Source organism: Taudactylus pleione, unplaced genomic scaffold, assembly GCF_031769625.1.
Source record: "Taudactylus pleione unplaced genomic scaffold, aTauple2 ptg000089l, whole genome shotgun sequence".
NCBI classification, from domain to species: Eukaryota; Metazoa; Chordata; class Amphibia; order Anura; family Myobatrachidae; genus Taudactylus; species Taudactylus pleione.
The window spans coordinates 13,729,689-13,873,867 of NW_028284491.1; the positions used below are offsets into that span (position 1 = coordinate 13,729,689).

At 45.3% G+C, this 144,179-nt stretch overlaps 3 protein-coding genes across 9 annotated transcripts; 1 reads left to right on the forward strand and 2 right to left on the reverse strand.

Annotated features, from left to right (window-relative positions):
* Positions 1-31,470: 31,470 nt before the first annotated feature.
* On the reverse strand, positions 31,471-79,669 carry CBX5 (chromobox 5). Of its 5 annotated transcripts, none has more exons than XM_088469204.1 (7): positions 79,399-79,546; positions 73,942-73,998; positions 44,140-44,302; positions 41,290-41,455; positions 40,497-40,594; positions 39,268-39,435; positions 31,471-33,874 (listed from the first exon to the last, which is right to left on the reverse strand). In XM_088469204.1, the coding sequence occupies exons 2-6, from the start codon at positions 73,964-73,966 to the stop codon at positions 39,285-39,287; spliced, it is 603 nt and encodes a 200-aa protein (XP_088325330.1). In that variant the 5' UTR covers positions 73,967-73,998; positions 79,399-79,546; the 3' UTR covers positions 31,471-33,874; positions 39,268-39,284. The 5 variants fall into 5 exon arrangements, with proteins under 5 accessions (XP_088325330.1, XP_088325329.1, XP_088325328.1 ...); XM_088469203.1 differs by having other exon boundaries at positions 31,471-37,878; XM_088469202.1 differs by lacking the exon at positions 79,399-79,546 and adding an exon at positions 79,568-79,669 and having other exon boundaries at positions 31,471-39,435.
* A 222-nt stretch (positions 79,670-79,891) lies between these two features.
* On the forward strand, positions 79,892-87,571 carry HNRNPA1 (heterogeneous nuclear ribonucleoprotein A1). Of its 2 annotated transcripts, XR_015878042.1 has the most exons (11): positions 79,892-80,017; positions 80,467-80,583; positions 82,159-82,305; positions 82,389-82,599; positions 82,685-82,777; positions 82,884-82,994; positions 83,101-83,343; positions 83,454-83,621; positions 83,847-83,912; positions 87,072-87,148; positions 87,485-87,571. XR_015878042.1 is itself a non-coding variant. In XM_088469199.1 (10 exons), exons 1-9 carry the CDS (start codon positions 80,003-80,005, stop codon positions 83,903-83,905), a joined length of 1,164 nt encoding a protein of 387 aa, XP_088325325.1. In that variant the 5' UTR covers positions 79,894-80,002; the 3' UTR covers positions 83,906-83,912; positions 84,069-84,385. The 2 variants fall into 2 exon arrangements, 1 of the variants encoding a protein (XP_088325325.1); XM_088469199.1 differs by lacking the exons at positions 87,072-87,148; positions 87,485-87,571 and adding an exon at positions 84,069-84,385 and having other exon boundaries at positions 79,894-80,017.
* Positions 87,572-93,706: 6,135 nt separating this feature from the next.
* On the reverse strand, positions 93,707-109,841 carry NFE2 (nuclear factor, erythroid 2). 2 transcript variants are annotated; one of them, XM_088469295.1, is made up of 3 exons: positions 109,792-109,841; positions 97,805-97,978; positions 93,707-94,825 (listed from the first exon to the last, which is right to left on the reverse strand). In XM_088469295.1, the coding sequence occupies exons 2-3, from the start codon at positions 97,874-97,876 to the stop codon at positions 93,785-93,787; spliced, it is 1,113 nt and encodes a 370-aa protein (XP_088325421.1). In that variant the 5' UTR covers positions 97,877-97,978; positions 109,792-109,841; the 3' UTR covers positions 93,707-93,784. The 2 variants fall into 2 exon arrangements, with proteins under 2 accessions (XP_088325421.1, XP_088325420.1); XM_088469294.1 differs by lacking the exon at positions 109,792-109,841 and adding an exon at positions 98,640-98,661.
* Positions 109,842-144,179: the final 34,338 nt, after the last annotated feature.

The window sequence follows — 144,179 nt, forward strand, 5'->3', positions numbered from 1 at the left end:
GTGCTACCTCCGTCTCTCCAGCTTCTCTATGGCTTCCTAGCCGCACTTACACCACTGTGCTGCCATCGGCTCTCCAAGTCCCAGCACCAACTACTTAGTCTTACCTTCGGCTCTTGCCACATCAACAGCTTCCGTGCTGTTCCCGGATTCTCCAACTACTTCTACGGCTTCTAAGCCGCATCTATACCACCATGCTGCCATCGGCTCCCCAAGCCGCAGCATCGACTACTTACTCCTACCATCGGTTCTTGCTGCACCTTTGGCACTTTTGCCGCAACAAAACCTTCCATGCTGTCCCCAGTTCTCCAGCTTCTTCTACGGCTTCTAAGCTGCACCTGACCCTCTGTGCGCCAAGCCGTGGCATTTACTTTTAACAACCTATCTCTAGCTGTTGCCACACCATCAGCACATTTGCAACACCAAGGGCTCTCAAAGACACATCATTACCATTTACTGTTTACCAACGGTTATTGCTGCTCCATCGGCACATTTGCCACATCATTGGCACATTTGCCATATCATCATCTCTCAAAGCCACAGCAAATCCATTGACTGTCTAGCAATGGCCATTGCCACACCATCGGCACATTTGCTCCATCATCGGCTCTCAAAGCCACAGCATATCCATTGACCATCTATCAACGCCCATTGCCACATCAACACATTTGCCGTATCATCGGCTCTCAAAGCCACAGCATATCCATTGCCTGTCTACCAATGGCCATTGCCGCACTATCGGCACGCAAGCTGCACCATCAGCACATTTGCCGCATCATCGGCTCTTTTGCCCACCACAGCATTACCATAGACTGTCTATCTACGGTTATTGCTGCACCATCGACACATTTGCCACACCATCGGCACAGTAGCTGCACCATTGGCACACTCCACACCATCGGTTCCCAAGCCGTATCTCTCCATCAGAATTATCTGCTCTTCCTGTACAAGACTCCTTCTTTTTCCAGTTGACACTCCTGTAAGCTGCTACTTCTCTGAGCAGTAAGTCCAGGCGGCTGCCTAAGTACTGGTGAGCAATTTATCTCTAAGGGAATAACGGGCGGTTGTTAGTGGCAGAAGACCTCGTAGCCTGGGTTCTAGACGGCTTACTTGGAGTGATCACTGGTAATCATAACATTATAGTCGGCACAAAAATAGTGAAAAAAAGAGTTGTATTGGACTGATATCTTCAGCTAATATAGAACAGGGGCAGAATCCTGCTCAGATGCTTGCAACTCAAATTCAAGCTCTTGCCCAGAACGTCCAGGAACTCTCGTTATGGGTTGATGAGAGCCATTCTCCTGTGTTCCCGGTCTCTATCCAAGAACCGAAAATTAACTTGCTGGATCGGTTTTCTGGGGATCGCTGACAGACTTTAAACTTCCGTGATTTATTTTAGACTTCGTCCAGTCTCGTCAGGGACGCAGTTGCAACGAGTGGGACTGGTAATCTCTCTCCTTCAGGGGGATCCACAGACTTGGGCCTTCGGATTGCCTTCAACCCATGCTGCATTAGAGACCGTAGATACCTTCTTTATGGCCTTGGGCTATATAGGAAATATTCCTGGACTGCACACCCTGCATATATATAATGGGAGGTGCAACCTGTGTGAGACTTTTATTGTAGGCACAGAAACAAACAGATCACAGGTGCACAACTCCAAGTTAATAATAATAAAAGTCATTATATATATTCAGGGTGTGCAGTCCAGGAATCTTTCCTAAATACTCCATTTAATGTGCTTTATTGCACACCTAAGGGAAAGGAGACGCCTTCAGTCTGGACTAGCACCGCACCCCTCTCTTATTGGTCTAAAAGCATGGAGTCTGGTATTGTTTATGCATACTAGTATTAGGCACAATTCTAGGTAAGTCCTACAAGTTATTTATTGTAGTGCAACTTTGGTTTATTTTTGGGTCGTGGGTCCCCCTGGATTGCTTTAGTTGATCTGTTTCAGGGCACCGCATTATAACACTTTTCTTTTATAACACATTTTAACCCTTCACTGTTTGTTTATTATACATGTACATCACCTTTTTTATTTTCATTCTTTATATGCAGCTGTGGCTGCTCTTAACTATCTCTTTTACACTTCACTTTTCCTATCATGGCGGTGCCCTAGGGCGGCTTAGCTGGGCTAGTTTGGGGGTGTCCTGTGCTCTGGATTTGAACCCTAGTATGTTAGGGACCTACCCTAAAGAGGTTACCTGGATATGGTGGGTAGGCCCATGATTATGCTAAAAACCTCTATTGATTGCAAAATTTGATTGCAAATGTATTTATATATAATTAGTAATTTGGAGTTGTGCACCTGTGATCTGTTTGTTTATGGCCTTGGGCCTATTGTATGATGACCCAGACCGGACTGCTCTGGCAGAGTCTAATCTGCGTTCCCACAAACAGGGTCAGAAGGCCGCAGAGGATTACTCCTCAGAGTTCCGTGGATGGGCAACTGACCCGGGTTGGAACGATCCGGCTCTACGCAGCCAATACCATCTCCGTCTTTCTGAGGCCATCAAGCACATCCACGTTCAATATTCACCTTCTGAGTCCTTGGATGATCTAATGCAACAGGCCATTAGGATTGACTGGTATCTACAGGAACGAAAACGAAACAGAACCTTCCCACCAGGTCGCCTCGTTCCCTCGCTTGGGTTCCACCTTCAATTGCAGAGGAGCCAATGCGTATTGGCGCATCTCGTCTATAGCCGGAAGAGAGATGCAGAAGATGGTCTCTAGGCCTCTGCATGTATTGTGTTGACAAAGGGCATACTGTTAATAATTGTCCGCTCAGACCAGTAAAAGGCAAGGCCTAGGTGTTTGGGAGGATTTGCTCTTAGACCTGGCTCCCATTTCCTCCAAAAATTCTATTTTAGTTCCAGCAGCCATCCAACTTGCTGATTCCACTCTGACTACTTTGGCATTTCTAGATAACGGGGCGGCAGGCAACTTAATGGATTTCATTTTCTTCCGCATGTTAAGGAATGGGTATTATCTTTTGAGGATATAGTCCCGCAACAGCCTTGAGGGCTGGAACACTTGGCTAGTTGCGGCCTTGGTGAAGCCTTGAGGGCTGGTAGGCTTTTAACTAGTTCTGGTTCGTGGGCTGGAGAAGTTGATATAGCCTCTAGGTTACGCGGCAGTCTTGAGGACTGGTAAGTCTTTCACTAGTCATGGCCCGAGGGTAGTGAGATAAGATGCGGCCTTTGGGCCATGCAGCAGCCTTCAGGACTGGTAAGCCTTGGCTTGTTGTGGCCTGTGGGCCGTAGAACAAGATGCAGCCTTTGGGCTGTGCAACAGCCTTGTGGGCTGGGAAACCTTGGCAAGCTGTGGCCTGTGGGCCGTGGAACAAGATGCAGCCTTTGGGCTGTGCAGCAGCCTTGGCTGCAGTAGTCTGATGAAGGATCTGTGCCGCCGGGTTGACACAAGCGGTGGTACGCTGCATTGCGTACTTTGGGCACTGGATTGCGGCCTGTGCTGCTGGGTTGACAAAAGCAGCTGGACGCTGGAGTGTGGCCTGTGCCGCCGGGATGACACAAGCAGCCGGATGATGAACTGCGCTCTATGGACATTGAGTGCTGTCTGTGCCACTTGGATGACACAAACGGCAGAGCGTGGATATATGGACCGTGCCGCCTAGATGACACAAACGGCAGGTAACTAAAGCTAACAGGAGAACTGGGTACTCGACTGGATAACAGGAGACAACACCAAATTTGGAAACAGGTGAAACGCTATCACCGGCACCGGAGCAGCCTTCCCACCAGCAGGAAATAGCCAGAGGAGGCAATCCAGGAAAGACCAAGGATGATGGACAGCTGAAGGGGAGGAGTTCAGTGAACGATCGCCCGGCGTTCGCCTCGCCCTGCGTTCTCAGTGCGGCTGGTAAGGCACGTGCGTGACTCTTTAGAGTATAGTCCTGCAAGAGCCTTGAGGGCTGGAATTCTTGGCTGGATGTGGCTGTGAAACAGCTTTGAAAGCTGGAAATAACTTGGCTAGATGGGCCTGAGGACCATAGATTCTGAAGTGGCCTTTGGGCCGTGCAGCAGCCTTAAGGGCTGGAATGTCTTGGCTATTTGTGGCTGGTGGGCTGTACAATATGAAGCGGCCTTTGGGACGTGCAGCAGCCTTGAGGGCTGGTACGCCTTGACTTGCTGTGGCCGGTGGGCCATAGAAAATGAGGTGCCCTTTGAGTCGTGCAGCAACCTTGAGGGCTGGTATGTCTTGGCTAGCTGCGGCAGCAGGATATAGATTCAGGAGCCTATCCGGAGTAATCCCAGAGTGATAGACAGGAGGTAGGCGAAAATTCAGCGATCATTCACCCGGAGTTCACCTCGCACATTACTCGTAGTGCGATGGCTTGTGACAGTACCCCCCCTTGACAAGGGATTAAGGCAGGGCTCGACAAAACCCTGGGGCCATTTGGATGCCTGGTGACCAGATTTTCAGCAACCCCCAGGCCCTGTAGTCAATGGCAGGCTGGGTCGGGGGGCAGGTTGCCATGTGCCCCCCTCTCTATGACACAGACTGTACCGCGTGTGTAGCGCTGACAGGATGGAGTTTGGTCAGCGCTACACAGTGACTGACAAACACACAGCTGCCGGCGCCTGCAGCTGTGTGTTTGTTTTGAGTGGCAGCCAATGAGAGTGTTAGACTCTCATTGACTGCTGCTGCGCCCACTGCAGGAGCTGCTCCATCTTCCGGCTCCTGCAGTGGGTAATGGGAGAGACATCATGACGTCTCTCCCATTATGCAGAGCGGACCAGCTTGGGAGGGCGAACGGAGGAGCGGGGATTCAGGTAAGTGGGTTGGAGAGCATTACTGGGGGCACTAAAAGGGGGAGAGCACTACTGGAGGCACTACAAGGGGGAGAGCACTACTGGGGGCACTACAAGGGGGAGGGCACTACAAGGGGGGAGAGCACTACTGGGGGCACTACAAGGGGGATTACTACTGGGGGCACAACAAGGGGGAACTACTACTGGGGTCACTACAAGGGGGGATTACTACTGGGGGGACTACTACTGGGGGCACTACAAGGGGGGGACTATTACTGGGGGCACTACAAGGGGGGACTACTACTGGGGGCACTACAAGGGGGAGAGCACTACTGGGGGCACTACAAGGGGGGGGACTACTACTGGGGGCAATGCATAGGGGGAACCACTTCTGGGGGCACTGATTAAAGTGGCACTACATAGGGGGACCACTACTGGGGGCACTATATATGGGAACCACTACTGGGGGCACTGCATAGAGGGTGTGGCCGCTACTGGGGGCACTGCATTAAGGGGTGTGGCTGCTACTGGGGGCACTGCGTAGGGGGGTTGGCTGCTACTGGGGAACTGTATAAGGGGGGGTGTTAGTAGGGCACTGTATAGAGGGGCACTAATAGGGACAATGCATAGTGGGGACTACTACTGGGGGCACTGCATAGGGGGAACTACTACTGGGGGCACGGCAGAGGGAGGACTACTTCTGGTGGCACTGCAGAGGGGGGACTACTTCTGGGGGCACTGCTTAGGGGGGACCACTACTGGGGGCACTGCTTAGGGGGGACCACTCCTGGGGGCACTGCATAGGGGGGACCACTACTGGGGGCACTGCATAGGGGGGACCACTACTGGGGGGCACTGCATGCCCAAAGCATATTCTTTGCTTGCCCGGGGTTTTTTGGCTGCGGAGTGGTGGTCTTTCTGGGGGTTGGTTGCCTGGAGAGGCGGGTTAGCTGCTCAATAATGTGGCTGTGGGAGGGTGGTTTACCTGGGGTACCCCGTTAGTGGTGTGGCCATGGGGGTTGGTTGCCTGGGGCATAGTTGCTCAGTAATGCTGCCCTGGGGGAATGGGTGTCTGGCTCCTACACTTTCATCCTGGCTCCTAGGTTTTAGAAAAATTTGTCAAGCCCTGGGTTAAGGAACCCCTAGACCCTGGTTTATCTGGAAAGTTTTCAAAGAATCTTCTCCCGTGTAGGAGCATGCATAGATCTTTCTGGAACCCAGGAACACTCCTCTGGTCCATACCCTTTCAAGTGGACCAGAAATTGAAGACCTCCATGGGAAATTCCTGGCGCCCCTGGATGAGTACTGGTGGAGACTTGATTGAACACCTAGGTTCAAACCTGGGGGATAGAAACACCGGCTTCAGGAGAGAACAATGGAAGGTACTATTGATCCTTAGAGTCTTCGGTAGTTTCAGCCGAAAGGCTACAGGATTGACTTGGGCAATAATACGAAAAGGGCCAATGAAGTTAGGCCCCAACTTTTGTGACCTCTGGTGCAGATTAATGTTTCTAGAAGACAGCCACACCAGGTCTCCTACTCTAAAATTACAGGGCCTACGTTGCTTGTCAGCCCACACCTTGAACCACCCAGATGCTTGACGGAAACCATGGCGCACCTTCCTCCAGACTGACCGTAGCCTAGAAACAGGTGATGAATAAGGGGTCCGGGTTGTAAAGGATTCAAAAGCAGAATGGCAGGAGTTATATGTGAATTCTGCAAAGGGCAGCAGTGGACCCCAATCGTCTTGGCACTTAAAAATGAAACAATGGAGGTACTGTTTCAAGGACTGATTGGCCCGCTCCGTCTGACCGTTGGTCTGTGGATGGTAGCCCGAGGTTAAGCTCACATTGATGCCCAGCTCAGCACAGAAACATCTCCAAAACCGAGCCATGAATTGTGTTCCACAATCCGAGACAATATCCACGGGAAGCCCATGAAGCCTGAAGACATGTTGCAGAAATAGTGTTGACAATTCTTTAGCAGATGGTAATTTGGCAAGAGGAATAAAATGTACCATCTTGGAAAACCAGTCCACAATGGTCCAGATGACAGAACAACGGGAAGATACAGGAAGATCTACAACAAAGTCCATAGCACTATGGGTCCATGGCTTAGAGGCTGTAAGCAGAGGACACAAGAGACCTTGAGGAGTAGTTCGGAGGGTCTTATTTCTGGAGCAGACATCACATGACAAAACAAAATCACGAGTGTCTCGAGACATGGACTGCCACCAGACAGAACGAGACAGACGTTCCAAAGTTTTAGCAATGCCTGGATGACCAACCACCTTAGAAGAATGGAAATCCTTCAATACATCCTTGAGAAGACTCTCAGGGACAAAGAGCATACCTGATGGTTCCTCAAGAGGGTCTTCGGTCTGATAAGCCCTGATGTAATGCACCAGAGTCTTGGTAACAGCAAAATGGATTCTGGAGGCTGGAATGGTGGTCTCTTCTGAGGCTCTTGGAGGACTTTTTTTATTATTATTAAATGAGCCCTATTGTTTATGAATGGTCAGTGGCTAATAGTGGCTTTGACTTAATTATCTATATTTAGTCCATCTGGGGTCTGTGTTTTGAGGGTGAAGATCCACTTCAATTCTTCCTTATCTAGAACTAGGTCAAAGTTGCCCCCCCTCCAGTTCCTGAGTACATGTTTTATGCCTATGATGCTTAGTGCTGATGGGTTTTTGTCATGTTTGAGTCGGAAATGGTTGGATAAACTGTGGGATTCTAAGCCTCTGCGAATGTTATGCACATGCTCTGCAGTTCTGATTTTAAGTGGTCTTTTTGTTCTCCCTACATATTGAAGGCCACAGGGCCTAAGTAAATGACCCCTGTGCTAGCACATGTGATGTGTTCCCTAATTGTGAATTCTTTGTTGGTTTGTTTGGATATAAATGTTTTGATTCTTTTGGTTGTGGGTGTGCAAGTGCGGCATGTGAGACAGTTACCGAAGTGGAAGAAGCCCCCTCCTGCTGGTAAATCCACTAATGGTTCTTTGTTTTGATTGTTTTGGCAGTATATGATTTTTGTTTAGTGTCCTGTTCAGGTATGGTGCTTTTCTGAAAATGAGTTCTGGTCTGTTTGGGAGAATTTCTGCCAGTTTATCATCCTGTAATAGAATGTTCCAGTGTCTGGTGAGTATCTTGTGTAACATATCTGAGTGTCTGCTGTATTGTGTTACTAGACAGGTTTTGTATTTTTCATTGGTAGTTGTTGGTTTTGATTTTGGTTGTAGCAGTGTCTCTCTGTCTGTCAGTCTGGCATTTTCATATGCATCCTCTACTAACTAGGTGTTGTATTTTTTCTCATTGAATTGTTTTTTCATTGCTGTTGCTTGTTCTGTGTAATCTCTATCCTGTGTACAGTTTCATCTGATTCTTGTGAATTGACTTTTAGGAATGCTGGTCAACCAGTTTGGATGGTGTCCACTGGTTGATAGAATGAAGCTGTTAACATCAACAGGTTTTTGGAATGTTCTGGTGTGTATCTTATTGTTTTCAATGAATATTGTAAGGTACAAGAAATTCACTTGCTTTTGACTGTTCTGTTGTGAATATCAGTCCTCTATTATTGTTGTTGATGTGGGTCAGGAAATTTTCGAGTGAGTTGACATCCCCCTTCCAGATGAATATGACATCGTCTATGTAGCAGCGTCAGAGGACTAGATTTGCGTTGAGCTCCCGCATGTTCCAGATGTTGTCATTCTCCCAGCTACTCATGAACAGATTTGTGTAGCTTGGCACAATTCTAGTCCCCATAGTGGTGCCCCTGGTCTGGCGAAAAAAAACAGTTGTCAAACCATACATAGTTGTGTTGTAATATAAACTTAATACCTTAAACTATGAAGTCTACTTAGTCTATGTGTAAGTCTTCAATTGCTTGTGTGCCTTGTGTATGGTCTATTACTGTGTAGAGTGACGTAACGTCACAGGTGCAGAGCCTCCAACCCTCTTCCCATGTGGTCTGTTTCAATGTTCTGAGTATGTCTGCTGTGTCTTGTATGTATGACTTCTGTTGTTTCACGTATGGTTATAGGAAAATGTCTATATATTGTGATAGATTGACAGTAAGTGAGTTAATCCCTGATATGATAAGTTTCCCTGGCGGTTTCTGTTGATTTTTGTGGACTTTGGGTAAGTAGTAAAAAAACGGGTATTACTGGATTTGCTGTAATTTAGGAATTGGTGTTCTAATTTGTTTAAGATTCCCCTGTTGTGGCCTGCATCTATAAGGTTTTTCAATTTTGATTGATAATATTGTGTCAGCAGGTTTGATTACCAGGTTTGTGTTTTCCTGTAACTCTTAGTGCCATTTGTTCTGCTCTGGTGAAATTGTGCGCGGATATTTTGTCTGGTTTTATGTTCTCCAAATCTTTGAAAACTAGTTTCTCAAATGTATCTATGAATGGTCCCTAAGGTGTTGTGGGTAGAATTTGGAGGTTTGTTTAAGGTTGGAGTGCTTGAATTCAGATATTTTGTCTTCTGGTCTGTAATCTAATCTATTTGTGTCCTTGTAGTATTTTTGTAGCATAAGTTTCCTAATAACCCTGTTGATATCCAAATGTGTCTCGAATTTGTTGAGATTTTTTTGTGGGGCAAATTTTAAGCCTTTGTGCAACACTTCCTTGTGTGTTATTCCTAGGTTTATTTTGCTCAAGTTTAATCCTTTCACACAAGGATTAACATCGACAGCAAGAAGAAGGGTAAGTTGTCGAACCGGAGGGCACGGGATGCCGCCCCTCCAGAGTGCAACCCCCCAGGACATTAATTCCTTCTGCAGTATATATTATTTAAATTTTTTCCTTTATTTAAAGGACACTGTTTATTATTTTATCCCCCCCATTTTTTCTACGTTCATTTGACCATATACTTATATACTACCCATTCCCTGTACCATATCCTGCATACATTAGTCCTCAAATTAGGAGAGCATAGTGACTTCTCAATTGATTTGTTGTAGTATGTACTAGATCCATTAAAACCACCTAACTATTATCCCTGTGTCACTTCCTCTGATGAAATTACCTGGAGTAAAGAAACTAGTTAGGAGACTGCTGGGGAGATCGTTTGATCCTTCTTATTATTTACTGGACACCCTAAGGACTGCAGGGACCTGCTCAGGATGTTTGTGGATACATCACCTGGCTATTGCGTTAACACATCTACGGTGGACTCGTTAATACACCTGCGTTGGAGCCACTCACATGCAGTTTTTCTTCTCAGGATTATTGGAGAAGCAACAGCTATCCCGACGGTTCTGTGTGGCTGATGTGCACCACTCTGGGCTAGATAGAGACGCCAGTCTCATTGAGCTTTTGAGAGGAGCTTCCAGCACGCAGCAAAGACCAGCGATTTCTACACTGAATACCCCTGGATAACTTCAGTGCTATCATTACACTTATTTCAAGTGGTAAGCAATCCACTGATATCACCATTCGTGACATTTATTAGTATTTAGCACGGATAAAAGAAGTTGTCGGCTGTTTACCTTCTTTTAACCTATTTATACACTGCAGTGTCAACAACTTATTTATTCTGTGAATAAAAGTGGCTCCCCTTTATGGAACATTTGTGATCACCACAAAACTGCATTTTGATGGAGACATTGGACCTCATTCAGAGTTGGTCATTGCGGCCGCACGATCATAAGGTAAAAGGGGCCGGATATGCAAATGAAGCGCTCGCAAGTTGCGTCGTTAAGATGGGATCGTTAGCTGGACGAGCGAGGGGAGGATGCGGCCATAAGACTAAAAATACGCCCCCTTCTCATTCCCATTACACGTCATCTCCGGGCATATAAGGATTAATCGAGACCATCGGTCGCAGTCATGACTTGTCTCCTTCGAGCGGTTTATCCAATCACTCCAGTTTCTCCTGTTGCTAGGCGATCGGCACGCCTCAGGAAGTGACGTGTCTTCCTCAGTGCAGTGTGATTGGTCCTTCCTTCTATTTGTACACACTGGACTTTTGCAGCCTTGCTGACTATAACATATCTGTGGGTTCCACTGGCTTGGCCGCATAGTCAGTGTTCTGTTCCTCCTCGGTGCAGATTTCCGGCCTTCATGCTATCTCTGGCTCTCCAGCTTCACTACGGCTTCCAAGCCACACCTACACCACTGTGCTGCCATTGGCCTTCCAAGCCACAGCACCAATTACTTACTTACCTACGGCTCTTGCCGCATTAACAGCTTCCGTGCTGTTCCCGGTTTCTCCAACTTCTTCTACGGCTTCTAAGGTGCATCTATATCACCATGCTGCCATCAGCTCCCCAAGCCGCAGCATTGACTACTTACTCCTACCATTGGCTCTTGCTGCACCTTTGGCACTTTTGCCGCACCAACAGCTTCCGTGATTTTCCCCATTCTCCAGCTTCTTCTATTGCTTCTAAGCCACACCTGCACCTCCATACTGCCATCGGCTCTCCAAGCCACAGCATTTATTTTTAACAACCTATCTCTGGCTGTTGCCGCACCATCGGCACACAAGCCGCACAATTGGCACATTTGCCACACCATCGGCTCTCAAAGCCACAGCATATCCATTGACTATCAACAGCCATTGCATCATCATTGGCACACAAGCCGCATCATTGGCACATTTGCCATATCATCGGCTCTCAAAGCCACAGCATATCCATTGACTGTCTTTCAATGGCCATTGCCACACCATCGGTACACATACCGCACCATTGGTACATTTGCCACATCATCGGCACATTTGCGGCATCATCGGCACATTTGGCCACACCATCAGCTCCCAAAGCCACAGCATTACCATAGACTGTCTTTCTACGGTTATTGCCGCACCATTGGCACACTCCACAACATCGGCTCCCAAGCCGTAGCTCTCCATCATAATTATCAGCTCATCCTGTACAAGACTCCTTCTTTTTATCTCTGGGTTCCAGCTGACACTCCTGTAAGCAGCTGCTACTACTCCGAGCAGTAAGTCCAGGCAGCTGCCTAAGTACCGGTGAGCGATTTATCTCTAAGGGAACAAGGGGCGGTTGTTAGTGGGTGAAGACCTCGTAGCCTGGGTTCTAGGTGGCTTACTTGGAGTGATCACTGATAATCATAACACTAACTTGTGTCTTGTTGCTGTGCTCAATCTTGTCATGGTGTGTGACCTGCCATATGAAACAGTCTTCCACAACCTTACCTTTGTAGCAGAGTTTAGCTGTTCCTAACCCAGTTTTAAGCCTCCTACACAGCGGTTTCTGTTTCAGTTAATGACTGTGTTTCAACCTACATATGAAAATGATGATCATTATCACCTGTTTGGTATAATTGGTTAATAATCATACACCTGACTATAATCCTACAAAATCCCTGACTTTGTGCAAGTGTACCTAGAAGAATTTATGCTGTTTTGAAGGAAAAGGGTGGTCACACCAAATATTGATTTGATTTAGGTTTATGTTCTGTTCATTCACTTTGCATTTTGTTAATTGATAAAAATAATAAGAATTATGGTAGACTTACCATTGATAACTCTTTTTCTTCGAAGTATATAGGGTCCACAGGGATACCATGGGATAATGTGGTTGGAGTGATCCAAGCACCAAACAGTTAAGCTTTCAGCTCCCAGGATGCCTCTGGTTCTCCTCCATATATACCTGGCCTTGGCTACATGCATTCAGTATGCAAACAAGCTCAAAGGAGGAGAAGAATAACAATTGTACACCAGAAACTCTCTCAAAAAATGAGGGAATCCGTGCCCGAAAGAAAAATTACCCAATGTAGTGAGGTGTCAGGGTGGGTGCCCTGTGGACCCTATTGACTTCATAGAAAAAGAAGATAGTTGGTCAGCGCTCACTCACCTGATATGTCTGAGGCAGCAGCAGGGACTATAAGAGGAACCTCTCTCTTTTATTGGTTGAATGTAATCTAGGGGGGTAGTGCCCGCGCTTACCCACAGGTAGTTTTATCTTGGTTATGTTAGGAATTAAGATATGTTCAAACACCAAGTTTGTATTCAAAATGTATATTTAATGAAATCAAGGCTATAAATGTATATATTACATGAAATAGTAAAATCAATGGTGTTAATAGCAACTAGACGAGCACTTTACAAGACAAAACAACACAACAACAGATAAACATATAGGCATGCATGCATGTAAATGCACAATGGGACCAGAGTATGGAGGGAGAGAACGGGGGGAAAAAAAGGGGGGGCAGGAAGGATGGGAGTGGGGAAGTAGATCAGTGTTATTTGTGTTATTACTGGCAGAGCACTTGCGCAAGTGTTATGCTCTGTATAGTGGTGGATGATCACCTGCAACTGATGGTTATATAGATGGACAGATATTTAATGTTCGAACTTGAGGTAGTCCTGTGTGTGAATCACTGTTGATCACTAGGAGGGAGACGTGGTGTTAATGACCATGAGCGTAATGACAATGTCTAGTTCCAGTGGTTGCAGGGCCTTTGGGTGCGGCGTCCCGTGATCCCAGGTACCCTACTTACCCACACTCTTCTTCCAAAGCGTTCTTTCCCAGTCTTCCTCACCTCTCCACGACCGGTAGTACTACTATCACCACTTTGAGAAGTGCACGAACTGTGCTCAAGATACACAGACACCTCCTTTGCGAGGTTACACAGACGGCCGTCTGTACTCCATCGTTCTCCAGTATCGCGAGACCCACACCAGGAAGTGTCGCGACCACACAGGGATTCCACGAGGCTGCCGAAGGGACCAAGCCGGAGTGCGCTACATCCACACACTCCGGCAGAAGGAACCAAGGAGAAGCCAGGACGAGCACCGCCCCGCACCCACCCATCCCTAACTCCTATCTTAATTCCTAACATAACCAAGATAAAACTACCTGTGGGTAAGCGCGGGCACTACCCCCCTAGATTACATTCATAGAAAAAGAGTTATCAATGGTAAGTCTACCATAACTCTTATTTTCTTCCATAGGGAACCACATGGATACCATTGGGATGTTCTAAATCAGTTCCCCTAAGGGTGGGGGATGCTCCTGAACAGAAAGGAAAACTCATCGCCCAAAAGGAAGCATCCTGAGAGGCAAAAATATCAAAGGCATAGAACCTAAGAAACTTGTGGACATAAGACCACGTGGTTGCCTTGTACAAATGTTCAACATAGGCACCACGATGAAATGCCCACGATGGTTCCACATACCGAGTAAAATTTGCTGTCACCATGTTTGGGACAGGGAAATCAGCCTTAGTGTAAACCTGGGAGGTAGTCATATGTAACCATCGAACCAGAGTTTGTTTGTTGGCTGGCCAACCATTTATGAGAAAACCATGTAACACAAAAAGAGTTTGTACACTCCACATAGATACGGAGAGCACAAACCATATCCAGGAAGATTTCACCTACAGAAAGATCTGAAAAAGCTGGAACCACAATTTCTTCATTCACATGAAGACGGAACACTACCTTAGAAAGCTAACCCTCCCCTGTACAGAGGACAGCTCTAACCTGCTAAAAATATTTAGATGTGGGGGGCAACAATAAAGTGCTGCCAAGCGAGGAGAAAAAAATGTCTTTGCTGTCAACCTCTTGAAATCTACAGAGTCCAGAGGTTCCAATGGGTGAGCTTGTAGCCCCTTGAGAACCAAAGACAAATCCCACGGTGCTACCGGTGGTACAAAAGGTAGCTGAACTTGGAGAACCCCCTGAAAAAGAGAATTCAAACATCCGGCAAAGAAGCAATTCTCTTCTGGAACCAGACTGACAGTGCAGGAACCTGCACTCCCAGGGTGGCTAGGCAGAGGCCAAAGTCTAACTCAGCCTAGAAAATGGGAAAACCTAAAACCTTAGGGTCATACTTTCTTGTGGGAACACCCAACAGAATGCCAAACTCTGTAACAGATGCGGGCAGAGGAAGGCTTTTGTGCCCTAAGCATCGATTAAATCACAAAGCTGGAGAAACCTTTGGCTCTAAAGGATGGAAGCCTTAAGAGCCACCCCGTGAAGGATAGACGAGGTAAGTCCAGATGCAGGCAGGGACCCTGCACTAACAGATCTGGCCATAGAGGAAGAGGAAATGGACTATATGGATAGATTCTGTATATCTTCTTTCTTCAATTTCCAGAGGATTCTTGAGAGGAGCGAAATCAGAGGAAAGAGATATGCCAGCTTGAAGTCCCATCTTACTGCCTTACTGCCAGTGCATCCCTGAAGGTAGCTGAGGAGTCTTTGGTCCTGGACCCGTACCTGAAGACTTAATTCCATAAGGTCTATGTCTTAGGTCCCATTTGTCCACCAGGAGTTGAAAAACCCCAGGAGGAGAACCCACTCTCCGACGTGTATATCCTGACGACTTAGGAAATCTGCTTTCCAATTTAGGACTTCCTAGATGAATATTGCAGAGATAGCCAGAATATGATGTTCTGTCCAAACCAGAATGTTTGTCACTTCCCTCATGGCTGTATGACTTTGCATGCCTCCCTAATGATTGGGATAGGCTACTGTGGTCGCGTTGTCGGACTGGATCTGGATCGCCCTGCCCTGCAGCAGGTTCTGTGCCATGACGAGTGCTTTGTATACTGCTTGAAGCTCCAGAATGTTTATGGGCAGATGACTTTCCTGATTTCTCCATTCCCCCATCCACAAAGACTGGCATCCATGGTGATAAGCACCCCATCTCGGATCCAGAATGGGGGACCTTTATCCAGATGATCCTTATGTAGCCACCACGAGAGAGAAAGACGAATCTCCGGAGTGAGAAAGATCCTCTGGTACCGTATTAGATTATACTGTCCGTTTCATCTGGAGAGAATCAATTGCTGCAAAGACCTTGAATGGAACTGAGCATATTCCACCATGTTGAAGGTGGATACCATCTACCCCAAAACCTGCATCGCTGCTAGAATGAATACCCTTTGATTGCAGAGCAATTTGCATACTTGCAATGAAAGGGCCACAGTCTTGTCCTCTGGCAGAAACACCCTTTATGCCTGAGAATTCAGAAGCACCCCCAGATGTACCATCTGCTCTATTGGAGACAGAGAAAATTTCTTCCAATCAATTATCCAGCCGTGCTTCTGTAGGCAGGCCATGTCAGTTGGAGATTGTGCTGTAAAATCGCTGGAGACTATATCATTATCAGAAGACCCGCCCAGGTTTGGCTGTATTCTGATCCCCTGAAGTCTGAAATAGGCCATCATCACTGCTATTATTTTGCTGAAGACCTGTGGGAACATAAAGTGCAGAATTAGAAACTGCCAGAGTAGCCAGTACTCCAAAAAGTATATTTCCAAAGTAAGGATTCCAGAGCTTTCTTTGACCCCGTATCTGCTTTCCAGGACCTTAACCAAAAAGGCTCTTTGAGCCACAACCGAGGCTGACGATGCTTTAGAAGCTAGGAGCCCAGCATCTATTGCAACTTCTCCCAAATAGGGGCCGATTCCCATATGTGTGAGATATATATGTCAGCGGTTGTCTGGTAGCATTTGGTAGAGTATCCTCCAATGCCCCGTCTATTCTTCAATAGCCTTGGACATCCAAGCCCCAGCCATAGCTGGTTTCAAGTTTCCTAATCTGTAGGATCTTTAAGAGGAGATGCTGATGAAATAAGCAATGTAGCGTTCCAGACTACATGTGTCACCTGAGAATCCATGGCAGGAGGAACTTCCACTTAATACATTCAGTAGCTGGGAAAAGATACAAATTTGCTAATCTTTCCGTCAGTTCAGTGAGCTGACCTCCCCCCATCTCCCTTCAGATTTAGGTAACTCAGGTTTTATCATCTTCTGGTTTTTAAATACTGGAGCCGGCGCATCACCTTATTTCACTTTCTAGGAGCTGGAACATCATTCTGTACACTTAGGGGCATATTAAATTGGGGGCGCTACCATCAGTCCTGTATCTTGCCAACTGTAAAGCATACTGAGACCACTCATGTGTGGGGTTGCTTCTCAGCCAAGAGAGTGGGATCACTCACAATTATGCCTAAGAACACAGTCATGAATAAAGACTGGTACCAAAACATCCTCCAAGAGCAACTCCTCCCAACCATCCAAGAACAGTTTGGTGATGAACAATGCCTTTTCCAGCATGATGGAGCAAGAACCCACAAATTCTGACAAACTCCAAGCATTGATTAGACAAGAATGGGCGGCCAATAATCAGTATGTAGCCCAGAATTTGATTGAAAGCATACCAGGGCAAATTGCAGAGGTCTTGAAAAAGAAGGGTCAACACTGCAAATATTGACTCTTTGCATAAACTTAATGTAATTGTCAATAACAGCCTTTGACACCTATGAAATTTTAATTTTACTTCAGTATACAATAGTAACATCTGACAAAGGTCTAAAAACACTGAAGCAGCAAACTTTGTGAAATCCAATACTTAAGTCATTCTCAAAACATTTGGCCATGGCTGTACATCTCCCAGCAGCCCTTATGCCTCCCTGCAGCCTCTCACCAGTGAGAAGATGGAAGGGAGGCCACTGGGACCCACAGAGACCCCCGGGCAGGTAAGTGTATTTTTTATTTTTTTACACGGCGCAGGGTTTTCAGCTCTGAAAACCCTGCGACCACTTTTTTTTTATTGGATACCACCTGCGGTAATCCAAAATTGGGCACGAGGGGCACAAGATTTCTCTCCTCGCTAAACCTCACGCCTATTTGAATATGCCCCTATGGATTGATTTGACCGCCTTCACCAAAGAAAAGACATCCACTGTAGATGGATGGTCCGCCTCTCCCGAGCTAGACTATGGAGAAGAACCCGGCGCATCACCTGATTCCTCCGATGATGCGTCTGAATCTACATGCTGAGCAGACATAAAAAAACTAACGACCACTTAAGCGCCCTAGCGCCTACCGGTCTTTTAATAAAAACCTCCATACTGACCTGAGTGGGTATAAACATCCAACCAGGAAGGATGTATAGAAGGATACAAACATAGCATGCTGTGAGTATCCCATTAAAGGAGGCAGCGTAGGAGTAGCCAAATGATCCACTAGCTGTGTCATCACCTGGGACAAGGAGGCACCCACTATGGCTCCTGTACTGGGGCTAGTAGCCTGGACTGGTGATGTGGTTCTTTATAACAGACAGCACACCAATCATCCTGTATAAAATCCTGAGGGGACAAGCCTGTCAAACAGGATTTACCTGAAACCAGCACAGAGGCCTCAAACCTCTTGTTTCCCTTTTGCATATTCCATAATAAAAGGTAACAATGCAATGTGACAGCCTTCACAAATACTAGTAAATATGAATTACACAGAAAACACCCCATCCATCTGTACCAGTGATAGTTATAACTGACAGTCAGAGATTAAAGGCAGTATCAACACAGCAGCTAGCAATCACATACAATGCATATGTAATTTAGTTGCAATAGACTCTGAATCAACTTCTCAAACACAAGGCTTGGTAGGATATAGAGCACCATATACCTGACCAGAGGGAGAGGTATACAGGGAGACTGACCTAAAACCTCCTGAGAATCGCTTTAGCAGAGCACCGATAGTGGACTGTGAGCATCTCATTTACATGAGGAGGTGAGGAGGTTAGGAAGAGCGACCCAGATGCGCAAAAACCTTTGATGGGTCGAGGGAGGAGCTGCCGGGGGAGAGCCTACTTCCCTTAAGCTGCATCAACCGACCGGGTACGCTGTCCTCATGTCAGCAGAGGCGTCTGCTGCGGATCCCTGGCATCAGACGATAAGGCCCTGGTAGTCTAGTGAGGGAGCGGACACACCGGGCCCTCATTGCAGCAGCTTCTGGTGCGTCTCCAGCACCGGAAGCAAGGACTGCCACACGCGATTCCCCGTAAGCGAGGAATCGCCTTACCTGACATCTCCGTGTGTCTGGTTGCAGTCCAGGTCCCAGCATCACTGCTAGCAAGCTCTGCCATGACCCAGAGACGTTACTGGTATTGCGGCCCGGCGGAGATAGACAAAGTCGCAGCGCATGCGTCTTAATGCAGACGCTCAGAACTGCTAACTCAAAAACATAGAAAATAAAACATAAAATAAAAGCTTGGGACTGCCTGAACAGTCCCTTGTAACAAAGGTGCGTCTGAATCCTGCCGCACCAAATGAACAACTGAATGCCTGTGGCCAGGGGCGGGGTATATATGGAGGAGGACCAGAGGCAACCTGGGAGCTGAAAGATTAACTGTTTGGTGCCTGGATCACTCCCGCCACTTTATTCCATGGTATCCTTGTGGATCCCTATGGACCCTGAAGAAGAAAAACAATTAACACTTCTATTTTTAAAGCATTCTTTGCAGCATTTTTTCCACACCTGCCTAAAACTTTGCACAGTACTGTATATAAAAAAAGCCTATTAATAAATGTGTGCTTTAGCCCCTGAAACAACATTGATGTTGATCGATTAAAATTGACCTTTAGTATATTTACCCCTAGCTCTCAATTTCTATATAGAAATGCATGTTTTATGCAAAATAAAAATAAGATATGCAACTCTACATGAACCCCAGTATGTTTACTTATATTTTCCTGCTTTTGTTCGCTTTCTTACCCCTCCCTTTCTTCATTTCTTTTAACCTTCTTGTTCCCCTCTTTAACTATTTATGACCATCTCTTAACTGGGAGCATAGACGGTGTAATGGTTAGCATTACTGCCTCACAGCACTGAGGCCATGGGTTTGATTCCCACTGTGTGGAGTTTGTATATTTTCCCTGTGCTTGCGTGGGTTTCCTCCGGGTACTCCGGTTTCCTCCCACACTCCAAAAATATGCTGGTAGGTTAATTGGCTCCCCACAAAATTGACCATAGTGTGTATGTTTGTGAGCATGTGGTAGGGAATATAGATTGTAAGATCCACTGGGGCAGGGACAGACAGATGTGAATAGTAAGATATTCTCTGTAAAGCGATGCGGAATATGTGTGCGCTCTATAAATAACTGGTAATAAATAAAACTGGAAAAATTAGGGTGTTGTAAAATTCTTGACCAGAATGTGTATTGCTAGGTTTTTATTGAAAATGTAAGTGACTCAAGTTCAGTAACTAACCTGAAATGGTTCAAAAGGTAAGTGGTAAACTGATAGAGGTAAAAAATAAAATGGGTTAAAAAAACAACAAATAAATGTAAGATGTAAAATGCAAAAAAATTAGAGTTATGGTAGACTTACCTAGATAACTCATTTTCTTTGAGGTTCATAGGGTCAACAGGGATACCATGGAGAATATTATGGCTGGAGACTTTCTAACAGAATTTGGGCCTGATTCAAAGATGGACGGAATTGCACAGCTGCAAACAAGCGGCTGTGCAATTCTGTCCATTTAAATTGCAAATGCAGAAGGAGGTGTCACACACCTCCTTGCTGCATTTGCGTGATCCCAGCGCTGCGACCCAGGTTGCAGCCTGGGATCACCATCGAAACAATCTCGACCATCGATGTTCCATTGGCCAGGCTGTGGGCGCTAAAGCTTCCCGCAGCCTAGCTGGTTCCTGGCAGCTTGCAAGGCCAGGAAGTCTACGTGCACCCACTCAGACCCTGGACTCGTCCCTCCCGGAAAATGGGGGCAACACGCCCTCATTTCCAGGAACACTATCAGGGAATGCCTCGGCTTCACCTCCCAAATGCCGCAGCTAGTCAATCAAGTGGGACACACTGTTAGCGGGCTCGCACCTGTGCAGTCCTCCAAACATCGGAGATGTGCGCTAACCATCCAGTTAGCGTACATCTTTGAATCAGGCTGTTTGTGCACTCCACATAGATACGGAGAGAATGAACTACATCCAGGGAGGCATCACCTACAGTAAGATCTGGAGCCTGAAAAGCTGGAACAGCAAATTCTTAATTCACATGAAAACGGGACACTACCTTAGGAAGGTAACCCTCCCTTGTAGGAAGAACAGCTTTATCCTGGTGAAAAATCAAAAATGTAGAACAACAAGAAAGCACTGCCAAATCAGACTCTGCGTGCAGAAGAGATAACGAAGAGATGACGAGGAGAAAAAGTGTCTTCGCTGTTAACCATTTCAAGTCTACAAAGTCCAGAGGTTCAAATGGGGATACCTGTAGCCCCTTAAGATCCAAAGACAGATCTCATGGTGTAATTGGTGGGACAAAAGGAGGATGAACTCGCAGAACTCCCTGAAAAAAATTCTAAAATCTGGCAAAGAAGCAATCTTGCTTTGGAACCAGAATGAGAGTGCAGAAACGTGTACTCTCAATGTAACCAGACGGAGACCAAGGTCTAATCCAGCCTGGACAAAAGCCAGTATCCTGGAAATCCTGAACACCTTAGAATCATACTTCCTGTGGGCACACACTGACTAAAAGAATGCCAAACCCTGTAATAGATGTGGGCGAGGCAGGCTTTCGCGCCCTAAGCATTGTCTGAATTACAGAACTGGAAAAACCTTTTGCTCTTAAGATGGAAGATTCAAGAGCCACGCTGTCAATGCCAGACGAGGTAAGTCCGAATGCTGGCAGGGACCCTGCATCAGCAGATCCTGCCATAGAGGAAGAGGATACGGACTGTCTATGGATAGATTCTGTATGTCGGTGAACCAGTGATGTCTGGGCCAAGCCGGAGCCACCATTATTACTTTTCCGCCTTCCTGCTTGAATTTCCTGATAACTCGTGGGAGGAGGAAAATCGGAGGAAAGAGATACGCCAGCTTGAAGTCCCATCTTACTGCCAGTGCATCCACAAAGGCTGCTGATGGGTCTCTGGACCTGTACCTGGGGACCTTGTGGTTGTGGCGTGACAACATGAGATCTATTTCTGGCAGACCCCATTTGTTTACCAGGAGCTGAAACACTGCCGGATGGAGAGACCACTCTCCGGCGTGTAGGTCCTGGTGACTTAGGAAGCCTGCTTCCCAACTGAGTACTTCCGCTATGAATATTGCTGAGATAGCCGGAAGATGACGTTCTGCCCAAATCAGAACCCTTGTCACTTCTTTCATGGCTGCGTAACTTCTTATGCCTCCCTGTTGATTGAGGTAGGCCACTGTTGTCGCATTGTCTGACTGGATCTGGACCAGCTTGCCCTGGAGCAGTTCCTGTGCCATGACAAGTGCTTTGTATACTGCTTGCAGTTGCCGAATGTTTATTGGCAGATGACTTTCCTGATTTGTCCACCTTCCCTGAAAGGTGTGATGACTGCTCCCCATCTGCAAAGACTGGTTTCTGTGGTGAGATGTACCAAAATTGCAATCCAGAATGGGTGCCCTTTGTTCAGATGATCCTTTCTCAGCCACCAAAGGAGGGAGTGACGAACCTCTGGAGTAAGAAGGATCCTCTGGGACTTTATTTGATGATACTGTCCATTCCACTTGGAGAGAATCAATCTTTGCAGTGGCCTGGAATGTAACTGAGCATAACCCACCATGTCGAAGGTGCATACCATTTATCCCAGGACCTGCATTGCTAACAGAATGGATACCCTTCTCTTGCGAACCAGCTTGCATATTTGCAATGATAGGGCCACAATCTTGTCCTCTGGCAGAAACACTATCTGTGCCCGAGAATCCAGAAGAGCTCCCAGATGTACCATCTGATGTGTTGGAGAAAGTGATGATTTCTTCCAATTGATGATCCAGCTGTGCTTTTGTAAGCAGGCTATGGTCAGTTGAAGATGGTTTTGTAAAACAACAAGATATCATAAGGTCATCCAGATATGGCAGAACTCTGACTTCCTGATGCCTGAGATAGGCCGTCATGACTGCCATTATTTTGGTAAATACCTGGGGAGCCGTAGAATGGTAGAGCCTGGTAATGTTGCTGAAGGACAGCAAACCGTAAATATTGCTGGTGGGATGTTATAATAGGAACATGCAGATATGCATCCTGAATGTCCAGAAAAACCATGTAATCCCCCAGCTCCATTGCCAAAATAATTGATCGGAGAGTTTCCATACCAAACTTGGGTACATGGATAAACCTGTTGAGTGTTTTTAGATTTAGTATAGGGCGATGATGGGAATAATAACCCCTTCCCTGTTGCGACACAGGAACTGGGACTATTACCCCTGCCTGCAGTAGGGAGTAAATGGCCTTCTAAAAGGCCAAAGCCTTTACCGCATCTGATGGAGGATCTGTGCAAAAATTTCTGGAGAGGATGCCTCCTGAAAGTGAGGGCATACCCCTTGGAGACCACTTCTCGGACCCAGGCATGTTGTTGTTTGACGCCAACAATCCGTAAACTGAAAAAGTCAGCCTCCCACCCCAGGAGGAGGCCCGCTCCATCAGGCAGAGGGTTTGTCGTCCAGCTTAGAAGCTGGACGTCTTGCAGGGCCAGACCTCTTAGTGTGTCACCTTGATATTTTGAGAAAACTAGACATCTTAGAGGAAGGCCCTTCCCTTGCTCATCCCTGAGAACGGAAGGACCGAAACCTGTCTAGACTTTATAGTCACTGTGGATGGCAGACCTGCTGACTTTGAAGCTGCCAGAGTAGCTATCATTTTATCCAACTCTGCTCCAAAAAGTACTTTATGATAAAATGGTAAAATTTCCAGTGCCTTCTTTGATCCTGTATCAGCTTTCCAGGATCTAAACCAAAAGGCTCTGCATGCCACTATTAAAGCTGCTGATGCTTTAGAAGCTAAATTTCCAGCATCTACAGCAGCTCCTCCCAGATAAGAAGCTGCTTCCTGTATATGGGAGATATACATAATCTTTTCTCTGGTAGCATTTGGTAGAGCATTTTCCAATGCTCCCATCCATTCTTCAACAGCCTTGGCTACCCAGGCTCCAGCCATATCTGGAAGGGTAACAGCTCCAGGTAATGAAAAGATCATTTTGAGACATGCTTCAAGCTTTTTATCCATGGAATCCTCAGAGAAGATGCCGACGGAATAGGCAATGTAGCATTTCTGATTAAATGCGTCACCTGAGCATCCACAGTAGGAGGTAGCTCCCGCTTAGTACATACAGAAGCCGGAAAAGAATACAACAATGTTATTCTCTTATTCACATAAAATGTTTTATCAAGGTTACCCCATGCCTCATTCATAAGCACAGTGAGCTGTTCAGATACAGGAAACTCTGTTTTACTGAGTTGGTTCATCATCCTGAAGGTCTAGGATTAATTTAACCATCTTCACCCAAAAAGGAACATTCACTGGTGACAGATGGTCCTCCTCCCTTGAGCTAGATCCTTGAGAGGAACCTTGCACATCATCTGAATCCGCTGATGATGCATCTGAATCCATATGTTGAGCAGACTGATAAAAAGCTAACTTGTGCTTAGACGCCTTAGTAACTATCGGTCTGCTATCAACATTAGATGGTGCCAAACTCTGACTAGAAATGGCCATCAATATCCTTCCAGGAAGGATGCATGGGAGGTACAACATAGCATGCTGTGGACACCCCATCCATGGAGGCATAGTGGGAGCAGCCAAGAAAGCTCTTGTCCAGGGACAGGTAAACTGGATTGGTGAGGTGGCTCTTTATAATAGACAAGACACAAACCATCCTTACTGTCCTGAGTGGACAAATAAGCCATATATGAAACCAGCACAGAGGGCTCCCCCTCCTATATTCCTTTATCTTTTGACAAATTCAATATAAAGGCAAGAGTTGAAATGTTATGTGACAGCCTTCACGAAATCTTAACGAATGTGAAGTACTTAGAGAAATACCTCCACCCCAAGAGGATGGAAAGAGAAACAGTGATATAATTGACAGACAGAAATAAAGGACATTGTCAATACAGCAGCTAGCAAACAGTCACATACCATGTATATAATAAAATTACAATCGACTCTACATCAGCTACACAAACACAAAGGAATGGTATGATATAGAGCAGTATATACCTTAACCAAAGGAGAGGTATACAGGGAAACTGACCCAAACCCTCCTGAGACAGTAGTTACTGGGCACACTGAGCGTGGACCGTGAGAGTCTCATTACATGTGGAGGGTAGGTGGAACAAACCAGATGCGCAAAACCCTTCGTAGGGACTGCGTCAGGGTCAGGGGAGGAGCTCCAGGGAGAGCACCTACCCCCTAAGCTTCGTTAACCAGCCGGATACGCTGACCTCTTGGCCGATCCCTGGCATCAGATAAGGCCCTGGTGGTGTAGTGAGGACACGGACAATTCCCGGGCCCTGATAGCAGCAGCTTCTGGTGCATCTCTGACGCCAGAAACAAAGACTGCCGCGCGCAATTCCCCGTAAGCGAGGAATCACCTTACCTGACATCTCCGTACATCCGGTTGCAGTCCAGGTCTCAGCATTGCGGCTAGCAAGCTTAGCCGCGACCCGATGAAATCACCAGCCCAGATACTGGTGTTGTGGCCTGGCGGAGGTAGATGGAGTCGCAGTATATATGTCTTAATTCAGACACCTAGTACTGCAAGCCTGAAAACATAAAACAAAATAAAAGCGTAGGACTGTCAGAGCAGTCCCGTTACAAAAGTTCATCTTGATCCTGCCGCACCAAACAAACTGAAGTCCTATGGCTAGGGGCGGGGTATATATGGAGGAGGACCTAAGGCATCCTGGGTCCTGAAGCTTTAACTGTTTGGTGCCTGGTCTTCAGCCATAATATTCCCCATGGTATCCCTGTGGATCCCTATGGACCCTGAAGAAGAAGAAAAGGGCCTTTTTCAGAGAACAAGTAATTGGTTAAGCACTTTCAGCTGTTATGCAGCAATGTAAGTAAATTAACCTATGAAAGTTGATGCAAACAAAAGGCATCCCAACTTCTGTTATTATTTGATTACAAACCCCGTTTGTATACGGGAGTGTTGGAACATACTGTTATTACACCTTCTGTAGCATTATTTGACCAGAACTGCAGTGAAGGAAGCTGTATGGCGAGAAAAATGCAATTAACAAAGATTAAGCACGCAGGGTTTTTCACACTATCAAGCAGGTGAAAGGATGGTTCGTCAGTTCATGACACCAACTGCCAATGGATAAGGAAGTGTGATGGTCTGGGGCTCTTTTACTGATCCAAAGCTGGCCACTGGCACAGAGTGACTGGCACCCTGAATCAAAAGGGCTACAGCATTTTACAGCACCATGCAATACCCTCTGATCTATGCCTAGTTGGTCAAGGGTTCATCCTACAGCAAGATATTGACCCAAAACATAAATGCAAGTTAATTCACAACTGCTTTTCAGGAAGGTAGAAAGACGACAGGCTTCAAATCAGAATACAATGGCCAACACAGTCTTCAGACTTAAACCCCATCGCGCTGGTTTGGTTTGATCTGGACAGAAGTGTGAAAGCAAAGCAACCTACAAGTGCAATGCATTTTTAGTAACGTCTGCAACAGTGTTGGGAAGAACTTCCGGAACAATATTTGATTTCCTTTGCAGAAAGAATGCCATGAGTGTGATTACATTTTGTTAAACAAAATGATTGATTTATTTTATCGCCGATTGTTTATTTGTTCTGTGCTTCAATTTCAAAGTAAATTGAGACATTAAACTGCCTAAATTTCAATACAAATTGGAAAAGTGGCAGTGCTCTAAAACTTTTAACCGGTAGTGTACTTCTACCCACCACACTCCTACACCCGCTTCACTCTCTCACAGAAACACACCAGCTAATTATCTAATATATATTTATTTGTATTTTCTTTTTAAGATTTTATAAAATTTTTATGAAGGGATATAGAAATAAATAGGGGAAGGATAGTGGGAGTGCCAAAGTCCTGTACACTTGTTACAAAGCAACCATCGACAGGCAATGGTAAAAAAATTGTCCATCTATTTTTAACCTGAAAAGGCAGAGTAGATATCCTAATGGGTTGGGTATGAAATCCCGGCATGTCGGGATGCCGCTGGGCAGAATACGACAGCGGCATCCCGACACCCATAGGAACGAACGATAAGTGTTTTGCTAACCCTCCCCGGTGCCTAACCCTAACCTTCCCCCCTAGTGCCTAATCCTAACCTCCCCCTCCCTGGTGCCTAAACCTAACCTCCCCCTAACACCCCGATACTTACCTTCGGTATGCAGATGGTCGGGATACTGGTGCCGGTATTTAGACCGTCGGCATCACGCACGCCGGGATGCCGACTACATCCCATCCTAATATACAAGTGTAACAGACCCTGAGAAACACAGCGTACATGATATTCTTTTTTTCTTATTCATATATCTTCTTGGTATACGTCTAACCACCAACTTTTTGAGGCTTTAAGTCGCAACAGAAGAAAAACACACAAAGGTTGAGAAGTGCCAAAACCATCCCAATACTTTTGGCTTCTCAATTATCTGTCAACTAGTAAGCCAGGTATTGGATACCAGTTTAAAAATTGTCTCTCATATTTGTTATGTACGACTGGTCCTTCCTGAAACCATGCTGACAGTTATACTATATATATATATATCAAGAAAAACCCTGACTACACCTGTATGTTAGGGTAGAGTGAAAAAAGGGGTACAGATATATGCCGACAGTAGAAAATATAGATAGACAGCACTAGCATAAGACACACAATGCAGAAATCCTACTGAAAATTGGTACTATACTCAACTACAGAGACTCAGTGTCTGGTAGGCTATAGTGCTACATAAGCTTGCTCTGGGGAGAGGTATGTAGGGGGACCGGACCACGCGCTGTCCTGAGAGAGCTACGACTGAACCACTTAAGAAAATGGCCGCCGGAGACCTCAGAGGGGGCGTGACCGGAGAACAGCTCACAGAATCCAGACCTCAGAGGAAAGGCGCCCTGAGCTGAGGAGCCACTTTAATGGGGAAGCCATCTCCCCTTGCTGATTATTTAACCCCCGGAACGCTTGTTCCTGCACCAATTGTCCCTGGTGGTCTAGCGGATCGCGGTGGCTAGAGCCTGCATCCACACTTAGCACCTCCGGTCTGGCCCGAGATCGGAGATATGACTGCAACCGCACCAGTCACTGCGAGAGGTGACCCGCCTTTCTGTCCCCTTAGCGTCCGGGTCGTCCGAGGCCTTGGCTAGCACTGACCCCGGGATGCCTGCCGAGATCCCCGGCTCTGTACTGGCGTCGCGGAACCAGAGGGGTGACTGAGAGCCAGCGCAGACGTCCCACGGACAGTCTGCTGCTGCTGCGCGCTCTGAGTAGAAAAAATTAAATAAAGTTATTAAAATAAAAAGCTCAAGGGCCCCCTGCGTAATGGTGACCCGACTCCGGCTGGGCAGCAACGAAACTGAGGCGCCTCTGGCTCGGGCATAGGGAGACTGGACTAGTGCATCCTGGGAGCTGCATGGTTCCCAGATTCCAGATCCACCACCTACACCCCAAGACAGTGATTCCCAACCTCGGTCCTCAAGGCACACTAACAGTCCTGGTTTTGGTGATATCCAGGCTTGAGCACAGATGGTTAAATCAAAATAACTGAGGTACTAATTAAGTCACCTGCGCTCCAGTATGGCTATCCTCAAACCCTGTACTGTTAAGTGTGCCTTGAGGACCGTGGTTGGGAACCCCTGCCCCAAGGTCTCCCTGTGGAGCCTATGGACCCTGAATTTATATATATATACACACACTTACACGCTCACAGGTCTACAAATTTCTGGAAGTTTTTTATTTTGTCTTTTTAAACATTACTGACTGGTCTACTGAGTTTATAAATATAAGGAACAGTGGTCTATCAATTGCTGAGCTTAGTGTTGTTAACACATGCAACTGGAGGCAGTCTGGGCAAAGGGTTATATTGGGCTTCATCTTCTTTTGGGGTAACTACACCTCCTCCAGTACTAGATAAGTAACATCTAATGGTGTGCACAGGCTATTGCTACAGCACCTGTTTGAATCCCAGTACAGGTGGCTTATATGGAACTACAGTGTTTTTATTTCTTTTTCTCAATGTATTTCTAGATTCTTCAGAAACGCTCGCAATGCCGATGTTAATAGCTGAGCGATTTCTTTGCTACTGCGTGCGCAAAAATCCCTAAAAACTCCTACACCACATCCTTTACACACAATGTACACACAAAGGTACTGTTGAGATTGAGACTCGTGGTATCTGAGGTCTTGGAAAAGTGATGGGCATTCCTGGACAGTTACTGGGAGGTGGCTTAGCGCAGCACACACAGAGATGGTTTATGTTATTGGAGTGTCGCAGGTGTGTTGGAAGGAGTTGCATGCACAGATGCACAACCGATCACTGGCCAATACTCTGATAAACTGCACCTGCCAGAGCTCATACAAATTTTGATGGTGCGTCTACAGGCGTTGATAGTGGTCTCAGTCCTTGCGCATTTGGATGCATGGATGTACACCAGGGAAGGACTTTGTGACTCCATTTGCATAAAATAGTAGCCAGGCGACCACCAATAGAGGCAGCCGCAGCTCCATCCACCTCAGAATCAGCACCTATATTTCATTAAAAATCAGATATCCTCCTGCCTAGCAGGACTTGATATGTACATAACCCTTTCCTATCCTTCCAAATCCACTGCTCGGTCATGGCTTTCAATCAGTAAAATCTAAATTATACCCATTGTGTCATGAATCTCTGCCACTATTCTTAATTGTAGGTCACCTATTTTGAATGCAATACATACATCATACATTTAATATATTTATAGTCACTCATAACTTTATACTCCTCCTTGTATAGCCTTTTATAACCCCTCATCCATTTCCCTAAAATAAGACCAGGGGTGTTTTAAGAAGACCCGAGACCCTGAACTGTGTCTGTCATGGGGCTTGGAATCCTATCATTGTGGCCCCCACAATAAATACTACAAGTCATGGGATTATACTGTGGTGGCTAGGCCATGACGAAGCAAATCACATTATCATGCACCCAACGCCTTCATGAGAAAAATGGTCAGAAGCTGGGACAGGATCTGATTTGAACGGGAGGCCCCTGGTAATTTTGGTAGAAAAGGAATGTATGGACAGATACCTGTAAATATACACTGTACATGCATACTTCTGTTTAACATAATGAATAGTGAAGAGTCAGAAGTGAGTTCTACTTATACGGTCTGTGCTTACAAGATGACGGTGCAGAGATGCTGCTGTATCTTGTGTAGTGTAGGAGAGAGCTGGGCTTCTACAGTGACATCTTTACGATTAAGAGCCATATTCAATTTGAGCAGACCCGCGATACTTTTCCGCCTCCCGGACTTTGCGCCTACTTCGCCTGTTTTGCAGGTGGAAAAGTATTGCGCGCGTGTCCGCGTATTCAATTTGAAAGTACGCGAAAACGGGACCCAGCGATACTTAAACAATTGGAAAGTCCTGTCAGATTTGGGGAAATCAGCCGGCAACCACCCCAAAAAAAGATGCTCTGACATGGGGGTTAGCTATGGTTACCCCCGATTTGGCTGGCTGAAGGTATTTGGTGTTTTTAAACTGGCTCAATAGCTGCTAAATAGCGTTTTTATACAAGTGGTGAAGAATAGTATTCAGGAGGTTTTTTTGCAGAAAATAACTTATCCTAGCAAATTTGGGGTACTTGAAAATGTGGGCCATGAAAAAAAACACATGGGGCATACTTGGGGACGCCCTAGAGTATAGTTCGCTAGTTTTTAACTTTGTTCCCCATTTTTTTTTTTCCGCCCCAAATTGAAAGTGATATTTTTGGGGTGTTCTTAAGTTTTTTTTTAAATGTTGACAGTTTACCTTTGGGGGACTGTCTGAAGGCTGCAGGGGGGGTTGCTGCAACATTGCACCCCAAAACCCCAATTCTGCACTTTTTTCCACCTGCTATTCGTAGGCAAAAAATTTTCGCCTATTGCATTGCATTGACTTTCCGCCTAGGCGGAAAGTCTTTCAAACTGAATACGGCGATACTATTCCACCTGCCAAAATTTCACTCCAAATTGAATACGGGCCTTAGTCTGAATTCCTCCTCTCTCTTATATCTGCTAGAAATGGAGACTGCGCTAAATAAATAAATATATTTGTTTCTCCTTCTAGAAAATAAGCATTTTAATTTTTTTTACAATGTACAGCATTATGGCCCGTGGGTGATCACCTGCGATTTGCTGGAAAAGGTGATTTCATTTCAAGCACAAATAATTTAACCACTTAACTGACATTTTCTAAAAACCGCTCAGAAATTGTAATTTGTTTTTTGAGTGAATTAGGTGAAGAACGTGTATTTCAACTTATCCCAAAAAAAAGAGCAGCACCTGCGGGAAGATTCTCTTCCTCCAGCCGCCCACACTGCTTATCTGACTGGTCGCATTAGTGGGACCAGATTACATAACGCACAGCCTGGTGTGGTCAGAAAAATGCGACTCTTCAGGCTATATACCGGGCCTGCAACTCGCAGACCATTACATATGGGCCTCAGTGTTCTTTACTATTAATAACTTCCAGCTGCTCTTTAATGGTAATGGGCACAAGTGTGTCACTAGTATGACATCACAGCCCAGCAACACTCCCAATCTGAGAGGCAGATGTCACACAGAAGGGGGTGTCTGTACCAGTGATTGGGGCATGTGATACACGAGAAGGACATGACCATGCCTACTACATGTAATGGTCACCCGCTCGCCACTTTGCACACTTCAGTCCCCATGAAGACTTAAGTTTGGTATACCTTCTACGTCCCTTTTTTCAGATGGTATTTTACATATATATAAGCTATATCAAATTAAATGCAACTCCTTCATATAAATACTCTCTCAATACAGTCCTCAGGCCAAATAGCTTTCGCCCCCCTGCATTTTACAAAATAATGAATTTTCTATGTAAGGGGATATACTATGACTGGTAGCATGTTTTGTTTTTGTTTTCCTGTGGCTTAATAAATGTTTTATTCATATTATGGGTGACAATAGCAAATGTTTACCAGAGAAGAACTGTTCTGACCAACTTCATATTCTTTAATATAGAGAATCAATTTAGAATTAACATATTTTTTGTTTTGTTTACACAGGATACAATTACAAAGGATTTCTGTACAGACAGGCTTATTGTAACAGTTTTAACAAAAGGTAATTTTCTATGTGAAATCTCATTTGTGGAAATTGCATTCAGAATTGGTTTCCCCAATCATTGGTAATATGTACTCATCTGACCACACTTCACTATAGAAATGTTCATTATTTACTTAGGAACAGTCTCGGGCAGGATGCAGACTACAGATCAGCTGGCTACTTACATTGACCATTGCCATACATCTCTCATCAAATAGACACCTGTATAGAAAATATGGGGTCAGGGAAGACACTTTCAGGAACATCTAATTAACATAATCAGTCCATTGTTCTTGTTTAGAGTACAGTAGGAGCTCTTCCATAAAACACTACTAGAGCTAGGGATATATTGTAGTGCCTCTTTCACCACAGGGAAATGAGCACAAATCAGTTAGCTTCTGTATGGACACTATCCCTTTCATTGTAATGCTTTGGGTAACCGCACATTACTATGCAGCCAGATACTAATATGGCATATAGCACACTATAATGAATGAGTGCAGCCCCACTGATACATTAAGTCAGATCACCTATCACATGGCTGCTATGCCTATACAGGAGGGCCCTGCACATACGGTGGGGTAGGTATCAGACACAAGCCGTAAAGCAAAAATCTGAACACTGACTTTTTTTTTTTTTTTTTTAAATTGCAAATGTAGCCATAAACATACCTTCCACACTAAATTAATAGTTTTTTAACTTGGCATTTAAAGAGGCTTACATCGTTTTTAAAATAGTACTGTCCTGTAAATGGCATCCTTCTGTTGAGCACAGAAGGATAGGAAAATTTGCCAAAATTAAACACTGCTGAAGTCTGTGGTGGAATCACCTGTTATATCAACGGAGATGAGTGCAGAAACCTTTAATACACCCATCAGCAACCATTTAATGCAAGTGGTAACTAGAATTAATGCTGCATTGGCTGGTTCTTTTATTTATTTTAAAACCAACACTAGTTATATAGGAGTTTGTGATGGTCCATGGGGACGAAGGCTTCCTCTTGCAGCAAATCAGGAACTGACTCTTCTTCCAGGATATCTGGCGTTTCTAAAGTAGTAAAAATTGTACCTAAGACGTTGAAGCATTATGCAGGAATTTGTATGTTAGTGGTAATCCATTGGTCCGTTGCTCCAGATTGTGTACACAAGTTACTGTTCTATTGGATGAAGACCTTAATTGATTCTGATCCAATGTGCAATTATACCGTAAGATAGCAGAGGCTGGGGACCCAGATGTTTTAGGTCCACTCTATTGATACTTGTGACCACTGTTACCCCATGGATGTTAATTCCAGTAGAAATATAATCATTAAAAATGTACCAGATTATGGTAAGGTTCTTCAAAAATCAATGATATTTAATTGCAAAGTTGTGAAACACTTATACCCAGAGAGCAGTTCATAATATCATAAAATAAAGTTGTCCATTTAAAAAAAAAAAAAAGTGAAAAACTTGTCAGTATCAGATTTATCTGACCAACTATGACAAAACGATGATCCATCTTATGCCTGGGATATAATGCTTCCCTTACTGCAGAAAACCACACTGCTCCCCCAAATCACACATGTAAGGGATGGGTATGAGCACAGGCTGCTTTACACTAAACAAAAACAGATCAGGAGCTATTGTAGTATAGTTACATGAGACAAAATTCAAACACTTTACATTCTTGCGAACAAACACATTAGCTAAAAAAAATTTGGGGGGGAGTGGGGAATTCAATTATTTTTGGCCACTCAGAGCTATTCAAATGTTTATTCTGCTGGGCGCAAATTACTTATCACGGAATCTTGCTCGCAGCGTCCTAAAGTGCGAGTAGAAATCAGACCAGAGCAGGGTTTTTTGGACACCTTAACCTTATAACACCTGGCTTTATGCGGCTAATCACCTGCATTTTGGGTTTGACCTTAACGATAATGGATGGCTGCCCGCAGCACGCGCGCCCTGCACACCATCACCCGTCACTTCAGTTGGGAGGTGTGGGCGCGTAAAAAGCAATTGAATTCCTCCACATTGAATCCAAAATACTATTTTACTGGAATCAATATAAAGTATGAGGCTGGAACACCAACTAAGGCATCAATAAAGCCGGGTATATATTATGCAATAAATCAGGTCCATTGGGATGATAACTGTATGTGTATGGCCTGCAATCGGTCAGCGATGATCTGTTCTTTGGTCGGCTGTCTGACATTTCCCACACATGGGAGGAATGGGGAAAGGTCTCCTCACCATTTTATCGGACAGTACATGCCCAGCAAGAGGACACAGTTTAGATGATGTACCAAAACCTGCATTGAGAATGGAAATTAACAAAATAAAAAGTGCTGCTTTTCTATACTGCTCCAGAGTCGCTCAGTTAGGCTGGTAATCATTGTTTGGAGGCCAATACTTTTAGAATGTGTTATATAATAGCTGGTAATAAGACCTGCCATTACCACTATAACAACTCCAAAACACTTTTGCCCTAATCATAACATGCAGAAGTATTTACCAACTGCAACCATCTTATCTGTACACGGTGGCATTAGGGGTAGACCACGACCTCATTTAGCGCAGAATCAGAGTTCTGCAATAATAAAGGAAAATGGAAACAAGTGAAAACACTATTTAATAAAATCCAGAATCTGAAGAATACAAATATGCAGCAACAAAGTGTATGGATTACAGCATAGAAATGTTAAGATGAGGTTACTTTAAAAACAAACCAAGTACATATTGGTTAAAAGTGATGTCTCAGGCTTAAAAAGGATATCAAGACATTGTGGAATAAAAGGACTTTCTATATTCAACATCTATTAGGCTACGTAGGAAAAACTGATAACAAAACCACATACTTTACAAGCTGCACAGAGCATGGGTGTAAAATGCTTATCATACTAGTATCAATGAATATACAAGTGCATCTGAGCTTTTAAAAATGTGAATGGGACAAAGAAAAAAAAAAAAAATTATCTTGTTCAATCCAAAAGCATACTGTCTGTAAACACTTCTAACTTCTATCTGGTTTACGTTACATCTGCTCAGATTATCAACTGTGGGGCAACACAGTGACACATTGGTTAGCAATGCTACCTCACAGCACTGTGGAGTTTGTATTTGCTCCCCATGTTTACATGGGTTTCCTCCAGGTTCTCTTGTTTCATCATTAGTCAGAGGCACTAAAAAGTACACATCCCAAAACACTATTGAGCAAATTAGATTCATATAAAAACACAAATATATTTTATATAATCCATCTAATGTGTCAGTTTAGCATTCCATATAAACTACCCCAGAGTTAAATTAACCATTTGTGGTCTAAGCTTGTGCTCAACAAGCAGATAAACCTTAATTTACCAGGGATGTTGAAGCATATCCTTTCAAATGTGAATCAACAGTGCACTGCAAAATACACCAGTTAAAGAGACATGTTATTCAGGGAGAAATTTATCAAATCATTGAGAAAAAGGAGCGATAAAGTACCAACCAATCCGCTTCTAACTAATTTTGGAGGCTGTTCTAGAAAATGACAGTTCGAAGCGGATTGGAAACTTATTTCTCTGCAATATTTGATAATGCTTCCCTTTAGTGTTAAGCAGCATATCTGACAGACAGTACAACACATGCTTACAGCAAAGGACACAATGGAATTATTTCCTGCATTTGAGCGGATGGCAAGAATTATTGATCCCTATAGTAATAAATTGCATATATAACCTCCCATTACATGCAGCTGTGAATGACAATACAATCTTCCTGCGTAACTGGAACAGGAGACTAACACAACTAATCTGCTATTGGGGACTCTGCTTATGTAGCTTCCGGTTCCTACTGCAGCTCATAACACAGCCCCCTGTACCATCATCCCTATCTTTAGTAACATAACCACACACACATGGATAGGGCACTGCCTCCCACATGATCAATACACTCCTCTCCTGCTGGGAACAGTTTCATGACCGGATTGGCTAATAATCAGATCACAGAGAGATGAGCAGGAGAGAGAGAGATTAAATACAATAAGGTGCTTAACTACTAGTTGCACACACCATAAAAACATAGACAAAATAGAACCGATGTAAAAGGGTGATGGAGCATAGATATGGCATATATAGATTCCATCCATGGTCCAATACGGATTCTGACATGTTATCTGTCGTTATAGACTTTGCAGGATCAATAACCTCTATTATGCGTTAGCATGATTAATGCAGTGTTAAGTGGGCAATATGTATTTTCATCAGTGGTCTTCACTTATAGCAGTTACTGGGACACGTTTACAGGGCTGAAAAGTGTAATGTGTTTTTGTTTTGTTTTTTTAACTTTATTCAATTGTTTTTGTATTTTTTTTTTAAGACTTGTTTACCTCATCATATACCATTACTTTTTTTATTACAGGTTGAGTCTCCCATAACCGTATATTCTAAAAAACGAAATATTCCAAAAACCGGAATATTTCGGAGCAGCCGTGACGTCATGACTTGCCCCCACGTCATGACGTCACTAGTGTCAATGGCCAATGACTAGAAGGTGGGTGTGGCTTCAGAGACCTCCAGACAGCACGTCACTCATCGGATCCCCGCGACATCTGACTGACATCCTCTCAGCGACCTCTAGTGACACCCGAAGCGCCTGCCGGACCCAATGCACTCGCCGGAAATCCAGTGACAAGCGCCGTACCCCCTGCAGCCTCCTGTTACACAAGCAGCGGCACCCGCCGGAAATCCCTCCGACACTCGCCAGAGCCCCTGCAGCATACATCCAGCCTCCTGTTACACCTGCACCACAGGCTGGACCCACTGCGGCACCCGCCGGACCCCCCCGCGACTCCCGCTAGGCCTCCCGTGACACACCCAGACTCACACAGTACCCTGGCCTCAGGTATTCTGAAAACGGAAAAAAACCAATATCCGAAATGCTCCTGGTCTCGAGCATTTCGGATATGGGAGACTCAACCTGTACCAGTTTTCATAGTGGAGTTTACAATCTATATTCCCTACATGCACACACTAGGATTAATTTGTTTGTTGGGAGCCAATTAACCTACCAATATATTTATGGATTGTGGGAGGAAACCAGGAGGAAATCCACGCAAACACGGGGAGAATATACAAACTCCACACAGGGCCATGGTAGGAATCGAACCAGCGACCTCAGTACTGTGAGGCATATACAATTATATGTATATGGATTCAGAAGTCTAATCCTCTACAATTTCTTATTTTACTTCTTTTCTATGTTAATAAGTCTTCTTACTGTACAGAAGCCACTGTTTGGCACAAGGTCACCAGAATCCACCCATAACCTGCCGCTATACAATACCCACAGTCTATGGGCATTATATATAGCGGCAGGTTATGATGCCATGCATATGCATGCCAGGTGCAAACAGTTCCACAAATAAAAACAGGCAATGAGGTACTGGCAGAGCCTCAACTCCGGTCACAAACCCCATAATGCAGATTTGTTTAAAGTAAGTTATTTATCTCTGTAGGTAGCTACAACTAATACACAAACCTCATGCTTTTATCCACAATGTCCTCATTCATAAAACCATAATTCATTTCATTATTTTGTAAGTCCCCATTACCATCTTTAGTAAAGCTATTGCATACTACTAAAAAGACTATTACTCAACAAATTACCATAAGGTCTAAAACTAATAAAAACCTCCTATTTAATATGGAGCCCATGACAGAAAAACAAACCCTGTTGTATTAGGATAGTTTATTAACCGTCTAATTCAAAGCACATTTCTTTGCTGTAGACCAATACTTTGGTAATATTCAGATTCTGTGTTTTCATGCTCACATGTAAGTAGGCTCATTTATAGCAACCAGAGCATGTAATAAGTTCCCGCTATTAGTAGATTGTTGCATCTTCCACCTTCCATAATGCACAAACATGTTTATAAACCACATGATGAACTTAGTTTTATATAAACATTATTGAAACCATACTGACAGATGTTGGAACTGCACCCGCAGCAACTGAAAGTCACATTTCACACCTTTTGCATTAATGTCATCCTGTTGATAAATTGAAGTTATGCTCAGAAACTAAATGTACTGGGTTAAGCATATTCATTTCTTTAGTAATAGAATTGTATCAAAACCCAAAAGTGGTTTAAATGTATGAGTATATTTTGTGTGTGTATAGATGCAGTTGCTTGCAAAAGTATTCTACCCTTTAAAAAGTCATCAGATCTGGTCATTTGTTGCACCTTCATTCCATTCCCGGCCACTGTACTCTGTAGCTCCTTCATAGTGAGAGTTGGCGCCTCTGCAGTTTTTTTTGTTTTTTTTTTTCAAATCTGCAAACAAATAATGAATTAGGAGTTTAAAAAAAGGGAATTCAATTGTTGTGTGGGGACCTTAGAGCAGCAATTCAATTGTTCTGCCGTTCAGGCGCAAGTACTGCCGGCGCTGGCATTTCTGCTCGCAGTCTCCCAAGGTGGTGAACAGAAATGTGTGAAAAAAGTGTTCCGAACCCTGAATTTTTCTCATCGAGGGCAGGACTTTAGATGGGTTTAGCCGATATACACTGCTAAACCTGGTACTTTTGGGAGCAAATGGGCACCTGGAACAAATTAATTGGTCCATCGGGCACCCATTAATTATCGTGGAAGCCTAAACAACTGAATTCCACCCTAAAAGCCTACTGGTTCGCAATAAAAATACTGTCAGGAACAATCTGTGTGTAATACAGACAAATCAGTTGACTGGCTTCAGGGGTTGAATACTTTTGTAAGCCACCGTGTGCTTAATTTACATACACACATATATATATGTATGTATCCTGAAGACACATGACTACAACATTCTATTTGGGAATCAATACTCTGGCACTTCTGTGCCTCACGCAGGGATATTATAAAGGTATGACATTCTATCACTATATATGGCACATTGAATGAACCACACATACAAAAAGCCACACTGTCTCATAACACCCCCTACAAAATACTTCTGAGGTCTTATTTTCGCAATGCAGATTGCGGGACCCAAATACAGTGTCTTTCTCAAAGTGCTTTCCATTTACACTTTGGTTATGAATATACAAAAGTCTCCTACAGAGTGGGATAGACTCGCTACTTGAGAAGTTCCTCGTCGTCGTATTAAGAGAGAATCTTGGGAAGCAAAACAAGTAAATGCAGAACCCAACATCAAGGTACACAGATATAGATATTTAAAAAAAAAAAAAAAAAAATAATAATAATAATAGTATGTAGAACAAGTAACAAAACACAGTCTTCTCCAACAACAAGCAGCAAGGTTCCCTTCACAGTACATTACTCTTCACTGTCAAAAGAGGGAGGTCCTCTCACAACTGATCCTGGGTGTACTTACCAAACACTGAACAAAGTTAACCATTTACTATTAAACCCTTATCCACCACTTTAGATCTTCCTCATCTTAATTTAAAAATTGGGAAAATGTAGCAGCACGCAGCAAGCAATGTCTACAGTGCGTCTCTCCAAGAGTGGTGAATATGCCATGTCTTGTAAGTTATGGCAGTCACACTTGGTGCAAATGCCACTACTGGAGTGTAATCAGGGCAAAAGGGTTAAGTGTACAGAATAAAAAAATAAAAATGATTCCCCCCCTCCCCCCTTGATAACACTTGGACCAGGGCAAGTAAGGAGTGTGGGGAGACTGTGTGTGTGTATGTGTGTGTAGATGGCAGGGAAAATTATACACACATGTGAAAAGAGCATTTTTAGCTTTTCACAGCCTCCTTCTCTTTGCTCTCTGTGTCCTCGGGGTAGGCGTGCCAAGTCAATCTCTCCTCATAAAATGCAATAACTATTTGTGGACACTTCACATTGGCTTCTTTAGCTAGCACCAGGTCAGCTTCATCAGAATCTTTCCTGTGGTAGAGAGAGAGACAGATTAATACAGAATTAGTGGGTGTTTTCTCTATTACAAGCTGCAAGAGAACAAGTAAACACTAAAATATTTTAGACTATCATCTAAAAATGGTTCCCCAGCTCCACATACCTGATACACAGCATTCAGATTATTTACAACACTACACTATCGTCACTCATATGGATGATGTTCTGTATGGCCAAAGCGTTAAGACATTACACAGCACTGACCGTTCAAAGAGTTAAGAACTATTTATTTTAAAAAGAGGGGGATTTATCCCAATTCAAATTGCTTGAGGAAGGACTACAATGTATGGGAACACACTTGACAGCATCAGACTACCACCTTGTGGCCTCCTAGTGCCTATGTCGTCTTAGGGGTCTATTCAACATCACTTAATTTCTACAAAAAGCAGGTGAAAATGAACATCGGGCCATTCATCAATTAGGTAAAATAATTACTTTTCTCGCGCGGAATGGCCCTTTGTCTCCATACACTAGTATGGGGAAAGAATTACAATAGTATTTTCGAAGCTCGACTGCGGGAGCATTCGCCATCTTCAGATGGCTAGTGCTTCCCACTACCTTCTCCGAGCCCCAGGTCGCAAAAAGGGATTTTTTAAGATCCCGCCGGATGTCAGGGCTCTTGTGTGCATGCATGACCTCTAAGGTCACACTTGCGCACTTGTCTCACTGCTCCAAAAAGAAAGCCAGTCGCAGAGACAGCTGATTTTCGGATCAGATGTCTCCACGCTGGAGCAACGATGCAATGCTCCGGCCCTTTTGGCGAGTTAGTATGTTAATTATCGGGGTCCCGATAATTAACATAATGAATAGACTCCTTGGTGTGATATTGCAGTGTGTTGACAGCTAAAATCTGTTTGCAAGGTTGAAAGGAACCATCCTAATGCCTTAACACCAATTGTGTTGTTACATTATTGCCTTTTACAGATTTCCTACTTCTATGACAACTGTACTTACAACTGCAATATTTACATTTCAGCAGAGCGCCTGCATTAATGATACCTGGATGAACTAAACAGAAGACTACTTGTACTTACCATTTCATAAGGAACATAAGCTCTCCACAGGAGTCTGTAGCACCGATAATCTTTTCAGGTTCAAGACCCCGTTCAAATCCTCGTGCAATATCGTTGCTCTGCCGCAGGTAAAATAATAGAAAATGAGGTCACTACAGGTGTAAATCAGACAATTGTTATGCCAATATGTTCAATACCTGTGTTTCAAAGCATTATGCAAAATGTATTAGACTCATAGGTGAGTATATACCCACAAGCAGTCTCCAGTTGCCAATGTTAACCTGCAACTTGTATTGTCCTCAAAAAACTACTAGTATAAAAATTATTGGGAGCTGTTTCTTCAGAATAGTTGGTGAAGTTTATTTTTAAACTGAATATAAATACATTTGTCTAAGGTTTTACAATTTAAAGCAACAACATTTGAAACTAGTAAGTGAAGCATTCCACAGATTCACACCGACAAAGCACAAGCAGAGTCCAAGATGCTCACGGTACTCCTCCAGTGCTCCCTGTATTATCAAACACACGCAAATAGAACCAAGAAACCGCCACTCAGCCAGAAAACTGAATAAGTGCTACTATTAGTGTCATTTCATTACAGAACAGACTAGTACAATATAACCAGGGCTTCACCCTTTCCTACTGGTTCTGTGTGTGTGAGTTCCACACCCTACTCCTCTCTCCTCTGTACTTTGCCTGTGGGCTTTCCAATTACCCCTCCCTCTGTTTGTGTGCACCTCTATTTTGCTACATTCATTTTAAGTAGAAAAACTAGGTTGGCTGGTGCTCGTCAGTTGGAAGTTTTAGGTCTCACCTCCCTCCGCTTTTTGGCCTTTATATCATCACTCCCAGCTTTTCTTTTGGTGCTTTCTGTCTTGGGTTTGGGTTCACCCTCCTTGGCTTTCTTGTATTTTTTCATGAATTCAGAGATTAACTCAGGGCAGTCCAGATTCCTGTCCGGTTCCCACGTATTATGTTCTCTAAAAGAGAAGAGAGAAGAACATTAAATGAAAAGGTTATCGCACATTCATTTTTTTAGTGGGTCAGGAAAATCTGAAACTAAGGCTTTAAATATTACATTTATCTTCTGATTTTATTCCCCTTCCTCGCACTAGAGTAGCTGTCCCTATTAGTGCTGACCAGATGGGTGGTGTGACCTCTTTATCACTGACTGGATATTTGAACTGTTTATGCAAGCCATGAAGATTTTAATGTGATGTGTTTGAGGAATAAGGCAATAATCTATCACTAGTAATTGGGGTAGTGATTCAGTAAAGGTTGCTGCTACATTATTTAACCAGTATAAACACAGCGGCAAGACCAGGGCTTCCTTCTATGCACTGTATTTAAAAAAATACAGCCCAGGACTCGATAGACTGTCAGGAACTGCTGGTCACACAAAAATATATGTGGCCACTTTGCAATATGGGAAACCCTAAAACTACTGAATCTAGTAAGAAGCAGGTTCACTTTAAGTGTAAACCCCACCCAGTGTTCTCCCCAGGCTGTTTTCTGCGGGTGCATCGCCCGGCAGAAACAGCCTGCCACCCGGCACTTTTCCCCGCCAACCCCCGCTGTGGAACGCTGGCCTCTGAAGTGACCGGAGGCTAAAGAAGCCTCCGATCACTTCAGAGGCCAGCGTTCCCAGTGATGCACTGCGCTAGACGTTAGATCCAGTCAGCGCAAGGCAGCGGCGAGTGGCCAGCAAGTAAAGGTAAGGGCTGGGGTCGGGACCAGTCTGGGGGCACTATTTAAGCCTGGGGGCGCTGCATAAAGGGGCCAGCCTGGGGGCGCTGCATAAAGGGGCCAGCCTGGGGGCGCTGCATAAGGGCAAAGCTAAACTACAGGGGGCAATGCGTAAAGGGGAAAACTACAGGGGGCACTGCATAATGGGCACTTTTGACTGAGAGCCAGTGGGGGAGCAGCCTGAGACATGTCGTGCTGGATTGGTCTGTGAGATACCCCTTTTCCTGGCGCACATAATTGCAAAGGCCCCCCACCCAGCTACTTTTGGATGCCACCCGGCTGGAAAAAGTACTGGTTTGTTTTTAACTCTAAATGGAGTTCATATATTAACTTAATTTAGAACAAACTAATGGATCCTATAAAATGTTTGCAGCTTAGTATGCCCTAGGGTGAATAAAAACAAACAAAGCGCACACTCACTTCTAGCGCTCATAACGGTCTTTAATCTTGATAAAACACCACCACATTTTTAGGTACCAAACTGAAGATAAATAGAGCACATTTTATGCTGCACTTATAGCTTAAAAATTACTATATTCATAGTATTAGATATTTTTGATTCTAATTTGGCCGTTGCAACATCTAAACAAGTGTATTTTAAAATGTGACAAGAAATTTGGACACCGTAACAATCCCAATCACGTTTTCTTATTTGATTTGTTAAAACAACGTTTAAAAGTGAACAAATCACCAGCCTACAGAAATGTGAGTAGAATCCAGTTACCTGGTTACTGGGCTGATATAAACAGCTAGTTCATATGAATTAATTTCACACATGAACCAAATACTTGGGGTTTTCTGGAGAGGTGGTTTTATTTGGAGGGTCATGCCTAAAGCCACTTGAACACATTTAAAAAAACAGTTCCCATCTAACCTTGCACTCACCACAGCCTTCCCACCCTCATTACTTTATGTAGCAGAGTTCCTCACATTGACCAAGATGAAACTATGTATTCTCTTCTGTTCCTTATTTCTAGGATATTGCGACTCTAAGTAGAAGATGTCATACAGATATTGTCCCATACATGTGCTGGATTACATCAGCAAAATATAAAGCATGAAGGTACAGTGACTTCGCTGAGTTATACAACTTTTATCAAAGCTGCACCAGAAAGTGTTCTGAAGTAATGCCAAACCGTGAAACATGGCGTACAGCCCTTATTGAATTGATACATCTCAAGCCAGTGAGGACCAGTGTTACTGAGGACCTAACTGAACTTAACTCTACAGCAATCAGTGTAGGGGATCTGCCAACAGCATTCACAGGCATGCCCAATAGTGATTCAGTCACTTTACACTGTTTTTATACATACAATCTTTAGTAGATTGTGGCCTAGATTTATCAAAACGAATACAAACCAATCATCTCCTAACTGCCACTTTACAGGGTGTGTTTGAAAAATGACATTTAGGAGCCGATTGGTTGGTACTTTCTTTCACAATTTTATAATTCTCCAAGCTTTCATGAACCCCCCCCGATTGAAAAATGAAAGTCAGGAGCCGATTGGTTGGTACTTTGTTCTCTATCAACTCTCTCTCTCAAAGTTTTGAAAAAGCTGGGTCTTTATGTAGAACTTGCCTCTCTTCAATTGTCATTCATGGGGGGGCGGATGTAGACAGTAGTCTCTGGCCTGCTACCATCTGTCACATCATCTTGCAGATGTCATGAGATATGAAGTTGCGTAAACAGATTCGCATTACCTTTTGCAAACTGAATGATGTAATATTTGTGACAGTGAGAGGGGCTGACCACAAAGGTATAAGGATTATTACATTTTATATGGTGCCATAAGAAGTCCACAGCACCTTACAAAGTACAGAAAACATAAGAAAATAGTACAAAAGACTTCCAGTAAAAAACATAGCAGCTTGGGATACAAAGTCCAACATTTTGCATAGTAAAATGCAGATTACTTACTCTGAGAATCCTTTCCATTTAAGAAGATATTCCACTTGTCCTTTAACTACCCTCCGATCAAGGACTTTTTCTACCACATATTCTTCTTCCTCTGAGGAAGAGGAGGCATCAGATGCTCTCTTGTTCTTTTTCCCCATCTTGGTGCCCCTATTCGGTCTCGCCCCTGTAAAATACAAGTCACATAAAGAACAGGCAGACTATTCTGCTCCTACCTATATCATGAGACAGTCAGGGGTATGGCCCTGTAGTTGCAAAAATGTAAAAGGGGAGCTGAAAATAAATAATTGTGTGCGCTCTTAATTGATGCAGTGAAGTCTGATGGTACCTACCAGTGGTATAAAGAGGCAGTGCTAACCTAAGGCAAAGCATTTCTTATTTTAGGACCAATACAGGTTTTGCAGTTATTGCTGTTTAACATAATCACTCACATACCCTTGAGGTTTTAAACACAGACTAGTACTTATGTGGCCACCTACTACTCCGAAACCTGCGGTTCCTTTAATCAAGCAGAGACCTAAAGCTGGGTACACACTGACAGATATATTGGCCGATCAATCGGCCAGTGTGTACCAGCGATATGTCTGAACAATGTCATTCCCAGACATATCGCATCAGCTGCACAGCCGATTAACAGATTTATCTGTCCATCGGCAAGTGTGTAGGGGAAATCTACCAATCGCCCGTACACATGCAGCCGCGGGGAGGGGGTCGCGGTGGGACTCACGGCTGCCTGGATGATGATGGTCGTTAAGTGACATCATCTACAGATATATCTGCAGATCACTCGTTCTGCAGATATAACTTTGCAGAGTGTACTCACCTTAATACACAAGATCAACAAGGACCTTTGCTCTCAGCCCCAACAAAATGACAGCAAGCTACAGACTTGACAAGTCATTCAAATACATATATTGGTTATTAGTCTCAAATAAAAAAAAAACAAGCATTCCTAGTTCCAAAACCGAATTTCTAAGTAAAGTTAAAATATATGAAGTATTAGTTCCCTTTCAAACAAGTGGCATTATTCAAATACATAGGGACAAAAAAAAAATAAGAGTTATGGTATAACATACCTTTGTTAACTCTTTTTCTTCGAGGTTAATGGGGTCCACAGCCATTACGTTGGGGGTATGAATCCCGGTCACCAAACAGTTAATACAAACGAGCTCTCTGCTCCCAGGATGCACCGGGTTTCCTCCTCATATACCCCACCTCCTGCCTCAGGTAGCCAGTTCGTTACCAAGCTCAAGCAGGCAGAGACAAACAAAGGGTAAGAAAGAAAAGACCCATACTTACGAATCCAGACTCTCAAGAGAAGAAACTACGGAAAACCTCCCCCAGAACTACAGGTGCGTCTGGGTGGGTGTCCTGTGGACCCCATGGACCTCAAAGAAAAAGAGAGTTAAAGGTATGTTATACCATAACTCTTATTTTCTTCTTCAGGGTCCATGGGGTCCACAGCCATTACGTTGGGGATATCCCAAAGCACTAACCCTACGGGCGGAGGCGCTCCGGACTCTCGGAAGAAAGGAGAATCCTACGCCCGAAGGAGGAATCCTGAGAGGCAAAAGTGTCAAAGGTATGGATGGAAGACCATGTGGCTGCTTTAAATAATTGCTCAGCAGAAGCACCCCGGCTGGCCGCCCATGATGGACCTACCGCCCTAGTAGAATGTGCCGTCACTGAATCCGGCACACGCATACCAGCCTGTTTATAAGCCAATGAAATTGGCATGCGAATCCACCTGGGCAGTGTCTGTTTATTGGCTGGCCAGCCACGCTTATGACAACCATAAAGCACAAAAAATGAATCGGACTTCCTCCATTTGCTCGTGCGTTTAACATAAATTCTCAACGCACGGACCACATCCAGGGAAGCCTCACCTTGTGAGAGACTTGTGCCCTGAAATGCTGGAACTACTATTTCTTCATTAATATGAAATTTAGACACCACTTTCGGAAGGTAACCCTCCCTAGTACGAAGCACTGCTCTATCTTGATGAAATATCAAGAACGGCTCCCGGAAGGAAAGCGCAGCTAAATCCAACACTCTACGTGCAGATGCCATAGCAAGGAGGAATACCGTCTTTGCTTTTAGCCACTTGATGTCTATTGAATTTAAAGCCTTGAACGGAGGAGCCTGTAAAACCTTCAGAACTAGAGACAAGTCCCACGGAACAGCCGGGGAAACGAAGGGAGGCTGAATCCTCAACACCCCCTGAAAAAAGGTCTTTATATCCGGTCTCAGAGCAATTTTATGTTGGAACCAGACTTGAAAGAGCTGACACCTGTACCCTTAAAGAGGCCAGGCGTAGCCCTTTTTCCAGACCGCTTTGAAGAAAATCCAGCACTCTGGATATCAGGAATTTATGTGGATCATACCCTCAGTTCACACCACTGAAAGAAAGTATGCCAAACCCTATAATATATACGGGCTGAGGATGGTTTCCGTGCCTTCAGCATCGTCCGTATAACAGACTCGGAAAACCCCTTTTCCCTCAAGACGGAGGCCTCAAGAGCCATGCCGTCAAAGATAGCCGATGAAGATCCGGATACCAGCAGGGACCCTGTAGCAACAGATCCGGTCTCAATGGCAGAGGCCATGGAGTGTCTATGGAGAGAGACCATAGATCTGTGAACCAGTGCCGTCTCGGCCATGCCGGAGCTATTAATATGACGGTGCTGCCCTCTTGTTTGATCTTTCTGACCACTCTGGGCAGAAGAGCAAACGGGGGAAACAGATATACCAGCTTGTAACGCCACTTTACTGTCAGTGTGTCTACAAACTCGGCTCTCGGATCTCTTGTCCAGGATCCGTACCTGGGAACCTTGTTGTTCCTTCTTGATGCCATCAGATCTATTCTGGTAGACCCCACCTGTCCACAAGGTTCCGAAAACCTGTGGATGTAGGGACCATTCCCCTGCATTTATCTCTTGCCGACTGAAAAAATCGGTCTCCCAATTCAGGATTCCTGGAATGAACATGGCAGATATCGTGGGCAGATGAGTCTCTGCCCATACCAGGATTCTTGATACCTCTGCCAAGGCGGCCCGACTCCTCGTGCCCCCTTGATGATTTAGGTAGGCGACCGCAGTGCGATTGCCCGACTGTATCTGCACCGACCTGCCCTTTAAGATTTCCTGAGCCTGCACTAAAGCTTTGAATATAGCTCTTAGTTCCAGGATATTTATCGGTAGCCGGCTTTCCGTCACTGACCACTTTCCTTGGAAAGTGTGTGACCCCGTCATCGCCCCCCAACCTTGAAGACTGGCGTCGGTTTTGACTAATGTCCAATCCGACACCCAAAAGGGGCGACTCTGCCTGAGATGCTTTGTCTGCAACCACCAGGTCAGGGACAACCGTACCTCTGGAGAGAGATGCAGCAGCTGGGACCTGATCGTGCGATGATCCTTGTTCCAGCGAGACAGAATGAATTGCTGCAGTGGTCTGGAGTGGAATTGAGCGTATTCCACCATCCTGAAGGTGGCCACCATCGACCCCAGGACCTGCATGACTACTAGAACAGATATTTGCCTGTTGCAAAGCAACCTGCGTATTCGTGATTGTAGAGCAAGGATCTTCTCCTCCGGCAATATATTCTCTGCACCACGGAGTCCAATCTTGCTCCCAAATGACACATCTGTTGTACCGGACAGGGTGACGACTTTTGCCAGTTTATGATCCAGCCGTGACTGTACAGACATGATACTGTCAGCCTCAAATGGCGCCTGAGGCATGCCACCATCACTGCCATCACCTTGGTGAATACCCAAGGGGCTGTGGACAGGCCAAACGGCAGGGCCTGGAACTGAAAATGTTCCTCCCCTACCGTAAAAAATATGAGATATGGTAAGAACTTACCCTTGTTATCTCTATTTCTACGAAGTCCATAGGGTTCCACAGGATACCTTGGGGTATAGGTGTGAAGTCAGTCATCGGGCACCAAAGAGTTAAGCTTTCAGCCTCCCAGGATGCACTAGGTACCCCTCCTATACCCCGCCCCCGAGCCAAGGCATCTCAGTTAGTTACCAAGCCATAGGCCGGAGGAGGAGAAGGAAGAGAGAGAACAAAGATCTGGACACATACAAGAATCACATTCTCACCAGAGGGAGACGGAAAACCGGTGACCAGAGCAAAGCCCATCTGCAGCACAGGTGCGACAGGGCGGGAGTCCTGTGGAACCCTATGGACTTCGTAGAAATAGAGATAACAAGGGTAAGTTCTTACCATATCTCATATTTTCTACTTCAGGGTCCATAGGGTATCCACAGGATACCTTGGGGATGTCCCAAAGCAGTATCCTTTAAGGGTGGGGACGCTCCTGTGCAGAAAGGAGAATCCGCCGCCCGAAGGAAGCATCCTGAGAGGCGAAGGTGTCAAACCTGTAATACCTCACGAAGGTATGGACAGAGGACCACGTAGCAACCTTGCAGATCTGGACTGCAGAGGCACCACGTCGAGCTGCCCACAAAGGACCCACAGACCTAGTGGAATGAGCCTTCACAGAAGGAGGAACCGGCAGGCCTTCATGAAGATAAGCTTCAGAAATAGCCATACGGATCCAGGCTGCCAAAGTTTGCTTTGAAGCAGGCCAACCCTTTTTACGGAAGCCATAGAGGACAAACAAAGCGTCCGACTTCCTAAACGAAGAAGTGCGGTCAACATAAGGCCCGCACAACATCCAAAGAGGCCTCACCCACGGAAAGACCCGGTGAGTTAAAGGCCGGAACAACGATTTCCTCGTTAACATGAAACTGGGAAACAACTTTGGGAAGAAACTCGGGCCGAGTGCGGAGCACTGCCCTGTTCCCATGAAAAACCAAGAAAGGGGGTCTACAAGAAAGAGCCCCTAACTCAGAAACACGTCTGGCCGAAGCAATAGCCAGAAGGAAAACAGTCTTAGCTGTTAGCCATTTAAGATCCACTGAGCCCAGTGGTTCAAACGGCGGTCCTTGGAGAGCCCTCAGGACCACAGCCAAATCCCAAGGCGCCACAGGTGGAACAAAGGGCGGCTGAATGCGGGCAACACCTTGCATAAAGGTGCGCACATCCGGGATTGTAGCAATCCTACGGTGAAACCAGACAGACAGGGCCGAAACCTGTACCTTCAAAGAAGCAAGGCGAAGCCCATGATCTAGTCCCGCTTGTAGGAAGGCGAGAATCCGAGACAGACGAAACTCCCGCGGTGCATAACCTCTCGGTCGACACCACTGGAAGAACGTATGCCACACGCGATGGTATATCCTCGCGGAAGACGGTTTCCGAGATCGCAACATGGTACGCACCACAGAGCTTGAAAACCCCCAGGACCTCAGCATGGCCGTCACAACAGCCACGCCGTCAAAGACAGCCGAGTCAGGTCCGGGTGAAGACAAGGACCCTGAGACAGAAGGTCCGGTCGTAGCGGCAACCGCAGAGGACTGACCACGGACAGACCCTGAAGGTCTGAGAACCAGTGCCGTCTGGGCCACGCGGGAGCTATCAACAGGAGCGTCCCTCCTTCCTGTTTGAACTTCCGGATTACCCGTGGAAGAAGGGAGACCGGAGGGAACAGGTATGCGAACCGGAACGTCCACCGGACGGACAGAGCATCCACCAGAGACGCCCCTTCCTCTCTTGTGCGAGACCCGTACACCGGCAACTTGTTGTTGTGCCGGGACACCATGAGGTCGATCTCTGGAAGACCCCACCTGTCCACCAGCAGTTGAAAAAAGGCCGGGTGCAGGGACCATTCCCCCGGATGAACGTCCTGGCGACTTAGAAAGTCCGCCTCCCAATTTAGCACTCCCAGGATGAAGACCGCTGATATGGCCGGAAGATTGCGCTCCGCCCAAACCAGGATCCGAGAGACCTCTACGAGAGCCGCCCGACTTCGGGTTCCTCCTTGCCTGTTTATGTAGGCCACGGTGGTAGCGTTGTCCGACTGGACCTGTACCGGGTGACCCTGGAGAAACCGTTGTGCCTGCTGGAGAGCATTGAAGACCGCACGGATTTCCAAGATATTTATGGGAAGCTCCGCTTCTGTCGGCGTCCACCTGCCCTGGAACAAGTGTGGATCCAAAACCGCTCCCCAGCCCCGAAGACTGGCGTCCGTTGTCAACAGGACCCAATTTGGAACCCAGAACGGACGTCCATTGTTGAGGTGGGTCGTCTGTAACCACCAAGCAAGGGACAGGCAAACTTCCGGGGTGAGCACAATCGTCTGGGACTTCAGAGACTGAGGCAGCCCGTTCCACTTGGACAGGATCAGGTGCTGCAGAGGTCTGGAGTGAAACTGGGCGTATACCACCATGTCGAACACCGACACCATGGAGCCCAGTAATCTCATCGCCGAGTGTAGGGACACCCGGCGGCTGTGCAGACAACTGCGCACCCTTGACTGTAAAGCAGAGATCTTGTCCTCCGTCACGAAGATCCTTTGCTGTCCCGAGTCCAATAAGGCTCCAAGATGCAGAATCCTCCGAGACGGGATTAGAGTGGACTTCTGCCAGTTGATTAGCCAGCCGTGCCGTTGCAGCAGTGCAATGGTCAGGTCCAAGTGGCGTAACAGGAGCTCTGGAGATCCTGCCACCAATAACAGGTCGTCCAAGTACGGCAACATGCGGACTCCCTGCAGCCGCAGAGAAGCCGCCATGACCGCCATCACCTTGGTGAAAACCCGTGGTGCTGTCGCCAGGCCAAAAGGTAACGCCCGAAACTGGAAGTGGTCGCTGCGGATTGCAAACCTGAGGAACTGTTAATGGCGCAAAAGAATAGGGACATGCAGGTAAGCGTCCTGTATGTCCAATGACACCATGTAGTCCCCAGGTTCCAGCGCCAGAATGATGGACCGTAGGGTTTCCATCCGAAACTTCGGTACCCGCAAAGACCTGTTGAGTGCTTTGAGGTTGAGAATCGGACGCTGCGACCCATTGGGTTTCTGTACCAAAAAAAGATTTGAATAGAAACCCTGGCCCCTCTGGAAGAATGGAACAGGCACTATAACTCCAGCCTGAAGCATAGTGTGCAATACCTTCCGCAGCTCCGTAGCCTTGTTCCGGTCTGATGGTAGACCCGTGGTGAAGAATCGAGCCAGGGGTCTGTGCCGGAAGGAGAGGGCGTACCCGTGGGAGACCACCTCCAGAACCCAAGTGTCTGTCGTAGTGGTCGACCAACACTGGGCGAACTGCAGCAGGCGGCCTCCCACCCTGGGATCCCCCAAAGGGAGGCCCGGACCGTCAGGCCGCAGGCTTGTCATCTGGCTTGGGGGCAGTCGTCTGGTACTCCATGTCTGCTTCCGGGGCTTGACCGATTTCTTAGGGCCAGCCTGTCGAGGAAACGACTGTGGTTTGGGCCTGCCCTGGGCCCTAGATGACCGAAAGGACGATGGTCCAGAACCAGAAGGAGCAGCGGCCGACGGGAGACAAGCCGATTTGGCTGCCGCCAGCGTGGCCACAATCTTATCCAGATCCGGACCAAAGAGAACTTCTCCGGTAAACGGCAACGCCTCCAGACCCTTTTTGGAATCTGCGTCCGCCTTCCAGGATCGCAGCCACAAGGTGCGACGAGCAGCTACCGCTGCTGAAGAAATCCTAGACACCAGACTACTAATGTCTAGGGCCGCCTCGTTGATGTAGGTGGCCGAATCACGGAGATTGCCAATCAACTCTGCCTGTTCGGCCGGACAGTCGGAATCAAAAGAAGCCTCTAATGAATCCGCCCAGCGCTCCATCGCTCTGGCAACCCAGCAAATGGCCATAGCCGGCCGTGCTGCCCCCCCCCGCAAGGGAATAAGCGGACTTCAGGCAGATCTCCACCTTGCGGTCCGTAGCATCCTTAAGGGAGGACATGGATGGCATCGGCAATGTGGCACTACGGACAAGACGGGTAACGTGAGAATCCACCTGTGGAGGGGATTCCCACTTTGCAAAATAATTATACGCGAACGGATAAGCCACCGCCAGGCGTCTCTGCGGCTGGTATCTTTTGCCAGGCAGTTTCCACGCCTCCTCTAAATGGTCCACCAACTGACCGGAAAGAGGAAAGACTGTGGCATCGCCCTTCACATCTTTGAAAAAGGCATACTTAGATTTAGCCGCTGGGGGAACTTCGTCCTCAATCACCAAGGCTGTGCGGACCGCCCGAATAAGTCCAGGAATATATACTTTGGACTTAGCATCAGCGTCCTTAGCATGGAGAGGTTCCTGATCGTAAGGATCCAGAACCTCCCCATCATCAGACGTCCCCTCGTCATCCTCATAAGGAGCCGACAGAGACGCCCTCGGCCGTTTATGCGGCCGCATCACAGACTCCCCTTGCAACACATCCGACAAGTGCTGTACAGAACTCGTCAGGGAGTTAACCCACGCTGGCTCCTGAGAAACCGGGAGCGGGGAAATAGGGAGACTGTGGGGTACCACCAATTGTCGTGGGAAAGCCTGCATGGGTGACGACACCACTGACTGCTGGGACAAACCCATCGGTGTAAACGCGGGCTGCGGAGCTAACTGGCCCACTAAGGCTGTAAGCGCTTGAGCGAAACAAGCCCAGGGCGGCTCCTGTACCGGTGCAGTAACCGTAAGAGGCCGCGCCATAGACAAACACTGCCGGCAGAGGCCCTCCGCGCTACCCTCCCCCTCCGCTAACGGTACTTTACACGTAGTACACTGTAGCCGGAGGGGAAAATCACTTTCAGACATGATGGCACCACGTATGTGACCCCTCTCACCAATTATATATTTAAGAGGCGAGAGACCACCCTGCAGCACCGCACCGCAAGGGCTTAGCAGAAAAAACAGGGACAGTATAAAGCTGACAGTTTAGAAAAAAAGTTACAGGCAGCAGCGCTAGCACAGTCACATACAATGCAGAGAAATAACAATTCCTGCACTAACAGCGCTGATCACTCAACTACACAGACACAGGGCCTGGTAGGACACAGCGCTGCATACACAGACCTGACCACAGTGGAGGAGAGGTATGCGGGGGGGACCCAGACCACGATGCTTCCAATGCAGGCTTCCAGCAGCGTTCACCATGCTTCAGAAAAGATGGCCACCGAGGAGCAGAGAGAAGGCTGGCCTGGGGGAGGAGCGCTGACACAGGGCCAGTCAGCACAGTGCAGAGAGGGCTGTGTGCAGCGGGGGAGGCGCCGGCTGTGAGACAGGGAAGGCGCGCTCCCCTGGCATGCATTTAACCCCTGGGACGCCACAGCGCTACCGCTCTGCTGCGGTCCGCTGTCCCAGGGGGTATTGGAAGCGCAGGTTGGTCGTCTGGCTCCACGCTGCAGCCAGTCCCCAGGGAGCCCCCTGCCTGGGGACTTAGGACCATGTGATCAGCGGGGACCCCGCTGCTTACCTTTGTCCCCCTTGAATCCGGCCATGGTCCGGAACATCTGGGGTCACCGCTAGCTGTGACCCCCAGATGTCCACCAGCATCCCCGGATCAGTACCGGCGTTCTGGTACCGGCGGGGTGTAGGGAAGACAGCATGGACGTCAGGACTGACTGTCCATGCTGTTCATCCAGATGTGCAGCCACAGCTGCATGAAGAAAAAGCTTCAGGGGCACTTCTAAGCCCCCCTCTAGCAGGTGCCTCCGACTACGGCCGGGCACCAAACGAAACTGAGATGCCTTGGCTCGGGGGCGGGGTATAGGAGGGGGACCTAGTGCATCCTGGGAGGCTGAAAGCTTAACTCTTTGGTGCCCGATGACTGACGTCACACCTACACCCCAAGGTATCCTGTGGATACCCTATGGACCCTGAAGTAGAAAGAAGAAATTTTTGATGAGCCTGTGTGATTGGGATGTGAAGGTAGGCATCTTGTATGTCTAGGGACACCATATAGTCCCCCTGTTCCATTGCCAACACAATCGATCGCAATGTTTCCATCCTGAACCCGGGGGCTCGAACAAATTTGTTGAGCTCTTTCAGATTTAGAATAGGCTGGTATGACCCATTCGATTTCAGAACCAAGAACAGATTGGAGTAAAACCCCTCTCGGAACTGGTTCTCTGGCACTGGGATCACTACTTCTGATGCTAGTAAGGCAAGAATAGCCTTCTGAAGGGCCAAAGCTCTTTCTGAACCCACCTGCGGGTTTACACAAAAGAACCTTTGAGGAGGAGTCCTCCAAAACATCAGGGCGTACCCTCGGGAAACAACTCCCCGAACTCAGGCATCCTCCGTCGTGAGGTGCCAGGGCTCTGAGAACCGAAGCAGTCGGCCCCACACCCTGGGATCCCCCAGGGGGAGGCCCCTCCCATCAGGCCACTGGTTTATGCTGGACCCTAGATCCTGGACGTTTATTCTGCCAGGGCTTCCTGGGTCCTGCCTTTCTTGGTGGAAATCTCGCTGAGGGCTGACATTTGGCCTTGCCCTGCGGCCGAAACCCCTGAAAGGACGCCCTCCTCAATTTAGACGAGGTTGCTGATGGTAAACCTGGCGTCTGTGAGGCTGCCATGGAGGATACAATTTTGTCCAGTTCTGGACCAAAGAGCACACCTCCTGTGAATGGAAGGAATTCTAGGGCCTTTTTGGACCCGACATCTGCCCTCCAATCTTTCAACCAGAGGATCCTATGTGCCACCACGGACTCAGCTGAAACTTTAGAGGAAAGGATCCCTGCATCCAAGGCGGCATCACCCAATAAGAGTCCCCTTCTCTAATAAAGGAGATCATATCCAGTTGCTCCTTAGAGGCAACTGGTAAAGACTCCGTTAGAGTTTTGGCCCACTCCTCAATAGCTCTTGCTACCCAGGCAGTGGCCATAGCTGGGCGGGTGGCCGTTCCTGCCAGCGAAAAAATTGATTTGAGACAAGACTCCAGTCTCCTATCCGTGGTTTCCTTCAGCGAAACTGCTGGGATTAGCAAAGTGGTACGTTTAATCAGCTGTGCCACATGCGCATCAACTGATGGTGGATTCTCCCACTTGGCACAGTCCTCTGCTGGAAAAGGATATAGAAGTGCCATTCTTTTAGAAGAATGGCTTATCTTATCCGGACGGACCCAGGCTTCCTCCATAAGTTCTGATAGATGTTCAGACTTTGGGAATTCTGCCTTAACCACTTTTTGGCGCTTGAACAGGAGGGCTTTCCTAAGCGGAAGATCCCCTTCCTTGATATTTAACACTGAATTTACAGCCCTTATCAGAAAAGGGACATCGGCTACTGGGAAATGATCATCACCCTCCTCGGAGCTAGACTCCTGCGAAAAGTCCTGTGCCTGTTCCTCCTCGGAGGAGGCACTCGAGTACTCACCCATGTAAGGCGGTACATGGCGCCTAGATTTAGGCTGCTTTGGCTTGACAGCCTGAGGCTGAAAAACCCCCGAGGATGATGCCATAACCTTACCAGCACCAGGGTCCATCCAAGGCGGCCACATCATGGGCATAGGATGCATCTGCTGAGGCAAACCCCAAACCGGTGGTACCGGGGCAGCCAGCCGTTCCGCAACCTGAGCCATAACCTGAGAAAATGATGCCCAAGTAGGCTCAGGGCCTGAAACAGGCAAACTTAATTGGTGTGGTGGCTGTCTGAAACAGCTCCCACAAAGCCCATTTTGTAGAAAGTCCTGTGGGGACAAACCTGCCTTGCAGGCTACACAGGATATCAGCAACGGAGCTCCCACCACCTGACCCTCAGACTCCTTAGACATAACACTATGCCACTGGTTCTGAGTGTATATGTGCTGCTTTCTACTCTCAACCCACACACCTGTAGCAAGGGAAGGGGAGAGACAGTGACAGTATACAGGAATTACAGTTCTTTTACAGAAGAAACAGTATCCATAAACAACAATCACATGTCATGCATAAATACTCTGCGAGCCATATGCATATAAGCTCTCACTACCATAATCAGCCTCGGCTTAGGTAGGATAGAGCCCTGTAAAAACCTAGACCAGCAGTAGGCAAGGTATACAGGGAGACTGCCCAGCGTCCCTCTTGTAGGAGCAGCGTTCAGTGAGCAACTGACATACACTCTGGCTGCCCTATATGGAGGCTGGGAGGAACAATCCACAATCAACTGTGCCAGAGGACTGAACTAGCGTGTGGATTGGGGGAGGGGCCTGCCCGGTAAACTGACCTGGCCGCCGCCACAAGCCCCGGCTGGTCAAGAACATCAAATCCCGGCGGTCTAGGCTAGGAGAACAAGCCGTATGCCTCCTGACTGCAGCGCGCCTCCGGCCAGTCTCACCGCCGGAGGCCGGACCGCCACGTGGTCCCGGCGTCAGCGGCCGCCGCGACCACCTGCTTACCTGCCATCCCCTTGATCCGGTTGCGGTCCAGGGCCAGAAAGCCCCTGCCGAATCCCCTGCAAAGGACGTGCCGAGGCTAGCGGTGCGGCGCCGGAGGAGGTAGTTGCAGCGCGTGGCCGGTGCGCCTCCAATCAGGCGCATGGCTGCTTCCAGGACAGCACAGACCGCCCGCTGAGATAGAGTAAAACTCTCTCTTTTTTTTTTTTGTACTCGTCTGCAGGACTGCTCCAGCAGTCCCACTGTATGTGGTGAACACACCAAACAGGAAGACCTGGCTACCTGAGGCAGGAGGTGGGGTATATGAGGAGGAAACCCGGTGAATCCTGGGAGCAAAGAGCTCGTTTGTATTAATTGTTTGGTGACCGGGATTCATACCCCCAACGTAATGGCTGTGGACCCCATGGACCCCGAAGAAGAAACAAGAGATATGGTAAGAACTTACCTTTGTTATCTCTGTTTCTACGAAGTCCATAGGGTCCACAGGGTTGACTTTAGGGTATAGCTGGATCTGGATCCACGGGCACAACGCAGTTAAAGCTTTAGCTGCTCCCAGGATGCTCTTGGGTCCATCTTCCTCTATACCCCGCCCCCGAGCCACAGGCACCTCAGTTGGTAAGCAGCCCAGGCCGGAGGAGGAGACTAAACAGAGAGCAGGAAGACTGGAACACACAAGAAAACCAAACTCACAAAAATGGGAGACGAAAAACCGGTGACCAGCAACACAGCCCTTTTGAAGGCAGGTGCGTCAGGGCGGGCGCCCTGTGGACCCTATGGACTTCGTAGAAACAAAGATAACAAAGGTAAGTTCTTACCATATCTCGTTTTCTACTTCAGGGTCCATAGGGGGTCCACAGGGTTGACCATGGAGATATCCCAAAGCAGTTCAACTAAGGGCGGGGATGCTCCTGTGCAGAAAGGAGAATCCTGCGCCCAAAGGATGCATCCTGAGAGGCAAAGGTGTCAAACGCATAAAACCTCAAAAAAGTCTGAATGGAAGACAAAGTGGCTGCCTTGCACAGCTGAACCGCGGAGGCACCACGTCTAGCTGCCCAAGAAGGACCCACAGAGCAAGTGGAATGAGCCTTAACAGAGGCTGGAACAGGTAAACCTTCCTGTATATAAGCCTCACGAATAACAGAACGGGCAACAGTTTGTTTGTTGGCAGGCCAACCCCTCTTATGAAAATCAAAGAGGACAAACAAAGAATTGGACCTTCTTACAGAAGCAGTCCGATCCACATAAACTCTGAGAGCACGGACAACGTCCAACGAAGCCTCACCAGCTGTAAGATCAGGTGACTGAAAAGCAGGCACCACAAGTTCCTGATTGATGTGGAACTTAAGACTACTTTAGGCAAAAACTCAGGACGAGTGCGAAGCACCGCTCTTTCCTGGTGAAAAATTAAGAAGGAGGGACTACAGGAAAGCACCCCCAACTCAGATACCCTCCTGGCTGAAGCAATTGCCAGGAGAAAAACAGTCTTAAGTGTTAACCACTTGAGGTCAACCGACTCAAGAGGCTCAAAAGGAGGTCCATGCAGGACCCGAAGAACCACCGCCAAGTCCCACGGAGCCACTGGAGGCACAAAGGGAGGCTGGATTCGAACACCACTTTGGAAAAAGGTATGAACATCAGGCAGTGTAGCGATCCTAAGTTGGAACCACACAGACAGAGCAGACACATGAACCTTCAGGTAGGCCAGACGTAAGTCTAGGTCAAGACCTGACTGAAGAAATGCCAAAATCCTAGAAACCCTGAACACCTGAGGATCAAAGTTTCTGGACTCACACCACTGAAAGTAAGTGTGCCACACCCTGTGGTAAATCCGAGCTGAGGCAGGTTTATGCGCCCTCAGCATGGTACTGATGACAGAGCTTGAAAACCCCCAGGACCTTAAGACGGCTGTCTCAAGAGCCACGCCGTCAAAGACAGTTGACCCAGATGCGGGTAAAGGCAGGGCCCCTGAGACAGCAGGTCCCGACGCTGAGGTAGAAGGTACGGAACGTCGATGGACAAGCTCTTGAGATCGGAGTACCAAGGACGCCTGGGCCATGCTGGAGCCACCAGCAGAAACGTGCCTCCGTCCTGTTTCATTTTTCTTAGCACCCGAGGCAGCAGGGAGATCGGAGGAAACAGGTACGCTAGGTGAAATGTCCATTTCACCGTCAGCGCGTCCACCAGACTTGCGCCTGCGTCCCTTGTCCTTGAGCCGTAAACGGGCAACTTGTAGTTGTGACGGGAAGCCATCAGGTCCAACTCCGGCAGTCCCCATTTGTCCACGAGAAGTTGAAACACCTCCGGGTGAAGCGACCATTCCCCTGGGTGCACATCGTGACGGCTGAGGAAGTCCGCCTCCCAGTTGAGGACTCTCAGGATGAAGACTGCCGAGACTGCAGGAAGGTGGCTCTCCGCCCAAGCCAGGATGCGAGACACCTCCAACATCGCCGTTCGACTGCGAGTTCCTCCCTGGTGATTGATGTACGCCACCGTGGTGGCGTTGTCGGATTGCACCTGTACCGCCCTTCCGTGAAGAGCGGTGCCTGACGACAGCAGAGCCCTGTACACGGCCTGCAGCTCCAGAACGTTTATGGAAAGAACTGCTTCCTCCGCAGATCAATGGCCCTGAAGAGACAACGAGCCGGTCACTGTCCCCCCAACCCCGAAGACTGGCATCTGTCGTGAGCAGAACCCAGTCCGGGATCCAAAAGGGGCGACCCTCGATGAGATGAGCTGGCTGAAGCCACCAAGCTAGAGACCGGCGCAATTCCGGGGACAAGACCAGCATCTGGAATCGGATCCGGTGAGGGGGCAGGGGCCTGGAATGGAACTGGGCAAATTCCACCATGTCGAATGCCGACACCATGGACCCCAGGACTCTCATTGTCGAGTGGACCGACACCCTGCAACTGCTCAGGCAACTGTGTATCCTCAGTTGTAGGGAGGACACCTTTTCTGGAGTCAGGAAAATCCTTTGTTGACGAGAATCCAGAAGGGCTCCCAAATGGACCATCCGTTGTGATGGGATCAGAGATGACTTGTTCCAATTTATCAACCACCCATGTGCCTGAAGACAAGCAATGGTCAGGTGGAGATGTCGAAGTACCACCTCCCGGGAGCTCACCAGCAGAAGAAGATCATCCACGGCAGCAGCCGTATACCCTGGCCCCGATGGTGGGCGGCCATAATTGTTATCACCTTGATGAACACTCTCGGAGCCGTGGAAAGGCCAAAAGACAACGCCCGAAAATGGTAGTGATGTTGCAGGATAGCAAACCTTAGATACCGCTGGTGTGCAGGTGCTATGGGCACGTGGAGATAGGCGTCCTGGATATCCAGGGAGACCATGTAATCCCCGCGTTCCATCGCCAGAATGATGGAACGTAACGTTTCCATCCTGAACTTGGGAACTCTGAGGTATTTGTTCAGAGACTTCAAATTCAGGATAGGGTGATGAGAACCATTGGGATTCTGTACCAGAAACAGAGTAGAATAGTACCCGGTCCCACGTTGAGACTGCGGAACGGGAACAATGACCCCTGCTTGTAGCAAGGATTGTATAGCCACCTGAATCTGGGAAGCTTTGGTCTTGTCCAGAGAAGGACTCTGAGAGACTACTTCTCGAACCCAGGCATCCGTGGTGGTATTGTGCTAACACTGGGAGAATTTGAGAAGTCGGCCTCCCACTCTGAGGTCCCCCAGAGGGAGGCACGTCCCATCAGGCAGCAGGTTTATCCTCCTGCTTGGAAGAAGGGCGCCGAGCACTCCAGGCTTGCTTCTTGGGTTTAGAAGTGGTCTTAGCCGCTGACTGCCTCGGGAAGGACTGACCTTTTGCCTTACCCTGAACCCGAAAGGTCTGGTCTAGTGGACTGACGGGGTATTCCTCCGATTGTTGGGGAGCCCGCCGCCACCGCTAGCAGCCCCCGGTCTGTCCCCTAGAACCGGGGGCAAAGGACTGCATTTATAGTAAGACCCTGCGTGCCGGCGACTCTGGCAGCAGTCCAGGGAGGTCCCCAGAGTCCGGCTAGTATGGACTCTGGCCTCCCGCCGCGATCCCAAGTGCGATACTGGCGTCGCGGCGCCAGCGGGGAGTAAGAGCGGCAGCGTGGGGGTCTGTACAGACAGCCCTTCGCTGTCACACTGAAGAGCCCCTGTTAAAAATAAAAACTAACGGGCTCTTTTTTTTAAAATGAAAAAGCTTTGGGGGCTGCTCCTGCAGCCCCCCTGCGCAGGGTGACCCGACTCCGGCCGGGCACCAACTCAAACTGAGGTGCCTGTGGCTCGTGGGCGGGGTATAGAGGAGGATGGACCCAAGAGCATCCTGGGAGCAGCTAAAGCTTTAACTGCGTGGCGCCGGTGGATCCAGATCCAGCTATACCCAAAGGTCAACTCTGTGGACCCCCTATGGACCCTGAAGTAGAAACATTATACAATATCTGTGAGCCTGCAGGTGGGTACACACCTGACTGATCTGCAGATATAACTGCAGACTGTGCAGAACATATGTTCTGCATAGAGACTGCCAGATTCGTCGTGACTAGCATCACAACTGGGCGGGCATTTACATGCGCCGCCCAGTTGAGCTGTCAATCACCGTCGGCCCCTGCAGCACGATGAGACCGCCCGTACACACAGCACAATGTGCAGATATATCTGCCATCGGCTATGAAGCATGGCTGACATGATGTGTCTGTGAACACAATGTAATGGCCATTCAATTGAATGGCCGATATGTTGGCCAGTGTGTACCCAGTTTTAGTTTAGAAGACTATGCAATGACTGGGCTCCTTTGCAGCAAAGTTGTTTAGTCTGATCACTGAGTAGCACACACGTCTGTGGAATGTATCCCAGTGCTTCCTAAACAAATTCCTGATGCCCCACTCACAGTCCACGTAGTAAGCATATCCATGCAAGAGCATAGGTGGCTTAATTATCACCTCAGTCAGTTTGATTTATAAACCTGTGCTGAAGTAGGGATATCCCTAATGTCTGTACTGTGAGGGGGTCATGTGGAGCAGGTTTGAGAAACAAGTCTAGCCTACAGTCTCCCACCAAAACTCAATTTGATTACATTTTCTGCAAGTGTTAATTCTGTGCATGATTTGATCACTAAAAGATCCAAAAAGTCTACATGAAATATTGAAGATTATAACGCATATATGGACAGATTAGGTTAGTAGCGGGTTGTATTACGTGGTCTATTGTCCTAGTTAAAGTGCCCAAAGCTATTCAATTAAAGAACAGAGAGTAAAGTCATGGCAACAAACGCTGATTTCTGATCACACCTCTTGGGAAATAAAAGTTGACTGCTGCCTGACAGCTTGTCACAGGTCTCTAATTGGATAGTTCTGAGCACTTTACCCTGGAGAAGAGAATGTACAATACAACCTGTAGCTAACTGACTTTGGGCCTGATTGAACATGGATCGCAACTGCGATAAGACACGTAATCGGCCGATTGTTGCGTTCAGCACATGCAGTGCGTGCTCGAACCAGCCACTGCGATCACAGAGACTACACAGACCCATCGCAGAGTGATTCACAGGAAGTACGGTTTGTGGGTGGTGACCAAGGGGGGGGGGGGTCGGCGAAACGCAGGCGTACCAGTGCGTTTGAATGCCGTCGCAGGGGCGTGCATAAATTAGGCACTGCGATGCCATACGCAGCTTGTGTACTCGCTGCGTGCGAAGAGGTTAGCAATTCCTACCTATATCATGAGAACCAGGGGTATGGCCCTGTAGTTGCAAATTAAAATTTAAAAGGGGAGCTGAAAATAAAATAAGGTCAGAGTTTGTGCAAGTGTGCATGAGGCTGCAATCGTACTCGATATTACCGATTGTTTTGCAGTCTTGCCACGTATTACGGATGTGTGTAAGGTAAAGTGGGCGTCCTTATGTTGTGCTGCGACGGCATAGCGATAGTAGGATAAGCATACTATCGCAGTGAGACTGCGTGCGTAATCGCTATTGCAATCACAGTTGTGATCCTTGCTGAATCAGGCCCTCTGCCCCATACTGTTGTTTGCAGTTACTGGATGCATGGGCTATGAATTGACATGGACTATGAATTTTAGTTTACTGACAATTATTGAGATAGCACTAATCTGCCCTTCCCTTATTAGAACTGCATTATGAAAGAATAGACATCCAGACAACTGCTACGTTGGTTCCTAAAAAGGTATTTCTGAGTTCATCATAAAACAAAAAACAATTCTTTGGTCAATATTAGATGTATTACATATATAAATATATAATCCTTCTATGTAAGCAGTTTTGCTCTCCATTTATCCTATTTGCATGGTGGACAAAGGAAGGAATATGATGCCAAATTACCTTATTGGGCCTAATAGAGAACTGGTCCTTTAACTGCCTATTATGCACTTTGGCATTTTGTCTTATGGCCCTCCCTGGTGTCTAGGGGAGCACTTGTCCAGGGCAACAAAGTTGAGGCCAAACTACCCTACAGTGCTGAGGCGTAGATGCCTTTATATGTGCATTTTGGTGGAAACAGCTGATCACTTTTTGTCAAAATATAGTGACAAATGTCCAGTGATAGATCAGTAGCTGGACTAGCATCCACACACAAATGTGTCTTAATATACAGTATGCCTTTCTTGCTGTATTATGTCTTGTTATGATGAACCTCCACACTCCCTTCTCCGATTATTATACAGATGTATTTAAAATTGTCAACTTGACAAAAGCTGTTGATCAGCTTCGGCTGTACTTTTGGGGAGGACGCCTTTTGATCTATCTGTATACTCCAGTGGTCTCCAGGAATATGAGGCTTCCATTATATTTCTACCTCTACAGATTAGCGGCAAATCACTGCCATGGCAGGAAATCATATACTTACTCAGGGATTTCTACCAACTCTGCTAATTATTGGGGATATCATCATAACGAAACAAGGGATTGCTACTGATAAGTAGCAATGTCAAAAAGTGGCTGCCAAAAGTCATTTGCTGGATACTTTAAATACCTATGTGCCTAGAGGCTGTTCTGGTCATACACGTCTGTACACTGGTTGTGACAACTTAAATTAATCCTGGCACCAAAAAGGTTAATATATTGATATATTGTGGTTAAGGAACTCTCATGCAAGTCTATACTAAGCCACTTAGCACAAAAATATAAATAAAATATCACATGTTCTGGTCATAAAACACATACAATGCATGAGTGGTGAGGATTCCATTTTTTACACTTCCATGTCTGTCTGCCCTACAACTGAAAGGGTTAAGCCTGATCAATGTTCCCCACCTCCTCCATCTGGCTAGAAAGCAGCATAGAGAAAGGGAGAGGAGAGCTGCAGGAGGCTGGCCTCCCCTCCCCCACAAGTCTGTGGGGGAGGGTAAGTGAAGGAGAGGAAATCAGATACAGCCTCTGTTGAGGACAGAGGAGCTACAAAGCTATGTAGTCTGGCTGCAGACTCACATATGTACAAGATAATTGGTTATAATTCTTGCTAAGGGCCCAGCCTTAAGACTGCAGCTCATGCAACACTTACAAGCGTGCACACAGTATAAATTAGTTATTACAATAAAGCATTATAACTCACTTAATATAAATCTTGATATCAATTTTCAGGACTCTCTTATTTGAAATTGGAGCCCCCTCCCACACCCAAACTTAAATGACTTTGTAAGGACACTCATATGTAAGTAACCTTGTAGCCACTTACATCTACTAAATATTGTCTAATTCAAGCACCACAAATGATGAATACAGACGTCATGGCAGCTCCACAGCAGCGACTAACTGCTATATTTATGCTGCTCAGCAATAATGTAGTTTTCCCTTTCAAGCAGTTATGTGGCTGCTAATACCATGTCACAAATCACTGTTTCCAGCGCAAAACATCAATTAGTAAAAAAACATGAACATGAAATAGTCAAGTCTGAATCAGCAATGGAGAGGGACCTGCTGGCATTAAGTCGCTGTGTATAAACCAGCAGTGTCCCACCAGCAGGCACAACGAGCGACGTCTGCGGCACTGCACTCCCAGTCCAATAGTGAGTCTGACAAAATGCACTAGCACTGCTCCCACGCATGACGTTATAACACTCTTATTACCGTGGCCAGAGCGGTGTAGGGTTTCATTATAGTACGGCTGTGGCCACAGTAACAGCACACTGTATTATAATAAGCTGCCTGTCATTGCAGAGAGCTTGTTCTTGATTTTCCTGCACTGGGGAGAAGAGGAGGAGACCCAGCTGGTAAACGTTACAGGAGCACAGGCTGGCCATCTGACTGGTGAGCCAAAATCAGGAAAACTGGGCTAGTAAATGGGGAGTAAATGTTCCCACACTGCAAAACTGAAAACCCGCTTGGTGGTTCTTCTAACAAAGCATCATGAAACACGTGTAGTACAGAAAAAAAAAATGGATTAAGTGATCAAAGGCCCCCCCCCCCCCCCCCCGAGTACTGAAATGTTATATGGCTATTTTCTAATCCAGCTTTCGGTTATCTTAATGTTCCCATAGCCTCATAAAGCAACAGTAACAAAGGCATATAGTGCCAGAGATGGGGTGAAGTAGGAGATCCTGAATTCTGAAAGCACATTACCCATGCAGAAAAAAAAAAAACTTATTAAAATTTGAAGGGGATGTTTATCAGTGTTGCTTTGTGTATGAAGAAAATACTAACTATGTGGGGAGACTAACAATGGCTTTCACCTCACCACCAGTCGATGAAATGTACTTCACACGGAAGTATACTCATTATTGCTGACCGGAATACTATTGACAACGTAAACACGTCTTGTATAGGGTAATTATTTATTGAGCCTAATGTGAATGAAACACCTATGAAAAGGAGACAGGATTTGAAGCAGTTGTGTAGTCTGCAGCTACAGGGACTGCTAGGAAGGGAATCAGGACAAAGAACAGCAGGCGCTCTGTTCTGCTGTCTCTATGTGCGCACATGCTTTCAGTGCAAAGGGACACAATGCTTATGTCTGCTCACCTCGATTTTCTTACAAACTATATTCCTGTACAAAATGTACAGAGAAAAATGTAGCAAATGCTGAGGTGTATCAGGATGACCAAAGCATTTTAGGTCATTTCTATATACAAATTGTCTTTACACAGTAATGCTGGGCATCCACTATACAATTATCTGTCAGATCTCTGTCCAATCCGGCTGGTTGGAATGGAAACCTGGTAATGTATGGGAGCAAATGACAGTCGATCATACGATTTTAAACACTGGAAAACGGACAAAAAACAATTGTTTAAATTGGTTAAATTTGTGTGTTTTAACCAATTTGTCTGAACGACCAGTGTTTGCGAGCAAATGGTCGGTTGTCATTTGCTCCCATACATTAGCAGATTTTCATTTTAACCAGCCAGATTGGACAGACATCTGACAGATAATTGTATAGTGCATGCCCAGCATTAGATACATTTACTGTAAATGTTTTGCGTAACAAGCTTGCAGCAGCAAGTCAGGCTAATAAATACAGACACTTATGGTACATACACACGGTCAGATCTGTAAGAAAAACGACGAACGATAAACGATAAACGATTTTACCAATGATTTCATGAACTACGAACGATTTTTGACAGTATTAAAATGAGTTAAAATCTGACTGCAAACACATCAGATGTCTGATATCGTTATCTGACAAATGGGAACGCGCATCGTTCATCGTTGCAGGGACACGTCAGATTTTCTTTCAGATATGAACGATTTTTAAAATCGTTATTGTACAAATCTGAAGGAAAATCTGACCGTGTGTATGCACCATTAACATGTTTCTAGAGCACAGGTGGGCAATAATCAGCCCCCCAGAAGTTGTTGAACTACCCAGTATGCCTTGCAACAGTTTTAGCATGGTCAAATAGAAAGACAGTGGCAAGGCGTGCTGGGATGTGTAGTTCTTCAGTTTACACAGAGTATAACAGGGACAGGCATATGACAATGTTACTTGTAGACAGCAAGGTAGTTATTACATTCAAAAGATCTGCTGCTTTGTCACTTTATGTCATTGTACACATCAGTGTTCACTTTAAGGGCCAAATGTAATGGTTTTGCCTTAAAACTAATTGCCACTTTGTGTCGTATTCAATTAGCCGCAAAAAGTCCCGTACTTTTCACCAACATCGCTGGTTTTCAATACGAAAAAGAATCGCGGGCGTCCCCGCTTATCCCTATATTCAATTAGAAATTGGCGAAAATGGGGCCTGGCGAAAAGTAATATGCGAAAAAGTGCTATCAGATTTGTGAAAATCAGCCTGTCACCCCCCAAAAGATGCACTGACATTGGGGTTCACTCTAGTTACCCCCGAATAGGCCTGCTGAAAGAATTTGTGGTACTTAACTTAAATGGTCTCAATAACTGCTGTTTAGCACCTTTGCAGAAGTGATGAAGAATAGCATTTCGCAGTTATTTTTTTAAGAAAATAAGTAGTCCCAGCAAATTTGGGGTACCTGAAAATGGGGGCAAGCATATTTTTAAGTTGCTAAAGTAAATTTTTAAAAATCATAAAAAATCCACCTACCGCAAGCACCTGCAAACTTAAAAACACCTGGGACATACTTGGGGACCCCCCTGGAGTCTATTTCACTAGTTTTTAAGTTTGTCCCCCAACTTTGGACTTTTTCGCTCCCAAACTAAAGTACTTTTTTGGGGTGATCGAAGGACTTTTTTGAACTTTTTTTTAACGCAGTTTACCTTTAGGGGACTGTCCCAAGGGTGCAGGGGGTTCCCGCTGCTTTGCACCCCAAAACCCCAATTCTGCACTTTTATTCGACACCTATTCATAGGCGAAAATTTATTGCAGGTCCCATTGCATTGAGTTTCCGCACCGGCGAAAAGTCTTTGGAATTGAATATGGAGGAAACTTTTTGCATGGCGAATTGACGTCACCGGCAATACTTTTCTGCAGAAACTGACTTGAATACGGCCCTTTATATCTAGTGATTATCTCACATTTTGGTCCAAGTATTAAAAGTCAATAGTTTGGCGCAAAAATGGGTGGCATAATGCAGAGGTTCCCAAACACGGGCCTCAAGGCATCCAATACCCCTTTTACACCAGAGCTAAAACCCAGGTTGTTGCAGGGTTAACCCGGTTAGCTCCTTGGTGTAAAAGGGGACAGGGTTGAATTCCCGGGTTGGCAATCCAACCCAGGTAACATGCAGGGTTTTACATGGGAATAACCCATAAAACCCTGCAGTGTAAACGGAGCGATACGGGTCACAATGACCTGGATCGTGCCACATACCTGCCGATTGGCCAGCTTCAGTGGCGCTTGGAGAGGATGTCATCCCAAACGTCCACTTCAACGCCGGAAAAGCCGGGTCACTGCAGACCCGGCTCCGGTGTGAACGGCGTTGACTCAGGAATATCCTGGGTCGGCGCCGGCTAAATTCCAGATCTTATCCAGTTTTGAAACCGTTCCAACCTCCGGGTCAGACCCGGAATTTAAACATAAAAGCGGTATAACAGTCCAGGTTTTACAGATATCCATGCTTGACCACAAGTGACTTAATTAGTACCCCAGTCAATTTGATTTAACCACCTGTGCTCAACCATGGATGTCTCTAAAACCGGAACTGTTGGGAAGTCCATATTTTGGGAACATCCAGCATAGTGGTTAGCACTACTGCCTCACAGCACTGAGGTCTTGGTTTCAATTCCCACCATGACCTTAACTGTGAGTTTGTATGTTCTCCCTGTACTTGCGTGGGATTCATCTGGGCACTCCTGTTTCGTTGCACAATACAAAAACATACTAGTAGCAGAGGTTCCCAAAAGAGGTCCTCAAAGCTCCCCAACAGTTCAGGTTTTAGAGATATCCATGGTTAAGCACAGGTGGTTAAATTAAATTAAAGTACTAATTAAGTCACCTGTGGTCAAGCATGGATATCCTTAAAACCTGGACTGTTAGGATGCCTTGACGACTAAGTTTGGGAACATCTGTAGTAGGTTAATTGGTTTCTGACAAAAAAAAAAAAAAGTTTACCCTTTTGACTGTCTACATGTGCTAGGGAATCTGGAAAGTGAGCTCCACCGAGTCAGGGACAGATGTGAATGGCCGAATATTCTCTGTAAAGCGCTGCGGAAATTTGTGAACTATATAAATAACGGGTAATAAATAATGAACAAAATAGTCCAAACCACAGTGGGAAAAGGCCTATACATATATATTCTGACCAGCATTAACTTTGATAGGAAATCTGCAGTGTTAATGCTGGTTAAAATACAACTGAATTCTAATGGAGACTTTCAATAGGTATACATATAGACCGATATCCTATTAGGCCCGATAAGTCATCGGTGAAAAAATAGGGATTTAATAAACCCCGCTTTTCGAAAATGTTTTTTTTCTCCATATTATATTATTTCAGATTAAAAAATAGAATATTTCTCATGAAAACACATAGGATCTGTGATAAGCTCACAGGCCTGTGTGTTTTCTCCATTTTGGTGGTGAAAAAACTGCACTTTTCGAGCACTATTTTCTGGGACACATCAGGTCCCGAAAAAAATCCACGGTAAGTGCCAGCGTCGGGCAGCACTTCAGGGCTAGTTGGATAGCCCCACGAAGATCCATTAGCATGCTGCTAATTAGATACCATCCATGGTCTCTCAAAACCTTCTTTCAGCGTAGTGTACCTTTGTTCTGTTAAAGTTCAATATTTTGTCTATGCTTTTAACTAGTGTTGAAGGAGTCCTGTGACACAATCCCTTATTTAACTAGACTACTATGCAACACTGAGGTATCTATAAAAATACTAACATTAGCGATAAGGGGAGCCGTTAGTGCTGGCACACTATCGCGAACGCTATATCACACAGCCTAGGACATTATTTACAAAGCAGCAGCCTCCTGGTGGGTTGGAGGTGAAAATGTAAAATGGCACTCTCAGGCAGTGTAAAGTCAGACATGCTTTACACCGACTGCGAGTGCCACTTTGAATTTCCACCTCCAACCAGTCTGGAAGCGGTGCTTTTTAAATAAATCACTTATATTGAATTTAAGGATCCATTACCAAGTGTTAATTCCATGAATCAGAAGGGATAGTACCTGCCTATGTGACATCTTACCCCAAAAGGAGAAACAGCAGGATATCTATTGTCATCTTCCCTTGCTGGGTCATTGGAAAATTAATTGTGTAAGAAAGTTTTTATGTCTAAGGAAAAATTTTTTATTTCTGAATGACAATTTTTTTTTAATAAATACATTGTTCAAAAGCATCTAATGGTAGGCCATTGGGCCATTTCTTGGGTGTCTTTTCTTTGGTGAGCGGGTCTTTTTTAGAGATTTATTCGAGTCTATGAAATCTACTATCAACTCATTGGATTATCAGCAAATGAAGAATAATTGAATATGAACAATATCGGTCAATAAAAGATCTTTGTTTGGACATTTTATGTGTTATCAAAAAGATTCTATACACAAGTATCCACATTGCGCCCTCTAATATTGTTATATATATATATATATATATATATATATATACACACATACATGCAATAAATACAATAAAGTGGGTCTCTGGAACAGTTGCAATAAACAAAGTGTGTTATTTGTGCAATCTAGCAATGTATTGGATCAATAGGATCCCTTCAAGCTGCTTGATAAAGGAGTCTATTGATCCGAAATAATGCTAGTTTGGTCTCCCATACTAGACTATAGTGTTCATTTTATCACCTTGCATGTAATCATTGAGGACGGCATATTTTAATTTTTATGGGTGGTGGGACTGGAGGCGGCTGAGGGATGATACACTATGAGGCTGCAATTGGCAGGAAAAGACCCAGTATGGGGGGGATACGGAGCAGAACACAGGCAGGATACGGGTTTAGTAGTGTTCATTGTAGCGCTCTGCACATAATCAGTGAGGAGTGCCTATTTTAATTTTGAAGGGCAAATTTTTATACATGACTTATTGCTACAGCTACAGTAGCTATAGTGATACATCACGTCTAAAATGTTGCCCTTCAAAATTAAAATATGCTCCCTCCTCATTGATTATGTGCAGGGCGCTAGAATGAACACTACTAGACCCGTATCCCGCCTGTGTTCTGCTATCCACCATACTGGATCCTCATAGTGTATCATCCCCAAGCCACCTCCAGTCCCACCACCTACTGATGATATATTCCCCGGGCAGGATTCCAGCATTCTGGCTACTCTGCAGCCCCAATACAGTCCTCCAGTGTCCCAGTGTGTATTCTTCTGTATATATTAGAGACAAGGAACTGCAGCTTCTAGCCCAGTAAGTCCCAGGCCTCATCCCCTGCTTGACTTTGACAGCCCCCAGCAGGCTACGCAGAATCGAATCCTGTGGATAGCGGAGGGAGAACGCACTTGACAGTCTCCTCCCCTTCCTCTGCATTTGGAGCATGAGACTGAATGGCAACACAGGACAGCATTGCTTACTGGACAGTCCTGAAGGACCTGTCCCACAGTTAATTCTCGCATAAAATATGTGCAATAGTGCATAAGTGCAATCTCTGGGTATCCAAAGTAACCACCTATATCAGCAAACTTCAAGCATTAATTCTGAATGTCTCACTAACATAACTGTCTTTTCTTCCATCACCTATGTCAGGGGTGGGGAACCTTTTTTCTGCAGAGGGCCATTTTGATATATAACAATATTCGCAGGCCCGGTGCAGGTCACACCCCCATCGTGTGATGTCACACGAGGGCGGGGCCACAATAACCAGTGATTACAGCAATGCACGAGCTGTGAAGATGTTGCGAAAAATACTGTACATATAACTCTGCATCAACTCCAAAAATGTATCTAATGCAGAAAGCATAGGTGGGTTGTTATGTACCAAACTGACAAATAAGTACAAAACGGTCTCATGAAAACACAGAATGCTGTTAACTAATCACAAGAATAGTTAGAAACCATTAAAAAAACCCAACAACATGACAATCATATGTTGTCATGTCTATGATCGTGTAATATTATCCTTTATTTATATGGCGCCACAAAGGGTCTGCGGTGCCTAACATAGATCACCAGACTGACTGTAGGTAGTATTTCTTCAGCTCATAATGAAAAACTCCTGCATTTGTTTGCAAAAGCCAGGTGATTGCCATGTCATTTTAATGTTATTTGTTGTACAAATTATTATTGATGTGATTTTCTTATATGACCGATTCTGACAACAAAAACACAGCAAAATACATTTTAAAAACTCACACAAATCACTCCTGCATGAATCTGCCTGTGATCTAGATGTATTTGTATTGTACACCCACCTGTGATCTAGATGTATTTGTATTGTACTGTAGGTTCCTTTTAGAATTAGCACAACCTTAAACTATGAAACTATTAAACTATGAAAACTACATTATGCCTTTGTAAAAAGCTTTTGAATGCTATGGACCGTATTCATTTAGAGGTGAAAAGTCGGACAAGATTCGCCTGTCGAACTTTCCGCCTCCTTCACCAGTTTCAGAGGCAAAAACTTTTCGTGTGCGTCCCCGCTTTTCGCCCAACTCAATTCCTATAACACGCGAAAACAGAAAAGCGGCGAATGCAGAACAGGCGGGAAGTACTGTCAGAAGTGGGGAAATCAGTCTGTACCCCAAGACAAGATGCACTAACATAGGGAATCAATGTAGATGTGTACTAATATAGTGTTCCCTCTAGCTCCGGCGCGAGGCAGGGCGCCGGAGCTAGAGAGGGCATGTCCGTGCGACCGAGAGGGGGGCGTGGCCATCGAAAAGGGGGCGTGTCTATAAGACGCGTCCCCTTTTCGTCACTCTTGGGGGCGTGCCCGGCACTTACGGACAAGCCGGGCAGCCCCTAAGCCCTGCAGACAGGGAGAATAGATGCCGGGCGCATGCGCCCGGCGTCTATTCTCCGGCGGTGACCGGGTCACCGCACATTTCTTCACCCGCGGGACACTGCGACCCGCGGGTGAAGACGGTTCCCGCAGGCTGTTAGGGCAGGGCGCTTTTTGCCCTCCTTCTGGAGGGCAGGGCGCTTTTTGCCTTCCAGAAAGGTGCAGGGCGCCGCGCCCCGCTAAAACAGCCTAGCGTTCCGCTACTAATAGCCCTAATAAAAGTGTTTGGTGTCCTTAAGTTGTTTAAATGGCTTCTTATTAGCGTCTTTGCATAAGTGGTGAAGAATGGCATAAAGCAGTATTTTTTGGTGAAAACAAGTACTCCAGTCAAATTTGTGGTACTTGAAAATGGGTGCTAGCATATTTCTAGGTCTCAAAAGTGAACTTTTAAAAAATTTCAAAAACGCACCTGCAAGTCTATTTCGCTAGTTTTTATGCTTGTCCCCCCACTTAACTTTTTTGCCCCAAAAATGAAAGCACTTTTTTGGGGTGTTCTTATGTTTGTTTTTTTGCAAGATTTGTCCTTTGGGGGGCTGTGTCAAGGGGTCTGGGTCGTTTCCCCACAAAATAAAGAGTTTGCAATTTTTTTCACCTGCTATTCTTGGGAGAAACTATTTCGCCCATTACATTGCATTGAGTTTCCGCTTAGGCGAATTCCGTCTGGAATGGAATTTGGAGATAAGTTCCGAACAGACGAAAAGAGGCAATAGGCGAAACTTTTTCACCGATTACAGCTTTTCGCCTCTAATTGAATACAGCCCTATAGAGGAAAATCTATCTGTGGCTTTTCTGGGACCTCCTAAAGCACTATTATGTAGTACACTTCATATATGAATTAATTGAAATCCAAAATACCATAGTTTTAAATTCTGTTTAGTTTTGTTTATTATTTGTTGCTAGTCTATACAATGAGAAATTTCATACAGTACTAACATTTTACAGAATCAAAAAGCATTAGAAACTCGTACACCAGAATGTCATTTATTATGCCAATAGCAAGCTTCTTCTATGACACTGGTTAGCAAAGGATAAGGTTATGTGTCCTTTATTACAAAACACACATGTAAACATGTTTTAGGCTTCAGCACCTAGTTAGCAAATGGATTCTGGTCCGCAAATATCTGTTGTCTATCATGGCATTTTTAATGGTGCTACTAGCAAACTGTTAGAAAGCCATGGGCAAACATGCATTGCATTTCATATACCCCCTTAAGTACTGAACAATGTGCTTTATTGTTCCTTTTTGGGTAAAAAAAACCCTTTTCTATTTGAGTGCCATCAGGTACCACATATAGCATATTTTATACAGAGAAAATTGGTACACTTTTTATTCTAAAAAATTCAATATGTTGCTACTTGTAAGAGTATACTGTGTTATGTTCTATTACTCCTAGGGGTAAATTTACCAAGATGGGAGTTCTATTAAGAAGTGCTGTTGCCCATAGCAACCAGATTCCAGGTATTATCTTCTAGAAGGTGCTAGATAAATGAGAAGTAGAATTTGATTGGTTGCTATGGGCAACATCACTTCTAAATAGAACTCCCACTCAGAGTGGCTACTAACTCCAAAACATTAAGCACAAATATTAAATAAATGGATCATCATCACAGACTGGGAAATCCAAAATAGACACCACAATATGTATGCTAATATTTTAACCTATATAAACCACGGTAAAGATCTGGGGAGGAAAGATAGTTATGTCTCAATACAATTAATAAAATCTGCAGTTGGTTTTTTATACCTGGAGAAGTCTCAGTGACGTCCATTATCTACTTCTGAAATGGGTGGAGCCGGAAAACTTGGTGGTGTAAAAAAAAAGAAAAAAAAAAAGACATTTACATGTGAATGGTACCGGGACAACAATTTATTATGCTAGATAACAGACATACTTAAACAAATCTGCTATTAGTGTGAATGGCAGAACATTGGTCTAGAATAGGCATGAACAACTTTGGAAACTCAAATTATAAATTAATCATTGAAAACAGTTTGGTAACAGATTAAGTATTGATGGCTGCCTGCGCCCAATGTCTGCCACACAGATTTAATTGTAAACAAATTGGAAAGTGCAGCAAGACCAACTATTTCCTAATCATCCTAATTTAACATCATCAGATATTCTCAATAAAAAGTTAGTTTACTTCTTTAAACTATGGGCCTGATTCAGCAAAGGTGGCAATTGCCAAGCTGCACGCAGGCAGCTGCATTCGGTATGAAATACCGGCTGAGGCACGGGTGGCAGTTCGATTCCCGGCAGCGGCAGCCCGACAAATGCAGAGATCCCGGCAGCGATAGCCCGACAGCGATGGAAATCCCGATCGTCCCTAGGTAAGTACAAACTAACCTAACCCCCCTTAGGGGTGCCTAACCCTGACCTCCCTCCCTGTGCCTAACCCTAATCCCCCCTCTAAGTGCCTAAACCTAACCCTCCCCACCAACCCCCCCCCGCGGCTGTACGCTCGCGTCGCCAGGCATCCCTCTGACCGGGATGCCGGGCGTCGGTCTCCCGGCATCGGAAAAATTACAGGCGTCTAGATTTAGACGCCTGTCATTTAACCCTCGCCGGGATAAAGCAATCAGAGAGCCGGCTGTCGGGCTTACGTCAGCCGGTTTCCCGATTGAATCCCAGGCAGCTTTGCAAATGCGATCCTTGCAGATATGGTAATGTACAGGAGGCATCACGCCTCCTGCTGCATTACTTATCGGAGCTGTGTTGTCCAACGCAGCATCGGATACTCTGCGGGAACATCGGCCGGCTAAGGTGCCCCATGGGGTCCTGCAAACCGGCTGCCGCAGAGGCCAGGGAACCTCAGTCAGCCGACGGCTGCGACACGCCCCCTCCCACAAACGGCAGCAGACTGTCAATCAATAAGTCTGCTGCCAGTCTGCGTGCGGGATCGCAGACAGGTCAGGGGTCTGTGCAGATACCCGATAATCGGGAATCTGCGTTCAAAAGTGCAGAAGACGACCCTATGTTGGTAATTTAGCTAAACACCTTTTTTGATTGCGGTGTCAACCAGACAATTGTCTAATTTTCATTCATTCTCTCCCCACTGAACTAAACAATCACATTCTATTAAGGGTGAGTTTAGCATCTGAATGACCATTTGGGTGGGGTGAAATTTTACTTTGCTCAGTGGGGTAAAAGCAAAGAATAATAAGACTTCTGCAAGGAAACATGTCCTTAACATTGTCTCCTTGAATCCGGAAGCTTTATGTTAAAAAGAATATTTTAATTGAATCTTGGAGATTTAATCTACATAACAATACACAAAACAATAATTCCTAGTATGGCACATGTAATGAATAACAGAAATGTAGCCCTTAGATTTCACCAGATTCTGTACATCGTGGACTATAAGGCTACATAGGAAATAACTTGTTTTGCCAACATCGCTGCAAAACTATTACCACATAAAGGAGCCACTATAAATACCCATGTGAACTTAGTTTATGACCAAAGAAAACCTAACATTAAACACTACGCCATTTCTGGGTTGCTCTTAAAAAAAAAAAAAAAATTCTAACAATTTAAGTGAAAGCAAGCTATGACAAACTGAACAGGAATCGAAATCTCCAGGACATGTACGTCCAATCGTCACTTATTAAAAGACTTAGGGCCCCAATTATCAACCAGACATTACCCCTTTAGCACTTGCTAAAGGGGTTATAACCTCCTTTCAATATTTAACAAATATCAGTATTCTAAGATAACAGTCGTTTGTCACTGTATGGCTTATGCCATCTTTAGATGGCGAGAGCGATGCGGTCCGCACTGCTGGCAATGGAGACCCGGCATCAGCCTTTCCGGCCTCAGCAAAGCCTCCCAGGCACTGCCGGGTGAAAATGTAATGCGCATACCAGTTACCCGTTGCTGGCAACTATAGGCTGCCAGCAACAGAGCAGATGACGCCGCTAAGGAGATCTCTGGACCTCGATGTAGAGGTAAGTAATGTTGAATACGAGTGGCATATTCGTTAGTATTACTGCGATACTAAACAAAATATGCCACTGCTGTTTAGATACATTCTTAAATGGGGCCCTTAAGATTTTGACCTCTAACATCTGAATAAAAAAAAAATATATATATATATATATCTCTCTCAATAGGCGGCAATCCTGGCGACTTCACAAAAGACAATACTTTTGTGAGTAAGTATATCATATACGAGAGTATTGCGTCTTTTGTGAAGACACCGGGAGTGCCGCCTATTGTTTTATAGATTGTTTCCTTTTCCTTGCTTGGGAAGGGTAATTGAGGAAGGCACTAGGCGCATATTTCAATTTTAGCCAGATGGAGTACTGGCAACAATTGCTCTGTATGTATGTATGTATATATATATTATATATATTTATTTATTATGGTCATTGATTTGTAAAGTGACAATGCTGGATTTATCACAAAGATGTATTGAGTAGTTGTCCAAAAAAGCATTCCGCCCCGTTCATAGAGGCTCCACACCCTCCCACTAGTCATTTAAATAGTTTTGACCATCAAATTCTTTTGATGTGATGGTTAGTTACCATCACATCGAAAGTTTTGATGGTGGGCTTCCGATGTCCATCCCTAGTCTAAGCCAGGTTTCAGCGTGTGTGTTTGCTTGGGGCTATTGAGAAGATCACTGAGGCATAAGGCAGTGACTGCTCACAAAATGTCCCCTCTACCATGACTCATGGTGTTAGTAGAAAGGAATCATTTACATTGTCAACAAATACTGTGGACTTTTTAAAATTCCATTCATGGCTCTTTCACACCTATTTACTAGTGATGTGTTTTTCATTAGTTAACACCTGAAAAGAACATTATTGGATCAATTGTTTCTTATGGGCTTGTTTTTCACACCACCTGCTACCAATACCATACTGTATCGAGAGAAGCATAATGCATTAAAAAACACATTGCAATCTAATCTAAATGCTTTACATTTAATGCATTTTTACCTCATATTTCCAGTCCTCGTGTGTGAACCATTCAAATGTCACAACTCTATAAACTGCAAGCTTACAGCAATTACAGCTTTTGTAAAAATAAATGACATAGGGTTATAATAGTCTTGCCTTCCCAGTTATATCAATGACTGAAAACCACAATCCTACTGAAGTGCTAGGACTTTGCTAACTACAAAACATGCAAACCAATAAACCCAACCACCTACAGACCGTAGTGCCAGATCCAAACACCAGCTAGTAGTGGTGGTCATAAATGATTAAGAATATGGTGGTTAACCATTTAAGGACCTATTTAATCAGTCTGTTAATGGGGGAGATTTATCAAATCTTGGAGAGAAAGTACCAATCAGATCCTAACTGTAGTTTTACAGGCAATTAGAAAAAGAACAGTTGGAGCTGATTGGTTGTTAATTTATCTATCTCCAAAGTTTAATACATCTCCCCCAATACCCCTTAAATTACCCATTATTTCATTGTGCTGTAAAATTAGCATCATTAATAACTAATTTACTGATAGGCAACTCACAGCACAGAATACATATGGGATGCTGATGCTCAGGATCCCAACGCCGGCATCCCGACAGGGTTACAATAGACACTTGTAGGTATTCTAACCTTCCCCCTCTCCTAAGCCTAACCATCCCCTATGCCTGACCCTAACCTCCCCCTCCCCCCTTTGTGCCTAATCCAAACCCCTAACCACAGTACTTACCTTCGGGAACCCGGTGGTCAGGATGACGGTGCCGGTATTCTGACTAATGTTGGGATTCCAGCGTCTGCATTCTGACCGCTGGAATCCCAGATGTTGCCTGTGGCCAACTTGTGTGCAAAGAGGCAAAACTGACTGCAGTGCCAGGCTCTTGTAGACAGTGGAAATGTATACAATGTGATTTCACATATAAAACAGATAGATTGGTAAATCATTAAGTTACAGCCATTAAATTCTGTAACCTGTTATGCTGCCCATGGTGTGCAGTCATTAATGACACTGAATCTTACAATTAACAGGTTTTAGGACACTGATTATAGTACACTGGCTATACAATTAAAGTTATAAAAAACAATTTATGATTTGATAACTTTCCTATAATAGACAAGTACCAAAGATCTCAGTGCAACCTATACTACCAGATTATAGCAGCCAATTTTTTTTTGTAGAATAGCTGTAAGTGTGCATACAGAAGAAGTACAGGCGAGCTGAAAAAATAAATTGTGTTCCGACTTAATTTATCAATGTAATAATTAAGTCGAGTTTTAAATGATTCCAACACCATGGACAGTGCAGAAATATAACATTATCCAGTGGGCGTCCTTATCCATGATAATGGGATCATTAATGACATTCTATTTATTACATAAATGGTACGCGAGGAATAACACATATTACCCAAAGTTTAAATGATTTAGGTCTGTAAACTTCATGATTACTTGAGTGCTTTAAAACAAATCACTAAATGAATTCAGTCAAAAAAGGGCCTCTACTTTAATGTGTATTCATTTAAAAGGGGGGGGGTATTAAATGGAAGACGGTGAACACAATGCCCATGCAGACTCTACAGGTCACCCTTTCAGTATTGGTCTGGCTGCAACCACGGGGGATCAAATCTAAAAAGTACAGTTGTTAATTACAATAAAGCAAAGCCCTTTGCAGCATTCACATGACCCCCACACACCAGCAATTCACAAGGTGTCTAAACAGTATAACCAGGTATGCCACCTGTAGCTGCCCAGGGTGCACCCTGTCGGTGAGCTTCTGGCCTGGCTGACGTGCTGGCACTTGTGGTGCCACAGGTTGCACCTGAGCGAGTTATGTGTGAACGATAGGCTAATAGCAATGCGTGCACACATATCGCTGGTGTGAGCCTGGCAGTGTACGCTAGGCTTTGCCTCCATGTTTGGCAGCGTCTGGATGCGAGCATACCGGTGATACGGGCTACACAGGTGCACAGACTGCCAGCCAGTCACGGGTCCCACTTCATGCCGGCTCCCCGGTTACCTGGGTGAGAATCGCTGCGAGGCCTCGGTACCCGCTCCCCGCACGCTGCCTGCTCTCTGCTGGCACCGGTGCTATGTTCCGCCCCCCCTCTACCAGCTGATAGGAGCCTTTAGCGTCTCCCTGTGCGGCGATTGGTTGCTCACACCTGTCAGTCACGTCTCCCCTCTGCTCTAATCCCTGCTCCTGCCTTCCCACAATGAGCTCGGCGGCTCCCGCAACGGGCCTGACCAGTGAGTGCGGCGGGTGACTCACCTTCCCCGCGCGATAGAGTGATAGCCGTGAGGAACGAAGCTGGAGCAGCGGATGAGTTGCCACTAGCGGAGGGGGCTCTACGCAGCGACCAAACCCCGCCAAAAACAACCCAGCCAGCGCATGCGCAGGCCCGCCCACTGCCCAGTCTCCTCCCCCACACTATGGTTACCACAAATACTTTAATAACAGGTCACCAGCCCCCGGCACTGTTCGCGTGTGACAGGACACCGGCGTATTTGCGCACAGCCAGCAGCGGCCAGGGGATAGGACGGTGCCCTCCTAACGGTAACACATCGTGACTGGGGCGGAGCCTCGCGTTCAAATCAGTAATTGACAAACATCCGGACCAATCGCAGCGTGAGTCGCTATAAATGTGTTCCTGGGGGCGGGGAGCAGGCGGTGGCTCAACCGAGGCCAACGTCCGACTCACAGCTTAGCCAATTATAGGCGGCGGAAATGAACAATATCCAATGAGGAGATGTGTGGGCGTGTTCAGGCAAGGTAAATAGGTGGTTTCCGCTGTGCTCAGCCCCACACCAACCAAGACGGTCTCGGCTCTGTTCTGTCCTCGGAGCTGCGGGAAGAACGCGGTAACATCGGCATAATGCACAAGTCTGAGGTGAGTGGTCGCGGGTGTGCTCGCTGTGTAGCTGCCGCCATATAATGTTATTGATCCTCGGTTATAAATGCGCTCATTTCTATAGAGTTTTTACTCTTTATTTGGATTGGCGGCCTTGTGCCGTACCTGAACCGCATATAAAAGCGGCGGCCTGCTAGTAACACTGGCCTATCCCGCCTCTGTACGCAGTTAGGCCGACCTGCCGCCTGAGTCATCGCTCTCAGTCACCGCCTTTGTCCGCCGCCATCTTGTGCGGCCTAGTGGCCGGGCCCAGCCCTCCCCGCACGTGTCTCGCGACCCCACCCGCCCCGCTGTGTATGCTGGCGTCCCTTATTGCTGCCGGCTGGTAGTCTCTCTCCACCGATGAGGATGGGGTGGTGTCGCTCTGCCACCCCCAGGGTTTGTGTCGATAGTTTGGAGTCACCGCATCTCTTTCTTTATCTTCCCAGTCACCCAGGGAGCCCGAGCAGCTGCGAAAGCTCTTCATCGGGGGCCTGAGCTTCGAGACCACGGACGAGAGCCTCCGGAACCATTTCGAACAATGGGGCGCCCTGACCGACTGTGTGGTAAGCTGTAACCCGGTGTATGCCTATAGGGCGGATTTTATACTTTTTATTTCATAAAAAAAAAATAAACCATGTATTTGGGAAGAGATGCCCCAAACCTTACAAAGTGGATCGCTGGTGTTTCCTGTAGCGTCCAAATGGGTTGGAATAGAATGCACTGGAGGCATGCTGGCTGTTGGCAGTGTCTGTACTTTTTAACATGGCTTTGTTCCCAGCCACTGAGCTGGTGAAAATCCATGTTTTAAGGTTACATTTTTTTTTTTTTTTAACTTGACATCCCTTAATGATGATGCACTCAAAGCTTCTAGATAGTGTAATGTCATTTTGGGGGGGTGGTCATAAAAAAAATGGCTTAAATGTGTGGTGAGTATGTGGAGGTGTATTGATCAGAAGTGTTTTAATCCTGCAGTATTGTGGCCCTAACTCAGTTGGCTTCCTGATTCCCCCTCAGGAGGGTGGGAGCATAAATCCTTTAGGGGGTCTATTTACTAGGCAGTGTGGAAAGTGATAAGGTGCCAGCCTATCAGATCTTAACTGCCATCTCACAGGCTGTGTTTGAAAAATGACAGTTGGGAGCTGATTGGCTGGCACCTTATCACTTTTCACTTCTCCTAACACCTGCTTAGTAAATAGACCCCTTAGTCATGTGTTTACAGCGATGCCAATTGAATAACTCTGGGTGCTCGTTTCCAGAACAAACTTGTGTTTAGTGGAATTATCCCTATACTATTTTTGGAGATACAGGTTGACTTCACCTAACATTGCTAACACCAGGAAGAATTCCTGTGACACCTGGGTTAATTATATTCTAGCTGAATAGCACAGCTAATGAGCATGCATTTAAAAATTTGTGACTAGGTGGATATATCCCTTTATTATCTAACCTCGTGTACAAGTGATGTCTGACCTGTATCTAGTAAACTGTAGCAGGTCAGAGGGGTTAATTTACAAAGATTTTTATAATTCTCTATACACTATACAAGTGACAGCCAACCTCGGTCCTCAAGAGCTTCCAATAGTTCATTTTCCAGACCACCTAGCTGGTGCACAGGTGCAGTCATTACTCACTGCCACATTTGAAAAGATCCACAGGTGGAGCGAATTATTACGATTGTGATTCTGTGAGGAGACCTGCAAAACATGCTCTGTTGGTAGCTCTTGAGGACCAGGGTTGGCTACCCCTGCACTATACAATACTCCGGCTGGTTGGAATGAAAACCTGTTAATGTATGGGAGCAAATGACAATCAACTATTTGCTCACGAACACTGGAAAACAGACAATGGATGTTTAGACAAATTGGTTAAAATACACATTTGAACAATTTGTCCGTTTTCCAGTGTTTAAAACCATATGATTGATTGTCATTTGTTCCCATACATTACCAGGTTTTCATTCCAACCAGAGAGATAATTGTTTAGTGTATGTCCAGCATAAGAAATTGGAGAATGGCCCAACTTCTGCAGTAAATGGGGGTCAAAAGACTATATTATTCCTGTAACTAAGCATGTGCAGTTTAGGTCTGTATTCTAGAGAATAGCATACATCTGTATTTATGGATAATATTTCATTGTAGGTAATGAGAGATCCAAATTCAAAACGTTCCCGTGGCTTTGGTTTTGTCACATATACTTCAGCAGAGGAAGTGGATGCTGCAATGAATGCCAGGCCACACAGGGTGGATGGACGTGTGGTAGAGCCTAAAAGGGCTGTTTCCAGAGAAGTGAGTGTCTACTATTGACTACTAATGTGGTCTGTATATCAATGTATAGTGAGAAATTTCACTAAACTTTATCATCTTTTTAGGACTCTCAAAGACCAGGAGCACATCTCACAGTTAAAAAAATATTTGTTGGTGGAATTAAGGAGGACACAGAGGAACATCATTTAAGAGACTACTTTGAGCAGTATGGAAAGATAGAAGTGGTAGAAATAATGACTGACCGAGCGAATGGCAAGAAAAGAGGCTTTGCGTTTGTTACATTTGAAGATCATGATTCAGTTGACAAGATTGTCAGTAAGTGTAACACTACCACTAAACCTAAATATCCTTTGTTAGTTTTGAAACCATGCCCCATATGTAACTATGCAATCTTTCACAGTTCAAAAATACCACACCGTTAATGACCACAACTGTGAAGTAAGGAAAGCACTATCAAAGCAAGAGATGGCAACAGCTTCTGCTAACCAAAGAGGTGAGCATTTTCTATAAATAATGCAGTCTCTGAAAACTCAAACGGACCTTGAGTTAAATTGATTACAAACATATTGTTGGATGTTAATATAATGTTCTTTCTATAGGGCGTGGAGGCTCAGGAAACTTCAGTGGTCGTGGTGGTTTTAGTGGGAATGACAGTTATGGTGGCGGCGGTGGTGGTGGTCGTGGAGGGAACTTTGGTGGTAGCAGAGGTGGTAAGTATTGGTGTATGGGGTTTTATTTTGATAAAAGGAAGTGTTCCGGGGGGGTCTCTCCACCCCCCCCCCCCCAGTAATTGAATATTAACTTTAATGTCTCCAGGTGGATTTGGTGGACGTGGTGGTTATGGTGGTGATGGCTATAACAATAATGGCTTCAGCAATGATGGAGGTTATGGCAACAACCCACCATACACTGGTGGCAATCGTGGATATGGTGGCGGCCAAAGTTATGGAGGAGGCGGCCAAGGAGGTGGTGGAGGCGGCTACGGTGGAGGGGGTTATGACGGTTACAACAATGGTGGAGCAGGAGGAGGTGGTGGCAGTGGATTTGGTGGTGGGAATGGTAAGTACTGGACTGACATTCTCTAGCATTCATGTACTGGTCATTTTAAGACTTGTCTACTGACCTGTCCACATAGTAATGTAGTCTACTCTTTATTTTTTGCCCCTTAGGAAACTTTGGTGGCAGTGGGGGTGGAAGTGGCAACTATAATGACTTTGGCAGCTACAATAGCCAATCATCCTCCAACTTTGGACCAATGAAAGGTGGTGGTGGCGGCGGTGGTGGTGGCGGCGCCGGCGGCAACTACAGTGGAAGGAGTTCTGGACCTTATGGAAGTGGTAAGAATTCTGTAAAATCTGCCTAAATGCAACTGTTCTATCCAAATGTGTAAGGGAAATCTAAGTGACTGCATATGTGGCCTGTACTCAGATTAGTGCAAAGATGTCTTCATGGAATTGGTACGCTACATCCAATGGGCCATATACCTCCAGTGGAAAGCAGTTTTATTCACATTATTTCACATCTGTTTGGATGTTTGTCTAAACCTGCTTTGTTTACTCTAGGTGGCTATGGTGGTGGGTCCAGTGGCACTAGCAATTATGGAAGTGGCAGGAGATTTTAAGCTTCAGGTATGTCTTGGGTTTTTTTTTTAAACTATCCCCGTTTTGTTTTGTTTTTTTACTTTGGTTCTGCCAGAAAGTCATATGCAGAATAGGTAACTGCCATTACATTTCAGCTTATGAAGTATATGTAGATTAACATACTTATTCCATATTATTCAACAGGAAGCAATGCTTAGCGATGAGAGGACAGCCAGGCAAGCGACAGGTTACTACTCAAGTTGAATTCAGCCAAGAGCAGTTGTGGCAGGGCATAGCTGCTACATGAAGAAATGTTAGCAAATCATTTTACGTTTGAGGAAACACAGGACTATTCGTGACTAATTATGAAGATTTAAGTTTGTGTTGTGGGGGTGTCAAGCATTCCTAGATTCGGTTTTATTGTATAGAATTTTTTATAGTTTTTTTTTTTTTTTTTGTGCTGTTAAAGAACTGTAAAGACTGCATCATGACTCAATAAATGTGTCCCTTTTCATTTTTTACTTGTGTATCATAAACCTTTTTTTAGAGGGTTGTTAGAAAAAGTTTGTTAAAAATAGGTGCCAGTGGTGTGACTAGTATGTTTGCCAGTAGTTTTATACCTCTATCAATTTGAGAATACTAGTGAAACACTGGTATACAGTTTTAAACAGGCTTCCAATTCTGGTATGCCCAGTCTATTAAATGATTGCTGGAGTGTGCTGACTTTTACCTGTTAATATTCTAAAATATATATGGGGCAGTTAGATGGTTAAAAATAGCAGTGTTTAGTTTGTATGGTTGCGTTTTTTATTAAACTTTGCAGGTTGGGCCATAATATAAATGCAGAAACTGAATTGTTCTCAGCACAAATCAAGCTTTAACTAATAGAATGTAAAACAGCAGCACACTCTGAATGCAACAAGCAGTAACAAATCCATGCATATGGTAATATAGTAGACTCAGATGTATTTTGGGGACTTTAGTAGATAGTATCTGCTGATTGCATTTAAGTTTAGTCATACTACTTGTTGGAGGTTATTAGAGGGTAAGGAATCCCCCACTTGATGTCATACCTTCAAAATGACTAAACCTCACTCAACCCTTTTAAGTTGGCTTTTGTAGTTAATGACTCCTATAGGTAACCTCTAGTTTGGTATTTACTTGTACATTACAAACTCTTCTGTAAAGCTACCAGTGTGTGTGGTCCAAAAAACTCCAGCAGACAAAGTAGACCTGTTGTAAATGAGCTAGTCTGGTTCTCCTGAAGATGAAGACAGTCAGGAACTGACAAAATAGATTAAAGCTCCAGAGACTACTAGCAAGGAAGATGTACTCCAGCTCAGACCAGTCTTTCTACATCTGAGAATAGCTGATCATCCAGTAAATCAGTTAAGCTCACACTAATCACAACTAGCAAGATAAAGGGATTCATCAGCCCATCGGAAGGAGGCAGACAAGAGTGCAAGGTCTTCATGTTAAACCTAGCATGCAGTACGAGCCAGGAGGGGCAGTTTTGTTACCTTGCTTGTAGGTAAGAACAGACTTTTCTTATGTCGTGCATTTTAATATGAAAGCTGGGTCTCATCTTGCTTTACTTGGTACCGAACGGTATCCTGCCAAAAGCATTTATAGAAGGAATGTTTCTAAACTATTAGTTTTGGTAGCTTAATGATGGCACAAGGTGTTAAAGTAGCACAATGCCCATAGATGGCCCTTTATTGTCTTATCAGTACATGTGTACAGCTGGATACAATGCACAAGTCTCGGTCTGACATGACTGTCAGATTATTTATATATGTAGTAGGAGTACGCAGCACCAGTGACTGACATCCATTCCTGTTAGCGTGTGCTGCATACTGTAATTTCTGAACTATACTAAAATGACAGTGTACAGATTTCAGCTCTGTCTGATTAACTTGCAAACCTCTCACTTGTGAGCTTTGTATTATCAGCTATTTTGTGACTTCCCTCTGCTCGTCGGCATGCAAACTAATGTCATGTCTTAGACCAGGGGAGGGCAGAGAGGCACCACATTTTCTGTGGAACTGCACATCTGACTTGCACAGCAACATGTACTGTGGCAGGGCATGCTGGCCCATTTAGCCCTTGCAGGAGTGATAATTGACCATAGTGAAGTGCAGCGGCAGAGTATATAACTAGCATCTAAATACAATGACAATACTGTAATGGCAAATATAGTACTGCTAATTGCATTGTCCTGTCCAGCCATTATAAATTGGAGCTTTCCAGCTTGAAAGCATAATTACCGAACCGTTTACAGACACTATTTGAAAGGGTCCTTTGGTGGTAAAGGCAACCTTTTCTCCAATTACTTCCTCTTACAGATTGCAGTAGGAAGCTGGGCATCCACTGTAGTGTTAGAATTGAACCCTATTGGGTATCAAACGGACAAGCTGCATTTGTAATGGCACTGCAGCTCTTTCCCTCTTGCAGCCCTAACCCACCCGATAGGGCTGCAAACCAAATGGAGGTACAATAAGCGAGGTGTACAGCTGCACTTACTGGCACTGCATGCCAAATTACATCTAATGAGCCCATAGGTTAAGACACTGCAGAATGTGGATTACTCCCAGGTCCGCAGAACTTGGGTGCAATCCAGTTATGTGCAAATAAGTGCAGCTGTATGCCACACTTGCAGCTAGACTTGCACGCTTCACATCCCCATAGGGCTACTTACAAAAAAGTAAGTCCAGGGTGAGGTTGTGCCGCGACAGGCAAGATGTACTGTTGCTGGCGTTTCTATCCCCTTGAAGTGGCAACTCATCCCCTTCGTGGTTTACTGAGCCCTATGTCTAATTTTGTCTTTATACAAGATACAGAACTTGTGCTGAAACTACAGGTCCCAACATACCCTGCCAGCATGCTGGAAACTGTAGTTTCACAACCTATAGATCACGTCCACACCTGCTTTCAACCATTGTTATGTAAAGTTGATCACAATGTGGTGGTGAATATATTTGTTGCTCTAACCAGAAGATATAACTTGATTGTCTATATGGCTGTCTAGAGCCTTCAACTAGCCAATGGCTTTCTATGCAGCTTGCATTACTTAACCTCATGCAACCTCCTTATAGTTTATCATAGGCTTTTTATGTAGCTCAGCAATACATTAGTCTCCACTAACTGAATTGGATGTATTTGAAACCTGAAGCTCTACATGGTTACTGACTCTCAAATTTTACACAGGTGGCAGTGACTAAACTGGATTAGTGGGCTCCTAATCGGACTGGACTATCTGACTGTCATGCATCACTGTGCTTAAGGTAAAACTGGCGACTTCCTGTCACTGCTGTTTAACTTTGGCTAATTTATCTGTACAGACAAAACTGGGTATGGGGTTTTTAGTGCATTGTGGTGTTATACTGCAGGCAGATGTGGATGACTTCATACTTTACTGTTTTGTGCAATTTGTACAATCCTTTGGTATTGTGGAACTAAAACTATTTAATGCCAGATTACACTAGTCAATATGCATTGTGCTGGGCAGGGTAAGATTGACTTTTATAATGTCAATTGGGTAGTGTTCCACAATCCCATTGTTGCTTGTGTGCATTTTTATGACTTACAGATGGAAATTAATGTTTTTGTCTTGTTTACAGGTGACTTGGTGTACTGTGGTCCTATTATCTACTAAAGGAATCATTGTAATACTTCTGAGGGTTTTTAAATAAAGATTTTATTTTTAATGTCTGGCTTTTTTTTTTTAACATGTTCTTTAAGGAAGTGGGGCTATGCTTTCAGCTTGTGCTACTGTTCTTTTTGAGAATGGACTAGAGATCCTTTAGGCAACTTCAAGTGTCTTGGGCATAGGTACACCTCATCTGCTAACTGGGTTGTGGTTAACAGTTTAAAATGGCTGCAGCTCTTCTTTGTGCTTTATTGATTATATTTGAAGAAATAAGTCTTAATACAAAGCAGCAAGTAAGCTGTCCAATGTTACAGGAAAATTATTTAATTATGCCCAATGTGCTATGTCAGTTTCATGTTAATGTAAATCGGGTGGTGAATCTTTTTTCTGCTGAGGGCCATTTTGATTTTATATAATATTAGTGGGGCTGGTGCAGGCCATGACCCCTCTGTGATGTCACATGGGGGCGGGGCCACAATTGCAGATGAGTACAGCAATGCCCGCAGCATCCTGAGGATGCTCCGGGGAGCTGTAAACTAGCTAAGGATGCTCCTGGCTGCACTGCTGCATAGATTCTGGCTGCAGGATGCCATTCTAGGCAGCCTGCTAGCCAGATGAGGCTAGCAGAATAAAGCTCTGAGGGCCTGACCAAATGATTCCAGGGAACTTGTATGGCCCCCGGGCCTGAGGTTCCCCATCCCTGATGTAAATCATAGCTGTTTTAGTGATTGACAATATTTGCAGAATCTGAAACCGGCTCGTAGCCACTCCCTTTGGATAAGTATGTGATGTGAGTAAACATCTCTAAATGTATCTAGGAATGTGTAAAGTGTCTTAGGGGTCTATGCAGACCAGCAATGATTATTGTGTACCTAACTTGCGGTATTTATAATAAAAATATACCAGATATGTACTGTGGAGAACTCTCAGACAGTGTTCCTGTGAGTTATATCCCTGGCATTTGGAAGATGCTTTTCACAAGCTTCTGGGACTGGCTGGGGGTTGCTGCTGGGGAGAGCACCTGAAGCCTCCGTAAGCTCAAAGCAGTTTACACCATCTAAAAAAGCTTAGGGTTTTTGGAGTTTAGTGCATAGGGGTCAGATTGACAATATAAGGGACTGCAATCTGCAGCACGAGCTAGCACTTTGCTAAAGGTTGTTGTGAAATCTGTTCTATTGTGCGTTTAGTACATTGTAGCAATACATACAATTATGCATAAATCAAACAGCCTTATACCTAGGCCCCCTAAGCAGGGTACGCACTTACCTGACAAAGTGGCTAATCAGGTAACCTACACCCTTTCCAGGAGTGTGTATTTACGTTTGCCTGTCCAGTTTTGAGGTCAGTCCCTACAGCCAGTGGACAGGTTACATGAAGGCACGTTCACAAAGTTCATCTGCATCAGCTGTGATGCAAGACTGATTTGAGATCTGTGAAAGACATCCTGCAGATATTGGGTGTACACTGCCACTGATCTATTATTTGTACGATAGACCGAGTAGTGTGTAACCAGCATTAGGTTGCATAATAAGGAAAGATGAAAGGGTTTGGGTTTTTCAGTACTACTGAACCGTGGATTTAGATAATGGCTGTACACACTATTCTATCTAGGCCCTAGAATTGGGTAGTTCTGCCACACTTGAAATGCATGTAACTTGGACAGACACTTTCCAGGCAGAACTGTGCAGGAAGTGGAAACTTCCCTGGGCTCTGGTATAATCAAACTACTAAGGTGATAATGTTGGTCCACATTGTATGACACATGTACACATCCCAGAATGAGTCTTATATTTGCATTGCTTCACTAATCATACCCTAATTCCAAGAAAATGATTTGGGGAGTGAGCAGTAACACCTCCTATTCATAGATTTTATTATAAGGTCATGAAATAAATGACTAGGACAATAGCACAAATACAAAATGCTTGGGTTTTCAGTGGATTTTAGCACTGTGTAGCTGTGCATAATCTTAAAGAGGAACTGGTTAATACTTGTGGTAGTTGAATAATGGGATGGAAGTCTTACTAGGGTAAGATATTTAACAATTAAGGAAGTCAGATCTTTCATGATGCAATGGATAAGAGTTAACTAAGTAGTTTCTCACATTTTAAGAATTTTAAATAGAGGTATCTTCTCCAAAAATAAGTTACTTCATATGCTACATGTCTATCCTGCCTGTATACACTTTTACTACAGCTTTGGTTACAATCTTAATTCAAGGTGCAATTCATCATAGTTGGGAACTATGAAATTCCAGAGTGCCACATGTAGAGGTCAAATACACAGATTAACTTTGTTTTCTTTTTTGTGGAGTCCACTATTTAACAATCCTTGAGGTGGAAAAATAGGATATTACTCGTAAGGCTTTTGGGCCTCTTTTTTTTTTTCTTTCTTTTTAAATCTGTCGTATGACAATACCACCCACAATTGCGATCATACCACCCAGATGTATCATCTGGCACATGCAGGGTCACACTGACTACACAGCTACCGTAGCCTGAGAGGCTTCCTGAGGAACCTTCTGCCGGTTAATTATGTGTGGTCTAGCCCATAGGCTACCCGCCATCTTGAGATGGCATTAGCTGTAAGGGCCAATATAGACACCTATGGGGGATGCGGCTGCCTGGGGGACACTTGAGGTAAACCCCTGAAAAGCTGTTTTCAGGGATTATACCTCAAATATTCAATCATAAATGGGCCCCTTAAACTGCTCATCACAAATTCTGTGCACTTAAATATGTGCTTTAGGCCATTATAGGAAACATCTGTGTTTTAACAGCCAGCAGCTTGATTGATTTTTCTCTGCATTTTTCAGGAGTACAAGAAGCATCAACCTATGGGCCATATTCAATTAGGCTGCGAAAATGGGTTTTTGGCAATAATTTATTGCTGATGACATATTTGCCATTTTCACTTATCCCCATATTCAATTTCAAAGACACTTCGCAGGTGTGAGAAGTCTTTGCTATAAGTTTTCACCTATGAATAGGTGGTGAAAAAAAGTGCAGAATTGGGGTTTTGGGGTGTTGGTTTAAAAAATAAAAAGTACCCTGCAGTCCTTGGAATGTCCCCGAAAAGTTGCCAGTGTCAAAAAAAAGTAGCATAGGACACCCCAAAAAAAGTGGTTTTGGGAGTGGAAAAAAAAAAGTTGGGGGACAAACTCAAGGGGGATCACCAAGTATGTGGGTGGTTGCGGCAGGTGGGTGTTTGAAGAATTATTAAAGAGCAGTTTAGGGAATTCAAAATATGCTGGTACCCATCTTCATGTACCCCAAATTCAATGGGAGTAGTTTAAAAAAAAAAAATTTTGCTAAATGCTATTCACCACTTTTTTAAAGATGCATAAATGCACCTGCTGACACCGTTTAAAAACCCCAAATACCTTCAGCAGACCAAATTGGGGGTACGCATAGTGATCCCCTATGTCAGACCATTTTTTTTTTTTATTGGGGGGTGTTGACAGGCTGATTTCCCCAAAAAGTAATGGGACTTTTCGCTACTTACCCTTCGGCCGGGTCCCGCCTGATACTTTATCCCCAGGAAAAACGGCGATATTGGCGAAAAGTCCGACCTCAAACTTTTCGCCTCTTAATTGAATATGGCCCGAAGTCTGGTCATACTTCTATCCACTGACGTTAACAAAAAAAAGAGGACTGTGTTAAAAAGTCACCATTCATGAGTGGTAATTGCTTAATATACTCTGAGATCTACACCAAAAGTACAAAGTGCATCGGCTCTCATGGTGACCTGGGACTACATCATGAGCAAGCCAATTTCCATTTCTTGGAATTCCGTATTGGGAAATTACTTTCAAAAGAGGGCAACAATTGTTATAACTGTTAAGCTCCCAGTGATTACGTAATACCACTTTCACGCAGAATGTGTGAAATATCACAGCTTTTAAATGCTGGGTGGGTTTGCTGGTTAAAGACTTGCGCACACCCCCCCCCTTTCGCACTGAAAACGAAATTACCGGGTAAAGCATTTACCTAGTAATTTGCAGATGAACACAGGTTTTTTTTTCCTGTGTGAAAGGGTCCACCCGGGTCTCCAACCCTGCACTTTCCAACTAGTTGGCTGGTGGACAGATAATCTTTAGATGTGTGGCCAGCTTAAGAGCACAAGTTCTCAAACTCTGGGGGTCATTCAGACCCGCTCGCAAGCGGGTCGATGGTGCCGCTAGCGACGGGATAGCCGTCGCTCTGGGTCTCTCACCAAAGGGGGCATGCTGTAGATGTTGATTGACAGCACGCCCCCTTTGGTGGGCGTGGCTGCCAGACGGAGGCGTTCCCATGGGAACGCCTACCGTCTGAAGCCGGCCCCACTGACATCAGTAGTGATGTCAGTGGGAGTAATTTGGGCTCTGATAGAGCCAAAATCACTCCAGGGCTTGCGGCAGCGAGACCCTACCGCAGGGTCTCCGTCGCAAGCCGTCGCAAGCCATCATCATAGACGCTCGCTATAGCTGTGGGTGGTCACCCACAGCTATGCGAGCGTCCATGAGGCCGTTCCAAGTTGAGGAAGGAGGGCCCTGATTCAGAGCGAGCGCTCTGGTCAGAGCGTTCGGCTCTGAATCAGGCTCTCTGTCCTCAGCACCCCAAACAGTGCATGTTTTCCAGGTCTCACAGAATCACAAGTGAAATAATTAGCTCCACCTGTGGAGCTTTTAAAATGTGTCAGTGAGTAATGACTGCACCTGTGTACCTGCTCGGTGACCTGGAAAATGTGAACTATGGGGTCCTGAGGACCGAGTTTGAGAACCACTGGCCTAGGGGCAGGATGCTGCTTCCACTCAGCTCAAGCATGGGGTGTAGTAAAGCAGTAGTTCTCAAACTCGGTCCTCAGGACCCCACACAGGTTACATTTTCCAGGTCACCCAGCAGTTGCACAGGTGTACTCATTACTAGCTGACATTTGAAAAGATTCAAAAGGTGGAGGTAATTATATAACTTGTGATTCTGTGAGGAGACCTGGAAAACATGCACTGCGTGGGGTCCCGAGGACCAAGTTTGAGAAACTGTAGTAGCAGATTTAAGACTCCAAATTGCAGTCCAGTCAGAGGGCTGCATGGAGCTGGGTTGCAGTTATGGCACCTCTGGATTATATAGTGCCTAAGGTTGATTAATTTGCATGTGGATAAAATCTTGAATTAAGGTTGTAATCAAAGTAATTAAAAAAATGTGTGAACGTGCTGTGGTATATTGGAAATATCATGTGACATTATTATCAATACTTTTTATAGCGCACACATTCTGCAACCCTTTACAGAGAATATTTGCACATTCACATCAGTCCCTGCCCCAATGGAGCTTACAATCTATTCCATACCACACACATACTAGGGTTATTTTTACATTAGACAATTATATTATGAATTTATATATAGCCCATTTGTTTTTCTGATTTAGCATCCACTTGTGCTGAATTTCTTACTGATTTTTTTTTTTTATACTCATCAATGCAGTCATCCCAGGTAATTGCAATAGGAAGTGTGAAGATCAAGAACAAAGTACTAAAAGGCCTATGAGCAGCTTGTTGAATAATGTACATTGATCCAAATGCACAGTTTATAACTTTGATGTTGTGAAACTAGAAGTCCCAGCTTATTCTCCCACCGATCTGCTGATAGAGCATGCTGGAACTTGTAGTTTCTCAAAACGTGGTCAGGTCTGTAAATTTATGCTGAAATTTAAGTGGGAGACTAGTTTTACAATCCACATCACTATAGAATTTAATTGGTACAATATTTAAAATGCTTAGGTTGTGGTAGTTAATTGTTAGAGGACCTTTGCTGTTTATGTTAACTATATTAAGCCAACAAGCTTCCTTCTATGAGAGGTCTATCATCACTGTTCCCATACACATTTGTGTTTTGCTCTATTCTTGGATATTTGTTCCTGCTTTGTCATCATATCAGAGCTGTGTACAATCCTACTAGCGACATACAATTGAGGGTGCAGTATCAGAACCAGCACCTCTTGTTAGGTTGCAGCCCTAAACAGTTTCATAAAATGAATATTTATAATTGAGACCTTTGTGTGAAGAAGAGTGTATGATGGAACAATGGCAGACCTTTGTGTGCATAATTTTTGCAAAGTAACTAATCTATCTGCATTAAACAAATACACAGTAAATAAAAATCAGGTTATTGTGCCTTTAGGCCAGTGTTCTCTGCAGACAGGTGTTTATGGGAATGAAAGTAGATTGCTTGTTAGCATCCATCCCTGTGGTACAATGAATGAGACGTTGAGTAAACATTTGAAATTCAAATCTAATTGGCAGTGAAGGAAAGATTACCATCTAGTGTCAGTTTGCGCAACAGGTCTTCTGGTTCAAGGCGACTGCCCTGATTTCTTAAAATAGTACAAACCTCTTGTTGAAGCACTTTCAAGTTGTTATTCAGATCTCCCATTATTCTTTCCACCTCCTCTCGCTCCCTACGTAATCCTTCACACTCTGACCTGAGCTGCCCTATTTCCCTTTCCAAGACGGCTATGTTCTCCATCTTGCGTTTCCGACAATTCTGAGCAGCTACTTTATTTTTGCCACGTCTGCGTATGTCTCTGACCAAAGCCATCTGTGGTTCTGTTAATGTGTAGCAAGACAGAAGTTCATTAAAATCTTCCACAGGCAGATTAACAATTCTGTCTGTGGGAAAAGGGATACGCATGGAGGCTGCCCTTCGCTCATCCCTACTGCAGACCAGTTCTTGAGACAGGGATGCCATATATGTTTGGGTTTCATGGATGTTGTGTTCCCCAATAGGCTTTCTGTTATCTGATGGCAAAGCATGTTGGTAGCCACGTGGTGGAATTAATTGTATATATTCAGACTGCAACCGATGAGTGTCTAAATTCTCTATTTCCATCGATTCTCCATCACTACAGTTCAAAGACAAACCAGAATCTGATTCAAAATCATCTTGGCTGTTACTGGGTCGGCACTGCGGATGGCCACTGCTTTGGTTAGCATCCAGCGTAATTATCTGGTCTATAGGTGCACTCATCCCATTCATAGCAATAAGCTTTGAGGGATAATGGTTAATTGGCCCCATGTGGGTGATACTCGATGAGATCAGCATTCCTGTGTACGAGGTTGGGCCATATCCAGAAGCAAAGGGTAGGGTCAGTGGATGCGGAGATTGAGAAGATATTGTGTCCATGTAAGGTCTATCATAACTTGCTGTATTGCTTGTAGTTGGTACCATGCCATCTCTTGTGAGATTGGCACAACTGCATCCGGGATAGGGCAGCATTGATGTATAACATCCATAATCGGCCTCATATGTGCAATCTGACTGCATATCCAGTCCCTGAGAAACACAAAACAAGGTTAAAAGTGACAGGCTTTCATTCAATGCTGAATTTGTTGTCTCTTGGTAATAACCAGTCCTGCAAAATGGACCTGAGTAGTTCGAACCAAGAGATTTGGTCCCCTTTCACTTCCTGACTCCCCCCCATTGAGTCATGTGGATCAGTATTTTGTGAACATCTGCAGCTTTTTTTTCCCGGAGAGAGGACTGCTGCATAATATTTTGACAATGTGTTAAGGCTTATACACACACTAGACGATGTGCTGTATGAGCGATGTTGGTGAAAGATTGCCCTGGAACTTTCCGTAGTGCAGGATAAACGATATTGGGTGTACACACTGAACGATATCATTCAGTGACGTCATCCTGCCACATCCATGAACAGGCACTGTCTGACAATATCGTCAGATTGGCCTGCATGTTTGCACGACAGCAAACAACATTAACAATCTGTGGGAGCGAGCATCTTTGGTTGTTTGGTGCATTCACTCTGGACGATATGAATGATATATCATTGGACAATATCGTTCACTTTTATCATCTAGTGTGTATGCACCATTACATGATATTTTGAAGTACAAAAACAAAGCTGGACAAATGTGCTTAAGTGAGAGAATAGAAAATGCATTTTTCTGTCCAACCATCCAACTAGTTGATTGGTTGGAATGAAAATCTGGTAAGGTATGAAAGCAAATGACAATCAGCAATTTGCTCCCAAACGCCGGAAAATGGACAAAAACTGTTTGAACAAATTGTTTAGATCAAACATTTAACAAACTTGTCTGATGACCATTTTCATCTGTTTTCTGGCATTTAGGAGCAAATTGCTGATCATCATTTACTCCCATACGTGACCAGATTTTAATTCCAACCAATCAACTAGTTGGATGGTTGGACAGAAAATCTTTACGTGTGTATGCAGCATAAGTTCCTTTCTGGTTTTAAATGGACATTATCCTAAAAAATTATGCTTTAAAATATAGGAAAACAAAGGTCCCCAACAATTCTTCTTTTGTATGGAAGTGTAATTCATGGTGGATGGCCTTGCCCAGCTCATATTAAGCTAGGAGCACTACTCTCGTTAGGTGCAAAATTTTGCAACCCCCACAGAAACTTCTAGATCTGCTGATCCATGCCCTGTCCATAGAAATATGCATTCACAAATGACATACTCATTAATGTAGCCATTCTCTAGACTAATTAGGCTGGAGACGCTTATTCAAAGTTGGATGCTATTTGTGCCTAAGCGCAAATGTAACATGTACCTGAGAAAGAGGCGACGTGAGATGCAACCAACGTGGCATAAATAACATGTGCTTCCTTCCCTCTGTACATAACAGGAGCAGTTGCCCCAGGAATACGACAGTAGGTGTACAAAAGATACAGAAATAATACACAATTCATACACATTACAGTAAATGGCCAGAAAGTGTAGATAATGAATACCCAAGTTGCACAAAATAATAAGTCCACACTAATACACACATCACCCTTCCCAAACAGTAGGAGCCACATTTTTTTTGTTAAATAAAATGTGTTCAGTCTACTGTAATCTTGCTATTATATTGCAGACATACTATATATGCATAATTGGGTGTTAGATTTATTGAGTTAATCATATGGTGCAAGCATATTCCGTTGCACTTTATCATGATGATGGCCACATCTGATTCATTAGTAATCTCTTCACAACTTGCATAAAGGGTCAAGTACCCACAAGTCACCCCTCCAAAGAGGCACATTTGTGCTTCTTGGGGAACCATCTTTGGATGCATTTTACACAACACTTACTGTACTTGGCTACATCTACACTTCAACCCCTGGTGCAGGGATCCGCAAGTGTAAAATGTCTAGTCGCCAGGGGAAAAAGATGCATATTTGCAGTAAAAAGTGTGATAGCCCTTTTACACCAGAGCTAAAACCTGGGTTATTGCAGGGTTAACTCGGGTAGCTCCTTGGTGTAAAAGGAGAGGGTTGGATTCCCGGGTGGAGTGACCCAGCAATCCAACCCAAGTAACTTGCAGAATGACCAGTGAAACCCTGCAGTGTAAACGGCGCGATCAGGGTCACGATGACCTGGAGCGTGCCGCATGCCTGCCGATTGGCCGGCTCCAGTGGCGCTTGGAGATTACGTCATCTCCAAGCGTCCACTTCTACTCCGGAAGAGCCGGGTCACTGTAGACCTGGCTCCGGTGTGGTCGGCGCCGGCTAAATTCCGGCTGATCGGTTTGGAACCCTGTTCCAACCTGAATTTAGTTATAAAAGCGGTATAAGCTGCCTTTATGTCAAACAGTAAATGTGGTACTAGAAGTTAACAAATGATAATACTAAATGCGTATTAGCTCCCTGCTTCTAAAGTTATATTTAAACAAATTTAAATTCTAAAATTTTGCCAATTGTGTCCCTTTAAAGGCGAGAGAAAGTTCAAGTCATAAATTACAGCTATGTGTGGTTATTATAAAGCAGTGATGTGTGGCTTACTAAGGTGCCTATTTATCACGGGCTGGGTGACCCCTGATAACTAAGTATCCTGGTGTGGGGAAAGCTGCTCCGAAAAGCATCTGTCCCCGCGATCCCCAACATTGCTACAGAAATAGCAGTGATCTTTGCCGATCTGGCCAACTGCACGTGCGCTTGGTCGCAGGGCACACACTATGGCAGGGGTAGATGGATCCACTCTGATTTCTCTTCACAACCCCAGACCTCTTTCCCATAGAATGGAGTGGGACTCTTGGAGCCAACGCCATCTGAAGATTGAAAGTTTTTGGAGTTTGCTTGCAGGAACCAGTTTTCTGAGTTTGCTGAATACTAGATGGCGCCTAATAATGAATAGGCCCCTAATTGAAGCAAACTAATATGGAGAATCACTAATTACCACTCGTCCGAAAAAGTGTTAATAGAAGATGTGGAAATTGTACAAAAGACATGAGGCAGGAGAGATTTGCACATAGTGAATACTGCAAACAGAATTCCACAAACCTGTAGTTCAGTGATAGACAAGATCTCCTGCCAGGTGAGATCCATGTCTGCTTCAGCACCCTGTTCTCCCATTTATGGCAGCGGTGTTCCAGATCTAGAATTTATGTGGAGGACATAAGGTGTTATCCTTCAAAACAAATAACAGGACAGCTCACAGTTCTCTGCACCCAACACCTTGAAAGAAAGAAAACATTAGAGGTGATTAGCAAAAAAAGGTAATATTACAAAAGGGAAAAACTTCTGATTTACACTATAAGACTGATTTTTTTTCAGGACAGATAGACACTAACAATATATATTTATATACAATACGGAAGAACCAGCAAAAGGTGTATCTAGCAAATAAAAGCAAGGGGCTTTGGTTCATATATTAATCATATTTAAGCTTGCAGCCTGTTGTCAAGGGACCCCAGTTCTCTGCAAGTCCTACACTACCATAAATGGCCAACACACTATTAAATTGCCATTAAATGCACTCACCACAGGTAGAGAGGGTAACAAGGACTGTCTCTTGGACCACACCCAACTAGGCCTTTTTTGATAGCCTAGATTGGAAGCAGCCATGATAGCACTAGGCAAAATTTTGATACAAAAAAAATATGCCTGCACTCGGTTTTACCCATATTGTACATGGTACCAGCTGTGTGGCAATATTAATGCCATATATGTATACAAAATAGAAAGACTTCTATCGGTGCTAATAATATACTGCAAATCTGTGTGTATCAAAACATTAAACTTGCAGCCCGTCGTCAAGGGAACCCCAATTCTCTGCAAGTTCCTACTCTAGCATATATGCCCAACACGCCATTACATTGCAGGTAAATGCACTCACCTCTCGGGTATAGAGGTTAACATCTAGACTAGGGCTAGCTTGTGAGCCACCCCCAGCTAGGCCTTTTATAGCCTTGATTGGAAACAGCCATTATAGCACTGAGAAAAATTTTGAAATAGAGAAAGAAGTATACCCACTCTCCGTTTTACCCATATTGTAGATACAGCTCTGCCGATAGCAAAAGTCTTTCTATTTTGTATACATATATGGCATTAATATTACCAGGCAACTGGATCATGTACTGTATGGGTAAAACCGATCGCGGGAGTAATTTTCTGTTCTGTCTAATCAAGGTAACCTTGAAATATTCAGCCCAATCCTATTCTGTCTCGCCAAACCCTAATGAGACATTTCTTCCAGGGAAAGTACATTTGCTTCTAATTGGAAATATGTGATTAATTTATAAAGCCAAGAGTATGTGTGAGAAAAAAACAGATCAGGAAATCTAATTACATTTTCTTTTTGTCACTTGTACATATATGATAAAGCCAAGTCACAGGGAGAGAGGCCATTCATTATTTCCTAAAAAAAATCTGCAGCACAACTGTCCCATTGAAACTGCATATAGGGGTCTATTAATAAAGCAGTGAAAAGTCCTGTTTAGCTGAAAATGGCTTTTCACTGCTTTCGGCGATTCCTAGAGGGGGTTAACATTGAGAAGGGTATTCCTTTTCAAGTGGCACCCCCACTTCCTGTATGAATCACTTCACCATACTTTTGTATGGTGAGTGCAATTCATAAAGGAACGGAAAGCTCAGCTTTCCATTCATCTGCTACGGTACAGATTCGCCATCTGAGGATGGCATAGTCTGTACCGCAAGCCGAACAGAGCAGGTAAATAGCATACTTCCCTGCTGTCTGTCCGTCACGGGTGCTGGCTCCGCCTGCTCTCGGACGCCAGCGCGGGCTCCCGATGTCTGTAATCTTACTGCTTACAGGGATCGCGGAGCGGCCGAACAGCGCCCGAAGATGCTGGACAGGTAAGTGTACATGAATGGCTACTAAACACCACTATATATCGCTTCGATGTGATGCAATATATAGTGATCGTGAGCCACTTCCTTTTCTTTATGAATAGACCCCTTAATGTACAATATAGTTTATTGATACATAGGTTGAATTCCTATGTACCATATTTGTTTGTATACAATCTAATATATCATAAATGTAATATGACAAAGGGGTAGATGTACTAAGCCTTGGAAAGAGATAAAGTACCAAACAATCAGCTCCAAACTGTTAGTTTACAGGCTATGGGCACGATTCTATTCAACGCGATGTAAATAGCGCCGGGAGTGAGCTCCCGAAGCTATTCAATACACCGCGCTGCCAAGTCCGACTAATGATTTCTTCTCTCATCCCTCCGGGGATGAGAGAAGAAATCCGACAAAAGTCCCGGCGCGAGGCTGTTTTCTGCCCTTCGCGCCTGGAAAACAGCCTCGCGCCGGGAAGTTAGGTCGGGGAATGCCCGTTATCGCGCCTAAACACCCTGTTTAAAGGCGCGAGAACCAGCCTTCCCCGACCTAACAACGCGATGAATTGAATAGCTCCGGGAGCTATCTCCCGGCGCTATTTACATCGCGTTGAATAGAATCGTGCCCTTTGTTTGAAAAATGATAGAAACTGATTGGTTGGTACTTTAGTTCTCTCCAAGGCTTAGTATATATACATTTCAGACTGAGGGGGAGATGTACTGATCGCAACGCTATAACTCTTCCAGCACATCTGCCGGAAAACTCCCCCATCCTGCGATCCCCGACAGCCCACTGTGCATCAGCCTAGTGCTGATGCGCTGTGTCTCCCTTCCTTGCTGGCTCCACTGGACATGGGCGAGATTTCGCTTGCAGCCTGGACCCGGCAACCGCCGGAGCAGGGACAGTGCTGTCCCTGCTGTGGTGATAGAGTAAACGACAGTTGCAGCTGTTGAAATCGATAGCTGTCGAAATCCATAGCTGCAGCTGTTGGAATAGTCAGTGCCACTGACTGTTCATACTTTGCCCAGCACATCATAGCGGCTATCTTGTAGATAGCAGTGCTGATAATGACAGGGGCGCATACATGGTTGAGAAGTGGTATAGGCGCACATGTGCGCTGATACCACTTCCCCATATGGGCCTCTCATACATCCCCTGAAAAAGACACCATGTGGCACATATGAAAATATGTAACATGGTAATCTAGAGCTGATGTCCAACTCTGCATAGCATGGTTCTGTCAACATACCCTCACTGAACTTTGCCTATATGAGAAAGCCCTGTTAATCCAGTTCCTTCTCTTCAGTACCAAGTGTAGATGCAATTGAAATGCATACTTGTGTGCGTACAGTTCCTTAGCATGTGCAGTGTGAATACATGCCAGATATGCTGCACCAACAGACGTACAATCAACTTTGCATCAACTCGTATCACCAACTACCAAGATCTAGCAAAGTGCCTGTATCTATGAATATGTATCTCCCACCAATTGACACAATTGCTATACCTCCATCACTAGTGTAACTTCCACACACACACATTTTTTACCTTCATTTTTGTACATAATTTTTTTAAATTATGATTGTCTGCATCACAGTTCTCAACTCCAGTCCTCGAGTACCACCAACAGGTCATGTTTTGTGGAATTCTTTCATCATGCACAGGTGACTTAATCTGCTGGGTCAGTAATTATCCCACCTGTTCCCACAGAAAGAAATCCAGAAAACATGACTTGTTAAGAAAAATCCAAGGTTTAGTTTGAGAACCACTGATCTACATTGCTGCGTAATATGACAGCGCTTTGTAAATTAAAGATCATAATGACAGGAATATTTAAAACTTGACTTGTTGAGGCATACAGTTGATAACTGTACAACAAATTAATACTTTTAATTTGTTTCCTTTCTAAGAATAGTCATAATTACTAATTTGAGGTCAAGAAAAACTAAAATTATTTCAGAATGTTTTTACTAGCTCTAATTTTTGAGCTACACTACTTGCACTATACTGTATGCACATTAGTTATATAGTCATAGTGAAAAGCTATTTTAAAATAATCTGATATTTTCTTGATAGAAAATAAATAACAGTTGTTTGAATTCAATAAATCACAAATAAGAACACAAAACGAAACAAACATACAGCATACAAAACAAACATACAGCATACGAAAGTACTATCTAATATAGTGGCCTATTCATGGGGGTGCTTTCTCTTTGCTTGTCGCTTGTACTCCTCTTCTGGGGCATCTCTTGTCACTATCCAACAGTAGTGATTCACCTTCCCTGATATCTTTGTTCCATTGCTGAAATGTCTTGGAGGAATCGCTCACTATGCTTGTCACTCAGTGCACCACAGTTATCTTGTGTGGGTAATCCTGTGACTCACTTATATTTGAATAAGGGAGGGGACAAATAACTGATTCATTTAAATGGATCATTAGGCCCCGCCCCCTCTGCGCAGAACGCAGATTGCTGGTAAGATTCTCTCCATTCTGCCCACTTCACTAGGAATACCCCTACATCGTCATAAATGGGCTATATCTCACAACTCTGAGCTAACTGAGAGTTTTAAATGTCCTATTCATTCTTTACATACTGAAATCAATTAGAAGTAACTATTTTCACATCGGAAACATTTTCATTGTTGTGCAGTATAATCTCTGGTCTAAATGCAGAATAAGACTTTTGTAGATAAATTGTTGAGTGAAAGCTATTGGAAAAAAGTCTGAAGTCACAATGATGATAATGTGGGAAGAGAAGAACCAAACTCTGTGATCTTTATTTCTCCAGGCAGCAATACTGGGACATTTTGAAATGTCACGGTCTGTAGCTGGAGAGCGGTGACTGTCCCATGTCTGGGAACCTCGCCATTCTGCAATCTTGGGGGAGGACCTTGTTAAGCACTACCTATAGAAAATAGAAGGGTTTGTTTGCATATTCAATTTTCTATGTCTCCAATATCTCTTAGTTTAGTTTCTGGCTCTGCCACTTCCCTGCCCTGAAGGACCTATTTTTTATTGCTCCCTTCCGTTCTATATCCTGCACTGAGTAGATAACTCTTATTATCAGAGCCCATACAGTGCCCTTAGTATAATTCTAGGAATATGCACATGTGCTTTTGTGCATTTAAAAAGATATTTAGTACGCATACTGTATAAACAATAGTAATATTACTATCAGCAGGTTTATGTACCTAGAAAGGCGCGTTTGGAAAACCATAACAAAAGTCTGCTACTAGCACATTTAAAAATTAGAATCCTTTGCCATTAATATGTAATATGTTGAGTTATAAATTGTAAAAGCCTATTCTAATCTGAGAAGAAATCATCAATAACAGGTTGATAAAGTTCGGGAATATACACAGGGCTACCGAAGCACAAATGTACCAATATTTAATATGGGAACTAAATTACAGCCATAGAATAGACTAGTGTGGCTGACATCTGTTGCAGATAAAGTACTTGAAGGGATTCTAAGAGCTAGTATTCAGATATAATTACATAAGCTGTTTATTTGCTTTAATGTGTTTCGTTTGACTGTGGCTGTACAAGAAAAATCTCTCTATATATAAAATAAAGTCCCCAGTTTAGGGGGGTCTGTCTGTTCTTGAACCACTGGATGGATTTTGATGGGGTTTTCACTATTCTATACAGCATTGTTCTAGGAAGGTTTAGATGTATGAACCATTCACCTGTGACAAAAGGGAGCCGAGCAGTGATTTTAGTGAAGCAAGTGACAGAAAACAATTGCACCACGCTGCTGTATAGGAGATGGCTAGGGTGCAGAAACAGCATGAGAGCATCTGAAACCAAAGCTTGGAATGAAGCAAGTCACAGGAAAAACTATTGTGCTGTGTCAGTGACTGACTACTGCTGCAGGGCTGAGGGCTGCACTCTGGTGAAAGCCAATCAGAGATGGCAATGTGCGCTGTTGCTTAGCAGCAGCCGAGAGTGGTAAGGGAGTCGGACTGAGCAGGGTCACGTCTGAGGCAGACAGAGTGAGAGACAGCCTCCAACGAACCCATAAAGATGCCCTGATACAGACACAGGTACCAAGCTAACAGGACATCGGACCATCGAATGATTTCCATTCGATGGTGGCAAACATCGTACCGCCACCATCAAATGGTAAAAACCATCGGAACAAAACCCTCAATGGTTAGTAACCATTGGAATCCGATGTCCATCCCTATGCTTATCCTGAAGACGGACTCCGGCTACCACTCCACCATGAAGTGCTCCCTCTCCAGCGTGATGTTCCCGCTCAGCCACATGCCCTCAGTCAGCACTGTTCTTGGACAGGGGCACCATGATGAGGAAGCCCAACAGGAAACCCTGGAAATACAGGGTACATGGTGCAAAGAGGACATTGCTCATCACCATGTTCGGCAGCCGGGGTGGGGTGTGCATAGATGCTGCGGAAATATGAACAGGTGCCCTAGCCCCGGGAACATGCTGCTAATAATGCTTACAGTAGCTGCAATATAAATCTCTCATCCATGATCCTACCCTTCCCAGCACATCTCAGTGGCAGGGCCTCAGCCAGCTGCAGAGCATCAGCAGTGGGGGTTGTGGTGATACTGGTGAGATGCAAGGGGCTGTGGTGACATAGCGTGAATTGTTATGAGATGCAGGGGGCTTTGGCGAGATGAACTTGCTCCCGTACAAAACCAGTGCAGGTCGCTAGTTATTTCATAAATTATAGCTGTTATTTTTGTTGGGATGGTTACGAGGTGGTGGCGTTTGGGATCCTGGAGGTCAGAATCCCTATGCCAACATCCTGGCAGGGTTAGAATACTGTCACTTGTTGGTCGCCTAACCCTCTTCCTACCCTAACCCTCCCTCACCGATGCTTGACCCTAACCCTCCTTAGTGCCTAACCCTCCCCCTGGTGCCTAAGCCCGCTACTTACCTTTGGGTTGCTGTCGCCAGGATTCTGACAGGTGTCGGAATTCCGGCGCCAGCATTCTGAGCGTCGGAATCCCTACGGTCTGGATATTAACCACATTCCAATTTTGTCCATCACACATTTAATCTTGCTTGATAGAAGCATGCTTCTTTGCATTGACTTTTAACTCAAATATAAGAAGTGCCAGATTAATGTCTACATGGGCCTGGAGCTGAAATTTATGAAGGTGCTATTGTGTGCTGCTGTGGCCGTTTGACTAGTGATATGGGGACGTGATCAGTGTGGTGAGGGTCTGCATGGGTTATGAGGCCTGTGCTGTGAGTGTGGCAATCTCTATAGAGAGCATAGCTGGCACCACCATGGACCTATAACAAGAAAAAAGTTTTTTTTTGTGAAAAGGTGTAAACTGTATTGTCTGCCTTTCCTAGATTGCTAGCATTGGCCCTCATTCAGAGCCGCTCGTTAGCGGCAGTACGCTCGTTCTGAGCGATGTTTGCACATCTGCGCATGCGTACGGTTTTTAGTACGCATGCGCGAACCAGTCAGTGCGGCCAAAAATCGTTGGTACGCAATATAGCGAGTGCCTGCTATTTTGAATGACAGAATGAGGCGTATGTGGGTGGTAACAGGGGAAGGTGCTTGAAAACGGGGAGTGGAGATCCGAACGCAGGCGTGCTTAAAGGTCAAAACGGGCGTTTTATGGGTGTGTATATTTAAAACAGCAGCGTCATTGTTCACGTCACTGGGTTATTTTATAGCCAGAACTGCTCGCAAATTTGTGGTAGCAAACACCAACCACAAGAATAGCGAGCAGTTCATACGCTGGTCGATGTACTCGATTAATCTAATAAATAGCGGACATGACGTAGGATGCGAGCGGCCAGGGGGCGTTTTTAACAAATAAACGAGCGTATGTTTTGCTCGCTCGTTCAGACTTAGAGGTGTGAACAGACTACAATGTGCGTACGGATCATTTGAATAGCCACCCCTTGTTTTTAAACGAACGACCGCAAATAGCGAACGGCTCTGAATGAGGGCCCTTGTTCCCTGATTATTGGCATATTTTCATAAGTGTTCATCCTACATCCATAGCCACTGCAGTAAAATATTAAATTGCCTTCTTAGCTGTTGCTAAGAAATATTGCTGCTTTGGCAATATTGGACCAGGGTGGTAAGAGGTAATTTACAGCTTTTTAGATGTTCATGTGTGAGCCGGGTTGGGCTGTCAGTTTTCCTTGTTTATAAACATATATAAATAAAGTTTAAAATAAAAAGTGTACCGCTACAATACTAGTTAAATAGGAACTGGCATGAGTAACAGTCTAATCTACTATCAAGCCCATTGCTGGTGCCTTTGTCTTATGCTGGTTAGACACTATGCAATATGTTGTTTGTTCAGCCAATGAACATATTACACAGACGGTATGTCTGTGAACGACATCCCTCACAGACATATCTGGTCGGCAGGGCTGGCTCCAGGGGTCGGAGCACCCTGTGCCGGCTCTCTACAGTGCGACCCAAAAATATGGGGGCGTGACCTAATTACCATAGGCCATGCCCCCTACATGACGTTATTTGGAGGCGTGCCCACATGGCACACCTCCAAATAACATCAGGCTGGGGGGAGCCTCACTAGCTAGGCTTCCCCCAGCCCTCTCCCGTCACTGAATGGATGCCGCACACATGCGCACAGCATCCATTCAGACTCTGGGGTTTGGCACCGCCGCACAGCTGCTGCGGTCCCCAACCTCCTGATTTGACCACCTGCGGGCCACTTCAGCGGGACAGTACTGTCCTGCTGAGATCGGGATGTTGGGGAGGGGTGCGCCCTCTATGGGTGGCGTCCCTGTTCGACCACACTGGTCGAACACCCCTGGAGCTGGCCCTGCTGGTCGGCCGAGCAGTACAGATGATGCTGATATATCTTGCGGATATATTGGTGCATCTGGCTGTATGTATGACCTGCCGATCGCCTGTACACTGGCTGCAAGAACCGCTGACACTGACATCTCAACTGGGAGGGCAAATTTAAATACCCACCCAGTTGTGATGTCAGCCCAGACCTATTGGGCGGATGATTGGTAAGTGTGTATAGCTTACCAATCGGCCGCTCAGTCGGCAGATCCATGGGTCGATGGACAAGTCAGCAAGGTGTGTACCCAGCATTGGACAACTGGAATCTCTTTCCAGGGCTGAACTTGCAGTGGGATCCAATTTGTGCTTCAGATGACCCAAGGGTGGAGCTTCGGGAGACCCAGGGTTTGAGCTTAGGGCTCGATTTAGAGCCGGTCGCTAAGAAGCGTTCGCTTGTAGCTGGCCGATTTTCGCATTCTGCGTACGCATTGAAGTGCGCGTGTGCAAACCAGTGTGAAAGATCAGGAAGCGTTCGCTCGCTGAGCATAGACAGCCCAGCTTAATGAGTGACAGGGGAGGCCGTTTGTGGGTGGTAACGGGCAGGCCACTAGAAATGGGGGAGTGGAGGTGCGAACGCAGGCATGCCTGAGAGTCTTAACGCCGTTACAGAAGCATGCATAATTAAGATGGGGTGTCATAGTACACGTCACCTGGTTGAAATTTATACTGAAGTGCTTGCAGTAGGGTATAGTCAACCTCAAGCGCTACGTTCACTTTCGATGGTACCCGATGTACCGATGGCTGCATACACTTCCTGAAGATGATGTGCGCAAGTGGACGTCTACATACATAAAGCGATCACACGCCAAGACATAGTGAGCGTGCTTATGCCTTGCCATGCGATCGCCTGCCATGCCGTCACTTAGCCGAATTTGCATACGCCGGGAGCGAGCGTACGCATCTAGCGAGCTGTCTGAATGAGCTCCTTAGAACAATCTGGGAGCAGAGCTTCAGACATGGGGAGAATAGGAAAATTCTCTTCTGGTGCCATACTGTTAATGAGCCCAAACACACTAAAAGCTCTATAGGATCTCAGCTGCCAACCTGAGTGAAAGGAATGCCACTCCTCTCCCAACAAACAATAAAACAAATAAGGACGCTTATACCCCGTGGCAATCCAACCCAGGTAAATTGCAGGGTTTAACATGGGAATGACCCGTGAAACTCTGCTGTGTACAGGATGCAACCCGGGTCACGATGACCTGGAGCGCGCCGCATGCCGGCCGATTGGCCGGCTTCCGTGGTGGTTGGAGATGACGTCATCTCCAAGCGTCCACTTCCATTCCGGAAGAGCCGGGTTATTGCAGACCCGGATCTGGTGTGAACGGCGCAGACTCTGGAATATCCGGGTCTGATCCGGTTTGGAACCCTGTTCCAGTCTCCAGGTCAGACCCGGAATTTAGGTATAAAATTTAGAATTAAATGACTAGTTTTACTAGAGCTAAAAAAAGGGATGTGGTTGCCGCCGGTCTCAATCCCGACAGGGCTATCCCGATGCCTATGTTAATCCCAACGCCGAGGACGCCAGACTGATCGTCCTCTCTGCCGGTTAAGTATACACTTAGCCCAGGAATGGGGGGGGTTAGGTTTAGGGACCCCCGGGGGGATTTAGGGTTAGGCACCCCCCCGGGAGGGTGCGTGGAGGGGGGGGGTTAGGTTTAGGCACCCATGGGGGGGAGGTTAGGGTTAGATCCCCTAAGGGAGGGTTAGTGGGGAAAAGGGTTAGGGATAGCTTAAATACTTACCCTGTCTTCCGGCGTCGGTATTACATCCGCCGGGCTTAAGTCCGGCAGTATGTCATACCGATCCCCTAAATAATACATGTACAAATACAATAGCAATAATTCTGTATGGAATATAAATAATTGAATTAATGAACTAAAAAAAAACTGTAAAAAAAGTGGATTGCTCCACATAATGGGATCTAAAAAGAGGTAGAGATGACAGTGACTGTATACTTGCCAATAATAGTAGAATATGTAAGTCTGTGGATGGTAAAGCCTCAGTAGCAATACTGTGTTTAAAATTAGGCTGAAGTGAAGAAGCTAACTTCAACCTTGTGTAGTTAAAATGGGATGTAGTCTGGAAGCTGACGGTTTAAATGCCGACCAGCGGCTTCCAGACTGCTTTATCCCGACTAGGGACGAATGACAGGCGTCTAAATCTAGACGCCAGTCATTTGCCCGACGTCTGGAGCCCAGCATCCCAATCAAGCGGATGCCGGGCGCCGCAGCGGACAGCAGCGTGGGGGGGGGGAGGGTTAGGTTTAGGCTCCCCCGGAGGGAGGTTGGGGTTAGGCACCCCCCCAGGGGACTTAGATTTAGGCAGCGGGGAAGGGGGGGGGGGTTTGGGTTAGGCACCCCTACGGAGGGTTAGGGGGGTTAGGTTAGTAAATATTTACCTTTAGGACGATCGGGATTTCCTCCTTTGTCAGGCAGCCGCTGTCGGGAATTGAACAGTACCATGCGGCCGGCGGTAATACATATCACACCCGTTAAAACAGGTTCTGAGATGGATTGGGCTCCCACTGCTGAAAGGTGTGGACACAGAGGTAATTCGCAATACAGATAAATAAGTGTCTATATGAAACTCCAGGTTACAGTTCCTGATGGGACACAATTGCTGATAGACATCACAATGATAACAATCTCCTGTGATTGTATAACTAGTGCAAAATCCTGCTGCAGAATCAGCTGCTTACCTCCTCCTGCCAGCTCAATGTAGGTGAATGGGGGCAGAGCTTTGGAAGGCCCGGGGGTGGGCAGAGTGTGGGGGGTGTCGGGTGGAAGTAAATAGGCGATGCTGAGGGTGCCTGAGTGGTTAATGTGCTGGGCTTCAGAAAGCTGTCGGTGGTGACAGGAAAACATTTGTTTTTACCTGCTAACACTACCTGTGCACTGCAGGGGATACTGTGGGCCTATTTTCAAGGGGTGGCCTGGAGCTGAAGCTCCACCGTCCCCATTGTTAATCCGGCCCTGATAAATTAACATATTGTATAATCCAAAAATGCCTCATTCATTTGTTCATTACTTATGAGACGTTGTAAACTGGAGTTTGCAAACACTTCTGTTTGGATTTTGCAAAAAGCATTTGATACTAGTCCACATAACAATATTTGTCAAGTTGTTAATTGACAGGGATCAGAATTAATCTAGCAGTACATATGTGATAGATGGACCAGATAGCCTATGTGTACAGACGACACTAAACTGTGCACAGTTATTAGAACAGGGCAAAAACTCCCCACAGAAAGATTTGGATAAAATGTCAAGGTATGCTCTAAACTGCAGATGAAGGTTAATGTAGATAAATGTAGGTTACAGCTAAGCCGTGGGAACAGTTATGCTACTTTACCATTAAATGGGATACTGTTTCACTGTCATAGTAGTCAGGTTATGGTATTCCCCAGCAAGAGAGTGTTATAAATAGATTGAATGCCTTTCCTGCAATAAATGCTACCAGAAGTTGTAAAATAAATAGCACAGATGGGTTCATTAAAACTGGAATTAAGCCGTTTGCCAATCATGTGGTCAGTTTTCATCCCACAGGAAGATTGCATTGGAGACTTCCTTTCTGGTAGTTTTATTTTGGTTTTCTTCAGTTACCATTTATAAATGGGTAAACTTGATGGGCATCACTAGCATATGTAATCATGGCCCTGTGCCCGCCCCATGACTTCATATCACATTGATATAACTAGGCCGAGAAGTCTGTGCGAATAATATAAGGGCTAGTGGTGTATGGATCACTAATCCCAACCCCCAAAGCATGGGCGTAACTACCATAGGTGCAAGGGGTGCAGCTGCTATGGGACCCAGAGCTGAGGGGAGCCTGTCTTTCTTGTCAAAGTTTACATGTGTTATATACAATTTTGCACCATTGGGGGCCTTCAAATACCTAGTTACGCCCCTGCCCCAAAGTAAGCATGTTTCTTCTGCGACCAGTCTGTCTATTTATTTATTTATTTGCTTTGTGGATACAAACGATACAAATACATGTTTATATAATTGAGGTACTTATGTTGTTATATATAGATGCATTAAATAATTAGCACATTACAGTGTTGAAAAGTAGTTTGAGATGAACTACATCAGGGGTAGGCAATGTGTAGCACTCCAGCTGCTGTGAAACTACACATCCCAGCATGCCCTGCCCAGTTTTAATACATCCTAACAGCAAAACTATAGCAGTACATGCTGTGATGTGTAGTTCCACAGCAGCTGGAGTGCCACACTCCTGAAGTAGATCACATAAGGTGGGTGAGATTGTAGTACTGGAACTTGGAGGGCTATGTTATAAATATTCCTATAGGACACAAACGCCAATACTACTAATATATGGTCAGTGTGCTAGGCAAAACCAGTGACGGTGGCTGCTGCTGTCAATCATTAAATATGTGGATAGACAGAAGCGGAATCCAGTCCACCACCACATAACTGAACCTAAGGATGTACAGGTAAGCAGGGAAGGAAAATATGCCCAGACAACCATACCATTCGCATGCCGCAGGCTCACGCACAGGGGGAAAAGGGTGTGGCGACAGGTCTTGGGGGCGACGTGGCACACCCCATCTAAACATTCCAGCCAAGCAGAGCGCCGGGAGGTGGAGCTGCTCAAAACATCCAGGCGTTGGACAGGCCCATCAGGCCGTGCAGGTAAACACAACTTACTTGCTGAATTTCACATTAAGAAACTTTTTGCCTATGGCTGGCATAAAAAAAAGCGCCGTGATTCAAAAAAAAGTTTGGGAACCTCTGATCTTTTGTGCTCTTCTCTCACCTACAGATATATAAACATAAAGGTGTACAGTGGCCCTGATTCAGAGCCGGACGCTCTTACACAGCGCACGTTCTGAATCAGGGCGGCATTTTTTTTTTGAGCTGGCCGCTCGCTAAGCTGTGGGTGACCACCCATAGCTTTTGCGAGCGGCCAGGTGATGGTCACGACCATCGGGCTTGCGACGAGACCCTTGTGGTAGGGTCTCGTCCATCGCAAGCCCCAGTGGACTTCCTGCTCTAATAGAGCAGGAAGTCCACCTACTGACATCACTAAGTGAAGGCGTTCCTCACTAGTGAAGGCGTTCCTCGAGAACGCCTCAGTTTGTCCAGCCACCCCCCCTGCCCACCTCCAAAAGGGGTCTGAATCAACCCCTGAATATGCTAATTATTTACATTTCAAACTTTTGAAAAACAGGGTTACTTCCTAAAGGTGCATGTAGTTTAAACCATAACAAGAATCAGTAAATTTAAACTGTCTAGTACACGTTAGTCAATGTCTGATTGTTTTTTATAGTTTTAGCCTAGCCACACGCATAGCTAGGTTGAGTTGTAGATGCTTTCTCTTTGGGTGATCAATGGAATGGTAGGGATTGCCCTCAACCATTAATGGTTAGAAGCCATCAATGGTCATCATTCGATGGCCAATTGATTTACTATCGATGACGGAGAATCAAATAGTTTCTCACCATCAATAATAGCTATGGGCCTCCAGTCAATGGTTTTCATTTTACACTGGCGACCAATAATAGCCCTGCATTGCAGTGCCAGCTTCGAGTCCTCTAGGTAGTGTGTAGCATTACATACAGTTAGTGTTGTGTTGTAACAGTTCATCAGCGCTGTTGGGATGGGTGGGTGGGCCTGCTGCCGCCTCCCTCTTCCACCCTCTTCTAGCTATGTGTTCTGACTTGATAGCATCAGCTGTCAGTCAGCAGCCCCACCCACTCTCTCATTCATAGACGGGCAAGGCAGCTTGACTGCACTAGTGCACTCGCTTGTTCGCATGCGGTGAACGCATGGGATTCGGGAATCTGCAGTATGCATGCATGAAACTTTGATGGTAGGAACTATTGATGGTATGACATTGCATAGTTTCATACCATCGATGATTCCTCTCTTTTTCATTGATGGCAATCATCAATGGGTTGCCGTGTGTTAAACCATAGTTTACAAGGCGGGGAAAAGGCTAATTAATTGAAAAGATATTCCCCAACCAGTGCAATGAATTAGCTGCAGGGTATATTTTGTGGCTAATTGAATTTCCCCCATATAGTTGAGCCATTTTGAGTCATGAGTTCCAATGATTATTTTTTCTACCCACAAAGGTACCAGACAAGGCAGCAATCCTAGGCGCACTACATAGGGGACTTCCTTTTACAATTTTAATTTACAATTAGTCTGGAGTAGATATTGGTGAGTTATGAGTATTTTGGGTTTGAATAAGTACAAAAGAGTATTTATAAAGGGAATCATTTATTGTGTACCGCCTATAGGCAATGGTAGTGGCAATCCTACTGTGACTATCCATTCTTGTTTCAATTCCAACATATATGATAGCTGTCTTTGTTGACCTGGCATAGCACAGAAGCTTAACCTGCCACCAGTGATATCACACTCAACCTTATTTAGCTCCAAGGTGCAAGATATAACTTACATCAGGGGCGTATTTATAATGGGTGCAGGGTGTGCGGTGCACACGGGCACCTGGGTACTGCTGCTGTCAGTTTGCTGATGGCAGCCGGTGAGAGAGGAGAGGGCCCCTGATGGGGATTGTACAAGGGCCCCTCCTCTCTTAATACGCCCCTGACTTACATAGCTAACATTTGCCAATACTACACATTTAAATGAGCTATGCTTGCAAATGACATTACCCAGATTGTCTTCATAACATTCATCTAGTATGTGTAACATCTTGGTAAATTAAATATTATTAGTCCCATTCTAGACCATCGTACTGTGTTCAGGGGAGGGCTGGGCCAGCGGGCATGTGCCCCCTGGGCCAGTTCTGGTTTTGGGTAATGCTACCTTTAGCTACATACAAGTCAAGGCACCTGTGAGTGTGAGACAAGTAATAGATGCCCCTTGGCTACTTCTATTATGCTAATTTATAAAAGATAATCGAAGCAGCCCGGGGTATTATTAACCTGACTTTCTGCCCGCTAGTATTGGCCATAAACTCTGTGACTGCATAATTGTTGATATGTAGTTAAATGGTTAATCGCTATGTGCTGTCTCTTAACTGTTATTGTGCATGATTAATCCATCTATAAAACATCACATGTCTGAACAAATATTCACCAGACTTAAAGGTCAGACTAATGAGACTTCAGGTACTTGTTTACAAACTTCAAAACTTGTTTACATGCCTCTATAAAAGGACCTGCTTGTACACAAGATTGTCACTGTGTTATTGGAGCATCACAGTGCTGTATGGTGTAAGTACTTAGCCCAAGAGGGTTTGATATTTTAACGTACTGACTGCTGTTTGTTTTCTATTATGTGTATCCTGTTATATTCAATAAAACCTACTCTGGTCTGGAAGTGTGGACTAACTTCCTTGCTCACATCTGCTACGCACCTACCAACCGGATATGCTGGTATACCCAGTAGATGGCTGCTAGCACACTGATTGTTGTGTGGCTAAAACTGCCTATCTGAAGAGAGGAAGCTGTTTATTAGGTATGATGCATTCCAGCACAGCCAAACTTCTTTTCCAATGCAAGTAGTCCTCAGAGATCCGGTGTCTAATTTTGTCACCAGTAGAGATTGCAGGGGCAGAGTGGTCATCAGATATTAAACAATTAACTACTGTAATTTATTGAACTGTATATTCTACTTGATGCATTGAAAGGCCACCAAATGTAAAACCATCAGAGTTTTGGGGTCTGCATTGTAAGGCCTTCAGAGTCTGCCATTTATAATGGCCCCCAGAAATGGCCTGCTATTGAATAGTCATTTCCAGTATGCATTTGTGTTATAACTAGTGTTCATGGGGCCTGGCTCAAAGTTGTACGCTATTGCCACTGCAGCTGCGATCACGTATGCAGCTGCTGTTCGAAATGTCGTAGCTGTGAGGATCAGTATTGAGACACCCACAAGCGTCTTTACACATCTGTGTACAAAGATGCAGCATCGGTCGCAGATCGTTTGCTGTTAGTAGTTCTGACTAACTCTATGGTTGTGCAGAATGGCCGCAGGAGCTGAGATGCCGGAGCCATGTTTACTGAGTACAGGATCGCAGATGCAGGATGTGACACGCCCCTGAAATGGTCACGACATGCCTACGTTTTTAGCCAACAGTCCCCGTTACCACCTCCAAACACTCCCTCACTGTCAATCATACTGCGAATAACTACTCACTGTGAGCGACTATTTTAATGTACCTTGATGCATGTGCAGTGCGACTCAGACGCATGCGCAGACGGATGATAATCTCTCAACTGCGAATACATCGGCGTAGTGTACATCTCTGAACCAGGCCCCTTAAAGTAGGAATCACTAGAAAACCCTCAGTATTATATATTGATCTATAAATGTTCACTGTATGTAAGGTGTTAAAGATGCTCTCTGTATTGCATATTGGTCATTTAGATGCTCCCTGTATTGTATATCGGTCACTAGAACACTGTATTAAATAGCAGTTATTAAGATACACTATGAGGCTGAAGCTGAGCTGAACATACACCTGTTTGCAGAGCATATTTTGTACACTGCACCTGCTCATGCATTTACGGGCACTGCAGAGTCCAACATATTTCAATTGTATCTACAGTTACGAACAAAGAGGCGTAATGGGGCATTCTCACATGGGCAAGCTATGTATAGTTGGACGTAAATAAATATATAGGCCTGTTTGGAGGAATAACTCTTGCACCTTGTGTAGGGTAGATGCAAGTAGTGGGTGGGTGCATTACAACATACGCACAACTCTGCATAGGGCACATATATAGTTTCATGCATACAGTGTGTGAGCAACATGTGACCAATATATTTCCAACTCTGCATCAGGCCCAATACTGTAACTGTTACTAAAATCCTCCAGTTGTTTTATAGCAGTCACTAAGATGCTCTGTATTTTATGGAGTCGGTAAGATGCTTTCTATTTACATTACAGTCCCAAAGGCATACTTGCCGACAATCAGCTCCCTCCTTCCAGGAGGGAGCTGATTGTCGGCTAACAGCGGGGGGCGTGTCTGAATATCTGTGACACATTGGGGGCCAGGTTCGGGTCGGGGCCGCACGATAGCGTCGTCGTGGTCCCGCATATTCTTCACATTGCCGTTATTTTCGGCACTGTGAAGCAGGGGGCAGGGCCACGATGTCACGATTCAGTGCGAATCATGTCAAGGGCCCCCCCGCTGTGGGGATTTTCAGTGTATTCTGGAGGGAGGTCGGGAGGGTTTGGGGAATGTCGGGAGGCTTGCCTGCCTTTTCGGGGGGCCGGGAGCGGCACCCGAAAATCGGGAGGGTAGGGAAGATTGCCCAAAGGTGCTCTCTGTATTATACAGCAGTCCCTACAATGCTCTCTGTATGGTATTAGTGGTCACTAGAATAGTCACTGTATTGAGGAGCTGTGCTGCATTTGCTTATACTGTAGCTCTTTTACATAAGAATTATTAAAATATTTTATTGGTTAAATAAAATCACACTCACATTAAGCAAAGCAGGTATGTACGTTTTTTCTCACTCAAGCCAGGTTGTACTAACAATAAAATGCAGTAAAACCTCCAAAACCTTAGCGTTTTTGGAAGTTTGACTGCATTTGCTATATGTATCAAGCTCTAGAAAAAGTTTTGGCATTGGCATTGCCAAATAGATGCCTGTGGGCTTCTTTCCGGACCATTCCCTGAAAGGGATCCCCTCCCTGGGCCCTCCCCGCGGCAAACGCATGCACTGGCCGACATTGCACATGTGCAGTAGGACTCTCGGGTGATAACCCTGAAAGTCCTAACACTGGAAATGACACTGGTCTTATCGGAAGATCTGTTCTTTGCAGGTTTATTGTACATGCATACAGTTTTAATAAACGCTGCCATGCATGCGATAAGTGGCGGGAATGTATCGCATCCAAAATTCAATGCCTGATACATCCCACCCCCTCACACTTTCCAGTTATGGAGTGCTGATAGTAGAGCCAGGGCCACCAGCTTGTATTTTTTCATCCAGGCCAAAAATTTATAAACTACTACTTGACTATTATATTTCATTCTGCCTAAACACCACAGTTACACTCTGGACCTAGGTCTTGCTGCATTGCATGATTAGATCATAAACTAGAAACCCGCTGTTTCCCAGCAGATATATTCCCGTTTGTCTCAATATGATATTTGCAACATAAAACTTCAGAATAACAAAAGCAGCATAGCCCCAACACTCACACTGGTCATTCAAGTTACAATATCTTACAAAAGTTACCACATAACAGTATAGAATGTGGATGTTTTGTTACCCCATGGCTCTGCCTTGTATCGTTTATCACACAGCAGCATGTAAAAATGCTGCTACCACCAAAATAAAAATAAATTATTTCCCATTCAGGTATTTATTGCTTCAGAATCGTATCAACACTTTCTCAGAGACTGGGTCTGGTTTTATGTAGTTTGTCCGGTCACTTTCATTCATGTTAGAGCAAATTGTTTAAACAGATGTTTTGTATGCTGGAAATACAATTTTTTTCAGTTATTGCATAATGGTCTATGAAAGTTGTGACACTGAGTAGACTTGGCTAAGTGAATACACTCTGTAAGAGCAGGTAAAATATAAAGAGTAGAGCACAGATTCTCAAACTCAGGACCCCAAACAGTGCATGTTTTTCAGGTCTCCTCACAGAATCACAAGTGAGATATTAGCTCCACCTGTGGATCTTTTAAAATGTGTCAGTTAGTAATGAATACACCTGTGCACCTGCTGGGCAGGGCCGGTGCAAGGTTTCCGAGTGCCCTAGGCAACATTTCACCAACTGCCCCTGCTCCCTCCAATTCATAATATGCCACGCATCAGTCTCCCCAGTTAAATAAAATGCCACACAGCAGTGTCCAAAAATTCATAATATACTATATAGAATATTACACACAGCAGAGCGCCAAAATCATAATGTACCTCATAACACTACCGCAAATACATAATATGCCACACAGCTGTGCCACAAAATCATTATATGCCACTCAGCCATACGTTTTGCCATGAATTTTTTTTTTGTAGACTCAGCGGCGCCCTCCATTGGCCGACGCCCTTAGGCGGTTGCCTAATGGTAACACCGACCTTGCTGTTGGGTGACCTGCAAAACGTGAATTGTGTTGGGTTCTTAGGACCGAGTTTGAGAACCACTGGAGTAGAGGATTATATAGCAGTGGTTCTCAAACTCGTTCCCCACACAGTTCACGAGTTTGAGAACCTGTGCTGTATAGCGAATGAGACTAGTATTCAATACAGAACTTTTGTATTAATGGTTCTGAGACATTATTTTATTATGCAGTGTTCAGTGAAAGCTCCAGGTAAATGTATTTTTCCCAAGATCAGTAACATTAAAGGACCTGATTCAGAGATGGACGCTAATGCGATCGCAACTGCGATTTTGTATGCAACGCAGCTGCGAAAATATGCTAATTGTTCTAAAGATTACCCAGGCATAGGGACGCCCACTGCTGCCTTCTCATATGCGTTCGACGGCACTTATCTGCGTAAATATCGGTAACATCAACGCACAACGAGCAGCCGTTTTGCCCTTGAGACAGGTCTGACCAGCCGCAAATACTGCAGCTCTCCTAACACGCAGAGGGCTCTCATGCTGCGTTGGAGATCACAAGGGCTAATTCATGCACGCCCATGTAATGGCATTTAAACAGTCTGACACAGCTGTGTTTTTATGACCCCCCCCCAACAGTTACCTGACCCAAACGCTGACTACCTGTCACCAGGGCCGCAGAGATGGGGGGGATATTGAGCCGCCGCCCCGTCCCTCCTCCGCTCCCTCCCACTGAGCTTACTCATTACCTCTACCACCAGGTTGGAGGGTGGGCGTTTCCTGCGCCCTCCGGATACAGTGGCGCTCCGGGCGACGGACCGGCTTCCCCGTGCCTGGAGTCGCTACTGGGTCCGGCACTGCAACCCCCCCCTCTTACATCACAGCAGCCCAGCACACGCTGCACTAGGAGACTGCTGGCACCTGCTAACTAGCGGCCACAGCAGTCTCCTGTCTGTGGGGGGAGCGATCAAGCTGATCACGCCCCCCACTGGTTATGCACCGGGCTGAGGGGGCTCACTGTGACCCCCTCGCGGTGCTGCAAAACTTTTTTTTTCCAACCTAAGGGGGCGTGGCCTTCTGCAATTAGACCATGCCCCCTTTTTACCTGGGTCCGGCACAGCTCTTGCCGGGCCAGCCTGTCACTCACTTTGAGAATGGGTTCTCTGCATGCTGAATCACAATACAATTGCATCACATGCGCAGTGCGGCTTATACGCATGCACAATGGCAAACAATCGCTCGATCTATGTAAAAATCGCCATTGCGTCCATTTCTGAATCAGGCCCAAAGTTCCATGTAAAAAATCCCTGTACTTTGTGATAACTCACCTCTCTGCCTGCACTGCAGCAGCTATTATCCAAGTGTAGGCAACCAATAGCACCATGTTGCTTTACCATCTGCTTCTCTCAGTTGTCAAAGCCAGGACAATAGGCATTGCAGGCATCAGTTAACCCAAACTTTGGTGTATCACAGTAGGAACCCCCAATGAGCTATTAAGGGCCATCAATTAGCGTTGAAAACTGACATTTTGATCGTCATTGTTGAAAATGGAAGTTTTTCTCGCCATTGGCGAAAACGGCTATTTTTTCGATGAAAACTGCTACATTTTCGCCAAGAAACAGAAAAAAAAAAGTAGTTTTTGCCGCTAATTGAATACGGCCCTAAGATGGATGGGGACATTGTGTATAACTTACATTTCAACTGGCATTGCCCTAAGTATGCACTCCGAGTCTTCATAACATTTATAGATGTACACACTATTTCTAGCTAAGGAACAATGCAAGGTGTATAAAGCTGCATACACACGTAAAGATTTTATGTCAAACCATCCAACTACTGTAGTTGATTGGTTGGAATGAAAATCTGGTAAGGTATGAAAGTAAATGACAATCAGCAATTTGCTCCCAAACGCCGGAAAATGGACAAAAACTGTTTGAACAAATTGTTTACATCAAACATTTAACAAACTTGTCTGACGACCATTTTCATCTGTTTTCTGGCATTTAGCAGCAAATTGCTGATCATCAGTTACTCCCATACGTGACCAGATTTTCATTCCAACCAATCAACTAGTTGGATGGTTGGACATAAAATCTTTACGTGTGTATGCAGCGTTATTCTCACAAACAAGATAACACCTTCTCCTGAGAGACAAGGCTGTGCCTATAATGAGGCAGGTGCCACAGGCAGCAGATTCTAGGAGGGCACAGAATATAGAAAATCACATAAAAAAAAAAATGTTATGTATATAGCTGTTGGTGGATAACCTAATGGCATAAGTGTCAATGTCGTTAGCATACATTACAGTTATGCAAATGTGTCTATGGGTCTGAGCAAGGAGCATGTTAAGAGCTGTCTCACTATAAACTCGTCCCACCAATGTCATTTTTTGTTTCCTGACCAAATTCAGAGCCTTATTCAGGTACATCAGAGCCAGGCTAAAATAAGACATTACATTGATGAAATAACATGATATTACCTAATTGTGAAAGAAAACTTGTCTTCACCTATTATATTATGCAATGAATAACTGTAGAATTTCCAAATTGTTTGACTCCAGGATATCCATACAGAATGAAACTGTCTCTTGCTATAAAGTGTGACCACGTAAGACTCAGGGGGTTTTACGCTGACTTTGTCTACTGACTGGTTTCTCTGTAGATTTGCTGCCATGTGTCTCTTTTTTGTGTCAGCCGGCAAAGTTCATTGTCCTCTGCTTCCCTCTGTGCTGCTCTCTACTAATGTACCTCTGACCACCAGTCTCACCATTCTCTCATCCCACTGCTCAGCCTCTCGTCTCACTATCACTATTTTTCCTTCTATTTGTGGTCTTACTTATTCAGGTAAGATTCAATATTGCAAACGTTTTCTCTTTGTGCATTTCCCAGCTGTATATCACCCGTTTACTAACCTTTCTCTCCTTTTTCTTCAGCTATGTCACATGTGATTCTTTACCCTTATTATCACTCTCTATCTCACTTTTTAAGATTATTTCTCTGTTCCACATCTACCCCCTTTTTCACTTGTTCTCACATCCACCTTCCCCTCTCTTACCTCCCTGTCCCATCTCTGTCAGAGTTCTGGCCATGTCACTGGAGATGGTCTCTGCATAGTCCTGCACAGCTTATCCGCTCTTGCTGGATGTATTAGGATGTAAAACCACAAACTTGAGACAGTGGCATCCTCTCCCCACCCTCCTTTTCTCCACACCCTCCTGATCGCAGCTACCTCCTCCACAGTAGCTGAGGTCCATAGGCAAAGATTAGGGACAGTTGTTCAAGTCAGATAAAAAAAATGAACTTACATTCATTTGCATGTCAGCTTTTTCCTTAGCTCTGTACAACAGGGTTTGACAGCAGCAAATACTGTATTTAGCAATTACTCAGTCTACTATGGACAGGGGGCCTGATTCAGAGATGGACACTAATGCGATGGCAGCTGGTAATAGTTCCAACGCTTACCAGGGCATAGGGGCGCCCACCGCTGCCTTCTCATCTGCATCTGCCGTCGCGTACCAGCGTAAATATCGATAACATTGACAAACCTCAACCAGCCATGCAGCCCTTGCGGCAGGTCTGAACTGTTTAAAATACATCGGCTCTCCTGACATGCAGAGAGCTCTCATGCCGCGTAGGAGATCGCAGTGGCTAATTTATGCACGCCCCCCCATGTAACGGCGGACACACCTGCGTTTTTCTAACACCCCCCATTACCTCTCTAGACAGCTAACTCTATGTCACTCCATTTGTAAGTAAATCCTCTGTGTGAGTGTGATTGAATGGGTTCTGCGTGCGTCAATAGTTGCATGTGCGCAGTGAGACTAACACGTGTGAAGCAGCAAAAAAGCCCACGTTCTGCGTAAAAATCGCCATTGCATACATCTCTGAATCAGGCCCAGTATTAGGTCATTGTATATGAGTTTATATATTATAATGTTCTATTGCCAAGTCTTGGAACACTGAAACTTCTGATTCAAGATCAATGATGTGAAGGATTATTGTCATGGGCACAAGGGTATCTGATAAGGATGTTATAGCACTATAATACCTTAAAAATACCTTATTTCAAGGCCCTACTATCATAAACCACAGAATATGCTCTTCCATCTCCCTCTGTCCACCAGTTTAGAGTTAAGCCTCCTTGTGAGAGAGTATGTACCATGTGTGTCTCCATTCCACTGATCTGTGCCAGACTATACTGGCTGGGAAGTGTACCTGAAAACTCCATGTAATATACTTTGGTTCTTTGGTGTATGTTCCTATGAAGCAGTTAATGCTAACATAAGTATGGTGTTCTTTTATAGTCTTAAGCTATTGCACATGGTCCTCTAGTTGCATTAGTTTGTCGTGGAGTGTCCCACATAATGGTGGAAGGACCTCTAACCATTGTGGAGGACCTAGAGAGGATCACATTTGGTTCTAGTTTATGAAGAACAGTATAGACCAGTGGTTCACAAACTTTTTTGAATCGTGGCACCCTAGTGCATCAGAATTGTTTTCACGGCACCCCTAAGCCAAAAGTTTGTTTTTGAGAAATTCAGAAAAAAATGTAAATTGTGCTACCTGTGATCTTTAGGGTCAGTTATGTGGTGGTGGACAGGTTTTTTGCTTCTGTTTGTCCACATATTTACATTACATTGACCATAAATAATTTGATTTGGTGCTGGACCACCAACCTGAGGCACCTCTGGGAACCACTGGTATAGACCATTGCTGGTTGTTTTTACTTCTAAATTTAAATCAGGGGAACATTAGGGGGAACTCAGCATTGTCCCCATCTGTGCTTATTTAGTAAAGTTCTAAAATTTCTAATATACTGGTTTAATACCCTGGCTGTGTAGGTCTCCAAGTTTTGGCTTGGTTTATTCTACTTTTTGTAAGAAAGAGAAAGAAGACCTGCCCAATGTATCGCTTTAACAAATTCTGAAAGCTTTATCTTACTCCGTTACAGTCCTTACTTCTAATATGTATATAGAAATATTTTTTAATTTTTTTTACAGGAGTCATCTTTCATTACATCTGATATACCTAAAGGGTTTATCGGACACTGGGGTTTGCCCTAAGTGCAGCAAACCTGATGCTTTGTTTGTGCATTTCGTGTGGGAATGTCCTTTAATTTCTCCATTCTGGCAACAAGTTAACCTTGTTTCTTCCAATTATCTTCTAAATTAAATCCCTCTCTCCCTGGAGTGGGTAGTATTAAGGGTGATTCCTGCATTTATCAGATTGATGAAACTGAGAGGGGGAGGACTAGTTGATCATTTCAGCAGTAGCTATGATATCTATATTACACATGTGGATCAAGATGGAACTGTTACGTTTTGGGTTTTTAGATTTGTCTCAGTACCCGTAGACTGGGCTGACGGGCTGTAGCAGAATAGTGGTGGTAGGATCAGAGGTCTACTCATGTAGTAAATGCCTAGAGCCTTAAGAGAGGTCAGTGATACCTGCAAGGCTCCCAGTCTGCCCGTGGAGCCAATAGAGTTAAACTCAATCATTTACCCTGAATATAGGAATAATGGGCTGAAACCAGTGTTTGAGAACTCAGAGGATAGTACAGTGCTGGAATCTGCAAACAGATGCTGCAGATCAATTATCAGATCCAGCACCCAGTTGCCAACAACCAGAATGAACGCTGTAGCAGAAACCTCAATATTCTAGGAGGACCCACAGAGCAACAACCACCATCGATAAAGGTACCAATGCTATGGTGAGTAGTGAGTCCCTGAGTAGGGTAGGAGCTGCAATGCTGAGTTAAAGCAGTATAATGAGGGTCAGGAGTAAACTGAAGTACAGTGAGGTTAAAGTCCACTTGAACCTGCAAAGAGATACTCAGGGGACTTGCTAGTAGATGAGGTCACTGTGGCAGAAGCCATGGCACTGGAAGCACTAGGAGAGTCTTGAGATGCCCAGGAGACTTCAGAATACAAGCAGGCTGAAATTTAAGAATAACTTGCAGACTTGGACTGTGATTAACCGGATAAGAACCGGAGGTTGCAGACATGCAACTGGAGACTTGAACCAAACTGGGAGCGGAGAGGGCAGAAGGTAGCTGCAGAGTAGCCAGAGTGGAACCAGAGGCTTGCACTGGACTGGGACTGGAGGGAGCAGCAACCAGCCAGAGTAGAAAGGCACAGGTAGCAGCAGAGTAGCCAGAGTGGAACCGGACTGAGACCAGAGGTAACTGCCGAGTAGCCGGAGTGGATCGAGAGGATTGAACCAGACTGGGACTGAAGGTAACTGCAGAAAATCTGGAATGGAACTGGACTGGGACCGGAGGTAACTGCAGAGTAGCCGGAGAGGAACCGGAGACTTGAGCCATACTGGGACCAGAGGTAACTAGAGTAGCTGGAGTGGGACCTCAGGCTTGGACCGGAGTGGGACTGGAGATAGCAGTAGCTGTAGCCAGCCAGAGTGGGACCACAGGCATGATCTGGAGTGAGACCGGTGAGAGTAACAGTAGTTGAGCCGTACTAGAACCTGTACTTGAACATAGGCTTGTAGGTGCAGGTTTGGAAACAGCATACAGCACTGGCCTACAGAGTAGATGGAATTCTCAGAGGAAGCAGCTTGCAGGAATCCAGCAGCACAGGTCCAGGTAGTGGATTGGAAGTAGCACTTACTCACTAGTGAGTGAGATCGCTGGAAGAACCACATTGTTCCAACAAGGTGCTTGTGTCAGGTGCAGGTTTGAATAGGACGCTCTTGTTAGAGGCTGAAGTGGTCATGTGAGCGCAGGAGACAGGTAGAGACTGGATACTGGTGCTCACTGGATCAGAGACAACATGGCTGTGCCCATGATCCTCAGAAAATAGATTGACAGCACACTGGACAGAGTAGCCCACCTTGGTAAAGCACCACCAGACATGGTAAGAGTGACTAAGGACCGTTTTTTGTGACAGGAACCTCCTAATATTTCTCTTTTTCATGTCAAATTATTTTATGCTATCCGCATGGATTGGATAGAGTCCTCTTTGAAGAAAGAATCACTCAGCGAAATTTACATGAAAAGGAAAGGTTTTATTGACTCGCTATCTGCCACTCTTAAAATGCAGATCCACAAGTGTTTCTATGACACTACTTGGTGTGAAACTAGAATATTTGTCTATGACCCGCTGGCATTGATGGGCCATGATGGCTTGGGAGAATGATGTGACTATATGCAATACTATTGATTAGGGCCTCGAGGGGATTGCTATATGCTTGGTGAGAGGATTGCTATATGCTTAGTGAGGGAATTGCTATATGCTTGGTGAGGGGATTATGATATGCTTTCATTTAGACTACTGAATTGTCTCCTTTGAGATCGATCATTAGTTATGCATTTTATATTCTTGTGTATCATCATAACTGATCCATCTGCACCTTCAGACCACTTGGCTACAGCTGATGGCCACTTTAATTGATCAGTCTGTATCATTGCGACTTTTCTTTTTGTTATGTTTTCTCCAATGAAAAGATTAGAGAAAAAAAAGGGAGAAAGTGATAAGACACTAAGGGCCTGATTCAGACCCGCTCGCTAAGATTCATACTCTCACTGCTGCAGATGATGTGCATTGTGCGCATGTGTATGTATCGCAGTGCACATGTGCATACCTTAGTGAAAGTTCACAATGCATTCGCTCGCTGCACACAGACAGCCCAGCAGAGTGAGTGACAGGGGAAGCCGTTTGTAGGTGGTAACAGGGGCTGGCCATTAAAAATGGGGGAGTGGAGGTGCAAATGCAGGCGTGCCTGAGCATCTCAACGGCGGTTTAGAGGTGTGTATAATTAAAAGACAGCATCATAGTACACGTCACCTGGCTTATATTTACACTGAAGTGCTCGCAGTGCTTGCAGCAGGGTATGGTCAACTTCAAGCGCAGCGATAGCATCTGATGTTACCCAATATATCGATGGTTGCATACACTTCCTGGACATGACGTGCACAAGTGGGCGTCTTAAAACAGGCTGGTGGGTGTCTGCATACACTATGTGATCACTCTCTAAGAAATACTGGGCGTGCTAATGCATTGCTGTGCGATAGCACTGCCTACGCAATTTGCATACACATCGTGCGAGCAATCGCATCTAGCCAGCGGCTCTGAATCAGGCCCTAAGTTCCTGGCTATAATTATATGAATTGCAACTGTTGGAACATCATTATGGGAATAATCATTACCATCTACCTGTACCTAGCAGTTCTGCATGTAACATCAATTTCTCTAGCTGTAATATCTAGGACCGTGATAAACCTCAAACCATCTTTCACAAGTTCAGCAAAGTAAAAATTTTTCAGGGTATTTGCCCTCTTGAACGAGGGTGAGTTACTCGCTGTATAGACCAGGGGTGGGAAATGTCCGGCCCACGGGCCGTATAGGGCTCGCAAAATCATTTGGTCTGGCCCTGCCAAGGCAACCGCAGATGGGACTCGAAATTCAAGAAATCTAGGAGCTTTTTTCATAGAATCCATAACTGTGGCTCTTTCAGCATACCACAGTGACAACTACTCCAGCGGTGCAATTCTCCCCCTCAGCAGGCTGTGGCTGTTACTATGGCAGCGCAGCATACAGAGCTGTCATCAGCAGGGCCTGCTGTTTACATCAGTGCTGGTGAGAGGACCCCAGAGCTGCCCCTCCACCTTGCCTGTCACATAACCAGGAACCATCAGGACTACCCCTCCAGACTGTCTGCCCCTCTACTCTGCCTGGTGACATACAGACAGAATCGGTATGAAATACCGCCGGCCGCATGGCAGCGGCAGCCCGACACTGGAACAGAACCCGGTGGCGGCAGCCCGACAGTGCTGGAAATCCCGATCGTCCCTAGGTAAGTATTAACTAACCTACCCCGCTAACCCTCCCTTAGGGGTGCCTAACCTCCCCCCAAGTGCCTAACCCTAATCCCCCCTCCAAGTGCCTAAACCTAACCCCCCCCTTCCCCGCTGCCTAAACCTAAGTCCCCCGGGGGGCTGCCTAACCCTAACCTCCCCCCGGGGGTGCCTAACCCTCCCTCCCCCTAGCCTAACCCTAACCTCCCGGGGGGGTGCCTAACCCTAAGTCGACCCGAGAGCCCTAAACCTATCCCTGTCCGCTCGCGGCGCCCGGCATCCCTTTGATCGGATGCCGGGCGCCGGTCTCCCGGCGTCGGGGAAATGAGCGGCATCTACATCTAGACGTCGGGCATTTCACCCTCACCGGGATATGACAGTCGGGAAGCCGGCTGTCGATATAATGTCAGCCGGCTTCCCGATTGCATCGGATACAGACAGACAGCCTCTCCCTCCTCTTGGCTGCCGGAGCCCACCAAAGGAGTAAGTGAGATGGTGGGGGGTGGCGGCAATTACGATGTACGCTTACCTTCTGTAATGGGGTCGGCCCACCCCTACATACAGGTGAGTTAATAACATTTTTGACCAAATATAGCAGGTTAAATTTTTAAGTTGATAATATTGTATGGCCCGCAAATGATGTTATAAATTTCCAAATGGCCCTTGGCAGAAAAAAGGTTCCCCACCCCTGGTATAAACGATCCCATCCTGCAGGCAGAAATCTTCGCAGGGTTGTGGCTGCTCACCGTAAAAATTAAGCTTAGTGTTCTCGCTGTTGGAGATCCTCTCTCAGGCGCCCCTGAAGAGAGTAGTTAGTGACGGCAATTGTGAACCATGCTGCTAACAGCAGAGGTGGCCCTAAGTTTTACGGGTCCCTAGGCAAAAAATAAAAAGTGCACCATAAAACAAATGTCCCCCTACATAATCCACTGTAATGCCCCCACTCACCACCACTCACTGACACCATACCTCACCCACTGTCATTCCCTTAGCTGTACGTAACCTGCCATATCTGTATCTACCTCTCCATATGTTTTATATGTCCTGTATCATGCTCATTCCCCCTCGACATGTGTTTTGCATTGTGCCCAGCTCCCTCCACGCCCACCTAGATGTTGCCTGTTGTGCACCCCCCTCCCCTCCAACATTGTGGGGATGTTTTAAGATAGATATCTATCTTAATACATATATTGTTTGTACTTTTCTTAGATGTTTTGACATTTTCTTTCTAAAACACCCATTCCTAGTCCTAGACCTTCATATGTTAGTATACTGGCTTTTTTTTTATTGTGCCATTCACAATAATTTGGTTACAATTGATACATAAGGTAGTGGAATAACACTTGTAGCTGTTGGAGGGGAATCTCTGTGTGGTTTCTGTAAGGCACATGCTTTATAAGCAGACTTTAATTCAGGACACATATGAATTACACAGACTCTGGGGCTGGCTGGCTTCAAGTCTTTATTTCCTGGTTTTAATCAGCTACAGAACCTGTGTAATTCACATGTAAAGGGATGTGTAGTATCTACATAGATAGTTTATGTGCATTGTCATGTAATAGTAAGATGAGGTAGTGTACCTTTAAGGATCCTGCAGCATAGAAGTACGTGTGATCAGGAAGTGGAGAGAAATAGGAGAAAGTAAGAGAAAGGAGAACAGCCATGAGGAGATGATGGGCCAAATGTAATAGGGTGAGAGTTTAGAAAAGTGAGAGTTTCTGACACTTTTTAAACTTTGCCAATGTAATAGAGTCCAAAAACAAAGTAACAGAGCGAACTTGCATGTTTTTTTAGACTTAAAAAACTCTCACGATTTAAAATCTCATTCAGATGTTTTCCCATTTTGAAGATAAAACTCAACCAATGTGAGAGATTACTGCTAAACTCTCACATTTTCTAAACTCTCACCCTATTACATTTGGCCCGATGTCTTTATCTACCTGTACTATTGCAAGTATTACTTACAATAAATAAACTAAATAAACAGCAAACTTGATGAGTCATTGCTATGAAGAAAGGTACATCAGGATATAACAGGATGATATGGCAGCCTATGAGTAAGCCACCAATAATATAGCAGCCAAATGAGTAAAGACAGTGGAGTTATGAGTAGGAAAGTGGACATATGAGAAATGTACCAGTCAGGTGTTGCCAACTAGGACCATCCTTCACCATTTATCTCTACTGGACCTCCTTCCAGTTCTGAAGAAGGCTTTGGCTCTTGCACTGCATTAGCACTGATGTGGACATCAATCTGCTTTATGATCATTTGTTTTATAGCCTGTTCACTGGTGGACACAGAGCCAAGTTACTTGTTTCCCATGTTTGAAGAAGTTATGTTTATCTTTTATTTTTATTGGAGACTGGAGAGCCTGTCAGCAGCAGCAGCAAGCTACTGAACTACCAATAGCAACACACCACAGAGCCAATTAGTAAGCTTCAACCCCTGCCCCTAACAACTGAAGTATTGCTAGTGGCAGGGGGATGTAGTCAGAAAGCCGACGGTCTAAATACCGATCGCCAGCTTCCCGACTCTCTAATTCCGGCGTGGTACTAATGACAGGCGTCAAAAACTCAACGACTGTCATCCATACACCGGAAGACCGACGCCAGGCATACTGAACGAAGGTAAGCCGGGCGCCCCCTGGTGCAGACAGCCGCGGGGGGGGAAGGTTAGGTTTTAGGGCTCCCTGGAGGACTTAGGGTTAGGCACCCCCCTGGTAGGTTAGGTTTAGGCTACGGGAAGGGAGGGTTAGGAATCCCCGGGGGAAACTTAGGGTTAGGAATCCCCGTGGGGAACTTAGGGTTAGGCACCCCCCCGGGAGACTTAGGTTTAGGCTGCGGGGAAGGGGGGGTTAGGTTTAGGCACAGGGGCGGTTTAGGGCTAGGCACTTAGGGGGGAGGTTAGGGTTAGGTACCCCTAAGGGAGGGTTAGGGGGTAGAATTAGGTTAGAACATACTTCCCGCCCACCAAATGTGCATTGAAGCTGAGATGGTGGGACAGTGGTATTTGAAGACTATACGCAGGAGTGGGTGGAGAAAAACTGATGGACAGAAGTGAAAGGATAATCCCAGATACTCAGTAAATAAAAATATGGAGGAAAGAGACTCGTATTCATTTTTGCTCTTCTGTCTCGTTGTGCAGCCGTCCTCAGAGGAATTGTCTGGGAGTTTCAGGGTGGTGCTATATACAGTCAGGTCCATAAATATTGGGACATTGACAGAATTTTCATATTTTGGCCTCTAGTCACCACCACAATGGCTTTGAAATGAAACAAACAAGATGTGATTTAACTGCAGACTTTCAGATTTAATTTGAGGGTAATTACATCCAAATCAGGTGAACGGTGTAGGAATTACAATGGTTTCTATATGTGCCTCCCACTTTTTAAGGGGCCAAAAGTAATGGGACAAACTAAACAATCCTAAATCTAACTTTCACTTTTTAATACTTTGTTGCAAATCCTTTGTAGGCAATTACAGCCTGAAGTCTGGAACGCATAGACATCACCAGACGCTGGGTTTCATCCCTGGTGATGCTCTGCCAGGCCTCTACTGCAAATGTCTTCAGTTCCTACTTGTTCTCTTGGGGCATTTTCCCTTCAGTTTTGTCTTCATCAAGTGAAATGCATGCTCAATCAGATTCAGGTCAGGGGATTGACTTGGCCATTGCATAACATTCCACTTTTTAGCCTTAAAAAACTCTTTGGTTGCTTTTGCAGTATGCTTCGGGTCATTGTCCATCTGCACTGTGAAGCGCCGTCCAATGAGTTCTGAAGCATTTGACTGAATATGAGCATATAATATTGCCCGAAACACTTCAGAATTAATTCTGCTCCTTTTGCCAGCAGTCACATCATCAATAAATACAAGGGAACCAGTTCCATTGGCAGCCCTACATGCCCACGCCATGACACTACCACCACCATGCTTCACTGATGAGGTGGTATGTTTTGGATCATGAGCAGTTCCTTTCCTTCTCATCACTCTGGTACAAGTTGATCTTTGTCTCATCTGTCAATAGGATGTTGTTCCAGAACTGTAATGGCTTTTTTAGATGTTATTTGGCAAACTCTAATCTGGTCTTCCTGTTTTTGTGGCTCACCAATGGTTTGCATCTTGTGGTGAACCCTCTATATTCACTCTTGTGAAGTCTTCTCTTGATTGTTGACTTTGACACATATACATCTATCTCCTGGAGAGTGTTCTTGATTTGGCCAACTGTTGTGAAGGGGTTTTTCTTCACCAGGGAAATAATTCTTTTGTCATCCACCACATTTGTTTTCCGTGGTCTTCCGGGTCTTTTGGTGTTGCTGAGCTCTCCGGTGCGTTCTTTCTTTTTAAGAATGTTCCAAACAGTTGATTTGGCCACACCTAATGTTTTTGCTTTCTCTCTGATGGGTTTGTTTTGATTTTTCAGCCTAATGATGGCTTGCTTCACTGATAGTGACAGCTCTTTGGATCTCATATTGAGAGTTGACAGCAACTGATTCCAAATGCAAATGTCACACCTAGAATCAACTCCAGACCTTTTACCTGCTTAATTGATAATGAAATAACGAGGGAATAGCCCACACCTGTCCATGAAATAGCTTTTGAGTTGATAGTCCCATTACTTTTGGCCCCTTAAAAAGTGGGAGGCACATATAGAAACCACTGTAATTCCTACACCGTTCACCCGATTTGGATGTAATTACCCTCAAATTAAATCTGAAAGTCTGCAGTTAAAGCACATCTTGTTTGTTTCATTTCAAAACCATTGTGGTGGTGAATAGAGGCCAAAATCTGAAAATTCTGTCAATGTCCCAATATTTATGGGCCTGACTGTAAGTAACTGTTAATAAATCATATCACTGCGCATGGCTCAGCATTTCCTCTTAAAATTGAATGTGAAGGGGAATGTCGGGGGCAGTGAGGGGAAACGCAGGTAAAAGATTAAATTACAATTTAGTATGTTGTTCCACATGATGGAAAACAGAAAACTTTGTGTTTCATTTATTTTGATTTTCAGAGCAACAAACTGCTGCTCTATTACACTTCGACAAAGTAGAGCAACTTTAGTGTTTTAGCATGTGTGCAACAAATGCTTTTTATCATGCTTGACACTGCTAATGATTTTTAGGATTGTTAAGTGCAATTGGTTGTTTTTTCCCCAGCATTTACATATAACCTTTGGATACTTATGAAACACTAGGAAATTACAAACATTCAGTGGCGAAATGTGTATATTGCTAAAACTAAACTGCACTTCACTCACATGCCTCCTTGTTCTAGTTTGGCATCCTATTAAGAGAATGGACTTGGTGGTATTGTTACTCCTCATTGGCTGCAGTAAGGTCATACAGCCAGGAATGGTGACATTGTGGGGGAAATTCCATTAGCTGCGAAAATGTAATAACTTTTCGTGCGCTAAGTTTTCCCACCGTTCACGTGCGAATTTTGCTTATCGCATCTATGCCTACTGGCGTAACTACCGTAGGTGTAGGGGGTGCGGCTTCTATGTGGCCCGGGTCGCTTTCGATTCCCGGCCCTCCTCCGCTGCACCTACGGAGCCAGGCCGGTGCGTCCTCCTTCAGCGGCAGTTCCAGTGTGCTGCACAGGGCAGGCACATCTGCACTCTCAGTCGGCTTCGCCTCCATCTCTCCTCACTGAATGATACTGGGAGGAGGCGTGGCTGTGACTCAGGAATATCCCAGCAGGTTCAGTCTGGCTCCTCCCAGCACCAGTCAGTGAGGGGAGATGGAGCCAGCTGGCAGAGGACATGTGCCTGCCCTGCACACCACATTGCTGAAGGAGGAAGTCACCACGGAGCAGAGGTAATGTTGTGGGGAGGGAGTGTGCGGGAGGGGGTGCCCAGGTCTAGTTATGCCCATATCTATGCCGCTACCATTTTTAGCCCAATTCAATTCCAAAAGTGACGATGCGGCATTCACGCTAAAATTCTGCCTGGTTTTAGCTGCGATAAGAATAGGCGGAGATGGGGAAATCTGCCTGTACCCTAAAATAAAGCAAAGTGATATAGAATAACAATATAGAAGTGTATTAGTAGTTCTTAAATTGTGTCAAATGTTAGTTATATGCATATTTCTAAAACAGACAAATAATGATAGAAAGCAAGTGTTTTTTTTTTTGTAAAATAAATGATCTTTTTAAATTGGGGGGTGCATAAAAACACCAATAATTACATATTTGTTTCATTTAAAGACACTTTAAAAACCTTCAAAATACGCCTCACCCACCTGCAATCTTAAAAACACCTGTCCCATTAATAAAGCACCCCCATATACCTGTCCCATATCAATGAACTATGTTCCTGCACTTTTCACCCCACAAATGACGACTTTATTGGCCAAATTAAGCTAAGTAAAAAAATATTTTGCCTGATTAGGCATTAAAGAGGGTCCCAACAGTTTTACATTGAAATAGGGATTTTCTCCAACTTTTCACCTGCTCAGGAGGTGTTGAAAACGAATTAGTGAAAAATGCATGGCACGACTATTAGGATTGCGCAATAATAAATTTGCACGATAAGCCGTTTTTCGTGAAAAAGCGATTTATCACTGCTAATTGAATTCCCCCTGTATGTCCAGAAGTGAGGTCTAATTTTATTGCAGGGCAGAGAAGATATTTGCACTGGATGATGTTAACAGAACAGTTATGGCATAGCTACTAGTACCGATATAATACTTGATAAATAAGCTCCTGTGTAAACCTTCTCTGGCGAGAGCCAGCAATACTAAAGGGAGATTTAATAAAGCTTGGAGAGAGATAAAATTGGAGATAAATAGCATCAACCAATCAGCTCGTAACTGTCATTTTTCAAACACAGCCTGTAAAGTGACAGGAGCTGATTGGTTGGTGCTATTTATATCCAATTTTATCTCTCTCCAAGATGTATTACATTTTCCCAGTTACCCCTGGCTCTAAACCTGATAATATACTGTATATTAAAGGGGAAAAATATTGGCAGAACCACCAAGGAATATGGGATCGTCACCCTATTATATATTTTGTGTGTGTGCTGAAAACTAATTAAAAAAAAGTGTTATTCTTGATCCATAGCAAAATATCATATATGCAGGTACAGATGTGTGCTCATACACTGAGGGCCTGATTGAGACAGGCTCGCAAGCGCATTGCGCTCACAAGCGGGTCGATGGTGGCCCAGTGCGCACGCACGGCGTGTGCACTGTGCGTGTGCGAGCCCAGGAGCGAGTGCAAAAAGCACTCGCTCTGGGACTCACTACAAAAGGGGTGTCTGTCGATGTTGATCGACAGCTCGCCCCGTTTTGTAGGCGTGGCTGGGGGGTGGCTTCACAAACGGAGGCGTTCCCAAGCGAACGCCTGCCGTTTGTGGGCGGCCCCACTGACATCACCAGCTCTCTGGGGCTTGCGGCCACGAGACCTACCACAAAGGTCTCGTCGCATGACCGATGGTAGCGACGGTCTTGACCATCGCGACCATCATCCTGGCCACTCGCAATAGCTGTGGGTGGTCACCCACAGCTATGCGAGCGGCCAGGAGGCCGCAACAAAAAAACCAGCGCCCGCCCTGATTCAGAGTGGTCGCTCGCTTTTTGCGAGCACCTCTGAATCAGGCCCTGAGGCTTGAGCCGCACCATACAGCACCTCCCGGCGTGCCAGTTCTCAGACGACTCGGCTGTGCAGAACATCTTTTTTGTTCTATTGGAAGTGACAAAACTACATTTCTAGCTTGCACTGATCAGTTTGATGTGCAGCATTTGTACATCTGTGTGTGAATGAGTCTGAATCTATGCACAATGCGGTAGCCGCAGTCTTTCATCAAGTCCCATTGTGCTTCATCTGCGACTTTGTACATTTTTAAAACAAATTCCTGTACGGTTAAAGTTGCAGCCCAGCAATAGATATTGCATTTTAATGTTCACTGTCAGAGATTGTACACATATGTAGCCATATTGATTTATGGCTAAGTTTAAGTCAGAATACCACACACTTTATTCTTGTTATAAATAATACATAGGTACCCACATACAGTAACTTGAGCAATGTATATAGGAGGTCAATTTAGTTAGATACAGGAGGTATAGGATTTATGTGTATTATACTAGTAAGGTAGATAGGGCATGAATTGTATGTGTATTATTCACTGTAAACATGTGGGTTTATGAGTGGAAGCCAGTAGCAGTGGCATGAGACTACCTAGGAAAGTGCTAGAAATGACATGAGCAGCTAGGTAGTCTATTAGTAATGCAGGGACAGGAGAGAAGGGTTTGTGCTGCTGGCAGTTAAGGACTGGTCACATGGCTGTAGAGTGGGGAGATATAGGAGCTGGGGTGGCAGTTAAGTCAGTTGGCTGATCCCCCTCAAGCGCTCAGGTCAGGGTGCCTCCGGCGCTGCTTGGACGTAGGGCGTTTGCTAGTAGCGGCGTTTAGGAGCCCCTGTCACTAGAGCCAGTAGGGTTTACCTTGCCGGGAGAAGGGCACCAGTACTCGCTACGCTCCGGGCAGCTGTGCTCACTGTGCTCCAGTGGAAGCGGGTAGCCGGGCAGCAGGAGTAAGTCAGAGGAAGGGCGGTGTCTGCCCTGACAACGGTAGAGGCGGAGCGGAGGCTGGGCTGTCTACACCAACGAGGGCTATAGCGGAGATTGGCCACAGTAGCTGCAGGATAAACCAGGGGGCATGGCAGTCATCTGGCCCCCTGGTGCAGTGACTAAGTCCAGCAACAGGCAGCAGAGTCCCTGTCCATTGTGATGGAGGAGCGGAGGAGCCGTTAGGGAGCGAGTGAGTAAGATACTGCACTGCAAGTAAAGATTAACTGACAGCAGTATTCCCTGCACTCAGGAATATAGGATAAATAATAGTGATACTGTCACTCAGATTAAAGATAGCAGGTTTCAGCTCTTATTATAGAAATGACAGAGGAGCAGAGACAGCCCTGAAGGGAAATATATAAGCTGATAACTAACTTTAACAGTCAGCTACATCAAGCAATAAAGGCAAGCGAAGGAGGGTTAGTGAGGAGGATAATTGGAATTCAGGAAGTTTTCATTAAGACTTTGTAATCTCTAATTGGGAGAGTTATACAAAGAAGGAAAAGGATACATATAGCTTAAAGTATAGACTATACAGCTCATCATCAGCTTAGCTCAGGGATACTGGACTACATATCCTAATACTACAAACATTGGATAGCAGCATATTATAGCTGTACATATATGGCACTGGCTTCACTCCATAGACTCACATGTAATTGTTATTATATTTGTCGGTGTTGGTAAACTGTGTTTATTCACTCCAGCCCTTAAAGGACACTGCATTGAACTGGGGTGCATATATGAACTTCTTTATTTACCCAGCTAAGTGCAACGAGGGGATTTGTGCTACAAGGTTCTGGACAAGTAGAGACGTATTACCAGATAATATCGTAGACTTGAAGGTGAATATAGAGAGTTTAGCTTAATAATTAATAATTTGGGTTAAGTATATGTATATATTGCCATTTACTATTCCATTTGCATATGGAAACCAAGTTACGTTATGTTTGTAATGTAAGAATGTCATGAAATGATTTAATTTACTTTATGCATGATATAAAGTGGAAAGCTATTACCAAGTGGTGTGTAATAATTACCTCAATAGGAATTGAAAGATTCATAACCATCGGAGGACGGAGAGATCTGGAACGAAGAAATAAAAGGTGGTCAATTATGTGTATGTACCCATAGCTATACATACTTTTAGTTACAGCCAACATACATAGCATTACATACTTTTAGTTACAGCCAACATTTATTTACATAAGAGTAATTATTATAACCTCAAATAAGTGAGGGTTACACATATCTGTTGAAAAACATCACTGTCAAAAAACACAATATTTCTACTTCAGGGTCCATAGGGTATCCACAGGATACCTTGGGGTATATGCGATGGCGGCAGACATCCAGGCACCACAGAGTTAAAAACTTCTCCATCCTCCCAGGATGCACTGGGGTCCCTCTCCTATACCCCGCCCCCGAGCCTCAGGTACTCAGTTTTCGTCGGTGCCTGGCCGAAGTCGGATGCACCGTACAGAGTGGGGGTCTGCACAGCCCCTGAAGTTCTTCAATGCAGCTGTGGCTGCACATCTAACGAGCAGACAACATGGACAGTCTGTACTGACGTCCATGTCGTTGCTCCTACACCCCGCTGGTACCAGAACGCCGGTACTGATCCGGGGATGCTGGTGGGTGACTGGAGTCACAGCTAGCGGTGGCCCCGGTTGCCCGGACTGTGGCCAGATTTACGGGGGTTCAGGTAAGCGGCAAGGTCCCGCGGTGGGTCCCAGCCGAATAGCACAGTCCTTAGTCCCCAGGCAGGGGGCTCCCTGGGGACTAGCTGCAGTGTGGAACCAGGCTACTGATCCCTGCGCTTTCCACTACCCCCTGGGACTGAGGACTAGGGGTGTGCACCGGCCACTTTTCGTGTTTTGTGTTTTGGTTTTGGATCTGGATCTTTCTTCGTGTTTTGGATCTGGATTGGTTTTGCCAAAACCACCCTTCCGTGTTTTGGGTTCTGGGTTTTGTGTTTTGGATCTGTATTTTTTTGAAAAAAAGCATAAAAACAGCTAAAATCACAGAATTTGTAGGTTTTTCTGCTCCTATGCTATTATTAACCTCAATAACCTTCATTTCCACTCATTTCCAGTCTATTCTGAACACCTCACACCTCACAATAGTGTTTTTATGTCCAAAAGGTTGCACCGAGGTAGCTGGATGACTATGCTAAGCGACACGAGTGGGCGGCACAAACACGTGACCCATCTAGGCGTGAAACTGCAGTGGCAGACAGGATGGCAGTTTGAAAAACTAGGCCCCAAACTGTACATAATGCAAAGAAAAAAAAGAGGTGCAAGATGGAATTGTCCTTGGGCCCTCCCATCCACCCTTATGTTGTATAAACAGGACATGCACACTTTAACAAACCAATCATTTCAGCGCCAGGGTCTGCCACACAACTGTGGCTGAAATGATTGGTTCGTTTGGGCTCCCACAAAACAAGCTGGCAATTAATCTGTCCCTGCACAAACTGGCTCTACGGAGGCAAGATGTCATCCTCATCCTCCTCATCCACCGATTCCTCACCCTCTTCAGTGTGTACATCCTCATCCTCATCCTCACAGAGTATTAATTCGTCCCCGCTGGAACCACAGGTCCCTCTGTACATTCTGGAGGCTGGTCTCCCTGGAAGAGTTGATAATTCATTTTATGAACATCATCTTCTCCACATTTTGTGGAAGCAACCTCCTACGCCTTTCGCTGACAAGGTTCCCGGCTGCACTAAACACTCTTTCGGAGTACACACTGGAGGGGGGGCAACTCAGGTAAAATAGAGCCAGTTTGTACAGGGACCTCCAAATTGCTTCTTTTTCCTGCCAGTACAGGTACGGACTGTCTGACATGCCTACTTGGATGCTGTCACCGATGTAATCCTTTAACAGACAGACGCACGCTTGTCGCTGCTGCTTTGAGGATGCAAGTGCGGCTACAGCCCACACAATTCACAAAGACAGAAAAAAAAAAAAGAATATTTTTATTGTTTGTGGAGCGCACTTTGAGGGTTACACCACCCTTTAACAGACAGACGCACGCTTGTCGCTGCTGCTTTGAGGATGCAAGTGCGGCTACAGCCCACACAATTCACAAAGACAGAAAAAAGAGGAAGAATATTTTTATTGTTTGAGTAGCACACTTTGAGGGTGTCACCACCCTTTAACAGACAGACGCACGCTTGTCACTGCTGCTTTAAGGATGCAGGTGCGGCTATAGCCCACACATTTCACAAAGACCGAAAAAAAAAGAACAATATTTTTATTGTTTGTGTAGCACACTTTGAGGGTGTCACCACCCTTTAACAGACAGACGCATGCTTGTCGCTGCTGCTTTGAGGACAGTATCATATGCAGTGACAGTAGACTTGTCAGAAATTGTTGGCACGTCCTTCAGTCCGGACCAGATGTCCAAACCAGCCCTTGACTTATGACACAGGCGCTCGCTTGGCGCTGCTACTATGCTGATGCACGTGCGGCTACATCGCACACAAGTCACAAACACATTAAAAAAATAGTTTTTTATTTTTTGGAGCACTTTGAGGGTTACACCACCCTTTAACAGACAGACGCACGCTTGTCACTGCTGCTTTGAGGATGCAAGTGCGGCTACAGCCCACACAATTCACAAAGACAGAAAAAAAAGAACAATATTTTAATTGTTTGTGTAGCACACTTTGAGGGTGTCACCACCCTTTAACAGACAGACGCACGCTTGTCGCTGCTGCTTTAAGGATGCAGGTGCGGCTACAGCCCACACATTTCACAAAGACCGAAAAAAAAAGAACAATATTTTTATTGTTTGTGTAGCACACTTTGAGGGTGTCACCACCCTTTAACAGACAGACGCACACTTATCGCTGCTGCTTTGAGGATGCAGGTGGAATCTAGACGGGATTTGGAACCGGGGACACACTACCTCCATCAATTGTCTAAATCCCACTGCACTAATGGCGGATACCGGACGCATGTCTAACACCAACATAGCAGTCAAGGCCTCAGTTATACGTTTTGCTTCAGGATGACTGCTGTCGTACTTCATCCTCATCGCTAGGGACTGTTGGAGGGTCAATTGTTTAGTAAAAGTAGTGATGTTCCTACTTCCTCTCTGGGATGATGAACAACTCCCAGCAGCAGCAATAGCACTAGGAGGAAGTGGTTCTTGATCTTTCCCTATTTTATTTTTATCGGAGAAAGTTTGGTCCTCCATTTATGTTATATTGATATATACGTGCGGCTAAAGCGCACACAAACACAGAAAATATTTTTTTATTTTTGCTGGAGAGTAGTGCACTTTGTGGGTTACACCACCCTTTAAGAAATGAGCCAGCCGGCTCTTTACTTATGGGACACAGGCGCACGCTTGGCGCTGCTCCTTTGTTGATGCACGTGCAGCCACAGTGCACACAAGTCACAAACACAGAAAATATATATTTTTTTGGTTTGGAGTGTACTTTGGGGGTTACAGCACCCTTTAACGGTCAAGCCAGCCGGCCCTTTACTTATGACACAGGCGCACGCTTGGCACTACTTTGTTGATGCACGTGCGGCTACTGCGCACACAATTCACAAACACAGAAAATAATTTTTTTTTTGGTTTGGACTGGAGTGTACTTTGGGGGTTACAGCACCCTTTAACGGTCAAGCCAGCCAGCCCTTTACTTATGACACAGGCGGCTCGCTTGGCACTACTTTGTTGATGCACGTGCGGCTACTGCGCACACAATTCACAAACACAGAAAATAATTTTTTTTTTGGTTTGGACTGGAGTGTACTTTGGGGGTTACAGCACCCTTTAACGGTCAAGCCAGCCGGCCCTTTACTTATGACACAGGCGCACGCTTGGCACTACTTTGTTGATGCACGTGCGGCTACTGCGCACACAATTCACAAACACAGAAAATAATAATTTTTTTGGTTTGGACTGGAGTGTACTTTGGGGGTTATAGCACCCTTTAACGGTCAAGCCAGCCGGCCCTTTACTTATGACACAGGCGCACGCTTGGCACTACTTTGTTGATGCACGTGCGGCTACTGCGCACACAATTCACAAACACAAAAAATATTATTTTTTTAGCACTTGGGGGGAGCACCCCTGATGGACAGAACACCCCCTGGACAACACTACAGCACCCCTTTAGGACTGGGACACTGCACAGGACTTTGGAGTGGACACAGCCCCTATGGAGAACTGACTGCACAACACAGTCCAGCCAGCCCCTATGGACTTTGAAGTAGTGGACACAGCCCCTATTAACAACAGCAGCACAGCACAACACAGCCAGCCCCTATGGACTTTGAAGTAGTGGACAACAGCAGCACAGCGCAGCACAGCACAGCACAACACTACTCTGCACTACACTACACTACACAGCCCAGCCAGCCCTAACTCCCACCCTCCCTCTTCACTGTCCACAGCCGAGTGAGAAAATTGCGCCGACGCGGGTACCTTATATAGGTTCCAAAACCCACGAGACTCGGAAGGCGGGATGATGACGTTTGCCTCGATTTCAGATCCGAGTCAGGCGGGAAAAGTCGAGCCTGACTCGGATCGGGGGGGCTCGGGGGGGTTCGGATTTCAGAAATCCGAACCCGCTCACCCCTACTGAGGACTGGACAGAAACAGTAAATGTCCAGCGTCCCAGGGGTTAAATGCATGCAGGGGAGCGCGCTTTCCCTGCTAAGCAGCCGGCGCCTCCCCCGCTGCACGCGGCCTCTCCACAAGGTGGTTAGGCATCTGCATGCGCTCCGCCCCCAGACCAGCCCTCCATCTGCTCCTCGGTGGCCATTTTAATACATGTGGCCAACGCTGCTGGAAGCTGTTAACGCGGGCATCGTGGTCTGGGTCCCCCTGCATACCTCTCCTCCGGTGCAAGGTCAGTGTATGCAGCGCTGTTTCCTACCAGGCTGAGGTCTGGTTAGTTGATGAAGCGCAGATACTGCAGGGTTTTCAGTATTCTGCATTGTATGTGACTTTGGGCTAGCGCTGCTGTCTGTTACTTTCACTTTCACATACTGTCAGCTATTTTCCCTATCCCCTTTTTCTTCTCTGCTAACAAGGCCTTGCTGGTGCGGTGTTGCAAGGGGGATTTATACCTCACTATACAACTTGTTGTGAAGTGCGGTGGTCACATACAGCTCCGGGACACACACGCAGTATGTCTGACAGTGAGCACGATTTCCCCATTCCGCCTAAGTGTACTGTATGCAAGGTACCATTGGCAGAGGGTGATGGTAACTCTGATGGATTATGTAAGGCGTGCCTGCGGTTGGCACGGCCGACTTCTGTCACTACACCTGTGCAGGAGCTACCATGGGCTTGTTTTGCTACGGCACTTACTATCCTGGTGGGCCAGTCAACGACAACCCCTTCGTGTCCCCAGATGGGGGTCTTACAGCAGTCTTTGGTGTCATCCCCTATGCAGGGGTTTCCCAAACAGTTAATAGTACCTCAGAGTTTCCTGTTGTCGCCCCCTCAGGTCATCCATGAACTTGCGTGGGCTAATTCACTGTCTACCTCAGTACAACAGCTATCAGAGGTGTTACAGGGCGAGTCGTCTGTGCGGGCGCAGAAGCGTCAGATGCAACCTCATCAAGATCAGGATGCTGTGACGACAGATGATGGCTCATACGTGCGGTGCGCACTGCCTTGGTTATTGAGCATGACGCTCCTCATGTAGCTAAATCAAAATATGCCTTTTTCGAGGATATTAAAAGTGATGCTACGGTGTTTCCCCTATCTGATCAGCTAGTGGATCATTTAGAGGAGGCATGGAAAACGCTGGGTAAGCGTTACCAGCCCCCTAGACGGTTTGCAGTGGCATACCCTTTTGAAGATAATTATTTTGCAAAATGGGATAACCCGCCACAAGTGGATTCACATGTCTAGTAAAGAGTGCTACATTGCCTATGCCCTCTATGTCCTCCTTAAAGGATCCAACGGATAGCAGGGTAGAAATATGTTTGAAAATTATTTATTCCCTTGCAGGAGGCATGTCAGACCGGCTTTGGCCGTGTGATGGGTGGCAAGAGCTATGGAGCACTGGGCTGATACCCTGGACCCAGACTCATCACCTGAACAGGTGGAGTTGGTGGGTAATTTAAGGGACTCAGCTACCTTCATTAATGAGGCAGCTTTAGATATGGGCCTCATGGCGTCCAAGATCTCCTCGGCAGCAGTGGCGGCTCGTCGTATCCTATGGCTGCGTTCTTTGAAGGTGGATGCTGATTCCAAAAAGGGTTTGGAGGGGTTACCCTTCAATGGAGAAGTGCTGTTTGGCCCTGATCTAGACAAAATTGTGGATACTTCGGCAGCATCTAAGTCTGCGTGTCTGTCTTCCACTACTGTCCCATCAGGAGCGGGTTATTCGTCCTTTCGGCCCTACAGAACGCAGAACAGACCCAGGGTACAGTCCGTTCCTAGGTGGACTGCCGCCAAGAAACCTGCAAAGCCCAGGAAGCAGGCCTGGAGTACCAGACATCCCACTTCCAAGTCCGATGACAAACCTTCGGCCTGACTGGACGGGTCTCTCTTTGGGGGACCTCAAAGTGGGAGGCCGACTTCTGAAATTCACCCAAAGCTGGTGTCTGACCACTTCAGACACATGGGTCAGAGAAGTGGTCTCTCAGGGGTACGCCCTCTCCTTCGCAGGAGGCCTTCCAGCCGGTTTTTCACCATGGGCCTTCCGTCCAATCAGGACAAGGCCCGGGAACTCAAGAAGGTAATGCACTCGATGCTCCAGAATGGAGTTATAGTGCCAGTTCCTTTGTCTCAGAAGGGATTGGGGTATTACTCCAATCTTTTTATGGTGCAGAAACCCAATGGGTCTTACTGGCCAATACTCAAGCTCAAATCCCTCAACAAATTTCTGAGTGTTCCTCGGTTCAGAATGGAGACCCTGCGTTCCATTATTTTAGCAATGGAACCTGGGGATTTCATGGTGTCGCTGGATATTCAGGATGCTTACCTGCATATCCCTGTTGTCCCAGCACACCAGTGCTTTCCTCAGATTTGCAGTGGTCAAGGACCACTTCCAGTTTCAGGCTCTGCCCTTCGGTCTGGCTACAGCACCTCGGGTGTTCACCAAAGTTATGGCCGTCATGGCAGCCCACCTGCAGTTGCAAGGAGTCCACCTCTTACCTTATCTGGACGATCTCCTGTTACTGGCGGAGTCCTCAGAGAAACTTCAGCGCCATCTGCAACTAACAGTCTCTGTATTGCAGTCTCCCGGCTGGCTGATAAATTGGTCCTCCCTGGTACCATCACAGAGGATGCTCCATCTAGGAGCTCTGTTGGATTCCCAACATCAGAGGATCTTGGTGACGGGAGAAAAGATCTCTGCGTTACAGGCAAAGGTCCCTCTTTGCCTGCAGAGTCGCCGGGTGTCTATTCACTCGGCAATGAGGTTACTGGGATCCATGGTATCTATGTTCGACATTGTGGAGTTTGCCCAGTTTCAGAAGCTGATCCTCTCCGGATGGAATGGGTCGCCCCAAAGGATAAAGACACAGACTATGGTGCTTTCCCCGGAGGTGCGATTATCTCTGGCCTGGTGGCTACAGACGCCTCACCTGAACAAGGGGTGCCCCTTTTGGAATGCAGAATGGGCCCTTCTGACGACAGATGCCAGTCTCCGAGGCTGGGGAGCGGTGATGGGTCCACATTTCTTTCAGGGAAGGTGGACATCGGTAGAAGCTGCTCTTCCAATAAACATATTGGAACTGCGGGCAGTATTCAAGGCTCTCCAGCAAGCATGACAGGTCCTGCATGGCAAACCTGTGCAGGTACAGTCGGACAATGCCACCACGGTGGCATACATAAACCGCCAAGGAGGGACTCGCAGTCAGGCGGCTCTGACAGAGGTGTCCTGCATTCTAGTATGGGCGGAAAAGCATCTCACCGCAATATCAGCAGTGTTCATACAAGGAGTTCTCAACTGGGAAGCAGACTTTCTCAGCTGTCAAGACGTGCATCCAGGAGAGTGGTCTCTTCACCAGGAGGTGTGTCAGCTACTGGTGAACAAGTGGGGCCTTCCAGAGATAGATCTCATGGCCTCACGACACAATAACAAACTGCCAATGTTCTCATCAAGAACAAGAGACGCAAAGGCTTGTCTAGTGGATGCTCTGGCGGTCAAGTGGACCTTCCAGTATGCGTACCTCTTCCCTCCGTTCTCCCTTCTTCCTCGAGTGATACGCAAATTCAAGCAAGAAGGTGGCACGCTACTGCTGATTGCTCCAGCGTGGCCCAGGCAGCACTGGTATATGGATCTTCAGAGTCTCTCAGTGGACACTCCACTGTTGTTGCCTCAACGTCAGGACCTGCTATCTCAGGGTCCTTGCCTTCA

Excerpts from the sequence above, each read along its gene's own strand:
- CBX5 (XM_088469202.1), bottom strand. The coding sequence starts at position 73,966 with ATGGACGTCACTGAGACTTCTCCAG. Across the intron at positions 44,303-73,941 it reads CGTCACTGAGACTTCTCCAG|GGGCGAGACCGAATAGGGGC; the intron begins GTATAAAAAACC and ends TGTATTTTACAG. Across the intron at positions 40,595-41,289 it reads AGGCCAAAAAGCGGAGGGAG|AGCAACGATATTGCACGAGG; the intron begins GTGAGACCTAAA and ends TACCTGCGGCAG.
- HNRNPA1 (XM_088469199.1), top strand. Across the intron at positions 82,600-82,684 it reads TTCAGTTGACAAGATTGTCA|TTCAAAAATACCACACCGTT; the intron begins GTAAGTGTAACA and ends AATCTTTCACAG. Across the intron at positions 83,344-83,453 it reads TGGATTTGGTGGTGGGAATG|GAAACTTTGGTGGCAGTGGG; the intron begins GTAAGTACTGGA and ends TTTGCCCCTTAG.
- NFE2 (XM_088469295.1), bottom strand. The coding sequence starts at position 97,876 with ATGGGAGAACAGGGTGCTGAAGCAGACATGGATCTCACCTGGCAGGAG. Across the intron at positions 94,826-97,804 it reads TGTCTATCACTGAACTACAG|GGACTGGATATGCAGTCAGA; the intron begins GTTTGTGGAATT and ends TGTGTTTCTCAG.